Source organism: Dermacentor albipictus, chromosome 1 (assembly GCF_038994185.2).
Source record: "Dermacentor albipictus isolate Rhodes 1998 colony chromosome 1, USDA_Dalb.pri_finalv2, whole genome shotgun sequence".
In the NCBI taxonomy this organism is placed as follows: domain Eukaryota; kingdom Metazoa; phylum Arthropoda; class Arachnida; order Ixodida; family Ixodidae; genus Dermacentor; species Dermacentor albipictus.
In genome coordinates this window covers 352711630-352855808 of record NC_091821.1, presented here as the reverse complement: position 1 = coordinate 352855808, position 144179 = coordinate 352711630, and the positions used below count along the sequence as shown (strand labels likewise).

The 144179-nt window shown below is 46.1% G+C and overlaps 4 protein-coding genes across 9 annotated transcripts; all 4 read right to left on the bottom strand.

Moving 5' to 3' along the window:
* Positions 1 to 7811: 7811 nt before the first annotated feature.
* Positions 7812 to 38132, bottom strand: LOC135909598 (protein Wnt-9a-like). 2 transcript variants are annotated; one of them, XM_065441574.2, is made up of 4 exons: positions 37833 to 38132; positions 14611 to 14849; positions 9951 to 10243; positions 7812 to 8676 (listed from the first exon to the last, which is right to left on the bottom strand). In XM_065441574.2, the coding sequence occupies exons 2-4, from the start codon at positions 14702 to 14704 to the stop codon at positions 8155 to 8157; spliced, it is 909 nt and encodes a 302-aa protein (XP_065297646.2). In that variant the 5' UTR covers positions 14705 to 14849; positions 37833 to 38132; the 3' UTR covers positions 7812 to 8154. The 2 variants fall into 2 exon arrangements, with proteins under 2 accessions (XP_065297646.2, XP_065297645.2); XM_065441573.2 differs by lacking the exon at positions 37833 to 38132 and adding an exon at positions 17224 to 17584.
* Positions 38133 to 56300: 18168 nt separating this feature from the next.
* On the bottom strand, positions 56301 to 136921 carry Chd1 (chromodomain-helicase-DNA-binding protein 1). Of its 4 annotated transcripts, none has more exons than XM_070531805.1 (33): positions 136385 to 136918; positions 123944 to 124102; positions 121834 to 122120; positions 121364 to 121425; positions 120946 to 121188; positions 117377 to 117516; positions 116346 to 116574; positions 114720 to 114847; positions 109195 to 109376; positions 108530 to 108657; positions 107622 to 107838; positions 107048 to 107137; positions 106621 to 106811; positions 105724 to 105912; positions 103629 to 103782; positions 103161 to 103385; positions 98108 to 98257; positions 95584 to 95732; positions 95354 to 95453; positions 95174 to 95260; positions 93732 to 93932; positions 91923 to 92128; positions 87034 to 87408; positions 83874 to 84066; positions 81339 to 81437; positions 73272 to 73511; positions 71542 to 71673; positions 69901 to 70079; positions 68848 to 69013; positions 67707 to 67963; positions 64051 to 64224; positions 60649 to 60762; positions 56301 to 58212 (listed from the first exon to the last, which is right to left on the bottom strand). In XM_070531805.1, the coding sequence occupies exons 2-33, from the start codon at positions 124095 to 124097 to the stop codon at positions 57900 to 57902; spliced, it is 5754 nt and encodes a 1917-aa protein (XP_070387906.1). In that variant the 5' UTR covers positions 124098 to 124102; positions 136385 to 136918; the 3' UTR covers positions 56301 to 57899. The 4 variants fall into 4 exon arrangements, with proteins under 4 accessions (XP_070387906.1, XP_070387908.1, XP_070387907.1 ...); XM_070531807.1 differs by having other exon boundaries at positions 114747 to 114847; positions 136385 to 136917; XM_070531806.1 differs by lacking the exon at positions 136385 to 136918 and adding an exon at positions 135009 to 135155.
* Positions 77956 to 80130, bottom strand: LOC139054982 (uncharacterized). The gene has a single exon (XM_070532687.1). The coding sequence runs from the start codon at positions 80128 to 80130 to the stop codon at positions 77959 to 77961; it is 2172 nt and encodes a 723-aa protein (XP_070388788.1). The 3' UTR covers positions 77956 to 77958.
* Positions 136922 to 137115: 194 nt separating the features above from the next.
* Positions 137116 to 143785, bottom strand: mRpS11 (mitochondrial ribosomal protein S11). Of its 2 annotated transcripts, none has more exons than XM_065441579.2 (6): positions 143440 to 143785; positions 141972 to 142099; positions 141148 to 141173; positions 140986 to 141060; positions 139476 to 139541; positions 137116 to 137282 (listed from the first exon to the last, which is right to left on the bottom strand). In XM_065441579.2, the coding sequence occupies exons 1-6, from the start codon at positions 143688 to 143690 to the stop codon at positions 137175 to 137177; spliced, it is 654 nt and encodes a 217-aa protein (XP_065297651.1). In that variant the 5' UTR covers positions 143691 to 143785; the 3' UTR covers positions 137116 to 137174. The 2 variants fall into 2 exon arrangements, with proteins under 2 accessions (XP_065297651.1, XP_065297652.1); XM_065441580.2 differs by lacking the exon at positions 143440 to 143785 and adding an exon at positions 142931 to 143388.
* Positions 143786 to 144179: the final 394 nt, after the last annotated feature.

The window sequence follows — 144179 nt, the reverse complement described above, 5'->3', positions numbered from 1 at the left end:
TGGCTGGCGACGCCGTGATGGCGACCAGTTCCTTCTTACAAGCGTTCTGAATCACACATACCGATTGCTTTGCAGAACTTGTCGCGCTGATCGTGATTCATTTCGTGATACATGATACCGGACCCGGTGGACATTGTGAAAATGTTGTCTTGGAAGCTCGTAGATTTGAAACAGTTAAATATTCCCTAGAGTATATTTCACTTTCCGGCGCAAAATAAGTTTTACGAACAATAATTTGTTCGCAAATGTGCACGTAATCAAAGCACGAAGCTGGTCTTTCTCACGGATACTGGACTATTAATTTCCCTTTAACAAAGCATATCAGAGAGCGAAATAGTTAAGCTTTTGAATTATAATAATTTTTTGGACTATCTTTTTTTCTTATTACCACCCATTTCTTTTTTTTCTTTTTCTTTCTTTCTTTTTCTTAAAGGGCGGTGGGGGGGGGGGGGTCTTATTTCATATCAAACAGATGTTTAAGAAATACCCTGTGGCAGATAACGAGATTCTACATCTTCCTGTGGATTACTTGAGTACGTAGACATTACGCGTACGAGAAATCGCAGCGCGAAGTTATGTAATTGATAAGGTTCATTTAATTACCTTTGCGAAAGTTCCCTTTAGAGCACTTGTGGCAATTGATGATGTGGAGCAGGGACCAACTTCCCTAAATCTAAACAACTACGCTGAATCAAATCACTGAATTGATTGCTGTTATGCGCTCCTAACTATCTTGGAAAAGTTAGTGTCGTCGTTTCATGTCGTAAAACATGCACATGTTTTCTTATACTTAAAACGGGGTGGTTCTTTAAGTGCTTTACACCGCAATACCTCAATAGGCTTCACGCCGGTTTATTTGTGCACACCGACTCGGTAACGGTAACCATTGATCAGCGCTGCAACTTATATTGTACCTCTACGTGTACCTTTCGCGTTTCTATAATTTAATTATCCAGACATCACCAAGGAAATGATTAGGGGCTGTCTGCTGCATGCGCTGATGGGTTGCGTGCTCCAATAACTGGATTGGCTATCACCTGTGCAACCATGGGCACAAGAAAAAGAGGCTTTTCCCCAAATGGATACTTGTTGCAGAAAAGCCAGCTTTACAGGTGTCTGCTGCTTACGTGCAGACATCTTGGGAAGTTTGTCGAGTTTCGGAAGTGCGCAAGTATATCACTTGTAAATGTTTTCCATGTGACAACTATGTACAGTAACTACCCCCGGTTAATATTTCAAATTAATTACGCTAGCTATAGCATATCTTGCTTACAAGTTAGTTGTTGCTGCTGTTAGAAGTGTCGAAACAATGCTAACGTGAAAACACAAATATATATATATATATATATATATATATATATATATATATATATATATATATATATATATATATATATATATATATATATATATATATATATATATATATATATTACTTTACCATTAGCTGGCCCGAATTTATAAATCAAACATATAGCTATCACGCTCACCTAATTTGCTTCTCAATTTCTCAATTCGTACAATCCTTACCACGTTTTTCAAGGCAATACCATATTTGCTATGTACGCGAACCGGCTAACCCGAGTAAATGAACGGCACTTCAGGGGTCCGCCCGATGCCTGCATTAATTACAAGTGGTCGTAAAAGGCGAACTAATTATCGTTTCACTGACAAACAGATCATCCTTAGCCGATCTCATCTGAAATACTGTAATCTGCGCTCCGCACACATTAATATCGCACTTGACAAGGCATTGGGCATCACACTCTAAACTCCTGTTGAAGGTAAAGAAAAACCACGAGAGAGAAGGGAAGAACACCCAGCTGCTTTTTATAGTTTTTAATCTTGAAGTCGCCCATTTTGGCGAGGTGAAACGACCTTTGTGCGGAGAAACACATTTACGGAGTCTTGTGCAATGTCTCACAGGAAAACCGAAAAAATATAAGTTTTCTGACGCCTCCGCTATTCGAAAACGTGGGTATTATGGGCACCTTTGAATATCACGCATCCTAAAGAATGCGAGCTAACGTTCTGGTGAACAAAACGGTACGTTTATTGTGTTCCATGCGTACATATAAGAGTCATGCCGCATTAACAAAATTTACAATAGCTCCGACGGATTCATTCGGTGTGTAGATTCGCTACAATAAACTTCCATGGAAAATGGTGGGGAGAAAAAAAAATGAGAAAGGAAAGGTGCACTCAGCATTTGAACTTCAAGCACATTAAGATTAAAACAAAATTCGAAATAGAAGTTTACTTTATTTCAACTCATTTTAAGTTCAATTCACACAGTTTCATGAATTCGCGCTTTCATAACAAGGAATCAAACACGTCTAAATATAGTTCAATGAAAGTAAACATCTGACAGAAGTTTCTGGAAGATGGCTTCAGCGGTTGCGTATGGTGGAAACCGTCTTTATATATACAAAGAATTCATTCATTCTGGCATTCACAAACGACTAGTCGAAGTACACAAATTCTTGAACAAGAGTTTAGTCTCTGACGTTTCTCGGTTTCTCGATAAAGAAGTGCGTACTTTCTGCGCGGTGGCTCCTTACAATGGGACTGTAGGTAAAGTGCCTCTACCCCTAATCTTACTGGCCCTCGATTCATTTGCTGAATTCAGTTACTGAGAACAGCTGTCTGAAGTCTGCAATAAGTTTGCAGACTGTAATCACATATCCTGCCAGAACTTCGAAACCCTCAATACCCCAAGCCGAGAGAGACTACTGCAATCCTCCGCAGGCTTTAAAGGGACACTAAATGGAGACACTAAATCAGTTCAAATTGCTAAGGTATCATTTAGAAACTCTATTTTCATTAGTTTAACAGCAATTGGTTGATTATCAAGAAAGAAAATAATGTCAAAGTTCCACGTTTCTAATTTCGCGTTAAAACCTCAGAGGCCGTATACGTCAGTGTGATTTCAAGCATCGCAAATTATTTTCTCGTATTTGTGCCCTTGTGGCAGGCTCAGTGAAAGTTGTAGACGCTTGCTAAATTTTTTCTTTGGCTATTAAAATGCAATGTAATCCGTTCGCCGATAAAAATATAATTACGCTCGAACAGTCAAAATGCATGGCGCCACGTCAGAGCGAGCTGGTGCGAGAACTTGGAGCGGGCGTCACCCCTCATTTTTTTCTTTTCTTTCTTTTGCGTCTTTTCTGAATTACCGAGTTTAATTTCGCAGTAAGATTGCTTTTTTTTGTTTTGTACAAAGGTTATTTGTTAATACAGCTCAGATTATTTTATTTTTTCTCTTTAGTGTCCATTTAAACTCACTCACAAGCTTGTACTTGTATCTTATCCGAGACTTTATACGACTGCGCAATCTTGTGCACAGCTTTAAAAGAGGAAGCGTTTGCACCTCACTGCCTCCCATCCGGCACGCCACAGCTACTATCCTCCTTCGGCTACGGTGCATTGTTCTCCGCCGCCCGAAGTATCCCCACTGGTATATATATATAGTGCACCTCCGACGTCACAAGTCTCGACGTGATGGAATATATGTTGCTCGTCGCGAACGGACGAAGGACTAAACAAATTGACACATTTAGCCCTTTTCCTCATTCATAACCGATGTTTGGAGTGTAAAATATTACGTCAAGCCGTAAAGTAAAGTTGTAATCATCAACAGAATAAAAATGCGGAAGGGGTCCAAAAGAATGCTGTGCTTCCTCTAAATCCCTCCGCACTTCCGCACTTCCACAATTCCTTACATGTTTCACGGGAATGAGGAGCCATCACCCGCCACATAGGTGATGTCCGAAACATGGCGTCAAAGTCTTGATTCCACTTAGGCAATTATTTCCGGCGCATGCAGTTAGCAAAAACACGGGCTTCGAGATCAGTTTCTGCTGCCCAGAGAGAGTCGTCGCTGGGGAATGTAGTTGCTAGTGTCCAAACCGATGCCCCAACGACCGAGCTCTCTGTATAGTGCGTATCTCAAAGGCTGTGCTTTTGCCGGCTGCATGCGGCAGAAGCGATTGCCGAAGCCGTCATAGACTTTAGATTTTGTACGCCACCTACTGTTCGAGCAACAATGAGCCCGCCGCGACACCGCTATGCACCACAACCACAAACAACCCGGTCGGCGAGTGTCAAGACGAAGACAGCTCATAGCTCAAACAAACGCAAGGTAATACCAGAGTATTTAAGCATAAAAGGACTATTGGTAATACGGAGGCACTAAAAAAAAAAGGGTTCGCGAGGAGGTATTAGCCAACATCAGGCACCGAATGAGCTTCCTCGCCATCCCCCAGGAGCGCAAGCAGGAAGGTGTAGATCGCAGTACTTCGAAAAGTACCACGAAACACCGAGTTAATAGTTTTAGGTTAGGGTGTTCAGGCATCGGGGGACACAAACTGAGGAGCGTACATAAGAACGCAAAGATCCTACAATAGGGTTGGCGTAACGCAACGCTTGGATGCCCCAATCGAAAACTCTGTAATGTGGGCATCGCTTGTACATAGCGTAAAAACAGCCGAATCACCCCCGGGATGAGAGAGACAAAGAAATAAAGAGTAACTAAAGCTGAAGGTACCAGCTCTGGAGGGCTTCCTACCTCAATGGGGTGGTTGAATTGACCTGAATAGGACAAGTTAGATAAAAGAGTAAATATAAAATTAAAATAACAGTCTACAAATAAACGAACAGACCAAGCCCATGTGAGTAGAAAAAAGGCCAAAGAACGTTTATGCCGTGTGTCCCAACTAACATCAGCCAAGCTATTCAACGAAAAAAAGAACATGGTGAAAGATAAAGTTATAAGGCCTACGGTGTTTGGTCACCGGAAGACTGACGGACCGAACACGTACCGTAGGTCTTAAAATTGTATCTTGTACCGTGTCTTGTGCTCTCTCTCTCTCTCTCTCTCTCTCTCTCTCTCTCTCTCTTTAAGAGCTTGGCTAACGTTAGCCGGGACACCTTATATATGGTCTGACTGGCGCAATTATAACTGCGTATCCCTTCGTGGCTCGGATTGCATCCCTGTTTTTGTCCCTGGGCCCTATAGGAAATCACTAGCCTGCATTTGTACTCGTATATCGAGTGAAGCCTTTGCTGGGAACCGCGCGGCGACACAGCACCTGCTCAATTGCACTGTGAGTCGCTGGCGCATGTCTACGCGTTCCCGTTGAGGGCCATTTTCGCTGTGTTTAGCACCTGTAACTGACTATAGATAGCCAAGATGTTCAAGTGGTACTTTGAAGCTGAAAACCTGTACAGAAATGATAGGGCACGGACAAGCCATCTTAGAAGAAACATTCGTACCAAACAGAAGCGTCGCCTTTTCTTCTTCTCCTTGCATTTACTGACTGTGGATAGGTAATTTGCAGTTCTGACCAACTCGCTGTTTAACTACCGCGCAAGCTCGTTTCACCAAAACACGTCTTAAAAGCGAAGGATGAGCGAACCCTCGACTTGCAAATTTGCGTAGCAACACTGTGCAACGTCACAAATTGTAAAAATTTGGGAACGTCTAATTAGGTTATGAATATTGAAAAGCAAGTGAACAAGACTTACATATTGCGTTCGAGAATACAAGAAAATTCAGCTTGACAACCTGATAAGCTGACAAAAAAAAAAAAACGGACAAATACTCTCGAGAAACTTGAACCGGTGACGTCAAACAGTGACGTCATTATTTGGCGCGTTATGTTCTGGCGTGAAAAGTAAGTTGGGTTTTCAGTCATGGGATCGTCTTCCTCCGCTGAACAAACAATATGAAATTCCTATGAAGTACGAAAAGCCATGCAATTAAAAACGAACAGTAAAGCAAAAGGAACAGCTAAGAAAATCCGGATAGAGAAAGACTTCAGGTGAACGATACACCCGATGATCATTCTAACTTAAATACCATTTTATTCATATTGCAGTGCGATGAGACACGACTATTTTATTATTTATATATCCGCATTCGAGGCATGTGAGCGTTATATATGAAGTGCTTTTTTTAGGGATCGGCGTTCATCCCTACGGATCGGTTTCATCCCTACGAAAAACTTGCGTCGCTGTGTTCACTGGCTTCAACAAGCTACGTAACGAAAGAAGAACGTGAATGCCCCAACAGAGCGGGGGGGGGGGGGGGAGGGGGGAGAGGGGGGGAGGGGGGGAGGAGGGAGGATTCTAATTTTTCCACGGACCCCGCAAGATAAGCACACTCCCGAGAACACAACGCCTAGCTATCACTCGACTGTAGGTAAACAGTCCTTCATGCAAATATTTAAATATTATGTAGCCTGAAGATAAGAAAACCAGTACACCTTTATCTTCGGCGTGAAAATCTTTAATTACGTACCAAATAAAACGCAGAAATAAGAGCACCAGTCCATAATTATGCATATTGCGTCACAGTGAGCGCGTTCATAGGCGATGAGTCTCGTATATAGGAGCACGCATGCTAAGCATTATGAAGCCCCGGAGCCCTGTCGTACTCAGCCCTAGAACTGCACTTAGTCACTGTACTTCAAGGAACGAGGTAGCTGGGATTTTAACATATGCGTCGAAAACATCGAAACAGATTCCAGCTGCAACGGAGTCCAGCTCGGTACGCTGCTCGCAGGAATGACAAAGCTACGAAAAATCGGAGTCGCGTGCACCTTCGTGAGCACAAATTCTCAAACATACAGACCTCGAGGGTGCACAAAGCGTATACATGTAAAAAAAAAAAGCTGTTCACAAGTGATAGGGGAAAAAATAACGCGCAGCGATGGCACCGGCGATTAGCACGTTTAAGCAGAGCGCGATTCGCTGCATGCATGTAATGGTTTAGAGGAGGAAAATGTGCGCGTTCTGGAACGCGAAGTTGCATATAAGTCCCCTTTATCAAATTTTGAAGACGACACGAACGGCGGCGAAGAGCGTGTGGTGCATCGTTTACGCAAATTTTGCACTCATTTAGTATTACGACGTTACTGAAGGCGCAAATAAAGTTTAGCTCCAGACTATATTGCAAGCACTAAAAAAAACAGTATTGTGTTGTATCGCGCTACGTACTATACATCTGCATTGCCTTTCTGAATGTTTACACACGCGAAGAAAGTGAAACGCTTTAGCAGAGCGCGTACCGCCTTGCGCGTATGCGCAGACGATGCGTCTACAAGCGGCAGCGGTTAGTGGTAAAGCTGCAATGTTAGGCTGAAATATTGTGCGGTCTTCTGAAACCGTACTTGCATCGCCGGTGATTTTGGCTTATATGCTTATATGCGAAGTCGCCGTTGTATCCTGGCCATGGCGGCGTCATTGCGATCGGGGCGAAATGCTAAAACGCCCGCGTAGTTAGATTTACGTGCACGTTAATGAAAGCAAGGTGGTCCAAATTTCCGGAGTCCCCAACTACACGGCGTTCCTCATAATCATATCGTCGTTTTCGGCACGTAAAACCTCACAGTCTAATTTAAGTCGCCATTATACAGAATCATTTGGTTCCAAGAATTCATCTTTTGTGTCTTCAAGCTTTCTTTTTGTAATAAGTGTGTTCAATTTCAAGAAAGCAGGCCTCCACCATGCATGAAGTCGCAATGTGGTGTTCTAGCGCGATCTTACAGCTTGAATAGCCGCCATTGCCAATGAGAATTTCCCATTAAAGTAAGATCGAGTGGTTTTTCGCGTCTGTTATTCGTCTCCCGCGGTAACTCTCCGTGGGTCAGGAAATTTCCGCAACTGTCTACTGGCGTCACTCCGCGGCCGATCGCCATAAAGATCTTCAGAAACCGAAAGCATGCCGCAAGACATCGCGCTGCAAATTAATTATTGCGCATTAGGAAGTTGGGTGTTGTGATTCACGATTCTAAAAAAAATGACTCACGTTCTAAAAGAAGAAAAAAAAATCTCATTTCAAAAGTTTCCGTCACTACAACCCACTAAATTTCTCTGCGGAAATGCAGCACATAAGAGGCCGACGTCGCCAACTTGTCGAGCGCGCGGCCGAAACGCGCGAGACACACCTGCGTCAAAACCAACCTATATACCCGACATGTATACGCACAGTGCCAACAGCCGCATCCAACAAGTTTCCAACAGCTTCCAACAGTCGGATCAATCGCGCTTCTGACGGGTACCTTCCGGCAACTCGGACGATCTTGACGCACACACGTCTCAGACTTGACACACACTCACTCACGCAAACGGGAATCCCGCGCCCGGCGCGTTTCACAAGCAGGCGTACGCTGTGGTGACGTTCTCGCAAGTCTTGCACTCCAGCTTGCAGCACCACACCATGCGGCACTGGCAGGTATCGTAGACGACCTCGGTGAAGCTGCGGTGCTCCCTGCCGCAGCACACCCTGTCGCAGTGGTCCGGGTCGCGACACCGCCGACCCGCCATGCCGCTGCCGGTCAGCGCGTTCGGCTCGCAGAAGGAGGGCGACTTCTCCAGGTAGACGAGCCGGTCCCTGCCCAGCCTCCGCAGCCGGGCCGTGACGGCGGCCAGCCACTTGGGTCGCTGCGTCGTGCCCGCCGTGGCAGCCGGCACCTTGCGCGGCTTGGCCACCACGTCGGTGGCAGCGAACTCCGGCTTGTTCTCGATCTCGGCCGGCACGGCGCGGACGTACTTGCGCTTCAGCCGCCGAGCCACCTCGGGAAAGGGCGCCAGCTCCCGCCAGCAGGTCTTGAGCGAGCACGAGCCGGACACGCCGTGGCACTTGCAGACGGGCCGGATGCCGTGCCGCAGCGTCTGCAGGCGGGTTGCGAGACAGCGCGCCAATGACCCTGCAGCTGCGCGTCCTATAGGCAACGCGAGGTCTCGCTACTCCGGTCGCGGTGTTACAGATTTCGTAGCAGAGGCAGCTGAGACGATGACACGCAGACACATGCACTGAACTGAACTGAACTTGTGGCCGTATTCTTTGTAACGGGCGAGTAGTATTCTAATATATACTCAGGCCCAAGAATTTAAAAAGGAAAATAAGATCAAAGGAACAGAAGAAAGAAGAAAAAATAAAACTTTACAAAAAAGAAGAAAAGAATAGGAGCACTAGCGGCGCACTTCGGTCCTCTGCACTCACGCTGACACTTGCGAGCTCCCCTTTCAGGGTTTTATTGAATTACTTTGGTCGCCATCAGCCTCACAGAAAGCCACCATGCGGTGCACTGCTGCGGTTTTTAAGAGAAAGGAACACAGAAAAGGAAAGGGAGTGGCGCTTGGTTTGCTGCCCTATACTGGGGGAGAGGGAAGTCGAAAGGAAAGGAAAAGGATAACAAGTGATACGTGCGCACGCACAGGCACACCAGCGTTCACGGCGCAATCAAAGGCCAGCCGTCTTTAGTCCAAGTATACGTACCAGAACCAGCCTTTAAGCTTCCCTGGAGGGAGACATGAGATAAAGAGTGTTATTCTCGGTCGATCAGTTTAGGGGATACTTTCAACGGACGGGAAGAAGGTCAGTCGCTCCTCTGAGGCGTCGTGCCACATGCACCATATAATACGAAATTGGAAGTATCCCCGAAAGGCGATCGACCCAGAGTGAGGCCACTACATTAACCATCCAGATCTGCAGGTTGTACAATCCGTTACACTTCCCCTCGTGCCATTCTCGCTTTCGGTGGCTCCATCGAGTTTAGTTTCAATAAAATCTATCGATAGTCGAAGCACCAGGTTACCCACATTTTCTTTCCATTCTTCCCACTGCCTTCAATAATCTCGTTATAATACTCACGGTTTATTTTCGATTTGATGCTGTCCCTAACATACGACTGACTCAATTTTCGTTGCGGTGAGTCCATTTAGTTGCATAATTGCGGCTTCCCCCACAAATCGCGACGTTTTTTGCCCCCCAATCTCGTGGACCACGCAAGACCACTCCCGCTTATATTCAACCCTACCAAAATGCGCATCTCGGGAACAGTGGGGGATCCGGCACAACGACAAGAACCCATCGAATAGCCATCAACGTGTGCTTCATGGAGAGAGAGAGAGAGAGAGAGAGAGACGTCGCCTACAGAACGCACCCTGATTCCCACTATGATGTTGTGCGTGTCGACGGGTCTCCGCAGGGTGCGCGGCCTCTTGCCGGACTCCCGCGACAGCAGCCGCCGGGCGAACTTGGCCGCGAACTGGTAGTTGTCCCCGCAGCCGCCCCACTTCCAGCCCTGCTGCAGGCCCGCCGAGGACTCCGGCTCCTCGCGGCCGGCCTCGCCGCACGAGCAGCGGGGGCCGAGCCGGCCCGTCCGGCAACCCTGGGCCACGCTGTGCGCCACGCCGGCCGCCGTCAGGGCGTACACGAGGGCCGTCTCCGGGTACACTGCGTTTGCAGAACGACGCCCAAAAGCTCTGGCGTGACCCACCCCTCTTTTTTTTTTCTGTTTCTAATTCAACATATTTCCCGGTGCTTCAGAGAATAAACTCGTTAGCTTAATTCGATATATGACCTTTAGCGTGTCGACCAGTGTGCGTTTTTTTTTTTTTTTCAGAAATCAGTCTCGTAACCAACCGGACGATCATTGTATTTAGCAGAGAGAGAGAGAGTAAAACTTTATTCAATGTAAATAAAATAAGGCACGATGGTTGGAGCCCCTATTCCAGGGCCCCACTGGCACGAGCGGCTCGCTGGGCTTGGTCCAGAAGAGCCAACTGGCTCTCCCGACCCTCGTCCGCAAGCCATGCCTCCCACTGCCTATTCCTCATTAGTGGATGTTCGTGTAATATGGGACTGTCTATGTGCGGAGGCCTCCTGGGGCACTCCCATGTGATGTGTTTTAGTGTGGGTGTGTCTGTGCACAACGGGCACTCGTCAGTGAATTTCGTGCGGTGTTTAGCAGAAACTACGATTGCCACTATGGCGCTTTCGTGTCTGTATATGTATATCTATAGTGCTTTATCCGTGTTAATTGAGGGTGGTAACAACCGGCGGATTCCACCGCTTTGACTCTTCTGACCACTTCCGAGGTGCGCCGTGTATGTCATTTTAGACTTGACTTGGAAGAATAAACGAGGTGAAATTTCGAGGGGGCTGATTCAAAAGAGAACCTCCGCGCAACTCATCGCGGGGCGTTTTCTTTTTTCTTTTTTTCATCTTGTCTCCTGGTTGGAATCTTAAAAAATCCCATCCTATTTGTTTACATTAAAGGCGTTACACGAAGAAAAGAATAGGATAAGAGCATGGAGTAGCACCATAGCATTAAATGACCTGAGGTTTAAGCCCGTAATAGAAGACTTCGAACCTCTTCGTGGTTTCCTACTGAAAATTCAGGGATGAACATGATTCTGAATTATCTGAAATATTCGACGCGAAATGATACCGAAATTGAACCTAGAGAGAGAATTCAAGAATCAAAAATTACGATCTCAACCAACTAATAAGTCACGACGAGAAAGACCCGTGAATATATTGCATAATATTATTAAGAAATATCATAATTATCTTTAGGAAATATGTTAATGCTTAGCGAGAAGCCCGTATAGCTATATTTGAATTAAACTGTGTCCAGAAAGTATTTTTCCTTCTTTCTTTCTTTCTGTCTGTCTTTCTTATTTTATAATGTAATGAATACTCAAGTGATCCGCTAATTATAACTGTTTACACATTGGTATGGCCGACGCACCTACGTGTGCCTACTGTGAAAGCGAGGAGACCACCGAACAACTCATGTGAATAAGCCCTCACTGCGACACACAGCACCAACGTCTCGATTAAGCTTCAAACGTTTCCCAAAGTGCCTAGACAGTGATACAATAACCAATTACTATTACTTCACTCAAAATTGTAATTGATTACAACGAACAATTACTGCACTATGAAAGTAACTGAGAAATTACTAAAAAAGTAATAGATTACGCTTACGTTGCTTTTATTTATTTATTTATTTATTTATTTATTTATTTATTTATTTATTTATTTATTTATTTATTTATTTATTTATTTATTTATTTATTTATTTATTTATACTGTCAGCATAAGCGCCAAAACAGGAGCTGCTAATTTGGGCCCAGAACAAAAAGGAGGCAGGAGGGGAGGGGGGAGAAAAAGAAAAGAAAAACACTCTTTACGAAAGAAACATTTATTATCATTTAAATTTATTTATGTATTATAAATATTTATTAACATTGCAAAAATGCAGGAACTAAAACAAGTCGGCACGAATATTTCAGTGAGTCCACTGCAGCTCTTCTATGCTCTTGATCTTCACTAACAATTGCTTTTCAAAATTTTCGTCGGTGATTTTCTCTCGTTGCCTTGTGAATACAGCAGGGGCAGCGACCCCTAAAGATCACTCGGTGTGCGCGCAGGAGGGTATAAGGGCGGTGTTGCAAAGTACAAACACGTTGCGCAAAGATGGTGATTGCATAAAGCCGCGATGCTCGTGTCCGCATGGGTCATGTTTGAAGCGGAACGATTCATGGTTGCTCGGTCTAAGGGAAGACGCTTCCGATAGGGCCAGTGATAAACTGAAAATTTTGTTTGTTTATATTTAAAAGTTCCCACAGCACCCCCGTGGGCATAATTGAAGGGGAAAGTTCAGAAGCAGGTACAATAAAAATACAAAACAATGTTAAACACAGTGCAGGCGCTTGACACAGCAGCAGCACTATACGGCATGTAAACGAAAACAACAACACCACCAATAACAAAAGAAAGACGATGGAGGTGCAATAACAATTTATTCCTGTAAGCAGTTCCAGTCATGTACAGTACGGAGTCTTGAATAAGTTAATGCAGCATTTATAATCGCGTAATTTAAAAGCGTAGTCTATGCGTCAGGACACGAAGGTGGGCTTTTTGAAACTTGCCCTTGTCAATACCAATGTTGTTGTTGTTTAGTTGGTTGTAAAACAATGACAGCCTTAAGAAATAAAAACAAAATCGCCATAGGTGATCTCCTGGCATCGGCGTATAAAGTGGTCGTCGCTGTCGACCCATAGAACCGCTGTTTCAATTTGTTACCGTACATATGGTGCACCTCCCTCCGACGCTCTTCACTCCTTAGCCAATTAGGATTGAACGATTAATTGTAACGGACGCCAGCAAACGTTCATGTTCCTTGAAAACGTGGCTAAATCATTAACGTGAATAATTAAAATGAAGCTGAATTATATTAAGCCCTAAATAATGTTGTTCACGTGTAGCAACATCAAAAATAGGTTTACATGAGTCACGTATCGAACAGTCATGTATGCGACGCTCACGTATCCGTATACAGCCAAAACTTTCCTCTATATCAGAGAAGTCGTAAACTGCACTGTAAGCGAAGAGTTGCGTGACTATCGCTTATGAAAGCCGGTTAAGAGGCTTCCAGAAGAGGAAGAGAAATTAATTATAAGCTCAGCGGTCGCAGTTTCAGGAGAGTCGTGTTTGCAAATCTGCGGGCTTGCCTTGTTTAGGGGATCCGGGCGTAGCTGCTGAACACTTATAGTAGGAAAGGCAGTTTCAATTGCAGACTGCAGGAATTCTACTGTAGTTTCCGCCAAATTTAAGTGCCCAAAGCTCTGTCACCTGCTGCAGCTTGTTTCGTCAAAAAATGGAACTGGTTACATGTAATTGAATTACAATGAGCGTTACCGAATGAACAAAGTTATCGTTAAATTACAAAGTTACCAAAACTGGTAACTGAATAAAGAAAATTAATTTCCTCCAATTCGTCACGTACAATTCTGGTTTCTCCGCCTACTATTAAGGATGTTACCAGCTGAACTGCATTTAGTGTAAACTAGGGCTGTTTGCGGCAACTATACCCGGAAATGTCAAAAGGTTTGCATTAGATCGGGAGTGCTGCGTGACATATACTTGGGATTACGCGGTGACAAAACGTCTTGAGACAAGAAGATAAAAATAAGTGAGAAAATTTCCGAATGATTATGCAGCAGGACTGTCGAGGTTATGTCGCAGAGGCACCAGCAGGGGCAGATAATTTCCAATACATAAATGATAATGCGTCGCTTTTAGGCAGGTAACATACAAATGTATATTTATTATTAATGGTTACGCAAGTCAATTGATTATTCGGACAGCCTCACCATGTATGCAACCCTTTACGACAACGAGAGAAATATTTTTAATGAAATGCATTTAAGATGTTTTAAAGTAACGTTCAGTACCGTGGTATCGCACATCTCTCCTTCCAAGAACACGACATTCAATGCGCACCTGGTGAGGAGTTGTTCCTTTTGTTCCATTACTGCCATTGTCATAATGCGTCAGGTAGCCGAAAACTGAACCTATAATTTACAAGAGGCTGTAATTTACCATTTACAAGCTCCTCCGTTCACAGAACGTCCAGTTGAGAAAGGCATTACATGCGTGTGTCAAATAATATAAAGAAAATTTTTTTTTTAACTAACGGACTCCACGCAATCTCTATATAATACACTTTGTTGAGGAATTTGAAAATATTTGATATTTGCATTAAGTCCGATTCAGAAATTTTGTCATTGCAAGACTTCTAGGTTTTCATTCCACCTATGGATGGTAGTTCGCATGCGGTAACTTCGGGTACACGCTAGTTTTAACACCACGCAGTACTCGAGGTTGATCAGGTCATTTTCTGCATACCTCCTGCACTACCGGTGTTGCCTCCTACAGAGCTCACAAACACAGCGGCAGACAGGTCGGATTTTCGCTACCAAGCCACGCGTTCGTCGTCACCGACGCCGGTCGTCCCGTGCAGCGTGTACCTTTCTTAAGAAGGTTCTTGCGATCCTGCAGCAGGTCGCACTGCCAGGGGTCCCACTTGAACAGCACCTGACAGGTGCTAACCGTGTTTCGCATGCCCTGCACGATGGTGTGGATCACGGCCGGCTCCGAGACGCAAAAGCGTCGCACGCTCGGGTCCCTCCTGTGCTGGCGGCAGAACTCGCGCTCGGACACCTCCCGGTCGGCGTCCAAGGTGAAGTTCTTCGACCTCGACAGGACGCTGGGCCACAAGAGCAATGTGAGCCGTGAGGAATACGGTCGACCTTCGACCCTCCGGAGAGAGAGAGAGAGAGAGAGAGAGAGAGAGAGATGTATTCTATTCAATTTATGAGCGAAGACTATGCAATAGACAGGACAGAAAGGAGCGATGGACCGCGGTACTGACAGTTCTTCACATCTATTCCACTGCACTGTCTTTCCACTCCTTTGTTATTTAGTTCTAAGTTTGGTAACGGCGTCCACTCCTGACTGGAATCATATTCGCGGACGGAGGTGCTGAGGTGTTGGGTTTAGAGGGGAAATACCGGCGCGAAGCCTTGCCTGTTCAATAAAAGTCAGGACGGTGCACAGGACCATCTTGACATCGTCCCCGTCCTTGGCTGCAGAGTAACGCAACGAATCTATTTCAATGCGTTCTCCTTTATGTGATCCGCCAGCGGTCCGAGCGGCGCTCCCCCTGTGTTATCACAAGGCTCGGATGGCCGTGAGCTATGAATGATAAAAAAATAATGTTAAATGGAATCGGGCTAAGAGAACGCATTAAACCGACCCTGTCATTTATCGATCAAAGACAGCATAGCCGGTTCAACAGTTTCGTGCTGCGTAACAAACAGCTATAATATCTTCATCGGTGAGCAAATTTCGGTGCACGGTCTTTGAATTGGGCGCAAATCCAGATATGCCACTATAGTGTGGCCGCTAAGATGACAGAAAGCCTTAGCCAAGAAATGTCTTGTGCCTTTTAGCCAAGGGACAGAGAGAGAGAAGAAAGAAAGAAGATATATTAACCAGAATAGTGTCTCCATGGTTGGCTACGCTAGGGGAGTAAAACAGAGTAACATAAAGAGAGGAAAGACACGGGGAACGTGCGAACGTAAGCATAATACATCATGCACGTCATAGGCGCTCGCACAAGCCACTGGTTTTCAAATAGAACAAAAGCACCTTCACTAGCGATTGTCTTGTCAAGGCAACACATGACACAATGATTGTCTTTGTATATCAAATCAAAGACAGTCGCTCAATAAGCGGTCGAGCCTCAGAGCCAAGCGGCTCAGACACATTTAGTGGCATCGACACGGAATCCATTTCTGTAACGTATCTTTTGCTTAGCGGACTTCCGGTGTTTGCTCGTCTATTTTGATGTACGCGATGACAGCACTGTAATCCCGGTCCAAGTACGTTTCATGTGGTTACGGAAGAAAGCAGGTGTAAGTCTATAAGTGATGTTGGTAAGACTCACGCCTACACCGAGCGAGGGAATACCACAAATACATTGGATATGCATTTTATGTGATTGCCGCTTTACAAGGAGAAGGGCAAAGCCGCACCATAGGCAAGGATATAACATCAATCTTGGCTCCTGTCATCACCTGCAACATATATGCGACTTCACGCATTAAGTGTCATCCAACACTTCAGTTCACGCTGCTCTGTTCTCAAACAAATCAAACACAGGAGCACAGTAATAATGCACCAGAAGTCTGAACAACACTGCGCCTAACTTGCGGATAGGAGCAGCAAAAAGGGACGTACTGTATACGGCCGGTAGTGCGCCAAGTCGATAGTTGCGAGTCATGACAGAAACTGGAGTTCGTATTATGTGTCTCCCTATGGCTCTTCGTCGGCGTCGTCCTTCCGCATGTAAAGCGGAAACCAAGACGTAGAACTAAACAGGAGAAGACACAATCTGTGGGATGCTTGGTGTGTGTCAGTGACCTTGACACTACTACCTTCGCTTCTGGAGCGGTATCCTCGATGAATGAAAGCGCATCACGCAAGGAACGTTTCCATGTAGCCACTGCAGTGATGAGCATGCGGTAACGTTACGATAAAACCAGTCATTAAACGTCCAAGCGAACCGTCGATGACATGAGGTCACTTTAAACAAGTCTTCTCAATGTCTTACACGTTCCTTGTCGCTGACAATCAAGGAAATATGACTCGTGTTAACAAAAAAGGGAATGAATCTGTAGCGTTCGTTTCCAAACAATCATGGAAGACGAGTCAACGAGAGTTAGAACGACCCATAGCGTCCTTATTGGAGTCCGTCGTTCTTCAGCTTCTTCAAAAAGTAAGATACTCGACTCCGTGAACATTCACGATTCTCGTCGTAGTGGACGAGCAATTCAAGTTTGTTACGTTTTGTGCATCCCTGCGAACTGCTAAAACACTACTGCGATTTCGGCGCACAACCGGAATAGTGTAAAAATTGTTTTGGATGCCGCTTTAGATCGGCCATCTCCCAACTAAGGAACTCAAGAGAAGTCCACGATCAGCCCGTTCCTGCTTCTGCGTGCGGATAACTAGTCTCCTAAGGCCGTCCTTTAAAACGGGAACCCTGGCGCTGAGTGACGAAGGGACAGGCAACTTACCCGATGCTGGCCATGACTGCGTGGTTGAAGTAGAGACACACACAGACCACCAGCGCCCGCATGTCCGACGCACGTGGCGGCCGCGTGGCCAAGTGGGACCCCGATCCATGTCACGGCGGACCGCGGCACGCGAGCGCACGTCGAACGCTTACGCACCGGTGGCTACGGCGGCGCCCGCGCGCGTGCAGCCTACAGTGTGCTGCGCGTACGGGCGAAGAGGGAGCAACTGGCGCCAGGATATTTGAGCGTTGGCCCGATTGTTTGAGAGGCGCACCTTCGGCGCTTGTCGCGGCTGCCGTCGGCCACGTGCCTCAACGGGGGGGAAGTGTGCCGTCCGCACAACGCCTCCGTGGTGCGCCGTTCATCTGTCTGGCCGCCGCCTACGACGACCACAGGTGCGTGCGTGTGTTCGTGCGCGCGTGCCTCCGCGCACTTTTTCTTTCTCTCCCTTGTTACAAACGGCAGTGCGTAACTCGAGCAAGAGAGCGCGAGGACCCGACTGACGCGCGCGTCTAGCAGGCGCCGGTGAGTCGCCGAGGCCTCGTCTTTCCTCGGTCGCCGCCACAGCCGGTTGCCTGCCGCTGTCCCGTGCGAGGTGCAAGGCCATAGAGCACGCCGCACCTCGCTCGTCTCCGCCACTTCCCGCGTTGAATGACGGTTGCCACTTTGTGGCGGCGAATGCGTAGACTACCGGACTGCTACGCCGTCGCTTCGAAAGATCGAGGTACTGTGGCAGCCCTACTGGAGGTATGAGCACAGTGTCGACACGTGTGTTGCAGAAAGCGTCGTCTGCTCCGCGATATTGAGGAAGCGACGAATGCAGGATGAACGCGCAAATGTCAAGCAGCAACCTCGCGAGCTACGTATTAGAACGGATACCTGGGCTATGCGAAACAAACTGGTTGACTCGTATTCACCTTGTATAGGCGTCGTATAGGCCTTGCCTGCACCTATACGACGAAGCCTGCTTCAGGTGTCACGCAAGCGTCTCACGGTTACGCGCGCAGCCATCGATGACGTGAAAACGCGTCTCTTCCATCACCGCCCTTTCTCCTTGCCTTCGTCGTTTGCAATTATATGACGCTGTGTCCAGGCGCACCACAAGTCCCGTTTTCACTGCGCGGCGGTTTCTGAGCTCGACTTGACGCAGACACGAGGATACCCGCCTGAGAGTACACTCCCCACCACATTTAGTTCACTGCAAATCATATTTTGCATTTTGTTGCTGCATACACGATGCTATGTGCTACCGCGCTCCAGCTATATTGCGTGCAACAACGACTCTAAACTGTCGTTTTTGAACTACATTAAATTTTGAAACAGGCATCGCGCTGCATAACGTGAGGGCGTCCAGTGACTAATTCTAACAACAGGAGAGTGAGGCTTGCGTTAATTTAGCCAAAGTACACGACCAACGAATTACCCATATACGACCGGTGTGATAGAGGACTTCGCATACCGCCAACACAGCAGTTAAATTAAAAGCTCCACTTAGTGCACAACGGGTATACTGAACCTTAGATTATGTTTAACGAATGGTATGGTACACGCCGAATGCGGATCAATGCTGCCCTGCACTGAACTTTTATACGTTAGATAATTTTTAGCGTAAACGCAGACGGTAGCGTCAACGGCGGCGGCGACACCTTGCACCCTTTGTTTAACCACAACGAGTTAATATTCTTGCTTGCGTTCTTGTTTGCTTGCTTAAGTTGTTCGTCGAAGAAAAAAAAGGCTAATAATGTTAGTAAAAATTACGTTACCGCCAACACATTTACGCCGGCAGCTAAACAGAATGAAGTTGGACGTTACAACAGTATATAGTTATCTCTGCGTGCTCTGGTTGAGCGCAGTGTCACAATGTGCCGCTGCAACCACCGCTGCCAACGTACAAACGTATCCGCATGGTATAGCGCAAATGGCGATACCTGTACGGATCAGGACGCAAATTGGGCATCGGTAAACACTGCTTTCGCAGTCCACACTTTCTTCCGGTCTCTTAAACGCGCATCCACTTCCCACAGTCAAAAACCATCCACTCTCAGCGTCTCCGCCTTTGCAAGCCGATCACTAAGAGCTCTCGAAGCATGCCTTTCTCAGAGCCCACAAGTGGGAGTATATTCATCGCTCTCGCTGCGTGCCTCTCCCCTTTGTATGCAGGGGGGGGGGGGGGGGGCTATTGTCAAACATATTCAAAAGCGGGGACGAGGAGGATGCGTGCTGCCAGCCGTCTCCTTTTGTGTCGTGGCACTGTGTTTGTTCGAAGATCTCGGGTTTCAAGAGCGGCTAACGTTCGCCTCACGTCTCCGCGTGTCCTTTCTCGCCCTGTATCAGGCTGTTGCCTACCGCTATTTTTATTCGCCTACCCCACTCCCCCCCCTCCCCATTGTTACTATACGATGCTTTTATTGGCTCGAAAGCCGCATTCACTGCCCACACCTGTCATCGCGAATGCTGATACTTGCAGGTTCTCTTTATAACTTTGTATCTTTCGAGGATGGGGGAGTAGATCGCTTGGAAAACTTCCCAAGAAAACGTCACGTGTTCGTGCTCGTCTTTTTGCTTGGGCGCGAAGTTCCTAAGTGGCGCCGTGCGGGTCGCAAACGGCACGAAGAAAGCTTAGTGTTGGATCACCCGATACATGTGCGGTCTTAAAGCCAACCAAGTTTGGCAAGGCTGCACACAGAGCGCTGTCCGCAATAGTGTAGGAAATGTTAGGAAGAGGGCTATAACAAGGGGCCACAATAATGGGGCTGTATAATCCGGACCTTACTACCTGCACATGTCCCGTACACATACATACGCACGTCAGGAGCCCTTATGCACAGGAAGGACACGAATTTTTTCAGACAAAAAAGAACAGCACCAATCAGGTTGGCCTCAATGGCTAGACGTCAAAACAAAGGTTGATGTATTTGCAACATCCTATGATAGAGAATTGGAATCAGTATAAAAATAAAATCGAGCCGATCTCTTTAGAGCTGCTTTTGAGCCAGAAGATGCTACACAATTGTAACTATAGATTTGTTGGCTGCAATGTATTCAGTGTACCTGGAGAACTTCAAACAGTTCTGGCAAGGTATTGTGACGTCATGTTAAAACACTTGAATTACGCGCCGGGACGTCAATAGCGAGATCCGTCAGCAAACACGAATGTTCCACAGCATCTTGCAAGTGAACCCCGTGTGCAGGAGATTCATAAATTTAGTCTCTAGTGAATGCACTGATGATTTCTTATCCATGCCTGGAGTGGTCAGAGCGACAAAGGGTACTTTCAATCGCTAAGGCAAGAAATTAGGTCCCGTAGGAGCGCCATGTTGCTGTGAAATATCAGACTGATTAGCATGCACTGCGTCGCATATTTATCCATAGCTTTGAAGTAGCTCAGCTTGTAGCGAATGATTTGCATAGTGCTGCGCTGTTTGTCTGATCAAACGAAAGTTAATTCTTTGAATTCGAAGAACTTTTAGCAGGTTAATGTAGAGTCAGCTATAACAAGGCAGTCCAGTGATGAGCGAGGCTTGGAGGCTGATGCTTCTGAAGCTCCCAGCGATGTCTCGTAAGTCAGCAGTAAAATCGGGATGAATCAAATTTGCTGATTCATAAACGGCGCCGCCGTAATCCACTGACTGTTCGAATGGCACCTTCCTGCATGATAGGGTGCATGGACACTGTGATAAAGCTTGCGATCCAGAACAACCCCCCCCCCCCCCGCCCCCTAAATATAGAAGAAGAAATAATCGTTAAAAAGGAAAATGATGAGTATGTGCAATAGGCAAGGTTATCTGGCTCCTCTTTCTTGTATCTTTATTTTCTCGCGCTAACTACTTCATGGCACACTGCGACTTTTGCGCTTTTGAAACAAAGGGGAAGAGCAGTTACTGGAGCACGGCAGTGCCTATATATGGTTGTCCTGTGCGCGCATTCACAAACCTTACCCTGCACAAACACTGCTCGAGAAGACGGCGTGAACGTCGATTTCGTTGGCTGTCAAAAGTCATCAGCCGTGACGTTTCGAACCCGGCGTCGTGAATGGGACATTGTATTTGCTGGTACAAACTATTAGGCCACGTGAGGCTCAACCATGTGATCTAAGCGCCGCGCGTCTGTGGCATACTGATACTCCCGCGTTGTTTGCCTCGGCGATGCAGCGGAACCGCCACCCGCTCGAAAGAGCGTGGGCATGCAGGCCATCCAACCCGCGTTTAAGCGTCATCGCGAGTGTTTTTTTGTTTTTTACACGTTCTTCTAGTCAAATACAGTCTTCCGCACATAATACGTAACACAACTTCCCGAGAGCGTCGTTTAAGGCCAGATCCTACGGTGACCTTTCCTATATATATAAGCTCGCTGTTGTAGTCGTCTAAACGCTGCAGCAGTGCTTCTACGCGGAATATGACACGTATAAACACTACCGCATGCAGCCTAGCCAGGTGCAATGCGAACAGGCTTCTTGTGAAAATGCGCATACGTCCGTCTCCACGCAGAAAGGTCGAGCTTTTCTTTTTTCCAATGTCGGACCGGCGTGCCCTCTGCACGTGCTGTCAAGTGCGCGCTATGCCGCGAATGAGAAGAGCATCGCCTTCGTGGCACGCGGCGGCGTCTATAAATAGCGGTGCCCCCCCCCCCCCCCCCCTCAGCAGAGCAAATGCTCGCGCTCGGGCGCTCGCAGTATCGAGCAGGGCACATTTACGGCCGGCCATCGGCGCCGCCGCGTTCGAGTTACCGGCGCACGGCAACAGCGCCACGGGCACGCGACCTCTGTTTGCTCTGCGCGGCCCGGCGTCGCTGGACACCCGACGCTGGCGCCCGGCAGCCGCGGCCGTCTAGGGTTACCGACGACGTCGCGGCGGCGCGGGCGACGCAAGCGGACGCCGACCGCGACGGCACCTGTCTGCGCCGAGCAGCGCACGGACGCGTGATGTCATCGACGTCGCCCGTGACGCCCGCCCTGACGCGGTGCGCGCGCGCTTTGTACTGTCGCCATTCACGGCCGCGTATAACTGATCGACTCTAAAACGATGCCGGAAGCGCTTGGTGCTGAGGACGTCGCGCGCGCGCGCACCCGCGTGGCTCGGCGTCACTTCGCGCGGCGTCGCCCAAGCTGCAGGCCACGCGTCAAGCTTACGATTGATTCTTGCCGCTAAGCGTCGTACGGAGCTCTCGTACGTACCGTTTTCACTGGCAAGTTTCTAACGGTTGAGACATTATATGGGGCGCTGCGCGGGCAGTCGCGTTATGCTGTGTCCCTATGGCAGGAATAATAATAATAATAATAATAATAATAATAATAATAATAATAATAATAATAATAATAATAATAATAATAATAATAATAATAATAATAATAATAATAATGACGATGATGATCCTAGTGATGACGACGACGACGACGACGATGATGATGATGATGATGATGATGATGATGATGAATAACCTCGATTCAGCGACATGCGTGGAAAACGTTGCATATAAATACAGCAAAACGTATCTCGAAGTATTATTTAACATATTGAACGCTATTAAAACACGTTCGAAGCTTGCCCCCCCCCCCTCGCCTCTACTAAGGTAACGAAATTAAAATTGTTGCATTCAGCAGTTTGCTACACTTCACCTACTTATTTGCCCCTTTCTCAGAAGGATCCACCACGGCAGTCAAGCGAAGTCAACTGCATGAGAATGAAGGCATGAATAGAATTTATTGATTGGAAAGACAGAGAGGTCGACCTGAGCTAGTGCGCTCTAGTCTGCTACTCTGCACTGGGGAAGAAGGAAGGGGAGTGAAAGTATTGGGATGGATGATGATGATAAGAGAAGTGGTGAGTGCTTATGTATACATGAGACAGTTGCCTCGCTAGAGCCGCTCGTCGAGCTTGGTGTCCTACAGGAACTTCAACAATACTTTTGTTGCACGCACTGAAATTGCAGTGTCGGGCCATGGGCCGAGGATAGCTTCCTCCGACCGTAGTTGTCTGCCAACGCTGGCTAGGAAACTGTCTAACGTCCTTCGCTCCAGCATATATGCTGGGCAGTCGCACAGTACGTGTTGCAGTGTTTCGGGCATCTGGCAGTGTACACAATCGGGGTTGTTCGATTGGCCGATGAGGTGTGCGTAGCGACGGGTGAAGGCAACGCCGAGCCGAATCCTGTGTAGCAATGATGTTTTGCTCCGTGTAAGCTTCGGGGGCAAACAGAATTTACCGTCTGGGTCAATCGTATGTAGACGTCTGTGAATATTATCAGAGTGGGCTCTGTAAGCCTTTGTAAGGTCCTGCATGAGTGCCTTGATCATGGAGTTGGTGTCAGGTCGCGAGTAGGCAATCCGTACTTCATCTGCATGAGAATATTTTCGTGTGCGAGCAAGGGGTTCTAACCATCGCACCACGGCTGTTAGCTGAAGTAGCTGATTACACGGCCCATTCCAGGATGCATTGCAGAAGAAACGAATTGCCTGCGGCGGAACTGGAAACTATCACTGCTGAACGACGGCGTCGGTATGCGGTAGCGTTTTGTAAACATCGAGCGCATAGGAGACCACGGAACAGCGTCAGGTTCGTTTGGTGTATTGGTTGTAAGTATCAACATAGGAGTTGGGGATCCCACAGCGGTTGCGAGCTGCTAGCTGGAGGCATGTCCCGTCCATAAGACAAAGAATCATGTTGAATAAATGTTTAAGCAAAAGTAAAGGTGAAGAACTAATATGAAACAACCCCAGAAAATTGAACTGGTTCCGAATAAAAGAAGAAAAGGTAAAAGGGCAAGTACAAAGCTGTAGCAATTCCTGAAGTTCAGTTCAGCTCGATACAGCACAGTTCGAACAAAAGCAAAAAATGGATTCGGAGTACGATATTATAAGCGATGACGTTTACGCTAGCGCGGACGTGGTTTCGAAGGCGTCTGCACATACGTACAAGATCCCTTTAAAGCTGGCTTCTCCACATTTAGTGTCACGGTGCAAAGAAGCCGGCTTCTGAAATCCCCCCTCGCCACTTTTTTGTTGTTGTTGTTGTTGTTGTTGTTGTTGTTGTTGTTGTTGTTGTTGTTGTTGTTGTTGTTGTTGTTGTTGTTGTTGAAATGAAAATAAAGGAAAGAGATGTGGTCACCTTATAACGGTGACAGCTACTCCTTTTCGCACGGCACGCCAGATTGCCGGGTCCCGGCTTGCTGAGTCTCAGGCCGCGCAGGAGATCCGGTGCGACAACCGACAATGGGACGTTCGATTTCCTCCTGGATCCGTTGTCCTCCTATGGACGCCATGACGCCACGTCGGCTTGTCTGAAAAGCTGCTGCCACTCTACACGGGGCCCTACACGATATTGCGTCAGGTTGGCGATTTAACTGCGAGATCGCTCCGCTGGGCTCGCGTGTCCCCACGGACGCTGTGCATGTATCCCGGCTGAAGCCTTACTTTGCCGCGAGTTCACCTCCATTATAGTTAGCGCCGAGACGGCGCCTTAACAGGAGGGGTTATGTTACGGCGCAACCAAGAGTGGCGCCACTCAGAAGACGATGATTTGACGTGTAAAGGTTGAATCGGTCTTGACAGCCGTCTTGTTTGTTCATCCTTGTCTCTCTTGCAAATAATGTAAATAGATATTTGTATGTGACTTCTGCAACGTAACAATATGTAGTAAGAAAATGAAAAAAAAAATACACGTCATAGGGCCAGAAATCCACAGCACACAGTCCTATACAGCCATGAACTTATAGATATAGAAGGTAAATGCAAGTCGCAACACAACGAGTTCGCAAACAAAGTCACAAACACACACAAGCGGCCGTGATGCAGACTACGATGAGCATGTAAACAGAACAGGAATTACACAGAGTTAAAGTAATGCACGCACAGATACAAAAAAGAATAAAGGGGAAAATCAGACATCCACTCGGTAGCAATTGCTACGAACGGGTGGATGTCTGATTATCCCTTTATTCATTACTTCTCTCCACCTTGCGGGTTTCCGCAAAACTACTACGTCAAAATACAAAAAAGTATAACACGTGATATACTAGCGTTAATAATTACAAATAATGGAAGCAAGTTACAGTTACATCGTGGGACTACTCAGTGCGCTATCTAGTACTTCTTAAGGATGCCTGTGTCTTCGTAAAAATGTACTAGTGCATTCAATGCTTTTCGCTGGGCTATTTTGTATGGCCATGGGCCTGGAAATCTTGCGAGTGAGAAAGGTCGGTAAAAGTCAGTGGAGTGTAGTTCTTGTTCTAGCTGCCGTCTTCGCGTCGCATATATAGAACATTCGAGGAGTAGATGACGAACATCCTGATCGTCGTGACCATAGGAGCAAGCCGGGGAAAGGCCCGTTTTATGTCATATAGGAAATGTTTTATGTATGCTGTCTCAAGGCGCAGTCGATGAATTAATGTTTTGGCACTTTTAAAGTCCTTCATCCAGTTGGTAGTTGAGTTAAGAGTACACTTCATAAATCATTTATCCCTTAGTATCTTCATTAAACCTGGTTAACAAGCACAAGTCCTTTAGTACTCTTAATATGTGTTGCGTGTCCATTGGTGATAAAGGGATTGTATCGGACGTGTGTACTGATTATATCAGCGCGGATGCGCATCTGTGATGCGCAGTTGTACAGCGCGCTGCATTCATGTCTTTATAAGCCATGCTCTCAATAAACCTTCGTTCTTTCCTGCACTGACCATGTAGCCCAAGGACTGCACCGCATGGATCTCCACGTCGTCGGTGGTACCAGAAGTGGTGCCAACTTGATCTTTGCCCTGGTCAGCCGTTGAGCGTGACAACATGTAAGCGAGAACCAGCTGTTTCCCGGGAATGTACTGCAAGACAAAGTTGTATTTTAGTAGCCGCAAAAAGAATCTTTGCACTCGCGGTGGCATGTCGGCGATTTCCTTTTGCGCGATCGCTATAAGCGGCTTATGGTCTGTTTCGATAAGCACTTTTCTTCCGTACACAAACTCGTGAAACCTTTCACAGCCAAAACAAATTCCGAGCGCCTCCTTTTCAATTTGTGCATAGCTTTGCTCGGCTCGGGTTAATACACGAGATGCATACGCTACCGGTCGCCATTCACCATTGTAGCCTTGCAATAATGCTGCACCAACACCTTCCTTTGATGCGTCGCACGTTATCTTAGTTTCTCGTTGCGGATCAAAGATTGCAAGCAGGGGGGCGGTAGTCAAAACTTGCGTTAAGATTTGCCACTCTTTCGCGTGGTTTTCTGTCCATTGGAACTCTGCGCGGGACTTGATAAGCTCTCGTAAAAGCGTCGTTCGCTCGGACAACCGTGGCACGAATTTGCTGAAATAGTTCAGCACTCCCAGCATCCGCTGGACGTCAGTCTTTGACGTTGGTGTCGGCATGTTCGCCAGGCTTTCGATAAGCTTTGGGTCAGATAAGCTTTGGACGAATTAGGAAGTCACGCTTCATTCCGACGAGGCATGGTGGGTGAAGGTCGGGTAAGAGAAAGTCCTTTCCGCACCATATGCGAGACATGGTCAGTGCAGGAAAGAACGAAGGTTTATTGAGAGCATGGCTTATAAAGACATGAATGCAGCGCGCTGTACAACTGCGCATCACAGATGCGCATCCGCGCTGATATAATCAGTACACACGTCCGATACAGGGATGAGCTGAATTTCTGCATCCTTATGGGAAAATTTGCCAAGTCATCCAATTCATTGCCTGCTATACCAGCATGCCACGGGACCCACTGTATTATCACTTCAAGTTTTTCTTCATTAGCCTGAAGTAAACTCTTCCGTACTGCGTATGTTATTCGTGCGTGTGGTTGGCTGTCGTCAATATTTTCTAGACATGCTGAAGCAGATAAGGAGTCCGTACAAATCACCCACTTTTTTGATGTCTCATATATTTTGATAAAGTAGGTGACTTGGAGAATTTACACTAATTCTACTATTGTTGGTGACGACGTGCGTCTTTAGCCGACATGCGTACTCTAACTGTAAGGATGATATAACGTAAGCTGCAGTTGCACTTTCTCTGATTACAGAACCGTCCATGTAGACGTGAATAAATTTCTGGCACTTGTCAAATAGCTGATGTAACGCTAATTTTTTCGCGGCAAATGTGGAAACGACTCTTTTATTTTTAAGCTCTTCGATTGACGTTTCTTCGTTGGGTGCCTGCAGAAGCCATGGTGGGTAGCATATGTCTGAGTGCAAAAAACACTGATCGTGAAAAATCGTGATTTACGCTCTTGAAACATGGCGTGTAGCTGTGCACCCGGACGGTCCTCTATCAGAGAGAGAAGTGGGTGTGCAGAATGCTGGGTAGAAATTCTGAAGAGATACCGGCATGTTTCCAGGCTGCAAATTACGCTGAAATGCGGTTCCCGCGCTTCTGCAATAGTGTGGTGACTGGACGTAGCTTGCGGGACTCCTATACACACTCGTAAACTTCGAGCTTGCAACAGCTGCAGACGGCAGAGGCACGTTGCAGATAATTTGTACAATAGAGAGGTGGAGCAAGCAATTCTATGACGGCCAAGTGCTGAGTGAACGTGAAGCAGGGATGCAGTTGTTCCACCCCGCTTCGTATCTGCGATCCTGCTGAGAATATTTATCACACAACTAATTTGGTCCTCAAGGGCGATCAAATGATGTGTCCGCCGAAGCCGGTGGTCTAATATGACGCCGAGAAAACGATACTTCCGAACCAGCTCGATCTCATGACCGTCTCTTGAAAGACTGAAATTCCTAACCTTTTTTCTCGTGAAGGACAAAAAAACTGATTGGCATTAGATATCTGCATGCTCAGTTCTCTTAAATAATCACCTATTGCATTTAAAGCTTCCTGCAGCCGATGCTTGATAACCTCTAGAGTTTTATGCGATGTCCATATGCAAATGTCGTCAGCATACATAGATATGTTTACGTCTGCCAGAAGCATTGCTGGCAAGCCTGCTATTGCTGCATTGAAGAGAACTGGACTTAATACACTTCCTTGCAGAACGCCTTTGTTAATGGCGTATGCAATGCTTTGCCCGTCATTATATATATATATATATATATATATATATATATATATATATATATATATATATATATATATATATATATATATATATATATATATATATATATATATATATATATCGTAAGAAGCCAACAACCACTGGCACCGTGGAGAACATAGCGGAAATTACTTGTGCTTAATAAATCAAATAAAGAAAACGATAAATTAATGGAAATAAAAGTGGAGGAAAAAACAACTTGCCGCAGGTGGGGAACAATCCCACAACCCTCGCATTTCGCGTGCGATGCTCCACCAATTGAGCTACCGCGGCGCCGTTTCCCCATCCACTTTCTTGGGTATTTGTGTTTCCTAGTAGAACCCTGGGAGTGAAACCCTAGCCAGCGCCACCACTCACAGACCTTGGCAGCGGATGTGGAACATCCTTTCTGCCGTAGGCGTCACGAGAACGTGATCTTTTTGGGCGAAGGCAACCGGCCAATAAATACACATGCTACCTGAAGGCATCAATGTTGCCGGATTCGAGACCCTCGTCATGTAATAAACGAGAAGAAAGGGGATTAACCGAGGGGCCCGATACTTATTAGTCATATCATAAGAAGCCAACAACCGCGGTACCTCAAATGGTAGAGCATCGTACGCGTAATGCGAAGGTTGTGGGATCGTTCCCCACCTGCGGCAAGTTGTTTTTTTCGTCCACTTTCATTTCCATTAATTTCCCTTAGGCCGGTGGCTCCCGTGAGATGACGATGCAAATGCATGCTGCTCGCCGAGCGCTGCCGAGGAGATAAGATAAGAAATTGCTGCCGCTTCCCCCTCGCCAGTCACGATGCAGCCGACCTTGTTCACCGAACGTACGCTTGAGAAACACGGTACCACTATATATACAGGCAAGCGCACCGCGACGTGACTATTTTTTTTTTTCATATTTCGCGGGCTTTCTTTGCAACCCGGAAAAAAACTACGTGAGACGTATCGTACAGGAAACAACGCAATCCGTACAGGAAACAACGCAATCGGTGGTTTCTGAAGGTGCTCTACAGATCTGCTTATCATATTCGGAGTCTTCCGCCAATAATTACAAAGTTGGGTAATTAAACTTAATGAATTAGTGAGTAATGCGAAAAACAAGAAGATGTCTGAGTTACCATAGGCCAGTGCGAATAGTATGCGTTCAGTTTAAATCGCTTCCGACGCATCTTCTATTTCTAAAGTCAAGTTTTTAAAGCTCAAGTTACGTGGGACGCCCTGTAGACTAAGTTCCTCCGGCAAGCTCAGGCCGGGTCCGTTCATATAGTTACGAGCCCGGGTCTGGCCTCTGCTTCATACGGCGTGCCCTGGGCGAACAATTGGGCCCGTGATGTGCTCTAATCTATCATATCGCTTGCCTAAGAGGTCATCTCAAGTACCTCATGCGTCCGCCTTTATGTTAACGCCATGGTTATGAAATGCAAACAAGAAAAATACAGCTGGAAGGAGCGTCACGTGACAATCACGAAGCGTGCTCATTAAAAAAAAAGAACGAGGAAAAGAAATACATCATACATAAATAAATAGACGGCTTAATTTCCTTTATTTACTGCCACCACAGCCTCCTTCTTGGTGTCCAGCACGCTGGCATAGAGTGTTATATCGATTGCACTTCCCAATCAAGACGCTCGTCGTTGGGTCGCACTGAACTATGCGAGCACCATACGCGAGGTATAAGTCAGCACCACTACGTACGTGTTTCCTCTCCAAACTCCGCCACGCCGCTGTCCTTCGTGCTTTCTCTCTCCACGCATCAATAGCGCGAGAGACCCCCGCATACGTCTGCTCGGCAAGACACCCGCGCCAAAACAGGAGAACGAAGCAAAGAAGCTAAGGAATCCACATGCTACACCAGTGCGACTGTAATGCGGTATCATTATCAGGATCTGCCACTCGTACCTTTGATTGCACAGCCTCCAAGATCGACCCGCGCGTTACAAGCTACATTAAGGTCCTCGCGAGGTTACATATCGTGCACTGGTGTCAGAATGGGCACACCTTCAATTGCATAGACTCCGCGATCGGCACAGATTTGGTTGCAACATCCGCAGGAGGCAGATAGCAAGTTACTGCATATGTGGGAAGCCCTTGCCAGTCTGCAACGCAGATACAAACACAACAAGCTCAACCGAACGCTCAGGAAACGTATTAGTATTCTCACCCTTCACATCGAAGACTATGCACAACAACTTACTGGTCAAAATTGGCACAGCACATGTGACATCATGGAGCGGCAACCAAATCTGCCCAAAACGTGGAATATCCTCCGTTGTCTCCTCGATCCGGCCAACAGCAAGAACACACAACAGCACAACTTGCAAAAAATTATTCACACCCATCCGGGCACGGACGCACAAGTTCTTCAAGAATTGATAGACCGATACATAGGACCTCAACCTACTACACCCGCTCCAGCATACACAGGCACCGCTAACGACCACCTGGACGCGCCCATACAAGCAGCAGAAGTACGTGAAGCCATCCTCGCACTTCGCCCTAGCTCAGCCCCGGGACCTGATGGCATAATGTGCTTCGCAACCTAGATGAGGATTCTACACTAGCCCTCACAGCTTATTTTAACACATACTGGGAAACTGGAAACCTTCCCTCACAATGGAAAGAAGCGAAAATTATTATGATTCCCAAACCCAGGAAGCGCCTCCTACTCGAAAACCTCCGCCCTATCTCCCTGACTTCATGTGTCGGAAAGGTCCTCGAACACGTCATCCTCACACGCTTACACAGACATATGAAGGACGACTTCTTCCCCAATACCATTGTTGGCTTCCGCCCGAAACTTTCTGCTCAATATATATTTCAGCTCAAGCACCAAATTATCGATGGCGACGAAAGCTCCAGGCTGGACACCAGAGCCATCTTGGGGCTAGACCTAACCAAGGCCTTCGATAACGTCACGCATTAGGCCATACTGAACCAACTGGAACAACTCCAGGTTGGACATCGAACATATAACTACGTGAAGAATTTTAATACAGGTCGCACGGCCACCATTACCATCGGAGGGTTGCAGTCCCCAATTATTCACTTCGGCAGCAAATGCACGCCGCAAGGATCGGTTCTATCCCCTTTTCTGTTTAACGTGGCCTTGCTCGGACTACCGCCTGCATTAGCTAGCATACCCAACCTCAAGCATAGCCTCTACGCAGACGATATCACCCTGTGGGTCACCGGGGGCAGCGACGGGAACATCCAAGACACGCTGCAGCAAGCCATCAACGAGGTCGTTGCATACGTAGAACCGCGCGGCCTGGCGTGTTCCCCACAGAAATCGGAGCTCCTTCTGTACAAGCCTAATTGGGGAGGTCGACGTCCAGACCCTCATCCACCCGAGATAGAACTCCACGTGCACCTGCAACGCATACCTACAGTACCTAGCATTCGTATCCTTGACTTACGCATCCAACAAAACGGCAGAAACATGGAGATACTCAAGCAATTAGATAAACATGTACACCAAACCACTCGCCTCATTGCACGCATCGGAAATCGACATCACGGCATGAAAGAAAGCAACCTTATACGCCTAGTAACCGCCTACGCCCTAAGCAGGATCACCTATGTCGCCCTGTACCTTAGCCTCAATGCAACTGACAAGCTCAAACTCAATACCATGATCAAGAGGGCCTATAAACAAGCCCTACATCTTCCCATCACCACCTCTAACGAGAAACTGGACGCCCTCGGCATTCATAACACCATAGACGAGCTTATTGAAGCGCACCGTATTAGCCAATACGAACGACTCGCCAATTCCACCACGGGCAGGCACATTCTAGGCACCCTATAGGCATAACCTACACCACCCAATTCAGACCGAAAGTACCCATCCCTCCAAACATTCGTGCTCAGCTAGTTATCCCGACCATACCTTGCAATATGCACCCTGAACACAATCCGGAGCGACGTGCAGAAAGAGCTAAACAACTACGAAAGTGCTACGATCAAGCCGCTGACGTAACATACGTGGACGCAGCAGAGTACCCCAACCAAAACGCCATGGCTGTCGTCGCAGTCGCGGGTTCGCAGTACCGCCTCTCCGCGGCCGCATCAATATTCGCCACGCAACCCGAAGTAGGAGAAGAAACGGCCATCGCTTTGGCCTACGCGGCTACCAATGCACACTGCATCATCAGCGATTCAAAAACGGCCATTCGTAACTACGCAAGAGGACTGATAGCACCCCAAGCGCAGAAGATTCTCTCTGGCACTCCTCCCCCAAGGCAACGCCGCGTGCAGATCATCTGGGCCCCTGGTCACTCGGGTCTGGCTGGAAACGAAGCCGCCCACGATGCCGCCCGAGCTTTCGCACACCGGGTGCATCATCCTTCACCTGCGTGTTCCGATCCCGACCAGCCCTCTGTTCTGCATCGCGGTCACGCGCGGGACCGAATGATTACGTTCAGAGAAATTCTCCTGCACTAAAGCAGAGCGCGGTTACGCTACCCCCCAGCACACAAAACACTAATCTCAATCCACCACTTGGCGACTCCTTCAGACACGAACTTTTCCGAACCCCGTGCTTTACAACCGCATGTACCCCGATGCATACTCCCCACTCTGCAAAGCGTGCAAGACCCGCGCTGACCTCGATCATATTATTTGGCAATGCCCCAAAGCCTCACCCACCAACACCTCCCGCGCTAACACACGCATCATTAGCACGGCCGAGCAGTGGGAGACATTGCTGCTCAGCTTGGACCCAGAGGAGCAGCTCTGGTCCGTCCGGATGGCCGAAGAAGCCGCCAGAAAGCAAGGACTGGGCGCCGTCTGAGGAAGGGGGGGATTGGGGGTTAGCCTCCCGACCCCCGCCACCCCTTAACCCCATCAAGGACATAATAAAGTTTTATCTCTCTCTCTCTCCGTAGGAACTATACACAGCTTGCATTCAGCCCTCTCGTCGAAAGCTTTCTTCTCCGCGCTTCAGCCCCAACCGTGCACCCAGTCGTCGATCGCGATTGGCTCCTTCACGGAAGCTGCGCGAGGGGGTCAATCGCGGTCGAGAATTTCGATCCGGATCGTGCTCGATCGCTGTCTAAAGTAGCCGTGTGACACCGGTATAAGAGCTATTGCTCCGAATAAAAAATCCTGAATAAAGTGTTTCCGCACCGCGCAGGAGGTGTTGCCAATCCGGATAACATCTAACATCCAAGTCCAATAAGACGAGAAACGCCGCCCCTCGTCTCTCCACAACATATTCTCTAATTTTCAGCTTGCAAGTCAGCTTTAATATAGCCAGCTAGCTCAATGTACAGCATATGTGTTGGCCGAGTAATGTCCTGTTCTTTTTTAATTTAAGGCAAACATACCGTCTACGTACTATTTTTCCGTTCGGAGTTGCCGCACCACTCCTCCGCGCTGCCGCGGAAGAGCACAGCTGAGTCCGGACTTTGTAGCGTGCACAACAAAGAGTTCGTCTGTTTCGTCGGTTGCGTCAGCCATTTTTGTCTAGTGCCCGCGCATTTCGGTACAACCGTTCGTGCTTGGCAAAATTGACCTAGAAGACTCAACTTCTAGCAACCATATCACGGTAAGTGAATCCTTTGTGTATTTGATGGGTTACTGCCAGGCGCTCGCCGCAACAGCTGGACGACACGACAGACTCGTCGCGGCGTTGAATCCGTGACTATAGTGCACCGCTGCGTCGACTAATTCTCTCTTCCCTGTGTCACTGAGAGCTTTCTAAGTCAGAAATGCTGGCAGGGAGTTAACCAGACGCTCCGCGAACTAGTATGGAACAGGGATCAAAAGCAAAAGCGGGCTAGCCGCGACAACAAAGCGACGGTATATCCACGGTGTGCCGTTAGGTTTGCAGTTGCGCCGTTACGTTGCCGCCGTGTACCATATATCGTGTGCCAGTGCGTGTACATATATCTCTGGCGCTATCACAAGGCGATATATACATAAAGTGGCCAGATCAGTCAGCTATACATAGAGAAGCAAAAAAAAAAGAGCCACGTACCCTGTTGACTCTCTTTCACAAGGAAATGCGCGGATGTGCTTTTTTTTCTCATATCTAATGATGGAGGACAAGATGGCGATTTCGAGAATGGCGACTGTTTGTTATAGCGTAATAGGGCGGCAGCTCCGTTGGCGAAAAGGAGCGCTCACAACTGCGGTTTGCAAAAGCTTCGGCAGTTAAACGGCAAAAGGCTGCGCCAGTGACGATTACGCGTACCGGCTGCGTAAAAAAAAGATTCCGGACGGAAACGTTCTTTCTGATACCTGCCGTCTGATGGCAAGCCCCTCACAACATAGATGGCGGTAAACAATGTATGCATCATTTATATTGAATTAGATTTACTAATGTATTCTTCCTTGAGAGTGCTTTCGCATCGAACACAGAAAATGTTTCGTGAGTATAATTGTAGGACTCCGTGCCTTTAAACGGCAGGAACGTAAGAGCACTGAGTGAAACCGTTTGAAATATCGCCGGATGGGCATTCTTCGGCGGTGCCGTTACCAAGATCCATCTTGTGCTTGCTGTCATCTGCAATTTTAAGGCACGCCACATAACCCGTCATGGGGCGGCAAATCTTTAAATGCGCACTGTGTGAAGGCATGAACTTCGCCATCAATTATTCCCTCATGTCGCCATTACCGTTCTTTGCTTGGGCACATCGACTCGAAGGGAACAACGCCCGTCTGTGCATGCAGACTAAGGATGTTTTAACAAAGTTCTGGAGTGGAGACGATGTCCTTAAGGTGAAGCCAGGCCACCGTCATCTTACTCACGGCACGAAGAGACATCAGGGAATGCAGGAAACGCCTTCTTTTCACCTCCTTCGTGTTTCAGACGGCTAAGTTCGCAGTAAATTTCTCATTGAGAGGAACGCGTGAATACATTCAAAACTGCCGCGCGCGCGGCAACTGTGTGTGTATACTCGCGGGCTTCTTTCGCGCTCAGAAAAACACTTTTATGTAGCACGTATTGAGCAACAGAAAGCTCTATCGGGAGTTTATCGTGTTCCCTACAATTGCTTCATTGACAATTTTCATCAAATTATAATATTTGAGTTCATTAATTAAGACTAGGTATATGTAATTAGGCAAAATGCAAAAGATATTCTGAGTATCTCCAAGCGACGGCACACTACATTATCTTGCTTCTGTCCATGCAGCTACGTGGCATTTGCATATTTTTAAATCTTTTTTGCCTGATAGTTGGGATACCCTGTATATGTAATTCTGCATGCAAAACTTGACGTGCATCTCATGTATGCACTTCCTTTCATTTTGTTGTGTATAATAAGCTGTACTACCCTGCTATGATCTCATGGCAGATATCGCAGCATTTATAAATAAATACATGCAAATATAAATAAATAATTAATGTTACGAACCGTTTCCTCGGAGTAATGAAGAAGACTATCGACACGACGTTGCGCGTTTCTTCTTTCGGCCACCTTGGCTACCTCCAGATGTAAATAGCCTCTACGTAAACCGTGCCTTACTATTTTTATGCACCTAATTGAACCACCCGATTCTTGGCCAATCCCCACTGTGGGTATGTGCCACGACTACTCAGAACAACAACAACAACTCTTCGCCTATTTGGCGCCACGTCACACATTAGTGGAGGTGCACTCTCGCCAGGCGACGGAGATGCGAAGCGGTCGTCACGGCGGTGCGACCACCATGGCGTCTGGTTCGGCAACCAGGATTCTGTTACCACGCCCTCGAGACCCTGTGACGTTCATCGGGACCGATGACATTGAGGACTGGGTGGCGCAGTATACGAACGGGCGTGCGATGACAGTCACTGAGAGCCGACAGTCAGGTTGGCCAATCTGATTTTCCATCTCAATGGAACGACGAAGTTGTGGTTTGAGAATAGTGGCGACGAACGGTGGTAGCTGGGACTCGTCTAAGCAAAAGCTCCGTGACCTGTTCGGTAAGCCCTTCGGTGGAAAAATCGCTGCGAAGAAAGAGTTATCAACCCGCGCCCAGACGTCCTCGGAGTCGTACCTATACCCTACGCCGAGGATGTGCAGGCGCTCAGCTGCAAAGCTAAGAGTGTCATGGCAGAGTCTGACAATGTTGGGCACGCCTTGAAGGGGAGAGCAGGCAACGCATTCAATTTGCTAATGTACTTCGTGTACATTTTGCTACCCTGAATGCCAATAGGGAGAAGTGCCAGAGCTTCGCGCAGGCCAGGAGCCGCCGTATTGAACGGCCATTCGCCCGGCTTCATAACACCGCCGCGACGTCTTAGTGTGAAAAGTGCCCGCTGTCTCACCTTTCGCCACTTCACCCGAGTTGACGAGGATTGTCCGCCCCGAATTTAAAGCAACGGCCCCAGCTAACCTCTTTTATACCTACTCCACGGCGCCTGCGACTCGAACACGCTAGCTGTTTCACTCGTGCAAGGCATCGCGCGAAACGAACTCTCATACATCGGTGTTCGCGCTGCTTACACCGTCGCCTGCCCCATGTCCGCTTCTGCGCCACCGGCATCCTTACCTCGTCATCATCTCCGCGCTCTCGCAACCCGGCTTACTGGCGAACTGAGGAATTTCTTACTCGATATGCTATCGGGCTGCCTGCTTTAGCTGCCGCCGTGTCGGTCACGGCGCTCGATGCTGTGGAAACCGCTTGTCGTCCCCGCTACGTACGGCGTCATTTGCCCATCCTCGCCGCTTTGAGCGCAGCCGTTTCAAGCCATTATTTACAACACACTGATAAAATCCTGACGCTGCCACAACATGGTCCAGACGCTCGCCGTCACCTAGAGGTCACCAGTGGCGTTCGCAGCCCTTCCAGCGCCCGTTCCCCGTCACCGATCAATCGCGACTTCTTCCCTACAGAAAACTATAATATAGGCGATGCAGCGCCCTGAGGCAACGCAGCATTCGCAACGCTATTTCCGAAAACCCTCCAGTCACTCAGCGGACCCGTCGATGCATGCTGGACGATGAAGTTGATGGCGTAACCATCTCTGCACTTGTCGACACCGGGTCTCATATTTCTGTTATGAGCTCTGGCCTTCGCTTTCGCATAAAGAAGTGGTCACACCTGTTCTACCCCACATTATAAGAGTGATCGATGGAGGAAAATCTACCGTCCTTGGAATGTGCACTACCCGCGTCACCGTCGCTTGTCATTCAACTTCTGTTTTGTGTACCGTTCTTGAGCGATGCTCTTGTAACGTTATCTTAAGTCTGGACATTATAAACATTTCTGTCCTGACCGACTGTGATTGCATGTCTGTGCTCCTTTCTTTATCTCTACTTTATCACTTTACCTCCCCCTCCCCTCTTTCCCCAGCGTAGGGTTGCAAACCGGAGCTTCCCCTCTCGTTAACCTCCCTGCCTTTCCCTTTCCTCTCTCTCTCTCTGTTCCCATTGACTTCGCGACCGGCCTCCTGCAACTCGAATTAACTCACCTTATCGATGCTCTAAGAAGGCATTTTTCCCGTCTCTGCTCCCTCGAATATGTACGCATGCGCCGTCAAGCCGCCATGTATATCGCCATGTCCATCCGTCCTCCTGTCCATGATATAAATTATGTGTTGCCCCCTGTAACAGACGTTCTGCTTGCCAATAATTTTGCCGTTACTAACACGCTCGTGACTCACCGACAGCCTCGTCTCCATTTCCCTATTGAACTGCACGGCCTCTTCTCAACTCATTCCGGCAGGTACGTCGCACGCCGCCATCACTTCTGCCGAAGACTGCGAGATTTACGCCCTGGATCGCACCGGTCCTACCATATCAATCCTTTCACTTTATAATAAAATTTCTTTCTTCTTCAGTTCATCCTTCGTCCTCACCACGTCCAGTACTACGCGCGATTTCTTTGCCGGAATTACTCCCGCTGACCTTTCTTCCGCTCCAGCTGCCGACTTTCGGCGCCTTCCGGACTCGTACAAAGACATCTATGACTTCGGTAATCGTTCTCTCAGTCTTCTTCGTCGTCCAGCATCGGATCGACACAGGTAAAGCGTGCCCTGTGCGAGGACATGTACCCACTGCGGCACTGCCCCGAATCTATGACGTCTTAGACGGCCTCCATGGAGCCACATACTTTTCATAATTCGACTTGCGCTCTGGCTAAGGTAGCCCATTGATGGAAGGTACTTTGTTCTACCTAGCCTATAACGCTCACTAATAGCTTTGTTGGTGAGCAGCCTGTCACTTCTCGACTTTCGTAGCAGACCGGCGCCCGTGATAGACAGGTCGGTGACGGAGTCGCCATCGTCGCCGGCCAGTGAGCAAAACCTCGGACTGCGTCGTGCACGTGTTCGTTACCAGTCAAGCCAGAGTGAGCCGGTGCCCATATAATCTGCACATTCCTAACTCTTTCGTCTTTATAGCCGGTCAACATAATCCGTAGTGCTTCGGGCGATATGCGTCCCCTCGTGAAAATTTAAGCAGCAGATTTGGAGTCGCTGACTATGATTTTGCATTCGGAAGAAGTCATTGTTATGGCAATAGCAGCTTCTTCCCGTACCTCCGGCACGGTTAGAACCCTTGGTTGAACAATAAGTAGTGGGGAGCAGGGAGAAGCTGCCCTGCGCAGCGCCAGGACCGACTTTCAGGAGGCCATCCTGGGGTGTGCCGAGAAGGTAGTGGATGCCTACCTCAAGTAGTCTCTCCGCCTTCTACCGCTCTATCACCTTGTTCCCTTCCTCTTAAAGAGAGATCAAGGTTTTCCATGCATTCATTCGAACGGATCGATTCTCTCCTGAGGGGCTATAAATGGTCCAATTGTCTTTGCTATCTAGATGAAGTGATTGTATTTTCGCCTACTTTTGAGAGCCACCTGACCCGCTTGTCGGCCATTCTTGTGTGTTTAAGAGAGCTGGCCTGCGACTTAGTCTTCCAAGTGTAGTTTCGTCCGACGCCACATCACCGTTCTCGGTCACCTTGTTAGTGCTAGCGGTGTCCAACCTGACCCCGACAAAGTGCACGTCGTCGAAGACTTTCTTGTTACTCGCTCAGTCAGACATGTTCACATAGAGAGAGATAGAGATAGAAATAACATTATAGAGGGAAAATAAGGTTATGGGGGCAGGAGGGCGGGTTCTCAGTGCAGGACTCCGTTGGCCACCGCCACGCACCGGGCCTGGTCGAGGAGGCTCAACTTAGTCTCCAAGTCAGTCCTGGCGAGGACGCATGCCTGCACGTCCAAGGCTCCCTAAAATAATTTTGTGCTAATTGGTGTGACTTTGAATTTTGTGGCCGTGATTTGCATTGCCGTGTCGTATGGGGCACAGACAGCCTCCCTTCACACCAGGGGCATCGGTAGACATATCTTGCTCGCCAGAAGGCATGCTACCGCCCCAGATTTCCTGTACATCCGAACCTCTTCCACTGTTAACTACGGGTTTGGCGCGGCGAGTTCTTGGCGTGAACGACGTCGATGTCCTAAGGCATCGCACGCTAGTATTTGCTTGTTTTCGATTGGGGTGTCGTTCCTTGTTCGGATTGAAGTCTTGCGAGCAAGAACATCTGCCCCTGTGTTGCCGGTGACACCAACACGCCCCGGACACTGCGCATTGTGTTATTGTCCTAGGCGATCGCCCAAGATGTTAATCGCGATCCTGGGAATTCTTCCACTGAAGAAGAGTCGGCAGGCTGCCTGGGAGTCCGTGAGGACGTAGGTAGAACTGGCTTCTCCCTCCCGTTAACCTCCCTGCATTTATCTCTCTCTCTCTCTCTCTCTCTCTCTCTCTCTCTCTCTAGCTCTCTCTACCGTGTGTTTATCGCCAGGGCTACTGCAGCCTACTCCGCTGTGCTGGTGCAGGCCGTGCGTACCGATGCTGTAACGGTTCTTGGGTATTCGAAGGGTCTCGAAGTAGCCACTATGACGTGTTGCCTGCTGCGCCTGTGTATATTGTATCGGTGTTATTGCCGAATCGTTTTTCGCATTGTTGGGCTCAGGCTTTACGGCTGCCTTCATGAAATTTTGGGTTTATGTTTTATTTTGGGGGGGGGGGGGGCGGGGGGGGCGATGGAGGTGATTTTGATCTTTTTTTTTTTTCTCGCACTTTCCTCGGTATGTCTACCAGTTCGCTGCTGCACTATAGTGGTTTGATCCGGTTTCCGAGCTCCTCTATAGGACCCTCCTGCCCGCCTGACATAATTAAACGATCTTGTTGTGTGACCATTATCATTGTTTTGTGTTCTTCGAAAGTGTTGTACACCACTAGAGCATCGAGTCTCTTCGTGGATGTCCCCATCAGTGGTAGACCCAGGGCGGTCTTATACGCCGCGCATATTAGGATGTCTGCCTGCTCTCTCTTTACGGTCGAGTTCGTGATAGAAGAAAAAGTTATAGGACACTGGTGTAGACGGGTTTCGGCACTCAAGGCCTTAAGGGCCCTGCTCAAGTTCTTAAGGGCTTGCGAATCGTGCGACCAACTTTGAAAGTTGCAGCGCGTAGCATCGCGTTATAGTGTGAATTTTTCTCGCTTTAGTTTTTATTTGTTTCTTCTATCACCTTTTATTCCTTTACCCCTTTCCCTAGCACAGGGTAGCCATCCGGTATACTTACACTGGCTAACCTCCCTGTCTTTCCTTCCTACTTCCGTATAAGAGAACAGCTAAAATGGCAGCTTACGCATAGAACATGCCTCCAAGTTCCACAAAGTGCACAAGCAGTAATTGGTGCCCCATCTCGAAAACTTTATTTCGTTTTGAATTTGCTCAGATATGTACTCCCAATGGCAATTTACGCTATTGCCCCGGAAAATGAATAGCTCCCATGTTCAGCGAGGAGTTACTGCTGCTTTGTAGCCATTCCCTGTTATCAGCTCGACATGAAAAATGGTAGGCGACCCTAACCTTTGACTTAGTTGTCCCTTAGTGGCACTCGCACATCGGCGTTGGTGTTCGTTAGATTAAGCGAGCGAACGTTTTTCTCCTGGCACGATGTGCGGACGGGGAGCGAGGCGGAAGCACAGCGCGCGCCACCTGGCAGGGCGTAGCCCCCTAGCAAGCGGCGCACGAAGCACACCTTACCATTACCACCTAGATAGCGCAAGGCCTTTTCACTCCGATCCATGACGTCATGTCACCTGGCCCGACGGCATGGGGATGCTCCCGAGTAGGCAACAGTGATTTTGACGTCACCGCTGGAAATTTATGTTCAGGTAGCGTGACGTCATGGATCGGAGTAAACAGGCCTTGCGATATCTAGGTGGTGTTGACCTTACGCGCCCTCTCCGGTGCTGACGTCAGATCATGCAACGAGCTCGCGCGCACGCAGCAGGTGCGCGCCGCGAGAGAATAATTGAGAAAGGAGGCAGTGACGCCACATCCACTCTGCTAGGCAGATGTCCAGTTTATATTAGGCAACTGTTTTCCATTGGCAAGTTAAATATCGTGCCATTTTCTTGTGTGACGTCACTAGGGACGTCATTACTTCAGCTTTCTACTTCCGGATTTCCAGGAATTTCGCCAAAGCCGTGCTCACGTGGCGGGTCTCTAAAGTATACGATTCTGTGCTTTGGTGTGTGGTAATCAGTAATTTCTAATTAACTCTTATAATTCCAGACACTTCAGCAACTCAACTTCTAACTAAAATTATGCTATCATATCATATCTATAATGAAAGCCATGAATTATGTACTGTACTATTCTTTTCATTTATTTTAAATTTCGTCCCCGGTCGTCTCAGGAGGTGAACAGGAAGTGCTGCGCAACAAACAAAGAGTGTCACTCAATGCTCGTGCCACTAAAAATGATTTGACAGAACCCACTTTACGATGACTGTCGACGGTAGTGCGTTTAGCATCGAATTAATATAGCGACACAACGTATTGCCACCGTCGAAACTTATGTATGAAGCGTTACGATCGGCCTGCGGGGGCAGCGACCTTCGAACGTCTCCTGAATAAGAATATAGCAATGTGGGCAAGCTGGTTTAGGTCCAAGATGTAAAATTTCTGCAGCGCGAAGCACTGAAGTGCAGAAAGAAAGGTCAAAAAAGGACGAAGCAAGGTGCCCACTTTCAGTCCCCTTCCTTCGTCCTTTTTTGTACCTTTCTTTACGCACTTCAGTGCTTCGCGCTGCAGAAATTTTACATCACGAGCCGCTCCTGCTTTCCTAAGACGAATCGCTTCAGCTTTGTGAAGTTAACAGTACATCCTACCAGCATCACCGAGACGGCGACGAGGCCCGACATATACTGTTACGCGCAAACAGGAGATCACTTTGAGGTGACAACCGCTGCCCTCTTTTCATAGAAGCAGTAATGACCGCGAAGGCGAGTCTCTTGACCCTGACAAGCTGACCATCACGGAGAGCCCACTAATTGATGCAAGGGGCAACGTCCAGGACTTCCGTGGAAAATGTGTCGACTTCAGCTCCTCAAATTGTCACGTGGTTGCCTCGTATGCGGGGGTGATCCGCAACATTGGAGGCGTGGTAAGGTGGAACGGTGCGACGTCATGGGAGGGATTTTGCGAACGATTCGACGATTACGATTGGCCGAGAGACACTCATCAGTCTTTCCCTAGTCTAGTCACCTAGGGAAGACGATTGTTTTAAAAGCGGACTCCTTAAGTGTTATGAGGTGTCCTGGTGTGCTCTCCGAGAAAGAGTCTGCTCTGAGATGTAGCGCACGCTACGAGAACGATTTACTGCGCTCCGGCCAGTACGAGTATCCCTTGTCCTGGAAATAAGTTTGCATCTCCTATGCAAATACACCCCCTGTTCCATTTCCCAACCTCTCGACCGCGTACTCTTCACTAAAAAAGTAGCCCCCGTCAAAAAGGCTTGGAGAGCGGCGTGGGCCCGCTTATCCTCCGTGTGACGCCCTGGTAGCGTAGGCGAGCTACCCTCAGTTGACGCCAGACTCCGAGACCACGACCCCCAAATCCTACAGCGTGTACTGCAGCGGGGCTCCTCTTTCGCGCTGCCTTAAGAATATTCAACGCCACCTAGCGCTGCCGCCGCGAAGCCTGCGCGTGGCTCTGAAGTGCACGGCGCACCGGTGCGTGCGAACGCTGAGAAACGCGTCATGCAGCAACCGGGCTCTCGCGCTTCTTTCTGGACACGATGCGCCATCTGGTGGCTCTGCGAAGCCTGCGCGTAGCATATAGTTTCTAAATAAATCCCCTTGAAGGGAACGTAGCGCTTGCGTCTACGGTGGCTCTCCTAAGCATTGCCTCAACCTACATGGGAATGATGGGAAGTACAGGCTTATGTAAAAATACTCATCAAATATCTATAGAAATAAAAATTTGTATTGTGAGAAAAATGTTGCGCCTTTGAGAGAAATGCTACAAGTGTCGTCTGGTACGACGCATGCTCGCTGCAAGCGCGAGACTTTTCTCGCAGACGACAGGCACTTGCGAACTCTGTCGCCCTTTCGAAAGGCTGCATCGGCTGTCACGATTGCTGAACATTTTCAAGTACTCCTAAGCACATCCGCTGTAATGCTAGCCGAGACGGTTGTGGCCTCCTACTAGTAAGCTTCATTATATTTTATGTTGACATACCGCTTCTTCTTAAGTGCGCGCTAGCAGCTGTTGGGGCGTGGCTTTGCGCTTACACGTTTTGCAACAGCACACTACAGCCAGGAAGCAGCAACTTTTCCTACCACAAGTAAGTTTGTGTTCTCAAATGTCGTGAAACACGCATTTCAATGAGCACATAAACGAGCAATTAATGCGTAATGAAGCCCTCAATCAAATTTGATTGTCAAGCCACTGGAAGGACAACTGTCTACGTAGTAAACAAAATGCGTTATGCAAGCAGTCAGCCGTTTCCCACTGCACTCTGCATCACTCGTAGAAAAAAAGTTACTGGCCGGTTATTTAAAAAACCAGACCATGTGTGGGCAGCTAAAGTTTACACCTTTAAGGCTCGCAGTGTAAATGTAAGCATGTACAAGAAGCTAAACAGCCGTATAGCAAAGCAGTAACTTGCATCTACATACTGACCACGCAAAGAGTGCCTGAACGAAAGATATTACGTACAATGGTAAGTGACAGGAGACCTGTTTGGGTCAGAGAGCAAACGGGGAAAGCCGATATTCTATTAGAAATTAAGAGAAAATAACGGAGCTGGGCAGGCCATGTGTAATGCGTAGGTCACATAGCCGGTGTACTAGTAAACGCCGGCCCACAAGTCATCCCACAAGAAAGTATCAGTAGATGCAGAATCGCGACGCATTTTAATGAAAGCCCCACTTAAACTTATTAGCAGGCACGCCACGTTTTCTACCTGCTGTAAAGGTTCTAAGCATAGAACATGTGCGTAGTATTGTGCTTGTATCAGTAGTACCTTCTGTTTGCTCCTTAGAAGTTTGATAAAACAGGTAACGCTAAGGCGCAAACCTAACACACTTAATTAAGCAAAATATAAAAAAAAGTCAAAATACGTTCTCTCTATGTTTACGATGCCGTCGCTTTCTAGTCAGGGCTTCGTCAACACGCCGCGGCACAAACATCGGCCTAGCCACTAGCCCAGCGCGCTATCGCCACTTCGAGCAATAGAACAAAGGTCGAGAGCTTTGCGCCGCACTGCCCCAGTTCGAGCGAAACCCAAACTGGGGGGGGGGGGGGGAAGAAAAAAGGAAAAAAAAAGCTCTGTAGACTAGTTCGCCCTATGAGTTCGCCGGTCAACAGAATGCCAATCCGTAGCCTGTACTTCCCGTCATTCCCATGATGGTTGAACGATGGCAGCGCCAGATTTTTCTCTAGTTATAGTAGCATTAAACTCTATGGCGCGTAGCCTCCGTCTGATACGAAAAGCATGGCGCGCCCGTCAGTGACCCTTGGCGAGAGCATGGGAGAGGTTCATTGAACAGCGGCACAAGTGCATTCATGGCGCAGCTCGCTAAAGCGTTGGCGTGAAAGACATTCATTGAAAAGCGGCACTTACCCAGTGCATTTGTGGCGCAGCCTGTTAAAGCGTCGGGTTGCTGACCTTGAGGAAACTTTGTGGTGTTGAAGAAGCAAACATTTATTGTAAAAAAATAGGACGAGCGGTCTTCAGGCTGGTCGGGGCCCCTATTCTAGGGCTCCGCTGGCTTGAGCTCTGGGGCTCAAATGCCTGGAGTGCGGCAGCCCTCTGGGCTGCCTCCTCCGAGCTGAAGAGCAAGGCCCCCCCATCCCTCTCGCGTTTTGGTTTCGTGAGTGTTGTCTTGGCGCATACCCACGTGATGTGGTCCAGCGTGGGCACGGCCCCACCCCACGGGCAGTCATCTGGATACGGCTTAAAATTGCATCGGCCGTGGGCGTAGTACGTACAGCTAAATCACCTTTCTTCTAGAGTGACTTGATAGAGAGTTACAGCTCAGCGGGCCAACAGGCCAGCGTGCATGCGCGGTACAACGTGCGCATTAGAGAGTTTTAGCTTGAGCGTTTTTACGGCCAGCGGGGCGGAGCGGGCGAGCGGATACACCAGCGGAGAGGCGCGCGAGAAAATAGTTTTAGCCGGGCGGATCGCCCGTCTTTTCGAGCGGAGTAGAGTCACTTGCTCTGCTGCTCCACCTATTGGTCACAATTCGAGTTAGAGTGAAAAGAATATCAATTAAACCTGCTAATAATGCGCTGAAACTGTTTAATAAAGGTAGGTTATGTGTTTTTAGTTAGTTATTTGGTTAAACTTCTAAACGGGCCTGAGCAGCGGTCGCCGTCGACAACGCAGCAGCGCCGGCGCTTGTGTTGACGGCTGCCATCTTGAATACCCATACACGCCCGCGCGCTTTTACGCACGCTCGCGCGCTGCCTATCGCTCCGCTGGAGAGGGCTTCCCAGCGGAGCGTAAGCTGCGCTCCGTAAAAACGCTGGCCGGCCCAGCGACGTGCGCATGCGCAGTGGCGTCTGCGCTCGTCCGCTCCGCTCCGCTGGCCGTAAAAACGCGCAAGCTAAAACTCTCTATTGACGTCTACGCTGGCCCGCTGACTCGCTGCGCTATAACTCTCTAATGTACAGCATGTACAGTAAATAAAACAAAATAAATTACGAAGTAATAGATAGATAGATAGATAGATAGATAGATAGATAGATAGATAGATAGATAGATAGATAGATAGATAGATAGATAGATAGATAGATAGATAGATAGATAGATAGATAGATAGATAGTCAGTCAGTCCGTTGTCAGGATTGGGGCTCAATCCCATCGCTCGTGGTCCTTTGCCAAGATTGGAGTACGGCCTGAATTCGGAAGTAGCTGGCCCATGCCGTCGTCCAACTTATTTACGCTGAGGTCGTTGATGAAGTGAAGAACTGCTTCTCATCGAGAACGAGGAAAATGGGTTTATTTACAGAAATTAAATCAGTCTAACATGACTGCTTGAGAAAAAAAATGGCTGTGGCTTAGGTAAGGTTAAGCCCAGGATGCGAAGCATACTAGCCTTTATTTTAGTTGTTGAACCACTGTTTAGCCTGGTGAACTGCTGTTGCTTGGCTATATTTGGTTCGGCTAGACGAAGAAACAACTCATGCATTACTTCTTCGCCTTCAAGAGTGGAACGCGACAGCGTTCCCGTCGACCCGCCAAGGGGTGTAAGACAATGGGCTACAGGGCAGCGACTACGCGCCCCGCATTGGACGCGGTGAGCGTCGAGCAAAGCAGCGTTCGGCGCGGCAACGAAATGTGCGCCTGAGCAAGAGACGCACGCCTTAGAAACAGCTCGTTTCTAAGGCAACACCGCATTCACTAGAGGCGCTTTTGTACCGCTTTGAAGCATCGTACTCGTGGCTCAGTGGTAGCGTCTCCGTCCCACACTCCGGAGACCCTGGTTCGATTCCCACCCAGCCCGTCTTGCAAGAGTTGAGCCAAAGCCACTTCTCCTCTGTCGTGACGTCACGGTGTCACGTGATTTCATGGCGACACCGCCGCGCCTGAGGAGCTGGGTTGAGCTCTCGTAATATGCTTCGCATAAAAGAGTATCAGTCCAACATGACTGCATGAGAGAAGTGAATCAGTCTAACATGACTGCTCAAGAGAAGTGTATCCAGCATTCGCACAACAACAGTTTTTATACACTCGGTCCGCCGGCCATACGAGGCGGCGACTGTTCGTTTACTCATCGCCAACTTGCTGCCGTTCCGCAGAACAGTTTACGTACACAAAGGCACACACATAACGATGCCCAAACGACGGCGTTGGAGGGGTGCCGTTCCGGGAAGTATCGGTGCCAATCGTGGGTAGCTCGTTGTCTTGCGTCACGCCGAGGCTTGAGAAGCACCAAAATACGGCTTTCCCGCGGCAGCTTGTCCATGCGTGTCAGATCAGGTCCGCGTTGGGGAACTCCGGAACCATTGTTCGCACATCGAACTCGTTCCGTCACAATGCCGATGGGGCTAGAGGAAGGAGGTGGTTTTCAGCACAAAGGCCGCTTCTTCGAACGCCTCCGAGCTGCAGCGACGGTGAGGGGGAGATGCGCGTCGTGTCGCCCTGTCGTAACTGGGTGGCAATCTTGCCTTGCAGCTCGCCATTCTTAACACCGTCCACTGGCTCTCGCCATCTTCTCAGCTCTGTATCAGCTTGAGCTGGTCCTCGAGGGCCGAGCTGGACAGTAGTGCCTCGATCCCATTGATCCCTCGTGGTGTTCGTGCCGGGGCGTTATATGTTGTGTAGCGTTCACTCCCACCTAACGTTGTGTAGAGCTGGTGTGGCCCTGCACCACGGGCATTCGTCCTTGTAGGCTGTGGGGTGTATGCGATGTAATATGTGTAGGTTCGCGTAAGCGCCTCGCTGGAGCCTGTGCCAGGCGCGGCATCCTCTGTCTTTATATACACGGTTTCACTCGCGCGATCACAGCAGCGAGCATGCGGCCCCAAGAAACTTCTGGTCACCGGCCTTTGTCAGCCTACTGCGCCAGAACACAAGGTGCGTTTTTAAGTTGTTTTACTGTGCTGAAATTCAATTTGTAAGTTTTTAGATAAAAAAGATGCATATTACACAAAACTAACACAAAAGAATTTCGAATAACTTACGGCAACATTCATTTGTAAAATTGTGGTTGTGTAGAGAGGAAAAGTGTTGAAAATCTGTGGGCTTATATTTTAACGCACTCCTGCAACTCGATATCGCAGCCAATGCCTTTCTTGCTCGTCAAATTTAGCGGGCTACGTCAATGAGCAAAACCGGAAGCCGTCCAGGACCTATGTTTGGAAACAGCGAAGGGTCTATAGATTTCGATGTGGTGGTGGATAACGCAAGCGACTCCCTCTGTGGTAGTTCACGATGGCTGAATACTCGAAGTCGACACGGTCCGGTTATTCCGCAGCCGGCGTGATGAGTACTCGGTTATACACGAATCCTCGAGCTGCTCTGTCCGCCTGCAGGTTACCCGTGGTGCCAGAGTGGCGCGTATCCAGATGATGGTTTTAGTGGTGATGTCCTCATTGAGTATTTGGGCTAGGACTTGTGCCCCAGGTCTTCTGATTCTTCCCTGTAGGAAATTGCGGCATACCTGCTGGCAATCCGTGAGGATCGTCAGTGGTTTGTTTGCGTGTTGGCCTTCGCGGATGGCTAAAGCGATGGCCAGCTCTTCGGCTTCCGTGATCGTGCAGGGGCTGGTCGATGCAGTGGAGGTAACGTGACCTTGGCGGTCGCGTACCACTGCCACTGCGCCCTTTTTCTTCGTCGCATACATGACGGCGTCCGTAAAACGGGCCGTGGTATGGAACCTGAATGTTTTCTCCGTGTACTGGGCCCTTGCTCTCCTCCTGCCGGAGTGTAGGTTAGGGTCCATGTTGCGCGGTATCGGGGCAACGTGATACCTGTCCTGGACGTGACGTGAGCAGGTTTCTTGGGTGCGTGTTATAGCTTGGAAGCTCAAGGTTTGTAGGAACTGCCGGCCCGTGCGAGTCCGCGCAAGTCTCTGTCGTTGCGAGACGTTAAGGGCTTCTGTCAGTTCGCCGAGGGTGTTGCGTAACCCTAGCGCCAATGACTTTTCGATCAATGTACTCATCGGCAGGCGGATAGCGGTCTTGGAAGCCACCCTCAAGAGTGTGTCGGCCTGCTTTGTCTCGGACTGTGTGAGATGGTAGTAGGGCAGGCTGTATGCAATTCTGCTCACCACCAGGCTTCTTTCTGACCAGTCGGAGGGTGACCCCTTCCTTCATGCCCCTGTTCTTGGATGTTACGCGGGAGATCATGCATGATATCGCTTTGACACTGGTTTTGAGGAGTGTATGGGTGTGTGGCCCGCTGGTTGGACTACAGCCACATGCCCATCACCCAGGAGCAATGGCTTCTCTGGTATGATGCCCCCGTTGAGGCGTACCTCGAGTTTTCTTGTTGGGTCTGTGCGGTTACCCCGACCTCGTCAGACTGGTAGGAGCTCAGATTAGTGCTGACCGTACTGCGACTGACTGACGCAGTTTGCCGACACTATAAATAGCGGTCAGCAGTGGTGATTAGGGAGTAAAACAGAGGGGGAGAGAGAAGAGCAGGGGTGATAGAGTGAAGAACGCAACTATTTACATACAGTGTCTTGAATATTTGGCTGCGCATGTTAAAAAAAATGGCTGTGGCTTAGCTAAGGTTAAGCCCAGGATGCGAAGCATACTAGCCTTTATTTTAACGCGACAGCGTTAAGGAGCTCGTGTCGCAGAAAAGCCGGTGTCGTCGGCGTCGGCTCAGGTGTGCGGCGCTTGCTCAGGCGCACATTTCGTTGTCGCGCCGAACGCTGCGTTGCTCGACGCTCACCGCGTCCGACGCGGGGCGCGTAGTCGCTGCGCCGTAGCAAAGCCACCTAGAAACAGTCTCTGTAGCACGCCGCAACCTTCGCTTCTCATTCCAACGAGCAGCTCTGTCTTCAGGAGGCATCTCACCTCGTGAGTGTCTAGCAGAGGCAAGCGCAGCTGCTTATATACCGCCGCGAGCGACGGCGCGAGTTGGAGCCCCGTTTCTCCTCTGTCGTGACGTCACGGTGTCACGTGGTTAGCCTTGAAGGCGACGGCGCGAATTGGAGCCCCGTTTCTCCTCTGTCGTGACGTCACGGCGTCACGTGGTATTGAAGGCGACACCGCCGCGCCTGAGCAGCTGGGTTGAGCTCTAGTAATACGCTTCGCATAAAAAAAGATTTAGCGCCCACCGCTGCACTGTTCTTGCTCAAATTTTACAGAACGATCGCATTTTGGCGTCAACTTCGTTTGGTATAACACTGGGCATGATTAGTCGCCTGTTCTTTAAGACAAAAATGAGAAACTGTTCTCATCTATGGGAAAAATGGCGTCTGAGAGCGGACCCTGGCACTAAAGTCCCCTGATAACTTGAAAGTACCGCGGCTATGTGAACTGCCGCCGCCGCGCGACCTCCTCGCCTACTCCTCGCGCCATCCCCCCCCCCCCCACCAGGAAGGGGTCTTGCGTTCGTTTTTTCTCCACGACGATTGGTCCCCTTGCCATTGCCCATGGAAACGCGTGGATCTTGCGTTTTCCTTTTTTTTTTGTAACGTAAAGCTACGCTACGCGGGTTGGAGCCGAGCTTCGCGTGCGCGTGCGCCTGCCATACTGCGCACATCTGCGCATGCGTCGCCCTCGCCACCGCCGACTGCGGCGCATTCCGGAGGTGCGACGTCGCACTTTAGCAGGGAAGAAGGTTGGGCGTGTTGGTGGGATACGTAAATGGGCTTTAGGGATACGTACAAACTGGGATACATAGCGCAAGAAAAACACAGGGACAAGCAGGAACACGGGACGAGCGCGAACCGTGTTCCTGCTTGTTCCTGTGTCTTTCTTGCGCTATGTATCCCAGTTGGTGACCTCGCAGTCTCCGCAGACGCGCCGGCGCCGTGTGCGTCCGCTGCTGCATTTACGATTGCGGCGCCGCGCGGCACCGCGCCTAAGCGAAAAGGGCGCACCGTGCGTTTAAATGCGCGGGAGAGACGGTTGATGCTCGACATGGAGGTTAAGGAGAGTCGAACCGCTGCCATTCGGCGCAAAAGACTGGAAAACCGAAATTCCTCAGACCCCGACGTTGTCGCTTGGCAGTTGGCCGTCGAGCGTCGAAAGAACGAGCGTACCAAGGCAAAACGTGCGGTCGGGACACCAAAGCAACGCGAAGGACGCCTAGCGAAAAGACGTCGCCAAGAAGCTCAGTGCTGTGCCATGGCCTCCCAACAACAGCGGCAGGATCAAGAGAGTGTCACAGACGATCCCAAGACTCCTCAGTGCACTGAACATGCTATGAAACTCGGTGAAAGTGCGAGTGCGTCTACACTCCTCCTCTTGGACTTTGAACAATCCCTTTGGACACATTTGTGACGTATGTGAAAGACTGTGGCATTTGAATTACAGTAAAACCTCGTTAAACCGTACCCGCATAAACAGTAGTTTCGTTTTAAAAGTGGTAACGTCAAATCGCCGGCTCAGCGACCATTGAACATAATGTGTTTTGTATCCGCATAAACTGTACTAGCTTATTGCGTACGCATCGGTTAAAACGTAGTGTTTCCGCTTTTTCTCGCGCAAACACCGCGGTGCGTCGTCTCCATTGGGTGGCAAGCCTCAGAGATAGAAGAAAAACTAGACCTCGTCCGCGCTATCGAACGTGACGCGAAAAAGTCGGTACTGGCATGCGACAGGGATCTGCTGTTGATTATAGTGTTTGACATTTGGAATGCGAAGAAGTTGCTCGAAAGCGCTGCTGCGACCGCAAAGAGACGTCGGCTATGAGGTTCGACTTTTTGCCATCGTTGCCTCTGTTGTTGCCGAAGTGTCGACTAGCGACAGAGATAAGGACGACACGGAAAGCGACAGCACGGGCAATTCAGGCCCGACAGTGGCAGAAGCTGTGCGTTACGTCAGCCTCATTAATGCAATCGTCGCGACGAGAACAGGGGCACGATAGCATAACTATTCCAAACTAAATGTATTCTGAACTCCGGCACCCGGCAACGAAAAAGGCGCCCCGGGACTTCTGCAGCACTACCGCGCGCATGCACGGAGAATACGTTACGCCAACGAGGAATCTGCCATGCGAGTGTTTGCCGAGAAGACGGGGCTGGCTAAGCTGGCACGCAGCTTCAGTAAGTTTGAGGCCGCTGTCGTCGTGCTAGGCCGCCGCGGCATCAAACGAAAATAACACTTTTGTCGCGTGAAGTGAATAAATAAATACTGCATGTTTTTTTTCCCGCTCTCATTGCACTCTCTCCGAGTTCCGTTTTCGACAGGTAAGTGGGCGAGCTCATGCTATTTCGATTGAACAGTACTACTGTTTAGTACGTACTTTTTCCGAGCTCCGGCCAACTACGGTTTAACGAGGTTTCACGTACAAGGCCAAACAAGGCTATAGCCGGATAAGCTAAGGTTAGCAAGCAAGGCAAGCTATTAACCAAGCATAACCGTACCTTAACGCTACGTATACCCTGGCATAGCTGAGCTAAGCCACTGCCAATTTTTTTTTTTTTTTTCGTCCGCACCATTTTTCTCCTCAGCTCGGCTGGCTCGGCACTTTAGCTCGGCATAGCGAACGTCGTACGCTGTGTTTCCTGCTCTCTGTGCTAGCCCTATGCTGTGCTGTTGTGCATATAACTGCAGCAAGAAGCCTGAAGATGGTTATGGAATATTTGTGATACCACAAGGAAAGCGTGACGGCTTGCGCAGGAAGCAGCGGCTGCATAACATTGGCCGAAATAAATTTCTTCTGACGAAGAACAATGTTGTTTGCAAGATGAGGTGTCTTTCTTATTGCTGTATCAAAGCATCCCCTAATGCTGAATTTTAAAATTCTTCCAGCCAACTCACCAACATTTTTGCTGCGGCAATTTGTATGTTGCATAAAAACTGGGTTGTCCTCAGTATGCTTAATATTCTGGTGGGACTCCATCACCTCGCACGTCGCCAACTGTTATTATTCAGTCAGAAATGAAGCACTATAGATTGTTTTCCGCTGTGAAGAATTCTGAGCGATGATGCAGCCTCTCGATCGCACTTATCGTTATGTTTAGTATACGTTGCCCGTTTTACTGAAAATAGCGGCTTGTAGAGGAGCTATTATTTTCACCTTACGTCGATGTGTGCATGAGTAATACAATGAATGCAGGCCCCGAAAAATTTAGCAGCAAGTATACCTGTGGTATACCAGATGCTGAGCGCTCGCTGGTCCACATTGCGTTTTTTAAGTTTTAAGGCGAAATGCTTTAGATCTGTTTCAAGGTTGCGTTGTGAACAGAGAATATCACGCGACCCAGGAAGGCTAGGAACGACCCAAGCATGTCCAGCCGTGTATAAGAGATTAATGATTAGCCAAGTGAATGATTCATTAGTGACAGAATTAAGGTGGATTAGGGAAGGATTAAGGTTAATTAGGGTGTGTTAAGGTGGATTAAGGTGCATGGACAAGGATTAAGGAGGATTAGGGTGTATGAAGGAGGGATAAGGTGCATGAACAATGATTAAGGCATATTAAAGAGAATTAGGGTGGATAAATGAGGATTAAGGTCAATTAGGGTATATTAAGGGGGAATGAGGCTGATAAGGCCGTATTAAGGAGGATTAAGGTAGAATAGGGTGGATGAAGGTTGATGGAAGTTAAAGTGAACTACAATAGGCTTTACAAAGCTTTTACATTCGCGCCTCTTAGGCGATACCCAAGTTCACCTTGGATTTTTAGAATTTGCTTTGAACTGCACTTCCACGCACGCATGAGTGGGTGATGATTATTATTTGGTTTTCTTACGGATACAGGCAATGTGCAGGGGGTGTTCACTTGATCGGACATGCTAGGTGTTGATATTGACACCTAGGCGGAGGCCGGGAATCGTCGCTTTAATAGCGAATGTTTTAAATTAAGCCACCTTTCTGCGGTTTTGTTCTGTGTGGACACTTTTTCCATTGATTTAACACAAGTCGAAATCATTGGATCAATGCGCTTTGATTACAAACATTGAGCAATCAATCATGATTGTGGTCATGATGCTGTAATGCAAGAAATGTTCTACAGGCAATAATGTTTACCAGTGAAACGTATTTCATCCTAATCCACTGTCATATGCTCCTTCATCGACATTAATCCTCCTTAATCCACCCTAATCCTCTGTAATGCACCTTAATTCTCCTTAACACACCTTATTCCTCCTTAATAGACCTTAATCCATCTTAATGCAATCACTGATACCCAATTAATTAACTTCGCTAATCATTAATCATCTCTTATACACGGCTGGACATGCTTCGGTTCCCTTCCGGCCTTCCTTGGATAACGTGACATTTTCTATGCCTCACAATGCGACCTTGAAACAGAGATCAAAGGCTTTCGCTCAATAATCCACATACAGAGGGCTGTACCACAAGCAATACTAGTTCAGACGCACAAAGTAAAGCACCTCATCATGGGGCAGAAAAATTGGCTGCAGTATCGAACTCGCCTCAAAGCTCCTTTTACATCAGTATGCCCCGTTCATATGGCTTTAGGAAAAAAAAAACCTCCTCATAAACATTGTCTTCGGCATGATCAATGCAGTTATCAGCATTTCTCAAAATTTTCAACACCACTGGGCTGTGCAAGTGGCCCAAAATAATGCGCTTCCATAAAATGCTGCGGCTCACCCACGGGAGTCGAGGAGGAACGCGCCGGGGGGGGGGGGGAGGAGGAGAGTGTCGCTACTTTCAAATTATCAAGCGGTTTTACCTGGCGCAGATGTATGTCACCACCTGCCATCATCTGCAGAAAGCAGCATTTCAGGGAGGGCTGCCGCGTTTTGCCCGCTCCTAGAACAGGCAACTGCCCTCCCTGAAACGCTGCTTTCTGCAGATGACGACAGGTGGCGACGCAAGTTTATGCTTGTGCCGTCGCGGCAGCAGTTCGCATCCCTATAAGCGCAGGCAAATTTCCAATTTTTTTCTCAGAAACGAGGCAATTGACTGTGTCACGTGCTATACTAAACGAAGTTGGTGCCAAAATGCGACCGTTCTGCAAAATTTGAGCAATAACAGTGTAGCGGTGAGTTCAAAATCTTTTTTTGAACATGCACAGCCAAATATTCAGGACCCTTGCATTGGGGGCGAGGACTTATGGAGTCGCCATCTGTCCGAAGCGCCTCTCTTGCGTAGTATGAGGGATCACGCAGTGTGCTCCTCATAGGTTTTGCTTACGGCGCTCAATAAAAACACCATGCATCAGCCCCCCTGGACATTTATGTAAGTACTCTCAAAATGACAGAAGTTTTTGACTGTTGATATAATAATCTAGGGCAAACTGAAAGCACAGAATCATTTACAGACACTTACATTTACATCTCTTAACTGAATACATACAGTGAATGCCACTGCGCGCGGTCGCTGCGATGGAGTCTCCCGAACTGGCTTCTTGCGTGAAAGGTAGGCAAACGCTGGGAGTAAATTATGTGAAATATGTTCTTATAGTGGGTTGTCCGTGTAACTAAATGGAGCATAATAGAATGAAGCCTCAATGTAGCGATCGCACTGGTTCACAGCGGCAGACTGCACATCTGCATGCATTATAGCGAGGTTTACCTGTAACCACATATGCAAAATTTAAAATATTTGCTTTAAGGCATAAGTTAACTTGAAAAAGTTGTAGAGCGCACTTAAAAACACCCAATGAAGGTTTTTGATGACATTTTAACTGTTACTTATTTCCAGTCTGATAAAAGCCTCTAAAAAAAAAAAGGATGTGGCTGCTTACTAACACATCTGCATTGCAGCCATCTTGGTCATGTCTCCAAAAAAAGAGGTTAAGTTAGCCTAGCCCATATAAAAAAAATGTTTGCATCTGCACTCAATGCCAGTGTTGCTCATTTTATACTGTGCTGCTAAATCTATGTAGCAAAAATGCTAATGTGTGCTAGATGCCAGTCATTTATATGCACAAGAGATACCATCATTGAAACAACTTCATTGGATGTCTTGAGCAGATGCTAAGACTTTCGACTCTAAAACAAATATTCAAATTTTTATAATTAAACTCGATTAGCTAACTTTAATCACACTTCAAGAAATATTCTGAGCTACTCAGGACATACAAGCAATATGTTAATGGTGTCATTTGCCTAACATCCAACTTTGTTTTTAAAGCATGGTTCAAGTTACATGAAACACCTTGTATACATGTACGTGTCCTTATGGGTACGTGTGCATGCCAATGTTGAGAAAACAGCAAGGTGGTACTTTCATAAAGTCTTTTTTTTCTTCTTCATGGCAAACATATTACAAAAATTGCTAAATAAACACTCTGTCTGTCTCTCTGTCTGTACAGAATTTTGGGACTAGTGTTTGGTCCCCAATAATACACTTCATTCCTTGCTATGTAAGTGATCACACATTATGTACACCATTCACCACAAAAGAAGTTTTTGATTCCACTTGGCACACAAATGCCTAACTTCATGGGGACATCAAGCTATCACATCAGCACAATGTACATAGTTCCACATCACTCAATCATGCAAATGAGGTCGCACTACAAAGATGTTCATGCAGAAAAAAAAAGTACGTCTTTCTGCAACTTGATCACAAGTTCACTGGTGCTCGGGTTGAGACTTGTCTCATAAACACGGCGCACGTCACAAGGTTTTGACCATAGACACGCTACGCCTACTGCACGATCCCAAACATGCTACACACTTCACAAATCTGCACATGCAAAAGCTTTTCTCAGTTTTTCACAAAAATCATTGTGCTTTGTGTTGCTTGTAGCTCAACTGAAGCACAGATATGCCATGTCCAATGTGGCACATGTGCGATCCAAGTGTCCTGTTCCTTGTGCGAATAGCAGAACCACCTTCGGCCATTGATGACTTGTGCAGGCTACTTGTGATAAACACGTTTGCTGTGTACAGCTCTGAACAAGGAAAATAAACTATGTACATGGCATATGCCCAACAACTCTTGGCTCAAGGCGACAGGAACTGCTCAGTATAGCCAACTTTGAACAAAATATGGCCTGTTTGACGGCAAATCACAGCGGATGCGGGCTTACCAACAAAGGGTCAACAAAGGCATGTCCCAATGCGTAAGGATAGTGACACAAATCTACACACTCATTCAATCCTGTACACTTTTGTCCAGTCCCATGGCCTCAACTTGCATGGAGAGATGCATGCCAAGAGACTCAGACCTCTCAGTAGTAACTACAAGTGGCACGGCTTCACGAAGTACTTTGCCAACTGTAATTTAAACAGCAAACACTGCTGCTAGCAAGCAGCATTGTCTCTCCAGCACCACACGGTGAATCACAGATCGCCAAGATTCATTTCAAGAAGCTGGAATGCATTAGAAAAGGCAATAAGTGGCCGCCAACTTGTGTAGAGAGGCTGACAATCACTTGAGAAAATGCGCAGGTCAACACAGTAGAGAGAAAACATCAAACACATTATACAAAAAACGTTTGACCTCCATGACAGCACAACATTGGTGACCGACTGGCTGCACAATCTGAAGTTGTTCACACCACCATGGCACCTCGTGCTTTCAAAGCAAGATGTCCAAGCACCACCGCAAGAAAACGCAGGCCTCCCACAAACTGCATATGTTGCACTGGCTTGTTTCCCCACCACAATAAATATTTCATTGAGCCAGCAAAGCTGTGGAGTGATCTAAAATTCCAAAACCAAGGTCAGAGTCTGGCTTCAGATGAAAGCTGTCTTGAAGATGCCAGCCGACTGCCAAGGTTTTAGCTCACTTTGCTGCCAAATGATACAGTGACTTTTGGCCGCACATCACATTGAAACATTGCAGAAGCCCAGGTCTTGGGTAGAATGCCACCTATACGTGCTTAGGAGGGGCATCAGGTGGTCGATCAAAGTGGCTACCACCACCAGAAGGCCGTGAGAAGCCACCACTTCCTCCACTGTTGGTGCGTTCTTTCCGCCTCCATGAGTCTGCGTGCCCTTGGTAAGGGCTGTAGGGGCCCAAGGGGCTTGTGTGGTGCTCAGGCATTGCGCCTGGTGGTGGTGGCTGAAGAGCACCAGCTGGCACTGGTACTGCTCCGTAACCACTTGCATAAGGTACCGATGATGCTGCCACTGGAGGTATGCCGTACGGCACAAAGTTGCCGACCCCACTTCCACCATGGTACCTGGAAACAGATGTTCAAGTAGGTGCATGAAGCACAAATTGGCTGCGCCCAATTCCACCATTGTACCTGCAAACAGACATTTAAATCAAAGTTTCATACCTTCTTAAAGTAATTTTTGAAATCAAAAGAGTGGCTTGTTGGTGCATGGTACTTTGTAAGAGTATGGCAGCAAACACAAAGGGTGACTAGAAAATATTGAGGCAAGACACAGAAAGGAACAGCAAAGGTGCTGAACTAACTTCTGATTTTATTTCTCAGAGACGGCCTCTACCATGACCAAATCGAGCATGCATGACAGCACCACTAGTGACTTCAAGGTAATCATTCTAACTACACGTGGCAATCTTTATGGGAAAAAAAAAGGGGTGGGTGGGGGGGGAGCTCTTTGCTTGACAGGAACACAGATGATGCACTCACATGCTTGTTCCGCAAGAGTTTGTAGATATGAAAAGCTTGCATAATTCTCTTTCCTTTTGCATCTTGGCTTTCACAACTACTGAAATGCTACTGAAGACGGGGGCGCAACCGCAATGTTTGCAGTGAATCCGTAGATTGCTGCCCATGCTTGTGGGAACTAAATGGCATGCTCACGTATCCTATCATTAACACACCTTCCTGACCAACCTATGTACTCTTTATCCCAATTTAAATTGCCTGTGGCAGATTGCATAATTTTAGTCTGAGCAGGATTACTGTATGACGTAGCAGTTCTGCGGAAACCCGCAAGGTGGAGAGAAGTAATGAATAAAGGGAAAATCAGACATCCACCCATTCGTAGCAATTGCTACAAAGGAAACCCTCAGAGTTGAAGAAAAATTCGTCCTGGTCTGGGACTCGAACCCGAGACCACCACCTTTCCGGGGCAGCCGCTCTACCATCTGAGCTAACCAGGCGGCTAGCAGATGGCAGGGCGAAGTCGAATTTGTAGACTTTGCTTTGTGTTGTCGACAAATTCGACTTGGCCGAAACTTTTATTATCAATCCTAAAATTGGTCTTCGCCAGATAATTCAAACTTGACCAGTCACAACAGATGCGCCTGACCTTTAAGGTAACCCCAACAGCGAGCCTGAAAGGGGCCTTCAGCACTTCTTATGGAAATCGAGAAAGGCATTTGAATTGAAAATAGGGTATTTCAGAAATACCTTGCTGCAAAAAGTACTTCAATGCATTCAGCAGAAGTGGAGTTATTGGCAATCAAACACTGCCTCCGCTGTGCTCCCATTCCTTCTTCATTGCCCGGCAGTGCGAAGGCTATGGTGGAGTGGGGTGCGCCCACAACGCTCCGCCTTCTAAATGTCACCTAGGTGCGCAGTTCAAATTTCATTCTGGATGTTAGCATAGGTGCCACCACTTCCAATTTTGGTGCCTACAACACGCTAAACGTAAACCAAATGCGGTTGTCCTCATTTAGCCAGCGGACTCATGGCGGCGGCCACGGTACCTACACTGCGTGCAGACTGCCCCCACCAATACAATCGAACCCAACTATATCAAACCCATTTACATCCAATTATTCTATATATAGAACAATTTCTGGACAAGGTATACTTACAATGAGTATATATAGCAAAACTTATGCTTAGATCGAACAAAAATAGCAGCGAATCCCGATATATCGAACGTCAAGCGGCGGAAAAGTGCCCCAGAAGTTGGCTTTCCCTCACGGTGGAGGTAAACACGGCGGCGTGGCTCCATTCAACCGCTACTCCCTACTGTGACCACACTGCCTTGGACGAGTCGTTGACACCCCCCTGCAATAAATGATCCTGGCTCGCCCGCAACAATGCTCAGACAGCCAATCAGAGCCTCTTGTGCCATCGTCATGCAAGATGGCGAAAGTGCGAGTTGTCTCGCTGCTTTTCTGGTTCATTGTGTGTGCGCCTTGTGGGTCTTCCCCTGCAGTGCTGCCGTGATGAAGCGGCAGAATTTGCCTTTCGTCGTGAAGCTCAAAATCATAAATCAGGTCAAAGGCGGTGAGAAGTCGAATGTCCCTGTAGCGTGCAAGATTCCGAGGAGCACTCTCAGCATGATCTTGAAGAATAAGGGAAAGATTAGGGCTAAAGCGGCAAACCCTTTTTCTTTGCATAAGGCTCGCACCCTGAACTTGCTGCCATGAAGTAGGTGACACGGTACAATTTCGCATCCGACAAAAGCAGGTCACACGCAACACAATTCGGCATCCGATGCAGTGTTCAATGTGCCAGAATGGTAGCTGGATATGAGAAGTTTTGCTGTGCTGTAGCACCAGATCAGATTCATGGCATGGGATAAATCTAAGTGGCCGCAGGGAAAAAATTGCTTAAAATTTTACCCGCATACTAGACGCACTCCTCAACTTTGTGCAAATTGTTCAGGAAAAGGAGTGTGAACATTATGTGAACAAAGACAATAGCTGTCATTAAATCAGCAGTGATTTCTAGTGCAGTAAATCTCACCTTCGGTCTGGGTGTTGTGTCCTGGGATCCTTGTCTCGCTTGTAGGCCTGGTCATCTACACGATTCCCCTGGTAATGCCGGTAGGGGTCATGCTTGTTGTAATCATTGTTATACCTGGAAGAATGGAAAAAGCAAACAATATACAGTTGAACCCCGCCTTCAACGAAATATTTCCCGTCAGCTAGCCATAGAAGTCCATGGAAAAGAGTTCTCGCCAAAACGAACAATTTTTCGGGCTTTGTTTTCGTTTCAACGAAGTTTTCGCTCGGTAGAGCTGGACCTTAAAATTAGTTTTGTGATAAAATAAACATAAGCCCAATCGTCTGCAATTTTTTGTACACCCAAGCCGCTTAGGTTCACCGAAAATGTGCGCCCACTGCACCGTCGCCGATAAACAAACTCATGGAGGGCGCCATTGTTTGGTGGTGATGACGATGTGGCTAGCCGCCTTGCAACAAGGCACCGGCCCACATTGCCAAGCGGGAGCCACAGCCAATTCATATCCATCCTAGGTCACACGATCACGCGAACGCTGGCGCAACACAGATTTTCATTTGTGCTTGTGCGCTCGGCCAGCAAGATGACAAAGCGGAAGTTTCTTTCTTTGGAGGTGAAGGTGCGAATCATCAGCGAGGCTTTGAGTGGCAGAAAGAAAGGAGACGTTGCAGCAGAGTTCGGCATCTCCAACAGCACGCGTTGACAATTTTGAAGTCGAAGGACGCAATCATCAGTGCTCTTCCAGTGGGGGCATCCGCCAAACGAAAGAAGTTGACTCAACCTGCACACGAGGATCTTGAAAAGGAGTTTACATGGTTCCTTGACATGCGTGCAGCAAAAGGCACCTTGAAGCAGCAAAAGGCACTGAACTACGCTTGCATGCTCGGCATCGAAGATTTTAAGGCAAGCACAGGTTGGTTGGCCTGCTTCAAGGCCTGTCACGACATTGTTGCGAAGATGTTGTGCGACGTCATCTGCTTTGTCAGACATAATGAAAGAGTATGCACCGTCCGACATTTACAACACAAGAGGAGACAGCACTCTTTTATGAGCTGCTGCCCACAAAGACGCTGGATATGAAGGGCCAATGGTGCAGAGACTCAGGTGTCATCTGCTTTGCTGGACATAATGAAAGAGTATGCCCAGTCCGACATCTACAACACAGATGAGATGGGACTCTTTTATGAGCTGCTGCCCACAAAGGATATGAAGGGCCAACCATGCAGCGGAGGAAAGCACAGCAAGAAGCGTGCGACTCTGCTTCTCTGCACTAACACGGATGACCGACAAACGCTGCCCGCTCGTTATCAGCAAGAGCGCGAGGCCTCACTGCTTCAAAGGCAGTAAGAGCTTGGCGGTAAGTTATTACGCAAACAAGAAATCCTGGTTGACATGGGCCACCTTCCGTGATTGGATCATAGCTTTCCACTGCAATATGAAGGTCCAAAACCACAAGGTGTGCTTGCTTATTGACAAATGGTCAGCGCATAATGTTGAGGATGCTGACTTGGAAAATGTGGAAGTTCACTTCTTTCCCCCAAACTGCACTGCTTGGATTCAGCCGTTAGACCAAGGAATCAGTCACAGCGTGAAAAGTGAATATCAGCAGCGGTTGATTCAGTGATTGTTTCAGAATGTTGACAACGGCGGGAGACCAAAGTGGACTTGTTCATGGCCCTACAGATGATTGCCGTGGCGTGGACGGGTACCCAGTGCAGCATAATTGAAAATTGCTTTGCGCATGCCAGCTGAAGTGACGGCCAACTCTACAACGGACGAGGAAGACGACCATTTTGGAGTGAAGCCAGCCTCTACACAAGTTACTGCAACGTGGGCAGCCCTTCGAGACACCATAAATGTACCAACGGGCATCACCATAGATGAGAACATTGTCGTTGACACGACGTAATTGTTTATGAAGAGTTGTCTATCATTGAAGAGGTTCGCCATAACGACTTGTCGTTGTACGATTAAAGTGATGCACAAGATGCATCAACCCCGCCTCGTGCACTGGATGTAATGGACGCTTTTGATGTCATTTGTAATTTCATTGGCGCCCATGAGGACAACGTCGCAATGCAGCTGCTGACCGAGTGCGAACATCACACCACGGCGATGATGACCAAAGGACGGAGGCAAACAAAGATGACAGACTTTTTTCGGAGATGAGTGACATTCTTGAGTGCGCAGTCAAATCAGACGGTGTACAGTAGAACCCCGCTGTTACGTTCCTCACTGCTGCGTTTTCCAGGCTGCTACGTCACTTTCATCCGGTCCCGGCATAGCTTGCATAGGATCCAATGTATAAGGAACCTCGCTGTTACGTAGTAGCTGTGAAAACATTCCCGCATGATGCGTTGCAACCCGAACCCGCCTGGGCTAAAGTAGGCAACGCGCTCCAACTGCCATTTTGGCTTTTGACGAGTTTTGACCGGGCTTGGCTATTAAACTGGCTGCAAGAAGCCGCACGCCAGTTCGAGAGGCCGCCACTAGGTGGCCATTCGTGAAGAATGCTCTCACTATCATCACTGCGATTACGGTCACCACATGGTTTGTTGGGCGGGTCGACTCACGGAGGATGAGGCGTTGACGTCACTCTTCGGGAAGCTATAGCTAAAGAGAAGCCGGAAGTTGGCGTTGCTCCGCCTATCGGGCCAGCTCTCCTCTTGTTTACATTTCTCGCGAAACCACGCAGCGCTAGCGGTGCTGCGCGCAACCAGGCTGCTCGGAAGCGTGCGCTCCACAGCAATACTAAACAAACGTTAGTTAGCACGTTAGCATGATTATGCCAAAGAGGGCAAAATTTCTCGCGGATATTCATTCGTCCGTTGTCGTTGCCTGGCGCGGTGACGACGAGGAGCACGAGCCGCATGATGCCGGGGGGTTGCCAAATCCTAGCTTTGGAGAAGCCGTCGCGGCTCTGGACCTCCTCCGCAGGTACGTCGCACCTCACAGCGACGCTGACAGCAATGCGGCCTTCCAGGCTAAAACGTGTGGTGATTTCTAGCGAGCGAAAGAAACGGCAAGGCACCATTCTAGACTCTTTGTAAGTCCTAAGCGCACTCTGTGGAAATAAATTGCCTATAGTTGAAGCTGCACTTTTTTCATTCATTTTCGGAGCTTTCCTCACTGTTGCGTTTTCCCGGCTGTTACGTTTTTTTTTCCTTACGTTCCACTGTATTGGGTCAGATTTCGCCACAATGAAAGGTAACCGACCTTTTTCGGAAATAAATTATGTTTGTGAGTGTGTAGTCAAATTTGACAGTGTTTTGGGGCAAATTTCACCACAATGAAATTTTCGCTTCAACGAAATTTTTCGCCCGTCCCGTGAGTTTCATTGTAGCCAGGTTCGGCTGTAAAACAATACACAGATGCGTGCTCATAGGGCAATTTTACACCACGCACCTGTCCTTATAGTCCCAGCTGGATGCAGGGTTGTCATGGTTCCACCGTTCTTGACCCTGCTGGAATGATGATGGTCGGTGGGGAGGGTGGTTGTAGCTGTTGGAGCCCTTCTGGTAGCCACCGCTACCTCGATCACGGTACGAACCACTGCTGCCACTTTTGTTATGGCTGTTGCTGGAATAGTACAACATGACGCATGCTTTTAAGTAGAATGAATAGCACAAGGCAAGAGCAATACCAAGTTTGCACACGAGTTTCTCAATTTAATTAAGAGGGGCTGAAAGAGGCGGCTTTCAAAGTTGTAGAAACTTTACCACATGCTTCTCGCATGTAAAAGGATGACACTTGGCAAGTATAATGACTTTGCTCATCAAATGATAAGCAAGAGCACTGTGCACATTTCTTGTGCCTTAGCAATTGCATGAATAGAGCGAGCCAGTGTATTGCGACATTACCATGCATCCACTTCCTGGGTACCTAAACAATAACAGTTAACAGAAACAACCATTACGGCAAGTTACTTAAGATGCTCTGACAAATGCCAGTATTTTATCTAGGCTTGTTGGAAGGTTGGGACCTAAATTTAATGGAGAAAAAAGAAAGTATGAAACGTCATGCTAACATTAATCTTCATGACGGAACTACAATTGGTGTAAAGTTTATGTTCGACAATTCCCAGCTGAAGAGCCCACTGTGTAAAACAACAAATACCCTGTAATGTTAGCAACCACTGTGAAAGAAAACAACACGCATTTTTACTGTGGTTGCCATTACTAACTCCACCGAAAAAAAAGTACATTCAGAACCAGGGTGTATGTCAAGACTATAAAATGAAAGTGAAAACAGGGACAGAAACACAAATAGCAAATGAAGGCCGAACTTCTATTTCCAAAATTTCACACCACACCTCAACACTAGTGTGTTGGTGCGACATTTTTAAAAGTATATTCCCATATTTGAGCCATTGTGGCGCAGTAAAAGTTCTTGTAACTTGACTAGTGATATCTTTGGCTCCTTAACACTACAACGTAATCCATCTTTACTAATGAAAAATTAACTAGGCCCGAGCAGATGCTGTAACAATCTGTGATGTCATGGCAACCCGGTTAATAAACTTCAAGGTGGAGTCGCCACCTACCTGGTTCTTGCATATTATCTGGCTCGCGTAAGGAAGCCAGATAAGTTTCTCTAAGGAACAACAGAACTGTGAATGACGAAGAACTCTGCCTAAGGTGTGACGTGAAGCCACACGCCAAAGCAGAATTTGCATATAACCAGCACCCTGAACTTAATGTTAAAATTTCTTACATTTTTGATCTGGATTATATATGAAAAATTACAGTATTAATGTGTTGGCATTCTTGGGTACTTCAAGCAGTGCGTTTGTATCTAATCGTTTTCCCACCAACCTGGGTCCCCAGGTAGTCTGTGTTCGAATAGGCAGCGCATCAGCCTGCTTTGCTGAGAGAACAGGGTTCAAAACCAACCGTCGGCACAACTTGGGTTACTGAGTAGTAATGTGGTCACCAATGTGTATACGTACCACTCTTCACCAAACCTCTTTCAAACCGACATGGGTTACTCTTTGATGCTCTTTGAATTCTTTGATGCCAACGTGGAGCACTAAGTGTGTGCCACTAAGTCTATGCTGGTCTTCATTAAACCTCTTTGATGCCAACTTAGGTCACTGGGTATGTGCCAGCAGGTGTGTGCTGCTGTTCAGTGAACTTCTTTAACGCCAATGTGCCACGTTACAATGACAAAAAAGATCCATTAAATTCTCCGAAGCTGAGCTGAGTTGAAGCCATGTAACAAGGGTTTCTCAGAAATGGCAACCTGACACTTTAGCAGGCTGGGCCACGAATGCACTGGGTATGTGCTGCTTTTCATTGAACGCATTTCACGCCAACGCTTTAGCGAGCTGTGCGATAAATGCACTTGTGCCACTTCTTCGATGAACCTCTTGCCAACTTGGGTCACTGAGCACCATATTCACAAATGCATCTTAATTTGAAGCCCACGCTTCATGTAAATGATGCCTTTCGGGAACGACGTGTTTCCTTCAGCGCGTTCACATCGGCCGTCACTTAGATCAAGTCAAGCATGGGCTTCAAGATGCATTTCTGAGAGGGATGACGGAAGAATTTTACTGGTTGTCGACAACTGCTCTGCTCACATTGTGAATGTTCGCTTGATGCATGTTTGCTTGGAGTTTCTGCCGCCAAACAACATGTCCTTGTTTCAACTCCTAGACCAGGGCATTATAAAGAGTGTGAAGGCAGAATTTTGTAAGCGCCTTGTGCAGCAGTTTATTGTCAACTTCCGCCTAAAGCAGCCAACTGCAACCGATATTCGTCAGGCAGGGGAAATGTTCATGGGAGCTTGGCGGAACTTGAAGGCATCGACCATTAGCAACTGCTGGCGAAAAGCTGGGCTTGTCAAAGCGCTTGTGCAACTTAAAGGTGACCTTGAGGTGACCGACAACAACCCAGGAGACCTGTGGACCGAAGTTGCAGAAATGCTGCTCGCTGTCTCTTCCTTTTACGACTACATGGAGAGCGACAGCGCAGCACTAACAGCGGCGAACCCGACAACCGAGGAGATTGTTAACTGTGTTCGCAATGTCTGCAGTGACGATGACGACCCGAAGAAAGACAACTGTGTGTCACCGAACACAGAAGATGAAATCGTGTCGAACACTGATGTTTTAGCGCACATGAACGAAGTCTGCACTTTCATCGCTTGGTGCAATGACGTACCCGATGAGGTTTTGTGCAAAGTGGAAGATGTAGACGCATTCCTAACCAGTCGTGTGTGCAGCATGCGCCAGAAGAAAATCAATCATTTCTTCGACTAAGTAAGCTTTGAAGTGAGTGAAACATTTCTATATAAGAGTATGCTTGTCTGCACATGCCTCTACTACCAAGGTATGTCACTTTCATTCCCAGGTCTAACCACTGGCTTATAACCCCAGGTTTTTCATTACAACATTTCAAAATAACGAACAATTTTCGGCGGTCCTGCGTGATTTGTTATATTGAGATTTGACTGTATAGGGATGAGTATGTGCCACTGGGTGTCCGACAAGCAGGAGAACGATTCTCGACGTTCGCAGGCTATGGCACGCTATGCTTTTATAGTCTTAACAGGCCACGCGCTGAATTCTCAGCAGCATCACTAGATGGCACAGCGTGTCTAGAAATAAGCGTGCGAAAGGAGACTGGCAGCTCCATGATGCATTTTCTCAGCATTTTCATGCACCGGTGAGGCCATGTATTTCAGAGGCCACATGCAGGCTTTGCAGTGGTAACGCTAGATGACGCCGAGTGTTGTTAGGGAAGTGTAAAAGAGGAATCTTGCTACAGTACATGCCTCATACATAACAATCTTACATGGCAAACATGGCAATATGTCGTGTCGCTAAATTGTTACAAAGCTAAATGCATTACCGTTGAGTCATCATGAAATGGGTTCAGTCAAATGTTTTTTCATTCTGGCCCCTAGATTACATTGTGCTGCTTGAAATTGTTTTATAAAACCTAACAATGCATTATTTTTGCATTCAGAACTCCAGCCCCTGTGTTATAACCGTGATTACGTTACTTTCGAGCAAGGAACATACTAATGGCACCACAATATATGCAACACTGCCTCACCTGCCACCACTGTCATTTCGTTTGTCCCGTGGTTTGTCCTCATGCGGTCGCTTGTTTGGCCTCTTGTGGTCGTCCTCGGAGTGCCTCTTAGTGCCATGCTGCCCACCGTGATGACTACTGCTGCCATACTGGCTGCTGCTGTTCTGACTGGAACTGTGCTGGCTGCTGCTCCCATGCTGTCCACTGTGTTGGCCGCTGTGGTGACCACCATGCCCACTTCCATGCAGGCTGCTGTGTGTACTGCCCGGCTGGCTTCCCTGAACATTTACAATAGGGGGTTTAGTGCAAGTGCCACACAGGGTGGCTAGTTGTATTAAACAATGATGAATTCTGGCGTCTTGCTTTTTTTTTGTGCCCTCCATAGACACAACTGCTTCTGCAGCCTTAAACTCACAATAAACAGAAAGGTTACATCAGTTTGGACTGCTGAAGTACAATACAACAAAGGAAATTTTATGCTTTCTCTATACTACATATTAATAGCAACTTAAAATAATGAACTTGCAACCCAAAACATTGCGCAAGTTTGACACTTACGAAGCCATGAGAAATTAGGTGTGCCAGCAAGCAAGTATTCCTGGACGGCTACGATTACAAATCCACAGCAGCTCTATTGCCATCACCCACGTCAGCACAACACACTTGTAGATGTACTGCTTGCAAATGAAGGTGATTGATCTTGAACTTAGTTTGCATGTTTTTGACACAGTAGTATTTCAATACGATGACGATTTTCGGTGGTCCCATGATATTCATTGTATTGAGATTACAGTAGTACGAGAACACAGGAAATGACAGAAGAGACACAAACACTTGTGTTTCTTTGACTGTCCTGAAGTGTCTCATGTTTTTCACCATGCTTACACACCAACTGGGCCAGCAAACACTCAAACACCCAGCCAGTTAAAGGTGGGCACAATCACAGCTCAAAAGCTTCCACCAAAATCTTTTCACAACTGCTTCTGATGATGTGAGCATAGACATTCTTGTGCCAGTTGAGCTAATTCACAATGCTGTTGTACTCAACTTGGCATCATGTCAGTCACATTTCTTTCAGGAGTGTAATCCACCAACCAAACCACACTCTCTTTCCCTCACACATCTTTTGAAATTCAGTCACAGATCCCTGAGAAGAGCTCACCTCATCATGCAGTCTTGGCCTCTTGTCATGCTCCTTCTTGTCAGAGTCTTTGGTGCGGTCACCAGATTTATCGGCACCTTCACTCTTCTTTTGTGCATGCCGGTACAGTCGAAATAGTGCCTTGGCATCCAATTCTGTGAACTTGGCCACAAACGACCACAGGTGGCTGCCACGACAAAAGAGTACAGTAATGTCAACATCTTGCTTTCAAAGTGACGGTTAGAAATGGTAGGTCCTTGACGAAAGGGCACCACACCATGTTCAGACACAGAATCACCATGGAGGAACTTCACTAGTGCCACTTTGCAGTGGGAGTGTGTAGGTTCAAGAAATTTTTTTACTGGACACATTGACAGATGGAGCAAATACTACTGAATGCGAACATGGAAACAGGGTGCATGCCCAGTATGAGACAGTACGCAAGAAGCTTCGAATTTAAAATAAATTGTGGGGTTTAATGTCCCATCACTGTTTGCCTTTAACATGCACCTAAATCTAAGTACATGAGCATTTTTGCATTTTGCCTTCATCAAAATGCAGCTGCTACTGCCAGGAATTTAACCCATGACCTTGTGCTCAACAGCAAAATGCCACAGCCACTGAGCTACCACAGCAGGTAACGACTTCAGAACGTCATGAGCACTATACTTAGTGACAATCTTAAGGAGATTACAAGCTCCACCCACAAAACTATACTGTATCTGCACTCTGCTTTTAAACCCCAAAACACAGTTCCCGAGAGATGACTATATTGAAAGTAGTAGTTCACCTCCACCTTGACATCATAATTGACTGTCGCATCTACAGACATTTTCTCTGCATTGGACTGCATTATTTACCACTGCATTTTTAGCCTGTCATGGACTAATAAAGAATGTATAGTATATCAAGCATGGCTGTAACATCCTCAAACACAGTATGGTGGGGATTCACAATTTGAAATGTTGCAATGTTCACCACACAAAGTAAAAAATTCTTGCCTTGCCAGACTGCATTACAGACACGCTACCTTGCAAAGCACAGTGTCCAACAAAAAAGAAACTGTACACTTACGAACGCCACTGCTTGGCCTTCTCTGGGTCTGAGTACTCATTGCAGCAATCGTTTATGTGTTCACCAATCTTCAACAGGCAGAGTCGTGTGTGGTTTACTTGTTCATCATCATTCATTGAGGAGTCTGGTGTGTCCAGCTGTTTGAGTGCCCGCTTCACTGGCCGCATCTTCTCCTTGCACTGAAAACAGCAAATTATACCTTAACAGATATCCTAGCACAGCAACACACCAGCTACAACAACCCGACTTCTGTTAATACAGCAGAGCTTGCCAACACAAAAGGGGAAAAAAAGAAGTGATCTATAGTCCTTGTAACCAAGCTGAAGCCTTCCTATTCTTTTCATCAGAATGTATCAATTGTGTCAATGCAATACTCCATTGGTGAACACAACTTCTGTCAAATCACAATGTTCTCTAGAACTCATGGTGAGGGAAATACAACTTTCCATATATCCATACCGTCAGATAGGCAAGACTTCTAAGACATCTGATAAACCTCTAACAGATTACCGAGACTCGCAACTACATGGCCTGCGACTGGTTGCAGCAGGGCCCCTTGAACACAGCCGCTTCGCTGCTTCATACCCTCTGTTCTAGCGATATACAACCCCCTCCCCCCATATTTCTTCAAGATCACTGCCTTTTCTACCCTTACAACATCCAAAAAGTGCTCCACTTAAACTGCAGCTATAATTTGCAAATGGGTATATCCGAGCACCATACAAAAATGAAACAGTACCTTACCCATGAAAAATGCTTTGGCTGTGCACCCACTGATGTTTATAGTGCCTTCACTTAACATAATTCAAAGCACACTGGACAATGCGAATACAGTAGACTTCCATTAATTGGACTCCAGTTAACCAAAGTTACCGGCCAGAGCCCATGTGATTCTACGGGGCCAAACCTTCGTTATTTAAATCCTGAATTTGGTCTTCGTTGAATAATTCTAACTTGACCAGTCAGCACACACATGCCTGGCCCCTATAATGACTCCAACAGCGACCCCTTTATTGGTGGTGTCTGTCTCAGTGGAGCTTAGGGGACACTGAATGCGTTAACACACATAATCTCCTATTGAAAATGGCTATTTGCAGCCTGTTCTATGAAGAGTTTCAAGCTATAACCGTGACTCACAATTTTCTGGCTACAGTATTTACCCAATTCTAACCCCCCCCCCCTCAACCAGGTACCTATTGATTAAAGCCTGCTTTTTAGCACTCTTTGGCACAGATAATCCAAAAGGAACAGAGTGCCCATGCATAGCCAACGCACAAGAAATACTTGTAATGTACTTGAAATAACAAAGTTTCTCCCGAACAAAGCCCTTCAAAACTAGTGAGACAAATAGCGGGGCAACAATGCCCAGTTAATATAAAATAAAATGCTACCACATGCGGACTGAAATGAACAAGCCTTTGCATTTCTAATGCTCAACATTTATTATAACAGTATGATCTAGTGTTTGGTACGAAGCAGTAGGACTTGAGCATATTTACAAACTAGCTATAAAGTGAGTGCACACATTACTGTGAAGCAACTGCACATTAGACGTGCTGCAATTAGATTTTTCTCATTTCCTGCTAATCTTGTAATTGACACTGGTGGTGTCTCTCTTTACTATCTAAATGGGCCACTAACCTCATTGAACAGCTGCAAGTCCAGGTCACCAGTGGCCTCAATGACTTGTGGCGCAGCGTTGGCAGTGTAATGCATTGCAGGCATCTCCTTCTTAACCTTGGGGGGCTTTGCACCCTCCACACCACCTTCATGCTGTGGAAACAGGAAACAATTTATTGACACTGCCTGCTGCTGAGCCTTAGAGCTAATATCACCCCCCCCTGATGTTCCATCATTGAAAGCCCACTCCTTTGCATGTGGCACAAAAACACCGAGAATTGAGACACACATAGGCGTCACACCAATGCTGTGCTGATAGCGACACTTGTATGCGTCTCATTCTCTGTATGCTGTCTGCTTCCTGCCATTGAAAAGATTGTACAATAAACTACACTAAGCAGCAAGTTCCTTTGACCCATTCCTGTATTACATGGGCCAAGTGCTAACAATGACTGCTAGAAGTATATTCGATGACCAATTCAAACTCCATGAGGAATGTAAATAAGTGTGAACTGTCAAATGTCCGGAAAAAACAAATGTATCCAAAAAAGAACACTTTATTTACGTATTAAAGCTCCTGAGCAAGGAACAAGTGGTCAATGCGTTGCTGCACGCACTTCTGCTTATGTGCAACCAAGTCCGCCTGTATTTCTGCAAGTGTTGTGTTGTTACTGTATGCTGACGCAACGACCTCAAAGGCTTGAGTCAGATTTGCACATCAAGGCTCCAGAGTACATGGCACATCATCACTGTCATGTCAGTCGCTCTTTGCCTGTGGGAGAACTTGCTCAGTTATTTCATCATCGTTCAGTTCAGTACGTGACGAAAATGCGCTGTCGATGTAAGTCTTCAAATGTAATGGCTTCAGGAATTGGCACACCGCAGCCTAGCACGTCATCAATGATGTCTGCATTTGAGCTTGTTGTGGTAGGCAGCAGTTCAGCCTCTTCAGTTGCAGAGTTGGGCTCATTCGGACTGCGACTCAAGACTAATTCAAAGTCTGACAGCAAGGGCACCGTTGGTGCCATTCGGTGCAGCCTGTCTGTAACTTCACGAGAAAGACTTCTTGGAGCCAGCAGAACGCTGTCTAAACAAACACAGAATGGCAGAATGCTGTATGGGACACAATCTCAATAAACACAACGGTGATAGTGGGCCATGTGCGTGGGGTGCCCGAATATGATGTGATGATTGCGATGTTGATGTGACCTTACAATTCAGACAAGGTCTCCAAGATAGGCATTTGCAGTTAAGTCTCTGAGGCATAGAGCAGTGACCAAGGCAAGGCCATATACTTGGTGTCTCATCAAGATTGCCAGAGGAGATAACGGCAGAAAAGTCGGCGTATGCCACAGCCACAAACGAAGTCTGGATAATTGAATGTAGAGCTGGCGACTGTCCAAAATATCGGTCGTCTTTGTACATTAAGTCTATGGGGCAATTTGCAGTGCAGTGAAGCTGTCTGGATTATTGGTGTCCGATTTCCTAGTCAGTGACTGTAATGTAAGTGAACATTCATAAGCAGCTTTCCAGACACAACTAGGGAGAATAAGTTAAGCTGGTTGGGTGTATTGCATTTCACGAACACGGAACACGTCACAATGCAGCCTCATCAGAATGCAGCTCTGCAAATCGAGCCCGCAACCTTGTGCTCAGCACCACAACACCATAACCACTGAGCCTTTGCAGCAGGCATGATTACGCGGAAATCTCTCAAATGAGGTGCTAGCGAGTTGAATTAGCAGACTGACCTTCTTTTTCTTTTTTTTGTCCTTGTCTTTGTCTTTCCCATCCTTGACCTTGTCCTTATCTTTTTCCTTCTTTTTCCGCTTTGCTTTCGGACCTCCACTGTCAGCACTGAGCTTGGCATCAGGTGCGGACGCAGTGGGGCTAATGTTGAGACCCTTAGCCACACCATCAATTATTGCTGATGCATTGTTTTGGTGAGTCTCACCTTCTGCCTTTATTTTGAATTTACGTGATTTGGAAGACTGAAATGAGAGGAAAAGAAAAAAAAAAGTGAGCTATGCAGAAAAAATCACACGTTAAGCACAAGAATTTGCGATTATAGTCATCTCCACACATCTACTACTGGTAGCAGTGGAAAATGATGCCACTGCTTTTCTTAGAAGCAGGATGTATGCTAACAACCAAACATAGATGGAATAATTAATTAGTATTCACAGGGTGTCTACCAAGTTGACATTTCGAAATTCCCAGAGTTTTCCAGGTTTTCCCTGAGTGCCTTTGCAAAGTTCCCTGAGTGATACAGAACATTGTTTTACATCAAGACAGGCTGACACCATGTCGCCCGATGCTGTCACTCTCTAGTAAGCACGCTAAAAAAAAAAAAAAAACTTAATCCAGTTCGAATATTGAGGAGTAGCACATATTTTATTCAAAAAGAAATCAGAAGGGAGGGGTTAGTAAAATGCACAGCGAATAAATATCCTTGAAAAAAAAGAATGGTAATACTCATTGCAAATCAAGTCGGACGTTCTCAAATATGAATAAAGAGCAGATGCATAGAGAAACAAGTGTTTTTGAATATTATATATTTTTCACCATTGATAGCAAGCTCATTGGTATGAGGCCCGAACTTTGTCACAAGTGCGACACTCTCTCAACAGCTCGCGCACAACGCCCCAGTGTTGCCTATCACTGCTTTGAAGAGTTTATTATGGTTTGTATGAGAGACGCCTGCATCTTAGCTTCAGCCAACACTTAGTCTGCTGAGCTCAAGCTCCTTCAAAGAAGCGGCGGCACGTTTCCTTTCCCGTTTATTCCTCAATGCGTCTATTTATTTCTGTTTTCATCCTCCTTCCACCGCACGTTTGCCCCACGGACCATTTGAAGCATATTCTTCGTCAGTTGTACAGTCAACGCACCAATTTTTGGAATCCCTAGGGGCCGCGAAAACGCCCGTAAAATCGGGCAGTTCGAAAAAAATGAATGCATGCCTTTTACTGCTGTTAAGGGCCCAAATCGCCACAGGCACATCTGAAAAGGCCTACCAGTACACCTATTGGACATCTCGGTGCTTTTACTGTGACAGGAGATAGCGGGTGGATGCTTGCATAATTAAGGAATAGATACCATGTCCCGTGACAATTGCCCCTTCCCATGCTTGCTATGCTTCACTGCAAGACTTCGCAAATGTTTCACCGCGTAACATTTTGGTATTGAAGCGAAGCTGACTTTCGGGAACCAGCATTACAAAACACGCTGTGGTTTCCCAGTTTCGAAGCCAATCGCGAGAACCACAAAGACAGAGTTGGTGCCATTGCTTATAGCGGCGAATTCTTTCAATGAAAAACACGGCACAGAATGGCAAGAAGCTGCCAGGCCTAGCGTTTACCGCGGCAGCGAGGTGATCAAAAAGGCAGCAGTGGTGGCTTTGATCAATGCCGTTTAAAACCTGCGGTCACAGCAAGAAGTCCGGAAAATCGGATGGTGAAGGGTTCTTGCGTCCAAAATTTCCGACATTCTTACACATTGACCCTATGGGGTAGGCAGTGGTGCTGCGGAGTTGTCCGAATTATCGGGCGTCCGGAAAGTCGGTCATTGACTGTACACTGGAAACTCCTTCAGCCGACGACATGGCGTCTCAAGACCTATTTGTTACGGCCCCTCTCTGTTGTGCGAACAAGTATTACTGCGACTTTCGTTGCCTTTCAATAGAATTTCAGCTAATTTTCCCGAATACAAGCACAAATTCTCTGAGTTTTCCGTAAGTGTTTCCAGACTATTCAATATCCCTGAGAGTTCCCAGTTCTTTTGGTTGGTAGACACCCTGTATTCAAGTACCGGTTAAAGCCCACAGAATTAACTTGTTTCAATGTCAAGGTGATAGGTTAGTTTAATTGTTATTTGTTAACAAAACGTCATTTCATGCACAGAAGCACACTAGTAACTGGAACGCCAATGCATTTCTAAGCAAGGTTCGGGAATTTATATCTCGAAACTGGTGTAGTCCTGAGGATTCGTTCCAAGTGGATCCGCCTTGCGAAGTCTACTGCTAGAATTTGTAAATTGCAGTATTGATCATAAGATAATTAGCCAGTAAGCTAATTAGTGAATTCTTGTTAATTAGTCTATTTTGCATTCCAGCTTTTTGTGCAAGTAGTGTCCGCCGTTTAGAGTAGACCGGCTCGTAGACTAGGATTGAGCTATCTGTCACAGGCAAGCTTTAAAAAATTTGGAAGTGTTCGCTGAGACACCCTATCTATATATATTAAAGCATTTTGATGCCAACAATAAAAATTGTTTTTTCTTAATCCACTGAGAAATAGTAATTTTCCAATGGTAATGAAAGAGTTTCTTTAAATAGCGACTCTCTGTTCTCTCTAATGTAAGCCCTTCTACCCAACATGCACTGCAGTCACATTAACTACAATCTAATGCTATAAAAAAAAGAGCATTCACAACAAAGGAATATATCGTAATAATGTCACTCAAGGATGCTGTAAGCAGAACAACTGATACCGAGACAAGGAACAGGTCCCAAGGTATATGTGAATTTTCAAAATTCATTTCATTTTTGTTCAGCAAGAAGTTGTAGATAGCAAAATTACATCCCCTATTCACCCACAGGTTAAAGTCAATCGTGTTAAACTCCAATTCGACCATGTTAAGAACACTCGAAACTCTGCCCATTCTTTTACATAGGGAGGAAAAAAGAATGCGCACTTCCCACTATGAACATGATATGTGAATATGTTGAAAAAGGCATTTAGAACATGAACGTTAATGGTCGCACGAGAAGTCCTGACCTTATTAAATCGTGAATTTTGCAGCACCCATGCAACCACATTGACGTAAGGCTCAGAGTTGGTTGTCACTGACCAAAATCTAGCAACTCATAGTCAATGTCGGAGAGAAGGAATATGTGAAAACTATGGCCAACATAATAGTACACAAGCCAATTACGAATGTGCAAGTTTTGGTCATGCCAAACCACAGGATGGGGCTACAGAAAAATGGCAGCAGTGTTGGTAAAAATGTTCAAGACATACAAGAAATCGCCATAGTCAAGTAGCAAAATGCCTCAGATCTGCTTTTTACTCACATTCTAGGCATTACACAGCACATCAGTCTTGCAAGACAGTACAGTGTCTGCTTGCAAGTAGACTCTCTCACAATGAGATATGGAAACAAATAATAAAATAATTTTGTGCTAAGTTTCATAAGAATTGCTTCATTTGAGCAAGGTTGAACTAATAGGTGCTAACAGTATACAACAATGAAAACAACTGCGCCTTATGTTATCTGTGTTTATATAGAAAACCCTGTTATCATCTACAGTCAGTGTAATATTTTTCGGACTCCCTAGGGACTGCAAAAGCTTACAAAAAATCGAGCAACCAGAAAAAAATGAATTCACCCCTTTAACTGTCTACAAGGGCTCAAATGCCACACCCATGTCTGAAATAAGTTTAAAGGCCTGCCAGAACAATTATTAGGTGTCTCGGCGCTTGTGCTGTGACAAGAGATGGCTGGTGTGAGTGTGTATAACTAAGGAACACATCTTATGTCCCCCGACAGCGACCCCCCTTCGCACTCTCGGCATGCTTCATCGCGCAACAACACTGTATTGCAGGGAAGCTGACTTTTGGGACCCAGTATTATGCAATGTATTAGGCCCTTGAAGTGCATTATGCGCTTCAATGCCATTAGCCAGTACGACAAAGGTGCAGTCGGCACCATTGCCGACAGCAGTGAATTACTTAAATGAAAAACACAGCACTGAACAGCAGGAAGCTTGATAGCAAACATTGAAGCAGCTAAGCTTAACGATAGTGCAAGACTACTACAACTGCCAGCAGAATGGCATGCATGAGTGCTGTGGGAGGCTGTGAGATAATCAAAATGACAGCTGTGATGCTTCAATTAATGCCGTTTCGAACCTGCAGTCACGGCAAAAAGTCAGAAAAATTGGACTTTTTGAAAGATTTCATCATTCAGGGTTCGTACAGACTCAAAAGGGGAAAATTCAAGGATATTCAAGGAATTTCAAGGCTCAGTGGGAGTATTTTCAAGGACTCGACACAATGCTACATGCAGCAGTTTTCAATATCAGGTACAAATTTTACTGAACAAAGTTGAAAAAGAAAAGCACTTAAAGGAACAGCTTATATTGCACTAAACCAAGATAATATTACTGAACAAATTCGAAAAAGAATTATTTCAAGGAACAGCTTGTACTGCACTAAACCAACATAACATTACTGAAGAAAGTCGAAAAAAAAAAACATTTCAAGGAACAGCTTGTATTGCACTAAACCAACATAATATTACTGAACAAAGTCGAAGAAAAACATTTCAAGGAACAGATTGTATTGCACTAAACCAACATATGTTCCGTCTTGAAAAACACACTGCAGTGCACTGCACCAATGTCGAACAGCAATCCATTCTGCAAAAGTGCTAATGGCAACTTCAGGGGAGCTCCTGCCGCTTTTCCTGAATCTTCTGGTTGAGGCTACACAGTTCCTCAGTCTTGCTTCGTGCAGCCTTCCTCAGACTATTTGATCTGACCACATAATTCAGATCATTTGCTGCTTCTACCTTTTCGGCATAGGTATCCGCTGAAGCCTGGAGGTCAGCTATTGTTGCCTCGAGTTTCTTTTTCTTTTTTTTCATTGCGTCAATCTCTTCGTCAGTGCAGCGCCTCTTTGATTTCCTTACATGATCACACTGCTTCTTTTTTTCTGCTTCCAGATATGCAGCATACTGCTGCCGGGCAGCTGATACAGCAGTCCTCAGCTCTTTTGTAATAGGAACGTTAAGGACGCCCCCTGCGTTGTCCACAGCATCGCACACAATACGTTGCGAAATGTACGACAGGTCCTTCAGGTTTTCTACAGAAACCTGGCGGTTCACGCTAAACCCTCGCTCCACAGTGGCCTGTCCGTGGCTGAGCACGAGCAAAAGTTTGACAACCTTCCACAGTTCCCCACATGATGAATTAAACTGCATCAGCTCAGTCAAGAACTCGCCCAACCTGTTTACGTTCTTCTCAAACATTCGCAGGCTATGCATCTCTTCCTGCAGGAACTCGGTGTACTCCCCTAGTACAGTGTCTCTTTGGTGCTCAGACATTCTGCCCGCTGTAATGAGGGCATCCAACACTCTTCTGAAGCCGGCCAGGCACTCATCAGGTTTAGTATACATTTGTCGTGGGTCCAGAGAGGACAAACTCCTCACGATTGGGAATCTCAGTGGACTTCTCTCGAGCACCTTCTTTGTCACACTGACCAAGAAGCGTTTGCATTCCATGCGGAACTGGAACACGTCCTTTTGGCTTGCTTTAGTTTTCCTGACAGTCTGTTCAGCGGCATGGCCTACATCCACCTTTTCAAGTGGAGTGTGGTTCTCCGTGCTTTCAATGTCCACCATCAGCAGACCAGTGGCTCCTTTTGCTGAAGACAAGACCGAGCACTTCAGAAACTTCGTCAGTAGCTTCCTGACCACAGTTTCCAAGTCCCTTGCAAGAAAGAACACCATGGGCTGATCCGTTTGGTACCCAGTGAGGAATGGCTTGAGGGTCATGGCCACACCCAGTGCAAATTGAAGCTTTGCTAGCAGTAGGTCATCACTGGCAAACTCACACAAGTTGTGAAATGATCCACACTTTGGGGGGCTTACTTCCTTCTTCCTTGCAGCTGCAATAAACTTCTTAATGTCACACCACAAGAGCAAGGCTCTCTCTATCACTGGCACATTCTCCAACCACCGGTGGGCAACAAAGTTCAGGGGAAAAGTATCCTGACCGGTAACTGCTGAGAAGTCCTCCCTTCTTGCAGGAGAACCATGGAAAAGCGCGCTCAGACTGGAGAGCAGACGGTCAAGTCCCCACTTACTTGCTGTAACACCCGCCCTGTAGGCGTTGTGCATGGTGTGGAGGCCACAAGTCCCAATGTCCAGACATTGAACTTGGTATGTTTGATGCAGGTGCTCTTGGAAATTCTTGAGTAACTTCAGGTTAACATTGGGACCATCCATTGAAATCTGAAGAATTTTCTCAAGAGGGAAAGGCTCGAGCGCAGTCAGCAGCGTTCCTTGGATGTCTTCGGATGTCGAGTGCCCTATAAACACCGAGGTATAGTACCTCGTTGCCACCTTGTGAGACGAATTCCAAAACCGGATGTGAACATCCAATTGTTTCCGCTGGAGATAGTCGTTTGTGGACTCGTCGAACAGTACCACGTAGTAATCGCAATCTTTTATATCCCGTTGCAGAGCAGATAAAAAGAAGTGCCTCAGACCATGGCAAGTCACATAGGCACATTTTTTCTTTCCGCAAGAAAATGCTTTGGCCACGCCACTGTCCGGGAACATACGCTGGAATAGCTGGCCTGCTTCCGACGACAACCGATAGGAGAAATGCGATGTGAAAACTTTCAAAGTCCACAGAATCTCCGCGTTCGTCACCAGCTCGTGTGCCTTGCAAGCATCGTCTAGATTTCCCGATTGCGAAGGAGGTGGGACGGCTGACTGTTTCCCCGTACTTGGAACTAAGTACCTTCGCACCAAACTGTTGGCTGCAATCTCCATGATGCCAGCATGCTTAGCACTCTTCATATGGCTCTTTAACGCCGACTCGCCCATGTTGGTGATATCGAAGGTCTTTCCGCAAGGCCTGCATCTTGCACGGTGCTCACTCGTCGTATCTAGTGCAATCCAGTCTTTGTAAGCCTCGTTGTGAAGCCACGCGCCTTGAAATTTTCTTTTCCCAGGTATTTGCTTTGTATTCAGATGTTTCAGCCGCAACAAGTCGGGTGCAGAAGCGACGGCAGAATGCAATGCCGTCACGGAGGAAGGAAACTAAGGAGAGGCCCTACCCCCTCCGCGCGCTAGGAGAAAAGTGTGGCGGAAATGACGTATAGATTCTCATTTTTTTGCTGCTTTTTTATTTTTTTTTTTTGCTGCATGGCCACGCCTTTTGGGCCACAATGGCGGCGTTGTTCTCATTTTTTTGAGCGCTCACACGTGTTGCTCTGGTAGGTTTCGTACCGTGGCAAAGGCGCTGTGTGGGCGGGTTTGCGTTAGTCACCGTGTCTTGTTGCGCTGTGTTACCTGCACCGTGCTCTGCCGGATGTTGCGCGAGCGCGCGCGCTCCGCGCGCGAAACCACGCCGCGCTGCGCGTGGTTTCGCGAAAGATGTAAACAAGAGAGGAGGGTGGCACAAAAGGCGGAGCATCGCCATGAGCAACGGCAACTTCCGGCTTCACTTTTGCTTCACAAAGAGTGACGTCAGGGCCTCTCCTTAGTTTCCTTCCTCCGTGAATGCCGTCAACCACCATAACAAAGCGCCAAGATCAGATTGGATTGAATCGGCTCAAGTTGGCTTCAGAGCCGAGTGGCTCCAGTGTGGCCAACCGTCGCGAAATATTGGCTATATTAGCACACACTGATTTTTTACGCCTGAAACGCACATCATGAAACACGGTACTGAAAATACAAATATTTTAACTGCGTTTTTTTTTATTAATAGTCATTTGCATGTACTACGCTAGGAATTCAAGGATTTTCAAGGAGCAGCAAAAAGTCCAGGATTTTCAAGGGCCTTGAAAACCAAATATTCGAATTCAAGGGTTTTCAAGGTTTTCGAGGACCTGTACGCACCCTGATCATTTAAAATTTCATACATCCTCATACAATGACTCTATGGGGTATGTGGCAGTGCCGCAAAGGTGTCTGAATTATCAGGCATGTCCGAAAAATCACTCATTGATTTTATCACTCATGTAAGGGTGGCAAATAACAGGAAAATACATCAGAAACCCGTGCCAAAATTCGGGCACTATTGAACTCACCATAGCAGTGTCACTGTCATTGCTGTCGTCATTGTCCACAATAGCTTTGCTGAGATGCGTCTTTTCAGGACGGGCTTTTCGGTTTCGCTTTGGCTTTTCCTGTTGTAGAGGGCACATGAATAATGTCAAACAGCATACCATATTTATTCAAATCTAGGCCGATAGTTTTTTTGTTTTTTTTTTTTCAAATAATCATATTCTAAACTCTAAAGTCGGCTTAGATTCGAGGATTAAAAAAAAAACGCGCCAGTTTTTCATTGAAACTGCTATATATGGTGCATAGCTAGCGCCATCTAGAAAAGTCAGTATCGCAGCTGCTACTAGCCTTGCCAGTAGCCAACCGTACACAAGTGAGGTCGTCATTTCGACCTGTGTCGTGTCGGTCGTGATGGTGTGCGGCGTGGTGTTACCGCGATGGCACCAAGCAGGAGATGCCACTACAGTGCCGCTTTCAAGCGAAGAGTTGTGATAGCCACAGAGGCATCGTCGAACCTGCAAGCTGGGCGGGACATCGGCGTCGACGAGAAAAACGTCCATCGTTGGAGGGGACAACGACAGGAGTTTATTGCGTGCACCGCAACGAGGATGGCATTTAGCAGACCAGTGAAAGACCGCCACCACGAAGTGGTGACAGTTTTGGCTGACTTTGTTCGGACGCAGAGAGCAGCTGCCCTTCCATTGAAAACAGAAGTGCTCCAAGCAAAAGCTAGTGAACTTTCGAGGGAGCGAGGCCTAACGCCAAAGGATTTCAAAGCCAGCCGGGGCTGGCTTCAGAAATTCATGAAGCGCTTCGGCTTCAGCCTCCGACGTCGCACTTCAATCACCCAGAAGCTGCCAAGGGATTTTGAAGAGAAGCTGATAGCTTTTCAGTGCTACGGGCTGCGAAAGAGAGAAGTGCCAGGCTACAACCTTCGGCAAATCAGCAAAGCCAACCAGACGGCTGTGTATTTTGATATGCCAGTGGCGTACACCGTGAATGAAAAGGGTGCCAAGGAGGTGAAGGTGCGCTCTGCAGGCTGTGAGAAGCAGCACGCAACTGTGATGCTGTGCTGCACAGCTGATGGACATGAACTCCCTCCTTATATGATATTTAAAAGGAAGACACTGCCTGCTCGAGAAACTTTCCCAAGAAATGTCATTGTGCGGGCAAATGAGAACGGGTGGATGACGGGTGCGATGGTGGAACTGTGGGTTAAGATTGTGTGGCGACAGCGTCCAGGAGCCCTTTTGACAAAGAACTCGCTCCTTGTCACTGACTCTTACCGTGGGCACTTGACTGACAATGTGAAGGCTGCACTCGCCCAAGCGAACACGGACCTCGCTGTCATACTGGGCAGCATGACGGGCCAGTTGCAGCCACTTGATGTCTGCATCAATAAACCTTTCAAGGATCGTCTGCAGAAATATTACACGGACTTGTTGACTGACGAAGGCAACGGGTCGCAGGTCGCATCAAACGCGCATCGCTATCGCAGCTGGCAGGCTGGGTAGCTGCAGCATGGGATGACAACCCAGGTACTTTGATCGTGCGCGCCTTTAAAAAGTGCAGCATATCTAATGCACTTGATGGTACCGAAGATAGTGCACTGTTTGAAGGTGACAGAGACAAGGAACACAGCGACGAGTCTAGCAGCGACGGCAACGTTGAATGAGCTCTGCATGTTCAGATTCCATAAATGCTTTTTGCATTTTGTGAATGCTGTCCTCGCTTTTTTTGTTCGGCTTAGACTCGAGGTAATATATATATATTTTTGGTTGACATCAGACTTTAGGGGGTCGGCCTAGATTCGAGCAAATACGGTACTTTAGTGCTAATAAATGGACATGTAATGAGCACTGAACAACCTCAATTCAACAGCTACGATGTGTGGCCTAAACCAATTAAGCATAAGCTAACTGTCAAGAATATGTTAGTTAGCTAAGCAATGCGAACAGTCATGCAAGGATTTGTCCCCAAGTAAACCAGTGAATGGGTAAAATTGCACTTATGTTTGAAAATTATGTACAGATTTTTTAAATAGACACCTGGTATAGACATGCATGGATGACATGAAAATGAAAACCCAGCAGAGCAGAAGGATAATCGAGCATCGAAACTGTGTGCTGACAAAGCTGAATGTCTAACCAGCCCTGTGCCACAACGTGACGCCAAAGCAAGACATGGTGGAGAATAATGTAACTCTCTACGCATATTGGTGTGCCATCAGAGCAGAAAATGCAGCATGTAGCTAACACTTGCAGCAAACCACTTCACCTCATATCAAGCGTGGTCAGGAGATTCAAAATAAACTTATCAGGCAGCACAGTGCGCTTCTGATTTCTAGACAAAGGATTAAACAGCACCAACTTAGACAAGGACAATAACGGGAAAGACATACAGGACAGGTGTGTCCTGTGACCTAGGAACCAGTGCTACATGAACCATTTCAGTCCAGCAACCCATATCATTAAATGGATTTCTTGAATTGTTCGTGCATGCAATGCACTACAATAACTGCTCTCAATAAGGATATTGCAAAGAGAATAGTGACATACCTTTCCCTCCTTCAGTGCCATCTGCCGAGCGTGCACCCTGCGCAACAGCTTGAGAAGATAGTCGGCACGGCTTTGCAGGTGTTTACACTGAGGCTTCAGCTCCTCACCATCGGGCAGAATCTTCGTAGTGAGACCCAAGTTAGGATCCATCTTAATGGACTCCCAGCTGCCCATGCCATGCTCATAGATCCCTCTGCAATGACAGCAAGGCCAACACAGTCACTAGGGGCGCTAGCCTGCTTCTTTAACAAACCAATTCCTCTGACATCAAAAATATTGGCTATTACAATGCCAAAGCTCTGGATCCTGGGAAATATGCAACATGTTTCACTAGTCACGTCTACTTTTGTTCATGCTTCGGCGTCAAGTTTCGGTACTCCAAAAGCAGACTATCATGCTTTGCTACAAGCTTCTATTTGGTTTGACTTTGTCCCTCATATGCCAGCAAAGACTCCTGTGGAGGGAGGACGAATTGCTTTTGGCACAGTTATTGCTGTTTAGCACCTATGAAATTATCGTTAATGATGAACAGCACTCTGAAAAGGCGGATCTCACCCAGCAAATACAGGATCGTGTTGAGATTAAACTGTTGCAGTGATAGTTACAGGCAGCATGCTAAAGTGCCGCAGCATGCCAAAGGGGTCCTGAACCAGCCCTCAGGCTTGGCTTGGTGGGCTTGGCGCAGGGACACGAGGATGTCACCGTCCGGCTTGACCATGGTGAGGAGAAGGAAAAACGGCGTTCGGTCTGAAACTTCAGGTCTTTTTGCGGCACGTAGTGATGTAATACTTTGCACACACGATCATTAATGCACAATGTATGCTCTGCGCTTGTCAGCTCAATATGGCCAGACCCTGGTTAGACGCCTCGGCAGACTTCGCTTCGTATTGAGCTATTGATAACGCTTCAAGATATCCAAGTTGGATGTGGCCACTATCCATCAGTCAAGCTGGTGTAGGACAAAGCGATGCGCGCGTGTGTATAATTAAAGGAAACGTACCATGTCCTGTAACGATTGCCCCCTTCTAACTTTTGGTATGTTTCACCGTGCTACACTGCTGTACTGCGGTGAAGCTGACTTTCGGGAATCAGCATTGCGCAACGCACTATGCTTTCTACGCTTTGAAGCCGTTTGCGAGGATTAAAAAGACGGAGTCGGCACCATTGCTAACAGTGGCGAATTGTTTCGATGAAAAACATGACACCGAACAGCAAGAAGCTTGGTAACGAACATCGAAGTAGTTAGGCCTAGCGTGGCCGCGGTGTGGCTATGGCTGCCTGCGTATCTGCTGAGAGAGCATTGTCAAGCACAGTATGTTCGAATTAACCATCGCAAATGCTCAAGCGTTCGAATTGCCGGGCGTTTTCGCCCACTGGAATACGTATAACTTTGACGAAACCACAGCGTCAGTTCGAATTTAGCGAGTTCGAAGTAACGAGATTCAACTGTAGTATTATCAAAATTGGAAAGCAGAAGTATGAAGTAGGAAGAAACAATTGCAATGCACATCCGGATTTTTACACTGCAATACACTGCAAAACGCAATACACTGCACAATGCACTGCAAAAATGCACTGCACTTTACACTTTAAACTTTACAAAAATACACTTAACACTGCAAAAATGCAATACAGTCGAACCCACCTATAACAACATTCAAGTGGCATGAAAATTTTATTGTTATAACAAGGTTGCATGAAAAAAAAAATCTGAATAGGGTGATGGCAGAGCAGTTGTGAGAAAACTGTAATGACGGGGAGGCCAGTGTCCCTCCCTAGCACCTTCCACCATACGGCTGCTGATTGTGTCGACTCGTTTAACTGGTCAACTCTGCTTCGATTCAACTCTGCTCCGATTGCGTGTAAGAAGCCATGGCTGCTATAACAACTGCAAAGCACGTGCACGTGCTCTGCCAAGGCATTGCTACGGTGGTCTTAAAAGAGGCCTTTTAAAAATGGGAAAAGGTTGCCGCGGCAGCCTCTCAGCTTGAGAAATCCATAAGAAATGCTGGAGCGAGAACGGCACAAGCATGGCACCATATACTTCTTGCTAGCTTGCACGAGAAAACCATATATCTATCAGCTTTGCAAAATGAATCCCTGGAGGGACTGAATCATATGCAGGGCCTCCTGTATGGACAGCGTTAAGGCAGCCTGCCCTATCGTGTTATTGCTGCCATCGTCGCCGTCACTGTCACTATCCAATGCAAGCACATATGCAACAATCGCCTCATCAGATAGAAGCACTTAGTTTTCAAATCTATAGCAGTGCGCTTTCTTTTCACTGGCAATGTCGTGCACTGCCAATGGTCAGTGGGGGGATCGACCATCTTCCGCTTCGGCAGCAAATCAAACGAGGCTGAGAAATCACGTGGCCACGAACAACTTCGATGCAACCAACAAAGATGAGCAAACAAATGAGAGGCTTGCGAAAAATCTGGGAGCAGCGCAGCATTGCCAGCACAGTTGGCGTGGTCCATTCATGTTTCAGAGGGTGGCAGGGCTTATAGCTACGGGCACAGCCCATTCGTTTCTTGGAATAGTGGAAGGGCTACGGGAGAAAGGCGCAAGGCTGGAGATGCAGATAGGGCTGGAAAATAAGCATGTGACGGCTGTTGGGTTAGCGGGCAATTGTGCAGCGGCTCCAATTTCTCTTTTTCTTTTCAAGGATTTCTCATTTCATTACCTTTCGGCACAGACGCCCAGCAAGCAAACGTCATCGTTATTAAGTGATAATCCGGGAAGGGGCATTGGAGCAAGCGGGTTATTTCGCCATAGAAAACATACAAAAGTTGATGGTGCAGCAGCTTCTCATTGTTATGATCGATATATTGTTAAAACCGGTATTGTTATAAGTGGGTTTGATTGTACACTCAATTGTTCCCACACCAGATATTTATAAGCAAGAGAAATATTGATTGGAGTTTTCAGAGATCATTTTTCATTACTCCCAAGTTCACTGGAGGTGAAATTTAGACAGCTATAGGTGGTGTCTAATGATGACAAACTTCTGGCATTTAGCAGGAGTGTTTGGCATTAGCAGTATGGCAATGCATGACCTTTGAGATTGGAAGGTAGGATTCAAGATAGGGAAGTGTCAGTTTGGACACTATCCATTACAGTTATAGCGGATGAATTTTCAAGGGCACACAAAACACACCTGAGCAGAGCAGAATCTTCAGCCCCAGACCAAGGAGTGTCGAAATGGGCATCCTTGGTCGGCAAGTCTAATGTCCAGTGCCTTCGCTCTTCCGCACTGACAGGCAGCACAGCATCCAGTACACTGAGTTCTTGATAGCTGGCCAGCACCGACTTGGCATTCACCGACACACCAGACAGCTTGAAAGTTGTGCGCTGATGTCTCCGCCGCCCTGGTGCACCTCCATTGTTGGCATCTGGAGTGTCAGTGTTTGCAGCAGATGCCTGGTTCTCTTTCATGGCCTGCTCACAGCCAGTGTGCAACATGGTCGCCAACCGCTTAAGGTCAGCCAGTGGCTTCTCTTGCAGCTCAGCATCCAGCGCAACTGCATCGAGTCTAAAACGAGAGTGACAGTAGCACATTGATAAGCAGGAATACTTGATAATGAGGTTGCAGTTGCTGACTGAAACTGCAATAATACCGGTGAAACTGGCAAGGCTGCAAGAAGAATCAATGGGCACCGAATGAATGTCTCACAAGAACAAGAAAGCATCAAAGGCCCCTGCCAGGTATGTCGATACTCATGGTCGCTACATCAACGGGGACAACAGTGTTAACAGCCAAGAAAAATAAACCGGTGACCTGACTTTTGTTGGAACATTTTCTAATCCAAACAACAGCTGAAACTATCAACAGAACAGATGAGAACCTACCTCATATCTACTCCCACTCACTTTATCATATCTTGGCATAAAAAGGGACAAACAGCTATGGTCTGCTTTAGTGTGACAAGCAGCCTGTGCAGACTCTGAATGTCTCTGTTTTTTTTGTTTTTTTTTTGTTCTTTCCTTTTTTCACTTTAACTTGGTCACCAACAACAACTTCATCATGTTAACTGACCAGATGAATTTTCATCGAACTCTTGGCTACAAGAACACGTGATACAAGGTGTGCCGCTCAGCAAAATGTGCTAGCGCTCATGCTTGCACAGAGTTCCTACAGGCTTCAAAGGTGAAAATTCAAGAGTTTTCAAGTACTTTCAAGGACCCCATCGAATGTTTTATCTGGGATTATTTATAATAGAACCACTTTGTCAGCACAATGCAAAAGTTATTTATTGCACAATACCTAAGGATATTTTTATTACGCTATCCCTAAGAACATTTTTGTTGCACAATACTCAAATAGGTGCTAGTGAGTTCACGAAAGCTCCACCAGCTTTTCCCTCATTTCTTGGTTGATGTTTAGGAGTTCTTCATTCTTTGTTTTTGTGTTTTTCTCAGGCTGTTTGATTTGACAATGTAGCTAATGTTGCCTGTCTCTTCTGCTTTGTCAGCAAAGGTATGAGCTGAAGACACTAGATCAGCAACCGTTGACTAAATCTTTGCCTTCTTTCTTCTCATGTTGTCGATCTCCGCCTCGACAATGTGTCTTTTCGACTGCCTTGCTCCTTCAAGCTGCTCCTTTCTCTGCGATTCCAGATATGCTTCATAGCGGTGCCTTGCCGCTGACACCGAGGTTCTCAACTCCTTTGTTATGGGAACGTTTAGGATACTGCCTACCTTGTTGACAGCGTCACATATAATCCGCTACGAGATGTAGGACGCGTCTTTTAGGTTCTCCACAGAGACTTGGCGGTTCACGCTGAACCCTCTCTCTATAGTAACCTGGCCATGGCTAAGGATAAGAAGGCAGACCACCTTCCATATCTCGGTGTAGGACGAATTGAACTTCAGCAGTTCCAAGAAAAATTCGTCCACTCTGTCTGCACTCTTACCGAACAGTCTCAGCTTGCGTTTCTCTTCTTGCAGCAGCCCAGTGTATTCAGCAAGAACCAGCAAGTCCCGCTGGTGACTATGCAACCTCTTTGCAACGATAAGGGCATCCAGAATTTTCTTGATACTTGCTAGGCATTCCTCTGGCTTGACGCACATCTGCCATGGGTCCAGTGAAGAGAAGCCTCTAACGAAGGAGAACCTCAGCGGGCTCTTCTCAAGGATCTTCATTGTCACACCGACCGAAAGCGTCTTGCACTACATCTTAAAAGCAAAGGAATCTTTCGGGCTGACGTTGGAGTTCTTGAGAATTTATTCCGCTGCATGGCTGATACCCACCTTTTCAAGAGCACTGTGGTTGCTTGGGCATTCATTGTTGATTTTCAACAGGCATGTGATCCCAGTCGATGCAGACAGAAGTGAAAACTTCACAAACTTTGTGAGCAGCATTTTGACAATGGTTTCGAGGTTCTTTGTTAGAAAGAACGCTAGTGGCTGGTCTGCTTGGTATTCCGTCAGGAAAGGCTTCCCGATCGTTGCAATTCCAAGAGCAAAGTTCAGTTTTGCTGGAACCAATGGGTCAGTGCAGAAGTTGCGCAAGTTCAGGAATGAGGCACATTTCGGCAGGTTCACTTCCTTTCTTTGTTTATGCAGACTCAATGTATTTTTTAATATCAGACCACAAGAAAAGGCTCGCTCGATCACAGGGTCGTTTTCTACCCAGCGATGGGAGACATTATCTGGCTGGTCACTGCTGAGAAGTCTTCGCATCTCGCTGGGGAGTCCTTGAAACAGTGCACTCAGGCCTGACAGTAGTGTGTCCAAGCCCTAAGTGTTCGCATTCACACCTGCCGTGTAGGCATTGTGCACAATGTGCAGTCTACTACAAGTGGCCAAATCCACACACTGCACCTGATAGTTTTTTTGCAGATGCCCCTGCAGACCTCTGAAAAATTTCGAGTTGACATTAGGCTCATGCATAGAAACTTGCAGGGCCATCAACAGAGGTGGCCATCAACAGGCTCCAGTGCATTCAATAGTTTCTCTTGAATGTCATCAGCCATTGCGTGGCCCACAAAAATGGACGTAAAGTATCTTGTTGCAACTGTTTGTGATGCGTCCCAGTACCGGATGTGAATATCCATTTGCTTTTTATGTAAGTAATCACTGGCGGGCTCACCAAACAGGATGACATAACAGTTGCATTTCTCCATCTCCTGTTACATGGGTGAAAGAAAAAATGGCCCGACCATGGCACACCATGTAAGCGCACTTCCTTTCCTCCACAAGAGAAGGCCTTCACAACTTCTCTATCTAGGAACATTTTTTCAAAGAGATCATTTTTGTGGGATGACAAACTGTAGGAATAGTGAGATGTTACCACTTTTAGTGGTCCACAAAATCTCTGCATCTATCACCAACTCGTGCACCTTGCATGCGGCATTCAAGTCTGGTAACTGTGCAGGGACTGAATGGACGGGTTGGACACTCACACACGACACCACGTAACTCTTTAGGAGCTACCACCTGCTGTCTTCATATTACCATTGTGCTTCACACTCTGCTGATGACTTTTTAATGCAGGCTCAACCATTGATGAAATGTCAAACGTTTTTGCACATGGTCATCATTTCGCGTCATTCGCGCTTGTTGGGTCTGCCACAACATAGTCTTTGAGCGCGTTCTTGCTCAGCCACGACTGTTAAAAGGTGCACTTCCTGGGCATGCTGCCTCGTGCTTAAAGAATATTCGCTAAACTTGTTGCAACTTTGTGCAATACACTGAAACTTGTTTGTTACAATTGAAGCTTTTACATCAGTCAAAACTGAAAATGCATGATAAAAATTTTAAATTCTTGTGAAAATACAGAGACTTTTATTATTACTGTAAAAATCAAGGGTTTTTCAAGCACCGCTAACGAATTCCAGGCCTCGCAAGGCCTTGGAAATGACACTTCTAAATTAAAGGGTTTTCAAGTTTTCAAGGACCTGTGCGAACCCTGTTGCAAGAAGCCTTAAGCGAATACATGTAGGTGAGGATACAAACTGAGCACCACTAGTCACGCTGAAGATGTGATGCAACAATGCAGCCACTGCAGTCAGTTTTGCAGCAAATTATAGGTAGTTACGCCCAAACAAATTAGTTCTTAGTACAGACAGTGCAGTGAGTTACGAATAAGGACAGAAAGAAACAAATTATACACACACGGCATACACCAGTGTGGGAGATTTACTAGCATTAAATTATATTTCGGTACATCAGAAAAATAAAGAATGCCATTAGATTAGCTTTTCTATGCCACATCCTCACAAGGGCAAAAAAGTATGGATGACAAAAGAACAAAGAGAACAACAGCACAGGAAGAAAAGAAGACATTAGCACTAGCCCACCTCAACAAGGCACTGGCTGAATGGCCGCAGATCACAGTCTCTGTCAGCTACACTCTTCAAGAAAGTTTGCAACGTTTGGGGCATATCTTGTCCCACAACAATAATCATCATCTATCTGTCTTGCCCACATTTCCGTTCTTTAACGCTGCGAGCCCAGCAATTCCCAGTCATGAACAACATGCACATTATCAGAGTGACATAGCATTCTCAACAGGAAAGTAGCGAGCGCAATGTTCTGAAGAAAGGAAACGCAAGCAAGGCAGATGGTGATTATTGTTGTGGGACAAATATCCGCTCGAAAGGGTGTATATTTTAATAAGAGTGCAGAGTGATAGTGGCAGCATTTGTGCCAAGTTTTTACAGTGACCACTTATAAATAGCCTCAGCTGCGACTGAACATGGGCCCTAGAGTTTCTCGAACTTGTGCCTCACAAATCGTGCTTACATGCACATGGTACATTGCTACATCTACATGCATGAAGAAGATCCGTTAGCTTGCAATGTAGCACAAATTGCACATGTGACACAATTAAATTTTTACCATCCTGTAACCTGAGAAACTGACAGCAATGCCAATTTGATGAATGCCGCACAGCAGTAGTGGTGAAAGACTGCACTCAAAAGCAGAAACAGTTATTTCCTGCAAAAACTCAACCGTAGCGTGCGACAATGATATCCAAACTGCTTTCTGGGGAGCACTTTCTTGGGGGAAGAAAGAAAGATGAAAGGTGCAGCGAGTACTAACCTTTTGGCTGGGGTAGGAAATTTGCGGTAGCTCTTGATGAAACGGCGAATCTCAGCATCCGTGAAGCCTTTGACCGTGTCGCGTGGAATAAGTCGTGGGCGGCCACGCTTCTTTGGGCGAGACTCGTCGTCTGATCCATTTGAGCCAGCACCAGAGCCCCTGTCTCTCCTCCGAGATCGGCCGTCATCACTCTCAGAGTTTGCAGCCTGGGACAAGACATGCCATCACCAATTTCAGCCACTGAACATAAGCTTCTCAGAGCGAAAGGGCACAAGCCATTGGTGCAAGGATTGCTTAAGAGCCACCAGTGGGTGCGCTACAACATTACTGAACACAGAAAATGCTGACAAAGGCAAATAGAAATACATGACAGACAGGCAGACTTCTCGCTGTTTCCTTATTTTGCATAAGCAATAGTGCAGTTTTTGTTGGCAGCCAATGCAGCACCTCTGTCAAGAGGTCCCAGGCCAGAGCATCCATGGCAATACCAGCTGCTCAGCTGCCAATGGTACTATTGGCATCCCACAGCAGAAATGGTTGGCAATGACAGTTTTGGAGTGCTGGGCGTATAACACAACGGCTATCATGTGGCCCTGGTTTGGCAGTAGTCATGCATGCAGGGGCCAGACAAGTTTTCATCAGACATTATGTGAAATTTTGCTGGCTGCATTGGTTGGCAATTGAGCAACATAGTGGTATGCGTCATCCTTCACTAACTGCATGTTAACATGCATACACAAATCATCGTGCACTCCATCCTCCAGAACAGTCACACAAAAGGCACTGCAACTTCACTTTTTAAAGAAAGACTAAAGCAATACTTTTATCCCCTATGCTATGCATGATCACAATGTGTGGGTGAACAGAAGAGTATAGCAATGCCAATGCAAAAACCGCGTGCAACAGTACAGCAGCACAGCCTACATACCAAAATGTGCAAAAGTTTTACCAAGTGCATACCTGCCAACCTGTAAACATCAGAATTCATAAAAATCCTGCCAACACACAAATATTATATATATATATATATAACAGGGGGGATAGCATGCTTATAAGTTTGCTCTAAGCACGCACCTTCGTAGGATACATACATACTTTATTAACAATTTACCTTTAGATGCAGCACACAGGAAGCTGCAAACTTGGAAAAACAGATAATGACAACATTTTTCCAGATCAGTGACTCTGCTGCTGGCGATTTTGACTGCTCCAGGAACTTGTTTGACCTGCATAAACTTACTCGAGGCATACTCCTATACTTAATTACTTAACTTCTGTACTGCGTCTTGCACTTACAGCAGAGCGGGTGCCATCGCAACTTCTTTTCTGGGTGCACTCTGTTGCAATGACGCGCCATTCTACCTTTCAATAGCTTTAATAAAATTTACGCGAACAGAATTTATCTTTCTTGAAACTTGACGCAACATTAGTAAAATCATAGAGCAACCTGAAATTTGCAAGCATTACGGAAAATTTGGAAGAGTAGGCAGGTATTTAGGTGTCACAGACAACACTGTGGCAAAATTCTCGATATGATCACTTTTGGGATACTTTCAGTGTTGTCTTAGACAATGGCCACCATGACACCCGACAGATGTGAGCGGCATCCCAAAAACCAACCTGTAGATGCACTCAGTCAACTACACGGTGCGAAAGCAACACCTTCAAGAGAAATGCCACTGTTTCCACCAGGTCCACTTCAGCTGGCTTTGTCAATCAACATGCCTTACATGTCCAAGAATGATCGTCCAGATACAGCTCCCCAGTGATGGAAGGCAAAATTATTTGATTCAAAGCCAAATGTAGTACCTGATGGATGGACTTGCGACTTCGTGGAGGCAGGTAAAGCTCAAGTTCCTCCCTCTGCCGCTCCTCCTCCTCAACACGCTTGCGGTCAGCCTCAGGGATGATGTCATCCCAGTCTTTGCTTTGAGACGACTCGTCCTCAGCAAGGCCCTTTGCAGACACAACTCCCACTTCTTCTTCCTCAGTGAAATTGAAACTAGCAACCTGCAGGCACAAAAATGCAAACATTTAAAGTTAAATACACACACAAACTTCAGTGCTTTCTTTTTTTTTTTCTTGTCACTTTGACAGAACAGAATGACATCCTGATGATACCACTAAGCATCCAATATAAACATCTAACAAAACAAGAACATTCCAGATAACTACACTCAGATCAAGCAAGGAGGTGTAGTAATCCTCTGATCGTCTAATTCTTCAAGAATAGAAAAAGTTTCTCGGCAACCTTGTCTAGCCCGGACCTGGAGAGCCAACTGGCATTAATACACCAGTTCAGGCGGACAGCGGAGGCCAGCAGTGCCCTGGACTGAGGGCCCGACCATTTCTCCTGGACTACCTCAAGCTAGCAATAAAATCTTTACTGCTACTATTCAACAACCTAGCACCAGAACTTTAGTAGTGAATGTAACCTGGACAGTGGACTCATTAAACAGAACCTCCAGGGACTAGGGATATAAGTTCCATTCTTTAGGAGCCCCATTTACCGAGAGATCGAGCTCAACAGCACACACACAAGATGATCTTTTTAAAGGGGCAGGTAATACGTGTAGCAGATATGGTTACAAAGCCTCTTACAAGATTTCTACTTCCACACAGCTGCTGACTAGAGCTAGCAGCACAATTTTTTGTTTAATGTTGTCATTTAGTAAGAGAATGTGCCATTTTAATGAAGCAACCACTCTTGAAGTCATCAATAACTTCTTTTCGTTTTTTCTAGTGTGAGTGCATTGTGCAGGCATTTCTGTGCTGCCATCTGAAACACTAAGCAAACCAACAGCTCACAGACATTGCCAACACAAAGAAACTACAGCAAGTCACTACCGCAGCTGAGCCCACACTAACCCACTAGACCACATATGGTGGCTAAGCATGGCACCAGCCAGCAAAAGCTGCCTTGGCAACAATGTAGAGAACTGCCAAGAAAACCAAAAAAGAAAAGTGCAAAGAGTGATGCATGTCCTGACACCATTGAAAGTGGCTGCTCAGCTTCATATTCGATAATATATTTAGTTACGTTTACCTGGAGTTGTGAAAAATGCCTATTCCTTTCAACAAACCTTTTTTTGTTCCATTTAAGTGGCAATTGCAATTACCAAAATTCTACTCTAACATGTAATGGACCTACCATGTTTATGCCTCCCTTAAGCAGAATAACCACAAGCAGCTCGCTATTCAAAAAAAAAAAAAAGAAAAGCTGCACGAAAAGGACAGAACAGTTCACTCACTTTAAACGAACCTAGGAGTTCATCTCCAACAGTAGACGGCTGCTCTTCTCTTGTCTCGGCTCGTTGAAGGATCTCGTCAATGTCAACCTAAATTAGAACGAAATATTTAAATGTCCATCCCCTTATGCTTTCAAATATGTGGCAGTAAACACAGCTAAGTCATCATAATGTCTACCACACCTGAGGCTCTTCATCCCCTTCCTCAGACTCTTTGAAGAGCTCTTCAGCACCAAACTTCAATATGGCTGCCAATTCTTCTTTGTTGAAAGGAGTTGTGTTACTAAAAAGTAAAAAGATATTTCAGTACAGCTCAATGTTGGAATCTGCTTCATGAATACTTTCCCAATGTTCTCAAAACAGTTCAAAACTTGTCCCATCACATAAAGAGATGCTGCAACAAACACACTCACCTAGACGGTGCATTGCTCTTGGAAAGCACCGTACGACCAGTGGTGTCCATCCGCTGAATGACCAGATGGTCCAAAACCATTTTCCGCTTTGCACGCTCAATAATGTCTTCCTCTACACTGTTCTTGGTCACAAGACGGTAGATGTTCACCTGATAAACAATGTCCACAACAGAGAATCAACATAACAGCAAGTCACAATAGTAACCTGTTGGATTAGCTGTTCAAAGGAGCATAATTAAGGGAAGCACATGGGTCCCGAAAAAAAAAAAAAATCATTTTGTTATTGACTCTAAACAAAAGATATTTTCAGAAGATAATCTTGTATGCAGATAAAAATATACAACTAGTTTATTTCTAAACCAATTAAAAAAAAAGAATTTAGCAATACCTTTTGTTATAAAACTGAGATGTTGACTTGTAAAAAATTTACAGCACAAAGAGGGCCAAAATTAAGCATGTATGTTCCGGAATGCTCAGAGTGCAAGTGAGCATTTTAATGTTTGTACAATTTGTATTTTAGCCAAAGTTATGAAAGTGTAAATTTGCAACTGAACAATGTGAAGTTTTGTTAGTGATATTGAAATGTTGCAGTGTCCTCAAACACTATATCATAGTTTTGCATACTCTCCAACTCTAGCATTCAAGAGGAAAAAAAGAATGATGGCCAAAAAAAAGAAACTACTAGAAGAATTGCCTGAGTTGGAGGGAAACAGTGGCACTCCCAAAATTTGAGACTTGCAAAATCATTACAGTCGACCACCGACAATTTTGTCTCCACAGAGAACACAAATATGTACGAACTACCGAATGTCCGAAAAACGAATGTATCCAAAAAAAGATAACTTTATTTGCATTTTAAGGCCCTTTTGCACGGAACAAGTGGTCAATGCTTTGCTGCACGCACTTCCGCTTATGTGCAACCAAGTCCGCCTATATTTCTGCCAGTTTTGAGTTTCACTGTACGCTGATGCAAGCACTGCAAAGGCTTGAGTCAGGTCCGCATGTGGAAGGCTCTAGAGCACATGGCACATATACAGGGTCACTGTTTGACGGCGGGAGAACTTGCTTTATTATTTCATCATCATTCAGTTCGGCACACGACAAAACCACGCTGTCAGCATCTGCAAAGTCTTTAAATTTAATGGCAGCAGGAATCGGCACACCGCAGCCTAGCAGGTCATCAATGATGTCCACATCTCAGCTCGCTGTGGTAGGTGGCAATTCAGCCTCTCCAGTTGTGGAGTCGGGCTCATTGAAACTGCGACTCAAGACTCGTTTGGAGTCGGACTGAGGGCACAGTTGGTGCCATTTCATGCGGCCTATCTATAGCTTCACAAGAAAAACTTCTTGGAGCCATCAGAGCGCTGTCTGGAACGCAAGCTAAGCAAACGAGCACAGCATGGCAGAACGCTGTCCACAAAGAAAACTCAACAAACAGAATGGCGATAGTGGGCCATGCGTGGGGGTGCCGGAAAAGAATGCGGTTATCGCGATGCTGGTGTGACCTCACAATTCAGATCAGCAGTTGGAGTTAAATCTCAGAAGCGTAGAGCTGCAACCAAGGCAAGGACTCGGAGATTACCATTTAGGGTGTAATCTCTGAGGCCATACTTTGTCTCGTTGAGGTTGCCAGAGGAGATAATGGTGGCAGAGGTGGCATATGCTACAGCCACGGACGGAGTCCAGATAATCAAATGTAGAGCTGGCGGCTGTCCGAATTACTGAGCATGTCAGGATTATCGGCGTCCGACTTGTCGGTCTGTGACTGTATTTGAGAAAAGTGCAAGAAATTCAGACTGCAAGGGTGTGCATATCATGCTACAAAGCCAGGTAGCTTTCTTCTGAAGCAGCATTGAAGGCATGTTTTTGGCAGGAAAGGTGCTCTTTCAAACGAGATTAATGATGATGTGTGGTGTTTAATGCGCAAGGGCGAGAAGCTATGGCCAAAGTGTGCCAGCAAACAAAATTAAGGTGGCCTGACTATGGCAAGCAGTTTTGGAATAGTGAACAGCACAAAATAAGTCATTTTCAGCGCTTTCATGGGTAAAATTGAGCATTTCATAGGATACAAAGTGTTTTATTCCTCAACAACACATTGTATTGAGCTAATTTTTTGCCACAAGGTGCATTGTGACACGTAGATAGGGAAAATAAAAGATGGGAAGCTGATTTTTCTTTTTATTGAATTTTTGTCCCCGAGACCTATGTTCCCCCTTAAAATATACAACACAAAAGGCTTGTTTTGAAAATTTTTAAGTCATTTAGTCACAGACTAACCAGCAGCAACTGACAACCAGCTGCAAGTGTTATCATTACAAGCTTGCCTGTGCATTTGTGAAAAGAAAATGCTCACATTGCTCATAGCCTGGACAACTAGCGATATGCTGTCAGCACAAACTGCGACCTCTGAATTTTTCCACACCTGAACGGCATGCAATGCATGTAAGACTAGGATCAAGCAGACTCTTTACTACTGGAACTCAATAGTTACACATCCGAATTTTAGCTTACAGTCTCTATATACCTGATTTTTCTGGCCAATTCTGTGAGCTCTGGCCTGAGCCTGGAGGTCATTCTGTGGGTTCCAATCACTGTCGAAGATCACCACCGTGTCTGCTGTCGCAAGGTTGATACCCAGTCCACCTGCCCTTGTGGAGAGCAGGAAACAGAAGTCCTAGCAGAAAGGCAAACAAACGACCACTAGTCAGGAGTGAAACTTTAGTTAAATGGTTAAAGCTCATTCAACTATTGGTACTGTTTGTGAACCACAACAGTATTTGAGCACGAAAATGAGCAAGAGGCATACATTTACATGCAGTTCTTTGCACTTCATTATGAAGCTCAATTAATCTATGTTAAAAACTGCAACCAGATTAAATTCCCGTGGCAGTACAGTCGAACCTACTTATAACAATGTTCAAGTGCCACAAACATTCCATTGTTATAACTGATAATTGTTATAACCAGGTCGCACGAAAAAAATCAAAATAGGGGGATGGCAGAGCCGATGTGAGAAAATTATAATGGCAAGGAGGCCAGTGCCCCTCCCCACCACTTTCCTCCATCCGGCTGCTGATTGTGTTCACTCATTTAAGGGGGGACGTGGCTTTCAAAAAGCAACTTCCTTATTTCTTCATGGATTTTGATGAAAATTGGCACAAATGTTTAGAATGTCTCCCTGATGCTTCCATTAAAGTTTCAGAGCGATATCTTGGGACCATGTTACTGAATTTTATTGAGCAGAATTTTTCTACCTTGAACTTTCTGGAGAGCCATGGGAACTTAAAAATCGTAATAGAAGGCTTGTTAAGTATTGACTGCATAGCTAAATGCGTGCTGAAGGTCGCAACATTCTTGCATTTTTGTTTTTCTTTCGCAACACAAATTTTTTGGCGTGCCATTTCTTATGTTACCTTCGAATCAAGCACACTTTCGGGGTATACGTATAGCCATATCGTAGACTTACAAAGGGTCAAGGTAAGAAAGCGAGAATGTCATGACCTGTATTGTGGCCCAAAGTACGTGACGAAAAAAAAAACAGAGTCAAAATATGTGAAATGATAACGATGAAATCAGCTTCAGAAACTGAGCAGAAAGGCAGAAAAACAGTTTTGAGAAAACGGCACTCAAAGTTTTACCTTCTCTTCAGTTCTCTAAAAGGGACAAAATTTGTAGCCTTTTGGGTGTTTTGTGATGTAGGGCTTCTGGTACACGTGGCCTCTGGTCTGGTGTGCCTTCACCCCTTCCCCCCCCCCTCTTTTGTATGGCATTCTTCGCTGCTGCTCTACAAAGAGCATGGTGCCTGGGTTTCAAACTGAGGTGCAGAACTCTGTGTGGGCATGAATATAGTTCCAGTGTTGTACCTGCAGGCTGACTGATTCATAGCAGTCTCCAGTACAATCATTGAGCCATTTTTTTTTTTCTTTTGGTAGAATTGACCATGTTACTTACTGAATGAAGACTCAGAGTGTCAGTAGCCTTCCAAGTCATTTTCACCTGACAATGACATGGAACTTAAGATCAGAGAGCCAGTGATAGATATGCAGCTGCTAGGTGCTTTCCAGAATTGTACATTTGTATGATGCCTCGATCACTTCTGCAGCCAGGTGTCTGTGCCAGCCCAAGGGGCCTAGTGAACAGAGCTCATGATGAGGTTCTCTTTATGAAGGGATGGTAAGACATATATTGTTACAAGCTATCATGACAATTTGATAATAGAGGGAACACGAAATATGCTTGGTTGCGGGTTCGAGGTGCCAACGCGAGAAATGCCTAACCACAGATACAAGGAGTCGACACTCGATGTGCTTATTCGCGTAGTCCAAGGTGCCGACGCGCAAGATTTCTAGCCGCGGGCTCAAGGAGTTGACACTCGATGCGCTTATTCACGCAGTCCCAGGTGCCGGTGCGCGAAATGCCTAGACGTAGGCTCGAGGAGTTGACACTCGATGCGCTGTGGTCTCTGCCTATAGCGGTGCTCCGCCAGGAGTCACCTAGACCACCGCGCGGGTCCGAGGATCCGAGCCCCTCTGGGGGACGATCAGCTCAGCTGCGTGTGTAGCGTGTGCCCGAAGCGGACGCTCATTCGGTCTCCTCTGGGAGCGAAACAGAGCGCCGCAAGGAGAAGGCCCAGAGTACAGGAAAGGCATTTAATATACGACCACCTTGGCGTTCAGGATATCTGCTACACCTGTATCGGCGCGGGGCTCATGAGCCGAAGCTCCCGCAAGTCAAGGGGTGACACTCAGTATCTCGAAAACGCGGTAGCACGCCGCTGTATGGGAGGATGGCTCCCAACAACTGTGCTACCAGGGCAACGAGCTCGGGGTAGCCTCCGAGGGCGACTCGGCGCAGTACTACCGCGCACGTCAAGTGAGCCATGTCTCTTTGGCCTAGCCTTCAGAACAGGAGCAGCGAATAGGTACGCAACCGCCTCGGGTCGAGATTTCGGCAAGATCGGCCAACCAAAGGGATGACCGGGAGAATCGGAAGTCAGTAAGCACCGTTTCGCTGTCTGAGAGCTTCTCCCCGCGTTGCCGCTCCTGTGTCGACTTGAGTCGTCAGGAGAGAGGGAACGCGGGTTCCCACCCAAACAGACCAATCGGGTGAGCCCCTGGACCGTTCGGCGCCCTCAGAGGAATGAGAGAGAGGGAAAGCGGTGGACCGCGCACGCGAAGTTCGAAAGCGACCTCGCCGCACTCGGCTCCTATGCCCAAAACGTGCTGCGCTATAGCACTGCAACAAAATGGGCTACGCAGTCCCCACAGCGCTTATTTGAACAGTCCAAGGTGCCAACTCGCAAAATGCCTAGACGCGGGCTCAAGGAGTTGACACTCGATGCGCTTATTCGCGCAGTCCAAGGTGCCAACGCGCGAAATGCCTAGATGCGGACTCAAGGAGTTGAGAGAGTTGATGCACTTATTCGCGCAGTCCAAGGTGCCAACACGCGAAATTACTAGCCGCGGGCTTGAGGAGTTGACGCTCAATGTACTTAGTCACGCAGTCGGAGGCGCCTATGCACAATATGCTTAGGCGAGGGTCCAAGATGTCTGCGCACAATGTGCTTGATCGACGAGTCGGAGACTCCTATGCACGAAATGCTTAGCCGTGGTATGAGGATTGCGTGTGCTATGTGCTTGGTCACGAATTCCGAAACACCGAGTGCTGAAAGGCTTAGCCGCATGTCCGAGGATTCCGCACGCGAATCTTGGTCACGAAGTCTGCGAAACCGATGCTCGGAATGCTTAGCCGCGGATTTGAGACGTCCACAAAGGTAGGGACCGGCCACGCTACTGCAATGTCCGCATGGCACCCGTTTTGACAGGTTGAGATTACGGCAAGTGGAGACTTCTAGGCTCGTGAGGTACAAAGAGCTGAGCAGACGACGCAAGCGCCAGACCAATGGTAAACTGTGCTGGAGTCACATGGTGGCTGCGGCCAATCGCAGACTCCGGCATGACCTTCAATCATTTGCTTTTTGGGTGCTCGTTTCTGTACGGAGGAAATGGCTGAAGTGGCAAATTTGAAGATGGAGAAATGCACTTTCCAATGAGACCACAATGTCAGCACTCGGTTACGCCGTTCCAGAGATATTGTGGCTTGAAAAACGCTGTTCTTTCTTGATTTGTGCAAAGTTTTTCGCTACCTTGGTTGATAAAACAAATTTTTAGAGCACTTTTACGTGGTTTATAGGGATGATACTTCGGAATCAGATAGAAAGAGTTATAAAAACTGAAAATGTTATCTTCAAAAAATCAATTTTTTTTTTTGCCATTTCTTGCGTATAACAAGCCGCGGCTGTCGGCGTTAAAGAATGGCACTGATATAACAACTGCAAAGAGGGGTCACGGGTGGTAAGCGATATGTGAGCAGTCGAGGCATCACTTTGGTGGCCCCAACAGGGGCCTTTTAAAGAAATGCGAGAATGTTGCCATGACAGCCCGTCAGCTTGAGAAATCCAGAAGAAATGCTGAGGCAAGATCGCCACAAGCATCTCACAACATACTTACCAATGGCTAGCACGAGAAAACCCTATGTCCGTCAGCCTTGCATGCTTTGCGCCAAGCTTGCCAACATCCTCCAAGGCATCCAGGTGCTCCACGTAGTACAGTGGAAGGTTCCTTGTGAATATGAAGCCCCAGAGGGACTGAATCATATGCAAGGCCTCCTGTGAGGACAATGTTGAGGAAGCCTGCCCTACCGCGCCATCGTAGCCATCGACACCATTGCTATGCGGTGCAAGCACGTTCCAGACTATCGCCTCATCGGTTAGAAGCACTTAAGTTTCCAAATCTATAGCCTTGCACTTCCTTTTCACTGTACAGTGAAAACTTTTTACTGCATTGCCGATGATTAGTGAGCGGGTCAGTCATCTTCCGTTTCAGCGGCGAGTAAAACGAGGCTGAGAAACCACGTGGCCAGGAACGATTTTGACGCAACCAATAAAGACGAGCGTAGCGCAGTTGGGACGGTTCATTAGTGTTTCGAAGGATGGCGCAACGTAGAGCTACGGGCGCATCCCGTTCAGAGGGGTGGAAGGGCAACGGGAGAGAGGCACGCAGTAAACGCTGTAAAATGAGCGTGCGGTGGCTTTTGGACCAGCAAGCCATCGTGCAGCGGCTCAAATTTCTCTCTCTCTCTCTCTTTTTTTTCTTTCTTTCTGAAAGATCTCGCATTTCACTACCTTTCGGCTCAGACACCCAGCAGCTAGACATCATCGTTACAACCAATAATGCGGCATCAGGGTGTCATAGTAAGCAGGTTATCTCACCATGGAACACATACGAAAGTTGACAGTGAAGCAGCATAACCGATATATTGTTAAAACAGGTATCATTATAAGTGGGTTTGACTGTATCATTGCTCCACAGCTAGCTTTCCCAGCTCTGCCCCAGAAGGCTTACATAAGCAATGAAAAGCAAAGCAACATAACCAAAGCATGTGTAACTTTGCAGAAACTGAATAAATTTCCTTTGAAGACACACATGTACAACTGGCCAATAAACATGTGGGGGATAATTGGCAGGTCTGGCTGACTGTAGTAATGTGTGATGATCTGCCGTGCCCTGCCCACTAACCTGCGATGCATCAGCATTGAAGTGGTCAAGGGCTTGTCGCCGAAGCTCGCCCTTGATGGAACCATCAAGGCGCTGAAAGGGGAACCTGCGCATCTGCAAGTAGTCTGCTATGATGTCCAGCATGCGCACCATCTGGGAGAACACCAGCACGCGGTGGCCCGTCTCCCGTAGCCGGCACAGCAGCTTGTCCAGCAACAGTAGCTTTCCACTGCCCCTGATTATTTGCTGCAGCGAGGAGAACAGGTTCAATGACCACAATAAGCTGAGCAACTTGGCCTTTAGACTTAACTAAACTTAATGTCATGTTAATCATGCTTATGGCAAATAAATAAATCTAAACTTGAACCAAATGTGGAAAACATAAAATACACCAAGAAACAAAGGTTGAACTATCTTTCACAGCACCTACAATTTCAACAGCAAGTGACTACTCATGAAGATAAGACAGAGTTCTGCAGTGACACACACCTGCAGTGCATCCAAGTTGTTAGGATTGTCAGGCGGTCGAATGAGCATGGCGTGGTTGCAGCATTTCTTTAGCTCCATCATGATGTTGATGAAACCAGATTGGGACCCCTTCAGGCCCTTTGTAAGTGCCTTGTAGTTTTTCGTCAAGATCCACCTGGAACCAGGACACATACTTAAGCGCACACGTAACGAAAATGTAGAGACAAATACAATTAAAATCTATATAATGAAGTCAGTAAAATTGGCATTTTTCGCTATACAAAATTCGACCTTTCATGCAAATAAGTACAGTCACCAACGAATTTTTTTAAAGCGGACCACGACATGTTCCGAATCTGGGGGGCAAAAAAAGAATTTTAGTGACAAACAAATCAGTTTGTTGAATTTGAGGACAGCGACCAAGTATAGTTTCATGCCTTGTCGACAATATCTTCACATCAACAGTACAAAGCGTCGCATCTGTGATACAGAGCACTGGCAAAAGGCAGCGAATGCTTTATCTGGCCCTCACTTCAATGCGTCTCCAAAACTAGGGATTGCACGACCTCCCGCACGTTTAGTGCGGGAAAACAATGCACATGAAGCCATGGCCATCTCGGCCCATCCACCATTTAATGCACCTGCTGCTCATTATTGCTAAGATAGAGCATGCTGGCCACGTATACACTCAGTTGCACTGATAGAGACGCACAGCCAGAGCCAGGCTAGAGAAGAAGACGGGGGCCCATTTGCTTCAAGCGCACATTTTATTACGTTACCGCTCCCTCGTCCCCGCCCTTTCCCATAATAAACACCTTGTTTGCTTGAAGATGGGTCGAATATGAATGCAGGTTGACTCAAATATTCAATTCACTGAGAAAAAAAAAATTACTTCAAATTTAGGTCGACCGATATACTTTTAGAAAAACAAAAAACTTCGAACACGATACACCTTTATTTACCATAAACTTGGCTTCTAAATCTCGCTAGTTGATGCCACAAACTGCAATCTCGTTGGAACTGCCAGAGAAATCGTACTTGTCAGGTGCTTCTGAGGGTTCCTCGGCACCCCAAACGTAGCCTTCGGTGCCATTGAGTGCATTGGGTATGCAGCATTTATTAAAGCCAGTCTGCATAATCTTCAGACTAGTTATAACAGTGTGTGCGACAGAACTCAGTTAGCGCAGTACTTTTGCTAGCTTTGTCCACGAATATAGGTCGAGATTTTTTGGTCACATATAGAAGCTGATAGCTCATTTTGGGTAATATATATATAAAAGAAATGGTTGACTTACATTTGAATAAATGCGATATGTTCATGCATGCATGCATCTATGTGTACGTGTGTATGTATGTACAGTCAAAGAGCAATTTTCCGGACAGCTGATGATTTGGATGCCTTCGCAGAACCACCACGTACCCCATAGAGACATATATAAGAATGTCTGAAATTTCAGATGCAAAAGCCCTGCACAGTCTTGATTTTCCGGACTTTTTGCTATGACTGCAGGTTTGAAACAGCGTTATCGAAGCCACCACCATTTTGATCATTTCGCCTTCTCGAACAGGCTCTCTCGCACGCAGATCTGCTGGCAGCCTTAGCCACCACCGCGGCAACACTACGCCTACCTGCTTCGATGTTCACTACCAACCTTCTTGCTATTTCGTGCCGAGTTTTCCCTTGAAAGAATTCACCACTCTCAGCAATGGCACTGACTCTGCTTTTGTAATCTTCGCCAATGGCTTCGAATCTCGGGAAGCACAACGCGTTGCATGGTGCCAGTTCCCGAAAGTCAGCTTCACCTCCGTACAGCAGTGTTACATGGTGAATCATATCAACAGTGGGAAGGGGGCAATTGTCACGGGACACAGTAAGATGTATTCTTTAATTACACACTCTTGCACCCACCATATCCTGTCACAGCACAAGCACGGATATGCCTAATTAATGTACTTGCAGGCCTTCAGAGCGATTTCATACGTGCCTATGGCGATTTGAGCAGCGAAAGGCATGAATTCACTTTTTCAGCCTGCCACATTTTTCTGTTTTCATGACCCCTAGGGAGTTTGCTGTATGTATGTTTTCAGCATCAAGACAAGGTTGACGAATACTTACTTGTAATACTGCTTCTGCACAGTAGTCATTTCCACACGAAGGATACGCTCAACTTTTGCTGGCAGCGACTTCTCTACATCTTTCTTAACGCGCCGCAGAAGGAATGGCTCAAGCTGCTTGTGTAGCTTTGTGTAGCCCTTGTCAGCACTCTCCTTGTGCTCTGCCTCGAAGTCCTCCCAAGAATCAAACCTGTAAGAAAATAATAAACGATGACCTCACTCTGTCTGTCCTTATAATAATACTGAGCAACATCAAGCATGCCAATGTACGAGATCTTATAGAAGGGCATGTCAATGGTGATATTATAGGCTTTCTTTACACTTGTTTGTAGCCCAGTACCCTTAACAAGAACCAGCAAGCCTTCCATGCTTCAAAGCCGACAGATCACATTTTACGTGTCATCAAAATACTTTATGAAATTAAAACTACCGGCCCTTTATATGCGAAGATTCACATGAGTACTTGATGCCTACGCAAGGTGTGAAACTGAAAGCGTTTGGAAGCAAGAATTTGACGCAATGTTTATTAGCTGGTTTAATTTCAGACTGCTTATCACAGCTTTAGTTGCAACAGCACCTACAATGATTCAAGAAAAGAAAAACACTGCCGATTCACACAAGTCTACGGGCTACAGAGACATTCACAAGGAAAAACAGTACAGTGTGAAATTGGGCCAGTTGGTCGTATTTGTTCCTCTTGTAATGTGTTGAGTACAACTAACCACCATGACATGGATGACAGAGTGTGTTCCTTCCTTGTCTAACGTGTCCTTTCAGGTTTGTTAGTTCTACTCAGTGCATCACAAGATGAAAGAAACACAGGCTCACACACAACCACCACTTGCAGGCTAGATGAAGTGGTTAAATTTATAATGTATTAAAACAAGCAAGAACTTACTTCTGTGGCATGATGAAGTGAAGGAGTGCCCAGAGTTCCTTCAATGAGTTCTGTAGTGGTGTGCCAGTAATGAGGAGGCGGTGATTTGTGTCGAAGTCAAAGAGTGACTTGTACAGAAGAGAGTCATCATTCTTGAGCCTGTGTGCCTCATCAACTCCCAGAACAGCCCAGCTGACACTGCCCAAGAAGCCCTGAAAACGAAAGAAATAAGCTCCAACTGAACACGAGCACAAGCAGCAGCGCGCATCTGCAGCCTGAAACAGTGGCTGTGCCACTCCCATGCAAAACATACAGATGCAAAGAATGTATAGTGAAACTAGTTTGGTACGTTAAAAGAGTGCCCCGCTTCAAACAACCATACTTTCACTACAGTGATATCACTTAAAAGCCGATAAGGATAAAAATTTAGCAAAGCAGCAGTACTCACTTTGTCCTTCAGGAGAATCTCATACGTGGTCAGAATAGCATTGAATTTCAGCCTCTTGTTGCCTGGATGGCACCATTCATGCTCACGAATCTGAAAAACAACATATGGCAACATGCGTTCACCATGCAGCCTGCAGCACAATTTACATTTTGTGGCCTTACAATGATGCTCTTCACAAATAAACCGAACTGTGCCTCAAGCTTTCTTTGCTTTTGCAACAATATTCTAATTGTCATGGCCAAAATATGTGGAAACAGCAATGAAACGTTCTGCACTGACAGCAGTCCTATCACACACAAACCAGCAAGCAGCAGCTGCAGTTTTCAGCAACTGATTTAGCAGCTTCAAGACAAAATGCCTGGTGTCTGATGGTGCAAATACCCTACAAATCTGGGCCTACGCCCTTTATTTTTCAGAAAGTTTTTGGTATTGGAGAAAGAGGTCTGAAGCCACAATTTTGCAGTAATCGGTGTTTCAGTACTGATGCACCCTCGGCATTTAACATTTTCGGCCAGTATTGTTAGCATGAGATGAGCGTTCAGGTTTCACAAAGACCAAATACTTTTGTCCCTACCATGGTGCGAGAAGAGACATCTCCAAGATAGACGACAACATTCATGTCCGGTGACCATTGAGCAAACTCCTTCTGCCAGGACGCCAATGTGGAGAGTGGCACAACCAGCAGGAAAGGTCCGTAAAGCGCGTGATGGTTGAACAGATACGTCAGGAAGCTGATGGTTTGAATTGTTTTGCCCAAGCCCATCTCATCTGCCAGGATCACTCCATTCTCCCTGTGCAAGCGCAATAAGTCAAACATTAACACATTTTCCTCTCACAGCAACAGTGTTGCTTAGCACTTGATACTGCTTCAATCCACACTGTCAGTGTTGAACATACAAGATCAGCCACAAATTTTAGCAATGTCCTGGCTCCCTCGCATCAGTCACATTCACAAACTACTGTATTTACTTATTCACTACAAGGAGAACCTTTTGGTGGGAAAAATATTGACCATGCAATAAAACTGAGTTTATGTCTAGCCTGTGATGGACACACTCTATCCTCCTCATTAAATCTGCCCCACAAGGCACACTATCCGCTTGCAAAAATGTGTTGTATGCACAATGCAAGGCGCACAATCATCATGTTCAACCTCCCACACACATTACATCCAGATGTCACATAATTGGACAGAAATAGTCAATGCCTCCGGTGCGCCTACCACTGTTCAATGCAAGAGGTGCATTCTTAAAAACAAAGCAACTCATCAATAAAAACAGCCTCTTTCCTGCACAAAAGTACCACAGCTGGTTATTATATTCGCACAGAGGCCAGAAGTGGTCATTGAAGCACCATGCTTGCATGATTACTTTTCCGGCTGCTGTGTTCTGCATCCTGCTTTTTATGATAGTCAGGTCAGTTAGATTCAACTGCAATAGCATAACACAAAAGTGGGCAGAAGTCGGTGGAAAGACGACTCACTTGCACCACGAGTTGGCCAACCAGTTCAGGCCTTCTAACTGGTAGTCTCTGAGCTCAAGCTTCTGGGGTCCACCAATGTATGATGGCTGGGTCTTCAGCGGGGCAAACTTTGGACGCACCTTCAGCACCTGCAATTGTTTTGAGCAGATAACAGTAAGATCATATGGCACCAATAAGCACACACAGTCGAAGACACTCTTTAAAATGTAGAAATCTGCTGGTGCTTACTCCCCACCTATTATGAAAGCAAGGCAATGGTTCTTGATTATACGTGAGCACTTCAGGACTCTCAACCTTTCAGCAGTGGCTCAAAAATGAGCAATATCGAAGAGGAGACTACAAAAAGTACACAGCTAAAAATTAGCAAGGTCCAGGAATAGGCTGAATTTTGAAAGTACACAGGAACACAAACGAACACTACATTCCAGATTACTTTGTTCCCCAGCATACGAAGAGTACAAAGACACAGAGTCCTTTGTTATAACCACCCTGAATAACTACAATGCACGTTTTTCTGGATCCATTTTTATGTGACCATAGCAGATCATAATCATTTAGCCAATGCTGAATAAAAGCATTGCTCTAAAAGCATGCTGCCCCTCACCAAGAAGGTGTAAAACTACCAGCACCAAAGAAAAGGCAAGGCTCTGCACCAGTGCTCTCACCTTGCAAACTTTACTGGGTATCTTTTGGGATTTCTGCCGGGCGTGATACTGGTCAATGACATGCTGGAACTTTCGCTTGATCAGGTTACCGTCCTCCCAGGTGCAGTCCGAGTAGGGCAGGCCATCCCACTTGCACAGGTAGTCCATCTGCTCAGCCTCTCCACTTTTGGCCGGGGCATGTGCTACTCAAACGACACATAAAAAAAGAACGCCATAGATTCCAAAGCCGCTTTCAGAATCCCTAAGTGCCATAGTTCCCAGACTACAGCTGGCAGACTATACATGCTTTAACTGTCAAATTTGTCAGCTAAGCTACCTATCTAGAGGTGCAGACTACACTGAATATTTTCTTTCACAATTGCTGGATTGAATATTTGGGAACTGGAAGGGCGGTCCTGTCTATCTCTACGAACACCACTAGTAGATGCTGTACTTACAATATAAAAAATAATAATAAGAATAATAAAAAAAAGAAAGGATAAGTCTGATAACCTGCGCTCGACTTCTATAGCACATGCACACAACCTTGCTTACTAGTACTTGTTCAGCCAGTTTCACCCCACATGCAAGATTCCAGTTCTGCTGACTATGCACTAAGAGTGGGCAAATTTAATAGACTTTTCTTTACCCAAATATTCACCCATGTAGGTTATACAACTCACGCACGAACTGTAGTCTGAAAATTACAGCACTTAACTGGCTTGGTGCACATCAGCCAGCAGGGAAGAGAAATCAAACAGAAATCAGCCAAACGTCTTTACAAGTAAATCACATTTGAAATGAAAATTCCTTCATTGTATCCAATATTCAGCTTCAGCATATATTCGCTACATACTGATGTTGGCAAGAAACACTTGATATACAGTTAAACCTCAATATAACGAAGTCACTAAAATTGGCAGTTAGCTTCGTTACAGTATCAAAACTTTGTAAAGTAAGTACAGTCACTGATAGATTTTTATTAAATGGAAGAGGCTACAAAATTTTCAAATTATCAGGCAATCGTAAAATGGAAATTATGAATGAAAAAAAGTTTATTTTGTTGAATGAAAGAGTTGGCGAATGAAGATAGTTTCATGCTTTGTTGCAATGTCTTCACATTTGGTAGTACGAATAAATGGAAGCCAGCCATTCTGCCCCCACGGCTGGTATTGTGGCTCACAGTGTGACGACGCTATCATGAGAAGCGCCAGCAGCAGGGAGCGAATGCTTCATCGACCTCTCACTTCAATGCATCTCAAAGACTCGAGATTACGCAACCACTAGTACTAAAAGCACGGGAAGACAGTGCACATGATTCTGCACAATCTTCGCCAAACAACTCTGCACACATGGCAGATTACCTCTAGCACGGCACGCCGGCCGCATATGCGCTCTGCCGTGCTAGAAAAAGAAATGCACACAAAACTGCCCCCCTCCCACCATCGTGTGCACTTGACTACATTCCTGCGGTTCCCCTCCCCCTTCTCTTTTCTTGCACGAATGCACCCATCAAGCCACCATCCTTGGCTGAGCCTCGCATGCTTTCACTCTCACCCAAAGTACAGTACGCTCTACCCAAAGGATACAGCATGCGGGGCACGATAGGATCTAATCGCACTTGGGACCCTATACGAAACACGATGCTGCTCCACTTTGATGGTGGCTTTGGGTCATGTGGCATACGATTTGAGGAGTGCATTCACAAACGGCGCTTCTAATTAAACGTTTCCATTTATTTTCTCAGTATTCTTTTGTGGCAGCAGTGAATTTCTTTATAGTTAAATGCTGTATAAACACGCTTCGTTATATTGAGGTTCTATATACTTGGTGTTCTAAGGATGAGAAGTTGTGAAAAGTTAAATACTTTGTTATATTGAGAATTTAATTATACTGAAGTTTGTCATATCGATGTTCAACTGCACTTCATTGTACATGTGTCCATTCTATACACTTTGACTGTAGTAAGCAACAAAAGCCTAGGACCATGAGGGCAGTTAACAAATAAACGCCCTAGCGCAAAACGAGTGTTTTTCATGCCTCCTAACTGCAATGGCATAAAACAGCATGCACACTAGACAAAAAGGCATGTGTGCAAATCAGTTATTGCTAGGCAACTTTCATTACCAGTGCAGTATATGTGTGCCAGCATATGTCAACAAAGCAGAGTCCTGAGGGGTGTTCTGTAAGTGTCCACTTAGTGAATGTGTCCATTTTGTCTGCTGCTGAAGTGCTGAGTGGTTGGGGGTGCCTGTCTCCTTTTCATGCATACCCCACCCCAGCCAATCAGAACTTCAGCAGCAGACAAAATGGACATGTTTATTAAGGTTCACACAGAGTACCCCCCGTCATCAGTCAAAGAAATTAAGAAGAATTGGAACATGAAATTAACATGGCACATCGACCCTGTCAACCTGCTCTACACAATGGGCTCTAGTACTGAACAGCCACTAAAAGCATTGTGTTATAAATGTGGTCTGTATTATTCTGCAATGCTACTTCAAGGTTCTGGTAAATTCTTGTCTTCCAATTTTATTCATAATTTTTCCATAGTTCGGATCTACACAAGGATTACATAACGTAATGTTTTTTAAGCCTATTCTGGGGACTACAAACCTTACCACCTTTTTAGTGTCTCAATAATTACTCTTACGGCAAGAAAATCAAAGCAAAACAGCCAGACAAACCAGAATTTCTGCTACTTCAACACACTTATAAATGCCCACAATACCTGGCACACTAATCCACACGACAAACACCACAGAAAAGCCGGGGGGGAAGAAAAAGAAAGAAAAAAACCCTCACAGGCATAAAGCCAACACTGCAACAGTTGTCTACTTTCACACACAAGAGTCAAAGTCAAAAACAGGGAAGGAGGGAGGCTGCTGGAGATGATGGTGGTGGTGGTGGAGAGGGGGGGAGGGATGATGATTGCATGTTTACATGAATCCCAGCGTTGGCAAAATGGTGCGCCTGATATTTGCAACGCACCTGATGCTTGCCAGATCAACACTGCAAACAAGCAGCTGCCACTACACTCACAGCTAGGTGCACATGCCGAAATTGGCCATAGTCAATAAAAACATGATGGCCTTGTCACATTCTGCAGCCAATTATTGAGTTCCCAAGTGTGAGCTAAAAAACCATTTTTCTTATTTAAATTCAGCCATTTATCAGATGTTCAAGTAGGCCTGAAAGGTGTTCTGTGCCTGTCTAACCTGATGCGGTTTTCGAGCTCAAATTTCTGATGAGTTTTCAAAAGACACAATTACTGTGACAAATGCTGTCCTCGCAATATTACCACAATTCAGCTAAACATGCAAGCTGCCCCAAAGTAGGCTACAGCTTTTCTGAATATTCTGGCTAATGCAACTTCCTAGGCATCGCCACAATCAGCAGCTGGAAGCATTTAGCCTCAAATAACGGGGACTCGCCACTGTAAAAAGTCCAAATTCTCTCACGTGTTGATTTTGTACAGTAACTACAGCCCCATACATGGCACTTCTTGGGCCTCATTAATATAAGCAATAACTTCCTTTCTAGTTGGTGGCAGTGAATACGGACGAACATTGGTAGCCGATCAAGTGTTGAATAGACGCGTACGTGCTGTGAATATAAGCAGCCCATCCAAACAGCAATAGCCCAAACAGCACTAACAAAAAGTGCACTATAACCGTAACATGCACAAGGATGACTACTTGAAGCCTTGACAGAAGCAAGCAATAAACCAGAAATGTAATGTATAAATGGAGGCCCAACAAATTAAATCCAGCCACCTAATCCACCACCATAAGCTAAATGTATGCAAAAGCGTTGCCTTCTCAAAATTAATTGCAGACCAGCAGTATCTATATGTTCAAAACAATGTACCAAAATGCCAAAATGACAAAGAAAAGCTTCAAGGAAGTGCTCTAACCATAATAAAAGACTCTTCAGTAGTAAGCAATATACAAGCTTATGTATTTCAATGTTAAATCTCACCCCCCCTCACCCCCATATGAAGCAATGCTTCATAACCTTTGCCTTTTTTGCAAAATATCTTCTACCTTTCATAGAAGCACGAACCGGATGCATATCGTACAGCTTCACCTTTTGCAGAAGAGACAGATCAGAACGAGATTTTGCACGACAAATTAATGTTGAGTGAAGACTAAGCAAGGTGATCTATTGAAGCTCGAAGATGTTAATACATGAACACACTGCCCTTCCAACTCGCAAGAAAGACCTGTTGTTAGTGCAGTGTAACGAAAGTTTACAATAAACGTTAGGACAAAGATCAACTGTTGTTACAAAAAAAAAAAAAAAACAGTCTGAAGCACTACAGGATGTTGGAACAGTCACCCACTCGGTGACTCCATCAAGGCAAAACCAATTCGCAATTCATTCTTGAAAAGACTCAAATGAGAAAGGATTTCCTTGAGCACATAAAGGATGCACCAAAAATAATTTGCTATGCCACTACTTTAAATCTATAAAGCTAATAAAATTTGCACTAAAAATAATACTGAAACTACTGTAATGCAATGACAAAGCAAAGCCACTACCTGTGGCATTTATGCACTAAAAATCCAGAGTCTATGCAAAATTCTGAATGAAAAAATCATGCATCACAAGATTTAGATCATGCTTTGTATGCTTAATTTCATGTGTTCCCACATTATGTGCTTCCATGAAAATGCTTACTGCAAAATGACTTTAGTCATTTAAATTAAGCATCAAAGTCTAAAAGCTGTGGTCACAGCAGCATGCTTCAAATTTGATCAGTGCCTTTCTAAGGTACCCAACATGTACGGCAAATTTGAAATGCATGATTCTAGCTTTGACTGCTTTCCAAAAAGCTATCAAGCAGAGCCTAGAAGAAGCGGGATAACCTGGCACTAGCATGTACCAAAACAGCTTTAGTCAATCCACTCGAACCAAGCACTAGTGGTCCCACAAAAGCCAGTCCCTTTCTCCCCCCTAAAAAAACTATAATATTAACAATTAGAAACACATCTGGTTTCTGAGCAACTAATATTAATAATACTAATAAACATTGAGTGTGCCACAGCTCTTCTGCATAGGCTACACTCACTTCTGAACCTGCCAACGCGACTTCTTAGTTAAAGACTAGTCAAACTGGCATATGCAGCTTCTCATAAAAGAATAAAAGGCCCGTGAAAGTCAGCAAATCATATTGTCACTACTTTAAAACAGTGCCTATCACACTCAACCCAAACCAGTCAAAATTCATGCTGCACGATGCTTCTTTTCCTCCTCATGCAACTTGCCACCGCTAATATCAAGATACCAACACGAGCACAGGCACTCCTGCCATGCGACCATTAGCAAGAAGGCGAAGCTGGACAGCCACCCTTGACATAAGCATGTGAGCATGTGACAGCCGCTCTTCGTCATCTATTTTTCTAATCTTTTCATATTTTCCTTTCCTTTTTCTTTTTTTTGCAATCACTGCTCAAGTAGGGGGCTGACATGCGCGTCATGCAAGGCTGTAAACATGCAAGCATGGCATCCGAATGATAATGAGAGGGGGGAAATTGGGGCACCTTCGTGGGGGGGTGGTCGGCACTCACAAATAATCCTCTCCACTTCCATGTGCTTGAACTGCAGCTCCTCGGAGAGCTCCTGCTGGCACTCGTAGTACTCAACGTCCTCTGGGCAGGCACTGTCGCGCCTGCAATGTGGGCAGAGACAAAAGAAAGAAAAAATGTGCGTGGGCACATGAGTGAGTCGGTCATGAGTGAGTCGGTCACAAGTGGGCCTTTTTTAATGGGAGTGGTGCTCTCACAGAAGCTGCTGAAAACAATGCCCATGAGATAAAGTGTCCCACAACACTATCATCCCTAGTTTTCCCCCCTTTTCCCAAATTATTGGGCTTAGAATTCCCAGCAAAGTGCAACATTGCTATTTCTGGTAAAAGAAGAAAGTGGCAATCGGCTAGTTGCTAAATATTCAACAACCAGCTATCCATCTTCTTAAACTGCACTGAGTGACACTAATCACGGTAAGTAATACAAACAGACCCACTGCGCAGAGAATTGCGCCCTCTCGTCCCAAAGAGATACTGAACTCAACAATATATCTCATGTATTCTATTTGGTAAAATTTTGTACAAACGAGTCTTGATAATTCAAACTCTAAGGAGCACGAAAATTTGTTCGAATTAAAAGAAGTTCGAAAAAAAGGAAGCTAATTGAACGGAGGACTTATTTGCAGTGGAGAATGTGCACTGATCTAACACAAGTGGGAAGTTCCATATAATTTATTCACATGTATTCACGAATCACAGTTCACATACGATTTTTCGGGCAGAAAAATAAGGCAGTCCGAAAAAAATGAATGCATGTTTTTGCATGCTCAAATTGTCACAGGCACATCCGAAATAGCCCCAAAAACCTTCCAGTACACTTATTAGGCATACCGGTGCTTGTACTGTGATAGGAGACGGCGAGTGCACATGTGTATAATTAGAGGAAACGTACTATGTCCCGTAACGATTGCCCCTTCTAACTTTTAGTATGTTTCACCATGCTACACTGCTGTACTGGGGTGAAGCTTACTTTCAAGAATCAGCATTACGCAACACGCTATGCTTTCTGCGCTTCCAAGCCGTTTGCGAAGATTAGAAAGACAGAGTCGGCGCCATTGCTAACGGTGGCGAATTGTTTCAATGAAAAACACGACACCAAACAGCAAGAAGCTTGGTAACAAACGTCGAAGTAGCTAGGCCTAGCGTTGCCGTGGTGTGGCTACAGCTGCCAGTGTATCTGCTGGTCGGAGGTGCTGCCACGTGATTTGGTGTGCTGCTCAGAGCACTGTCGGAGTGCAGTATATTCGAATTAACCATCGCAAATGCTTGCATGTTCGCATTACCAGGTGTTTTTGCCGATTGGAATGCATGCAACTTTGACGGGATCACAGCATCAGTTCAAATTAACCGAAAGCTTGAATTAAGCGTGTTCGTTTTAGCGAGATTTGACTGTACCTTCAAAACCAGTGGTCCGAATGAAATCACCAGTTTTCTGTGTTCATTGGGAAATAAATACGGACTCCATGCAAAACGTCCAGTGGAGCAACTTTTAATAACACAAGGTAGGTAGTTCCAGGTTCAGTCTCACTTTCCTAGAATACACTGCACAGTTCAAGTAGCAAGGAGTGAAAGGCAGACTTACCAGAGACGAAGGTCGTCCTCACGCTTGATATAGTTTTCCAACTTCTTGAGGCCCTTGACCTTCTGCTCTTGCAGAGTCTGCATGCTCTCCCATGTGTTGTGGAGGTGCGACCAGCCTTTCCATTTGATCAGGTACTGCGTTTCTTTTTCGTCGTCTGGCAGCTCGGCCGCACCAGCATTCGGGTCTCCGAACTCCTCCACCGCGTACACCGTGGTTGTGGCTCCCGTGGCTACATGGAAAAGAATATGCTCAGATTCTCTGTCTAAGGACATGCAGGAATGACACTTGTTAGCACTATGATACAATGACACCAGTGCAGCACTATGCAGCAACGAAAGTACTGAAACGCGAAAGTGTGGGTGGCACAGAGTCGGGCGAAAATTAAACCTTTCGACCGCCCAAGTCATCGTCATGAATAATGTCAAAAAGTTCTTTTTTCTAAAAATGAAATAGAAATGGACAAGTAGCATTTCCTTTAGTTTTATAATGCAATACAATGACATTTTATAATGAATGACTGGGTACTAGTGACAAAATTTGAATGAGGAGCGCCTTCGTCATCGGGCAAGTACTGAATGTCCCGGGGAAGTCTCTAACCATGTCCTATGTCCTGCATTTACCTCGATTACTCTATTGTTAAGACTCTCTTCACGATAATATTGACGCCTTAGAGATCTTTAGTGTCCCTTAAAAAAAACTAGCTAAAACATTTACAGTGTGGACGATACCAAACAACAACAATTTAGCAAGAACTGCAGCAGTCGTGTTACTCATAGCACTAAATGTAGTACAGGAGCATCCCACATTTGTGACTTCAACTACTTCTCTATCAGCAACTACAGCAGTCATAACGGTGACATATGCTTGTAATGGTGACATGTGCAACGTTGCAAAGCATTGCCTTTCAAAGCATCCACATTGCACAGACAGTCTTACAACGGCCCTTCAGACATGTTTATGTTAGAATGTCTCATCTCTTCAAACAATCGTATTTGACAACATGCAACATGACAGAACTCAAGCTCACTCACCTCCCTTTTTTCCTACACGATGGTCAATCACCCTCTCAACCGTCTCAGAATTGGAGACCTCAGCAGCAGCAGCTTGTTCGTCATACTCCACCTCCACGAGGTCATCCGAGCCAGTCTCCTCTGCACTCTGTTCCTTGTAGCTGTGCAGGTCACAAGTCCAAGTCACACAACCAACCATAGATAATGCACGATTAACAGAACAGGCCAGCATGCAAGCTACCCTATTCTCCCTTTTCTAATGCACCCCCAAATTTAATGCGCACCCAATTTTCACGGTCTAAAGTAAGATATATACAGCATGCCCCCCACGTTCGCAATGAGAAAAAACCAGACCTGTAGAATTTACGTTTGCAGAACACACATTCCTTCTTTTCTTAATAAGCTTTTAAAATTGAAGTGGCATGTCACCATCACCATTTACGCCTCATCAGCCACAGATACCAAGCACACAGGGGCAGTATTCTTGAGCAATCAAACATAAGGATACCACCATATTTACTCAAATCCAATGTGCACTTTCTTTTCCAATAAAATGCGTCCAAAAATTGCGTGTGCGCTAGAATTGAGTATGACTCTAAACCTGCGTTACCATATCACCATCGGCTTTTCAAAATGGCCGCCTTGTACACACTTCGAGCCTAGCTGCAGTAGCTTCCTCCATGTGCTGTAGGTTAGTGCGCTGTCAGTTTTCCCGTTTTCTGCCTTTACTTTATCAGGGTGGAAGTGCTGACTGCAAAGACGGTGCCGCAATTAAAAGAAAGTGATCACACGTGCGGAGACGGACAGAAATCGAGCCGCATCATGAGCGTTCAGAGGTGTTCTCTCCGGTGGCTGCTGTGTACGGCGCGGCTGCACAGCCCCTATCTTGAAAGCGATGTGCAATGCAGAGGAAAGTCTACGCACCTAGGCGCACCGCGCTGTGTTCTTGTTGCTTAGTTCGCATTGAAGCGAGAGGCCACACAAAGGTCAATTCGCTCACTCCTGCTACCGCGTTTTTTAACTCCAGCGTTTTAAGTGTTTCTGCAGTCACTGCATGAGACGTGTTCAATCTTTGCTTGGGCGCGCATGACACCATGCTTGTTACTTTAGTTAGTAAGCGAATGCTTAAAACAAGTTTATACGGCCAATAAAATTACTATCCTTACTTATTGTGTAGCTGTCTACTAGTTTGCTATGGTAATCAACACTTAGCCTCGCTGGCTAAACTGCGACTTTTTTTATTTATTGCAACTTTAGTGCATTAGGAATAAATCTTTGTTTTTTCAAATAAGAGAAAGTTGTTTTTCTGTATGAAAGAATGAGGTGCACGGTACAGTAAAGGACTTTTTTTTTATGTCACGGCAAATGGGTTGCACATTACAATCGAGGGTGCATTAGAATCAAGTAAATACAGTACTATTATTTACCCAAGATTTATGTGACTCTGCATCCAAGTTGTCGAAGTATGCGACTGACAGCATTCCTGGCACTGTGCACAGATAGTGAGCTTGGCTAACCACAAGAAACGCTGGCAGCCATATATGCCGATGCATCCGGTGCAGTCACATGAAATTTCGCGATAGTGATGGTCTCCCAAACTGATTGACTGAGAATACCACTCCAGATCGTAGTAGAGCAAAGAATGAACCCACAGCAACCTTCAGGAAAACATGCTCTGTTGCCATCTAGTGATCGCGACGATGTCGGGCCTGACGGCTCTGAAAGTAGGCTGCTGCCAACACAGCAAACACAGTTTTGGTTTTGTATCCAATTGTAACGTGCAGGCAATTTTCAAAACCATTCTTTCTTGGACCCATTTTCCACGAAACCAAGTGCGCACTAGATTCAGGTAAGGATGGCAGTTTCTTTCCTGTCCTTCGCATAAAGTCAAATTAAGTTGTGAGGTTTAACATCCCAAAGCTTCACAGTGGACTAAGAGGGATGCAGTAGTCAAGGGCAATGCAATAATTTTGACCACCTGGGGTTCTGTAACGTGCTCTAAAGAATGGGACAAGTGTTCTTGCATTCTGCCCCCTTTGAAATGTAGCCAGAGACCAGGAATAAAACCAGCAACATCATTCTCGGCAGCACAATGTTGTAGCCAATAATCCGGTCTTTCCGGTCTATTTTTCCTGTCTTTGTACCAGTCTATTCTACAAAGAGCAATTGTGAGGCAAATTGTAGAATGACATTGAAAGACAAGGAAAGTCCAGACATTTGTACTTGAGAGCACAGCTCACTTAAATACCCAAGATACCATATGAAGTGGCATAAATGCATTCAGCTTATTGCAACTTTCTTGCTAAAACATTACACTCAACTTGCTGATGACTACATGTAATTTTTTTCAGCAAAGAAAGATTGTCTGTACATCAGCAGAGATTATCTGTATTTTGCAACACAGAACATAGATGGATGTGCCCAATGTTTCTCAATACTGTGCAAGTACAGGGTCACAAAACACACACGAACGCACACACACACAACGCAGAACCTCATTCATACATTCTGGAAAAAACAGCGAGAAAAAAACTTACTAAATCGAAATACATGCGATCCGAAGTAACTAAACAAGTTGGACAGACTCAACTATTGTTGACATCTACGTAATGTAGTGCTTATCACTGTGGCACGAGACGCTGACGCATGTCAAGCTGGCGGTGCTCCGGTGGCTTTAGATGTTTTTTTTTTTTCATTGCGTCGTGTCTTAAGAGGGCGACGGGAAACTGAAACAAAATCGAGCTCGTGGGCAATGCCGGATGCTGTCGAAGTGAAACGTGATGGCCACATTGCCCTGCCTGCAGCAGAACACGGCGGTGCATTTGGGTTATCGCCTACTAAAAACGTGCAGTACGCTATCAATGATGCTACGTGCCACGCGCTGCAAAACAGATAGGTGAAGATGCTTATCGCAATAGGTATGGTGGCAATATCTGTGAATGCAGCATGAGACGTCCTGGGCAAAGATTTGCTGGTACCGGAACAAGAAACTGTGCACATTGTCGTTTTCACATGAGAAGGGCAGCTATATACTGCTCTCGATAGTGCACGCTTCTCGCCTTTTCTTGTTCACATGGGATCCAGCAGCCGGAAAACAAACGATAGCAGTCTGCAACAGGGAAGGGCAGCGCATTTCGGCTGTCGCCTGTTAAAAGCGTGCGCTATGCTTCTGGCGGCACCACACGCTGCTAAACAGGGAGGTTATGGTGCTTATCACAATAGAATTAGCAGTGATAGCTGTGAATGCCGCATGTAACTCTATTGGGTCATTTTTTTTTTTGTGTTCTCGATTGCAAACATTGGCGTCAGGGAAACGTACGTAACAGGAACGAACGAATGAGGTTCTATATAATAAGAATATTTGCTGAAAAATGTAAACAGGCAAAAAACGGACACAGCATCACTCAGTGCTGAAGTCTGCGAGTCATAAGCACTCCAGGTGACCCCGTTTGCTTCAGCAAAGCTCTTGATACAGTGCACACTTTTGGTGTCTTCAGTGGTTTCATTTAATAAGATTTTCCTTAACATGAGAAATAAGGTGATAAAGTCTATGCATGCGACATGCATTGTGCCCTTGCTTGGTAACCCACCTCACTGCCTTAGCAGCTCGCCTTGTCCCTTGGCGCTTGCCATCATCATCACTGTCATCATCCGATGACTGCTCATTAGAGCTCTCATCAGAGCTATGGTAGGTGACACGGTTTGCCTGCCGCCGCTGTGATGCTGCAGGCTGCCGCTTCGGAGGAGGAGCACGCTTAACAGTTTTGCGAGGCTTTGCCTCTGCATCACTGTCATCACTGTCACTGTTTCCACTGGACCTCCAGTCAGCCGGACTGTCAACAGAGCAGAGGGGAGCAAGAAAAGGACATGCAATGTCATGTTGATGTCATAAACAATGCTTGCCACACATTAGTGGCATTACCGCTTTGCAGCAAGTTCCATTTAAAAGCTCATTGTTACAAAATGATATGCAGAATAAAGGAGAGCAAGAAAATGCCAGATACTGACGCTTTCCGGGATCGTGCAGTGCTGCCCCGAGATGCCTTTTTTGTGTCACTACCCTCCGATTCCTGCAAATAGAGACATGCATTTGGCAGGTTACTTAAGGGTAGCAAAGACAATGATCAATCAATAATCAATACCAATACAATCCAATAATACCACTACACAATACCAATACCAATAATCAATCAATCAATACACCCTATTCAAGAAAGTGAGCTGTCAGAATGCAGTGTCATTTTGCTTGTAAAGAGAAATTTAGCTAAGGAAATATTACTCTTAAGTCATAGAGTGAAGATGAAGGAGAACTAACAGTGCATGACTTGCCCATGGTTTGAATGGGCAAAAGGGACGAAGCTTAACATGTCACATTATGAGCCGGCACTGAAATAGCCCAATGACCTGCAACTCCCAATGATACAGTTGCTACTGGCAAATACAACTGCACTTTGCAAATACAACTTTGAGGTGCTTACATCAACAGTGTATCGCTCTGGCTCCTTGCGGCACCGACCAGATCGACGCACACCATACATGTCCGGGTTCTCATCCCAGACTTGCTTCGCGGGTCGTGAATTGTTGGCCCGTTTCCGCCGCTCATCTCGAGAGCTTTCATCATGAGCGGAGCTCTCAGAGACTCGTCGTTGCTGTGAAGGGGCACTGGGAGCATCGCTCTCGGCATCCGAGTTCCCACTGTCACAATCCGAGCTGGATGCCTGGTTGCTGCCAGACTCACTTCCATTTCTGTCATCATCATCATCATCTCCTAAAAGAAAGGGGGAAAAAGTACTTCAGCTATCACAGATATTAATGTCCTAGAATCTATTATTATCTATAATTTGCTCTTCAAAACATCAGTAGTCTAGATACTCGTCTCAAGTGCCAGGCCACGCCACACAAACTGCTTGGCAATTCATCCTTATACAGGCCCCACACTTCATGTCGGCATTCCACCCTTTTCCTAAGCATGCAATGCAAAACAGCTAGAGAGAAATTAAGAGCCCCAGTGCTTTGTTGACGACCTGGTTGGTCAACTGTCTGTTACTACTTAAGTGAGCCAACTCCGGTATGTTGTATGCATGGTGTTTGTTTTGAACAGTATTGAACTGTATGTGTCACTGCAGAGGCTTTGCAATACAGTCGAACCTACTTATAACGATACCCGTTTTAACAATATATCGGTTTTAACAATATATTGTATATAAAAATGAGAAGCTGCTGCATCGTCAACTTTTGTATTTGTTCAGTGGTGAAATAACCCTCATACTACAATGCCCCGAAGCTGCATTATTGGTTATAACTATGATTTCTAGCAGCTGGGTGTCTGAGCTAAAAGGTAGTGAAATGCAAAATCCTTGAAAAGAAAAAAAAGAAAACGAGAAATTCAAGCTGCTGCAAGTTGGGCCACTACTACAACAGCCGCCGCGCGCTAGTTTTCCAGCCATCTCCGCGCACCTCTTTCCTGTTGCCTCTCCACCCTTCTGAACACGAATGGGCTGCACCCATAGCTCTAAGCGTCAACTGCGCTGCTCGCAGGTTGCTCGTTGGCTTCTCTTTCAGTGCAATTCTGCAAACAACTTAATCACTCGCGTTCATCTTTGTTGGTTGCGTCGAAATCATTCCTGGCCGCGTGGTTTCTCAGCCTCGTTTGACCAACAGTTAGTTTGACTTGCCGCCAAAATGGAAAATGGCTGATCCGCCTGCTAATCATCAGCAATGCACGACGTTGCCGGTAAAAAGAAAGCGCACGACTATAGATTTGGAAACCAAGTTCTTCAAACCGGTGAGGCGATCGTCGCAAACGTGCTTGCATCAGATAGCGACGGAGACAACGCGGTAGGGCAGGCTGCTTCAACACTATCCTCCAGGAGCCCCGCAGATTATTCAGTCCCTCCAGGGCTTTGTTTTCACAAGGAACCTTCCAATACGTGGGTTTGACTATACTCCTATCTCTTGCAATAGTGCCACCTCATGCTTGCATACCTTATGTATCATCTTTAGTAGCTCAAAGTTGCATCTCATGTGACACAAAGGCCACTCTGCTATAAATCATGAGGGTGTACCGAGAATGGCAGAAGTACTTAAACCAGCAACCCATGCATGTGATGTTTCCAAGTTCCTACTTATTTTGTAGCAATTTATTTCTGTTGCATATAACTGTACTTCCTTTTTTTTTTCTTCCCATCATGATATACAAATAGGCCACCTGCAAGCTCTTTATTAAATACTAATCTCCCACAAGTGCTTCTTTTCAATTATGTGCGCTCAAGAGGTCATCAGCAACACCAAGGTTTTACTTTGAAGTAGGGCTACAAATAAGCTCATCAAGAGCCATCTATATTAACATTAGGTTGCACTTTGAAAGAAAAAAAAAGAAAACTGCAACGTGAGCATTTGTGCAAAAATGAAGTTGTTGCTCACAAAATCTGATCTAATCCATTGCTCTCAATGTTGATGGCTAGTTTACAGGTGCAACCAAACAAACAGGTGCCAACTTGCACAGGGTCATGACGAACAGCCGTGGGACACGCGCAGACACATGCAAGCTAGACCGCCAAGGACAACTGTTATGTCTACCATATTTACCTGTCCTTTCCGTCTGGTTGCTGGAGTCTAGCTTTGGTGAAGCAGACACAGATTTCCGGCTCTGCATTGCAGAGCTGGATCCAGAGCACGAGCCAGAGTCTGAGTCGCTTTCGGACACATTGGAACTGTTGCTTGCAGCATCTGATGCATCCATGGTGCCTGCAGAATAATGAAACAAAAGAATTCCTTTGTTACTAATTTCAAAACTATGCGACACATGTACCCATAGATTTAATGGATATGCCCAATCTGGAAAAAAAATACATTATGGAGTTTTACGTGCCAAAACCATGATCTGATTATGAGGCACGCCGTAGTGGAGGACTCCAGAAGTTTGGACCACCTGGAATTCTTTAATGTGCACCTAAATCTAATTACACGAGTGTTTTCACATTTCGCCCCCATCAAAATGAGGCTGCCGTGGTCGGGATTCGATCCTTCAACCTCGTGCTTAGCAGACCAACACCATAGCCACTAAGCAACCACGGCGGGTATGCTCAATCTGGAGACAGCTTTGCAGCATGTTTATGCAGTGAAGAAGCACTACTTTGCTTCCTTTGCATGCCGCACCTCACCTTACCTAAAAAGTATTTTGGAGCAACAAAGTCTGGTGATGAATTCCACTGACAATTAAAGTATACATATAAATACAGCCACACGTACAGCATCTGGTTGTAGTCATGTGTATTATTAACACTATGACAGCACACTTAAGCACCAACGTTTTGTGCGCTCTATGGTTATTGCAGAACTATACTTGGAGCACAAGGCAGACTAGACGTCACCAAATAACCCTTCCCAGTACCCAACTAAGGCACTAAAGCCATCCTTTTCGTAAGCACGTTTTTGGAGCTTGCTTGTTACCAAGCCCTATATTATGTCTACAGATTAAATTGCTACAATATTGTGCTCACAGGCAGAAATAAAGCTACACCCAGTGTCATGGTCATCTTCAGCCGACTGGCATGGACCATGAGCCTAGCACAAACCATGAACCTAGCACATCAAGAAGCTGCAGTGCCACGGAACAAGGCAGATCTAATCTGGAGAGAAATAGGAGGGAGGAAACATATGCAGGTTCACCAGCTTATGTTATGGTTAGCTGCGCTGTTTACGATCTCGACCCTTTAAAACTTAAACATGCTCCAAAAAATTTTCTTTTCATTACAGCATTCATTTTTCTTAAATTTTATCAACTGAGTAGCTATTTCATCAATTGCATGAAAAAAGCTTCCTTAGGAATGCCAGCAAATATACCACAGGCTCCTCGATTAGCAATATTTTGCCTTTCAATCCATGCAGAATTCTTTTTTTATTTTTTTAAGTTTCTCTGTACTCACAGCACAACTTTGCAGCCTTGAAGGGTCCCTGACAGGATGTTACAACGAAACTGGTAAGGGGAGTTCCAAAACCATTTTCATCCAACAGTCACCAGCTTCACTTTGGTCAGCTAGAAGGGTGCCAAGTCAACCAACTTTGAAATAGAAGTCCGAGCCTTCTGGCTAAGATCAATTTTAATTTGAGCAGCATACCTAGCACCTAAGGCCCAAACAATGAAACATTCCTTCGACCTCTTCTTAACCTCACATGCGAGGCCTCCTTCAGCAAAGGACCGATAAAGGAAGCGAGCCGAACGTCTGGATTCGAGAACATCTCTTAAAAGCTTTACACGAACAGCATTATTCAATAAAAAGAAGTTGTATCGTCACACAAATTTTTAAATTGAAATGCTAATATAGAGCTGCATGGACACATTTTTTCTAGTTTTGTTTACTAAGCATGAGAAAGTATCACATTCTAGTGCAAAACCTGATGTGTTCCAGCAGCACTGGCATGCCAGCATCGTGCAACGCTTAGCAATGCTATTGTTGCGGAAAGTACTGCGCACATTCTGCCGACGATGGCGCCTGGCACCGTTCTCGCGCTTCTCCGCAGGCGGGCAACAGAGTGCATGCGCAACAGGCACGTACCCAGCCCTGCCCTCTCCCCCCCCCCCCCCCTCTCCCTGCCTCGCCCATGCTACCAATACTCACACACATTCCTAAAGCGCCGCCAAATCAATGTTGACACTTGACAGCTATTCGGTGGTTAACATTTTACTGCCTTTTTCATTCCTTTTGTACGACGGTATTTATCAGCATCTCCTGGGGTGTGAAGGCCAGTTTTCTCATCGATTCGGTGCCCGCGTGATTAACTCGAGATGCGTTCAGTTGTCACCATCTATTCAACAGTCATGCGCAACGCTGTTGCTTCGTTAGTTCAACCTTCTTTGTTTAGACTGATCCAGGGACCAGGAAAGGGATTCGGTTTGTAGTCAGCTGGTCTTTATGCTTGAGGAACGAGTTGCAGCCAGAGAAAACGCCAGTTTTTGACTTTTCCTTTTGCTTCATTATTTCCTAGAGTGGCAGCTCGCCACAACGCCTGCAGATCGTCGGAACCATATACCCGCAATATGGGTTAAATAAAGTGCAAACTAAAATAATGCGAAAAAGCGTCCATTACCAAACCCTGCAATCACCTTTAAACCCATAAGCAATATGACTGTCACCCGTTGCGTCTTGTTTTTCCCAAATCGTACAGCACTTTTTGTGCAAAATTGGCAACTGGAAACAAGAGTTGCAAGGAGTTGAGAAATTAAGCCAAGGCAACAGCCAAACAGGAAGGAAAAGTGAAAATTAACAAATTTAACCATTGTTTATGAAAATATTTACGGATCAACATCTTTTTATTTAAAGAGGAAGTAGAGAAAACACTGCCGGAAGTGGAGAACAATTCTGTGTATGTTGAATGACAATTCTACCGTTATCAGTCGAGCCGTTTGACGTAGCCACTTCTCTGCTGTGTTATTTAGGTGTTTTTCTAACCTTTCGCGGTGGGCACAGTACGTCTAGAACCGCAGCGTCCTGCGCTCTACGCGGTTGTATGGGACTGGTGGCCACGCATCATTACACATCTTCCCAAATAACAATACCAGTCGGTTTTGGCACTTCACTTGGTAGAACAGTAAACGAGAGATTCAAAAGGACTGTGATTGTTTCGCAAATATATATTTCTCTATAATTCTTGTAGAACTAAATAAAGAGAAACAACGAAGAAAAAGAGAATGCTACTATGGTCGGATACAACTTAAGCCTGAAGTGAAGCTCCGCACCGGGGTTTAAATTGTTGTGTTGGGTGAGGGAATAAACGCGAGTTAATGACACCTTAGTTGAAATCAAGAAAAACAAATGGGCATGGGCAAGACACGTAATGAGGAGGGAAGATAACCGATGGTCATTAAGGGTTACGGACTGGATTCCAAGGGAAGGGAAGCTTAGCAGGGGGCAGCAGAAAGTTAGGTGGGCGGATGAGATTAAGAAGTTTGCAGGGACAACATGGCCACAATTAGTACATGACCGGGGCAGTTGGAGAAGCATGGGAGAGGCCTCTGCCCTGCAGTGGGCGTAACCAGGCTGATGATTATGATGATGAAGCCCCGCGCACACCCTCATAACCGCCAGCCACTGTTCCACCGCGAGGCTGCAAATAATGTGTACTTCAAGCTTTTCCTGTTACCCAAATAAGGTGGTAACCACAAATATAAAATTATTAGCGCATAATTTTATACGTTTTCCCTCACCTACTATATTGGAATGGTGAAAGACTAACTCTTTATTGAAGTGAAATAAAATGCTTGCTTCGCTGCAACTATTTATTGTCGAGTTTCATTTCAGTTGGCAGTAAAATTTCATGAGTAAAACAGGCTCAGCAGTGAAATGAACTGTACCACAGATTTTTGAAGATTTAATTAATTCTGGAGTTTTATGTGCCAAAACAACGATCTGATAATGAGGCACGCCGTAGTAGGGGACTACGAAAATTTGGACCCCCTGGGGTTCTTTAACACGCACCTAAATCTAGATAGACGGGTGTTTTCGCATTTCGCCCACATTGAACTGCAGCCGCCGTGGTCGCATTTCGATGGGGACACGACCTCGTGCTTAGCAGCCCAACACCATAGCCACTAAACAACCACCGCGGGTAGACTTTTGAAGAGTGAAATGCTCAGACTCCATGTGCTTTGTCCATGCCTGTTGCACACCTCATTGCTTCTGTCTAAGGCTGCACACCTCATTGCTTCTGAAAAGACTCTTCAAGAACAGCAGACCCTCCGGAGAGTACGACACAACTTTGAAAAGGTCTCATAACGATGATTTTGTTTGCTTCTGTGATTGGCTGGCGGAGTAACACAACCCTGCACGGTCTGTGTGCCTTGGTTGCCAACTGCTGTTTTTTTTTTTTTAAGTTGTATGCTACTACAGAAATCTACTAGGGAGAGAGAGAGGCCTTTGTCCTGCAGTGGTCATAAAACAGGCTGATGATAATGATAAAAACCTTTATTTTCCACTTTCGCTTGTTTACTTGTTCTTGGCAGTGTTCTTCCTGTGCGAGTCAATTCGATGTGGTTCCTTGTTTGTCAAGTAAAAAAGATGTGTATCTCAGACATACTACCTGTGAGATACACCTTATTTCATTTCTCTTTTGCAGATTTATACGTCTTTATGGTGAATGGTGGGCGTTATTCCCATTTGTATTAGTAAAGGTAAACCCCCCCTCCCCATATGCATAGAAAAGTTACCTTGGGTAGGGCACCTCCCCCCCCCCCCCCCCGAAAAAAAATCCTGGGTATGTGCATGATGTGCAAGCAAACATCCTGGGGCCAAGCAGTGAGGGGAAGCCATGGAGGAAGGAAAAAGATGGGAGGCAGCATTACGTCACGCAGCCAGCCTGGCAAGCGAACGCTCAATAAAGCCCATGCATTTGCTCAGTGCTAACACAACCTGTGACCTCTTGCATCGAGATGAAGGAGCAAGAATCCAGATTTCATGAGAAGTTTGGCTCCCTGTAGCTATGCCAGTAGCTTTTATTCGGTGCATGCTTGTTCAGATGCCCTGTCGCGATTCTCCCTGCAGAACGGGAACACTAAAACCAACCGTGCATTTTGATGTGCGATCACATGTTGGACCGACAGGTTTGGCTTCAATCGCACTGTGGTACGCTCCCTCCCATCATTGCCTCCCTCCATGTGTGAAGCGCTTGTTCAGGGCCAGAAGCGGCTTGAGGACGCATGGAAGTAGTCTCGGAGGTACCTTGCGCTGAGGAAGCACCCAGAAAGCCTTAACTGAGGGCCCCTCATTAGGGAGCTTTCAGAGTGACATAAGGCAGCCTGGCCTCACTCAATGAAAGCTTCCTTAATGAGGCAAGGAAGATTTCATTGCATACTAAAAAGATTTTGCGTCAAAACAACACGCATAAGAAAGACGACACCACGGGCGCTTTTTCGACATATATAGCCCTGCAAAACACCGCGCGTGCATACAAGGCAACATGGAGTAAAAAGTCTTTATCAGAGTAGGCGCGATAGAAACTTCAGCTCAGCCTCGTAAAGGAAAACCGATGCGTCACTAATACAGTTCAGACCCACTTTCTTGATGTAGAAGGCTTCCAATGTTTCACGCGATGTCCAATGCCTGCCTCTACCCAGAATCCTCGCATCGTGGAACCGTGGAAAGCAATCGGTGCAAGCCCTGCAGTGATCCACAAGTCGCTCGCCTTCATTATTTTTTATACCTTTTGCATGCTCCCTAAGCACCTGTGGTGTCGTCGTCTTTCTTGTGCGTGTTGTTTTGGTGCAAAATCTTTCTAGTATGCAAGATCGCCAATTAGCCCAGCAGTTAACTCTTCTGAAGATTTCATCGTTTGGCTCTAGGTTTTCACGCCTGCGATCAGGACCACGTCAGTGTCTCAATGGCATTGCGTTCAGCATCCACATACCAGCCGGGGACCCCGCTTGCTGCTGATCTAGGGGGCTTGGCTCACCATCACCAGTCCTCCCAAGAAACCTGCGAGGATGGTGTCGAGACCTCTGCCCCCGATGACCGACCGCCTTGGAGCAAGCACTGTTTTACATTGGCTGTGAGAATTTCCTCATACAGATTTGTTATCCTTTTTTGGCTTAATGTGCGAGTTGCTCACATAAAGATACATCTGCATAGTTGTATCTAAAAGTACTGCCAAGACTCAATATTTTTCACGGAATGTTTTCTCACAAGAATTTTGTGTTTGAAAAAGCTACAAGTGGGTAAACATTACCCTTCTTTCAAGTAGTGGCATTCCGCTCGACATTTATTCTGTGACCATAGCTATGTCTCGCCTCCTTGCGGTGATGTAGTGTGGTGACACGATTTTTGTCTACTTCAGGTCAATTTGAACCGTGTGCTCCCACACTTTTTTCCAATGTAGTTTTTCTTGTTACTGTGGCCTCAAAATGTTTATGTACAGCACTTCTGTTTCCTACAGCGTGCAGTCTGCAGCGAGCGCATTACAGCACTGAGAAACGTGAATGTTATGTCTGTACTGTTGTCAACCTTGGTCATGTTATCTCCCCTCGCATTCTTCCATGCAGCCTCAAAAGCTTCCATGAAGGCCAGATTTTCGAGTCTTTATTTCACCACTTCCCTCACACACTATAGAAATGCATGTGCACTGACAAGAGCTGTAGCAGACAATCTGTATTCTCTGGCGGACGTGTGCCAAACAGCTGCATTGATTGTAGTTGTGCAGCAGTGTATTGCATCAGTGTATCCAAATTAGGATTTACATGCTGGGCTTATTTTTCAGTAGCCACAAATGTTTAAGTCACCTGTGGAACGAACATAGCACAATTCTAACCTTCGAACTAAACTCTTCGACATTACTTCTCCCACAAGCAATCAAAAACATAATTGATTTCATTAATTAGGCTTCATACTAATTAATTTACAGCACATATTGCAATTTACAAATTGTAGCTAGTGAACTTCCAAGGCATACCAACTTGGGAATGATTTCCAAGGATGACATTAATTTAGATATATGTCGTTAACCCTGGGATAAAAATGCACTGTTCTGCTTACTTTTCGAAGAAAATGTTTCGTGCATTGAAGCAGAAAAGGAACCAGAATGGCAGTGTTTTGCTGCACATTTTGAAAATTTAAATCTCGAGCTGCTGTCATCCTGAGAATTTTTGTAAGTGGATACGCCTTGCGAACTCACCGGCCAGAAACAGCAACAATATTTCAAACATGCTTGAATATATTTGTTTCAAATTTTCGTTTACGTTATTTTACAGCTGCCTTAAAAGACTGACAAAACTAACTTCAGACTCAATGAATGACTTAATTTGACTTCAAAAATGCCTGTGCACTTAGACCAGATCACGCTTGATGTTAGTTTCCACAATTGCTACCTTGGGCAAGCTTAATAAAGAGAAAATGAGACATTCAAACAATCGCAGCAATTGCTACAAAGGAAACCCATATGGATTCCTCGAAAGCAAAGCTTCGCAGTTGGAGGATAATTCATCCTGGTCCGGGACTCAAGCCAGGACGCCGCCTTTCTGGGGCAGCCGCTCTACCATCCGAGCTAACCAGGCGGCTAGCAGATGCTAGGGCGAAGTCGAACTTATCAATTCTGTAGCAAAAGCAAGTGTTTGACGTAATAGTTCTGCAGAAAGACGCAAGGTGGAGGGGAGTATACTGTGGCTGTTAGTCTCCCTAGACTCTGCGACACTGCCCATATATAGCAACAGCAGGTTTAAAATTTAACTAATGCCACACTGAGGATACTGTGGCCGCAGAAGTTGTCTACCACTCTTGGGTCATGCAAGCCATGCAGGAAGCATACCCTGCAATGGCCATAACTGGCTTTTCATGGGTCCCTACCTTATGAAGGCCTCGACCTTCTGGAAAAACAACTGGCGGCTGACAGTGTTTTTAGCAATTTTGCTGCAAGCTCTTTTCTCGGCCTCAAAAGCTTTGCCACATTCTACAAGGCTACAATCCCTAGGTCGCTGTGGCTGGCATTAAAGACTGCACGCATAATTTTTATCCTGTGCTGTCTACCACAAAATGCTACTTGAAGTAAATGTACTGGACAGACGACAAAAAGGTTAAACACGGAAGTGCTTTGACAGTTCATTCAGTAATTAACTTCTAAATACTTACTTTACAGAACACTGTAGCCGGTGAGCTTGCCAGACTATCTACTAGATATTAATTTCCATGATGACACCAGTTTCGAGATATTTCAAAAAGTGTGGAATGAAATACATGGGAGTTTCAGTTAATTATGTGGTTCAATGCATAAAAAGTCATTTTGTTAAAAAAAATTTAAGTCATACAACAGTGCTTCTTTAGGGCAAGTTTTATGGCACCTATCTCCAAACTGGCGTCATTCTGGAAATTCATAACAAATGGATACACCTTGCAATCTTGCTGGCTACAATTCTTAAATAGCAATATGTGCTGTAAATTCAAAAAGTAATTAGAGCATTTTTGTTCGCTTAATGCATTTCAGCTTCTCATTAAGTGTTGTCCAGGCTTCTGAATAATCCAGCTCAAGAACAAGAATTACGTTTCTACAACAAGCTATTTTTAAATCTACGAAACTTGAAAATATCACCCTGTATAAATTGGTTAATATTATGCTCAGCATAATCAGACGTTCACTTCTTTGAATACACAGGAAGCTACAATTGAAGGGCATAAACAAAGGCTTGCGAGTGAAATGGCAGTGGACTACTCATTCATATCTTGTACCTCAGTTACACCGGCCCTTTCAAAGTTCCTTGAACCAAAGATCATTCACTTCAAGAGAAAACGCACGCTCACATGGGAGCATTGAAGGAGGCCTGTAGTTTAAGGGAGTTTTGAGTTAAGGGAGCCTGCATTTGTCCTTTGAAATCTCAAGGGAAGACTCGTGAGCCTAGAGGCTGTCCGAATGAAGAAAAAAATAAAGTTCTGTATAGATACAAAAATTTAATTTTTACCTGTTAAAAGCACATTTCACTGTAAGACATTTCTAGACACTGAACGCTCTCTAGACACCTACAATCTCAATCATGGGTGCGTCGGTACAGCAAGGCTGGCACGGCCTGTCGCAATCGGCAACATCGACACGGCATGGGTGTTCCATACAATTTGGTTATCGGCTGCTACACATTGAAGTGCCCTCGCATGTTTTCTGCGCGACGGCTTTTTTTTCATTCACCACTTGTGTTTTAGGATATGTTGCGGTTTCTGTTAAAAGATTCAGGCAGAGACCATCTGGAGACTGCGTAGCACTGACAGATATCCATTTAACTAATATTCCTTTGAAAGCTCTATGCTCCTCAACTTCAGAGGACCTTCGGTATTGCTACATCTCAAAACCACAAAGGGCGTAAATTCAATGTTTGCCGTGTGTCAAACCACTGCACCTCCTATCCAGAAGTCAACGCGGCATGGACAAAGCGCTCACCCCACCATTCACTAGAAACCGGAGGAAAGGCCGAAAGGGAGGGAACCACAACAACAAATTGATATGCACAGTTAATTTAACAAGCTAAATCACCACCAATCTTTCAGCACTTATCCAGCCATCAAGACAGTGCGTAAACTGGCTGCTTCAAGGCTCCGCAAAAGGCCCTCAGGCGCCTTTCACCTGGCAGACTGAGCAACAAAGAAAGGCGGGGACGACAAACAAACTAGGCATTACCGATTCCTTTCTTTCAAAGATTCCACACCAGTTTCTTCAAAGAAAATTACTGCAGGTTATGGTGAGCATGGCATGGCAACGAAGTCAACCATGGTGATTTGCTGCTGGACAGTCTTCAGATTCCATAGTTGACTTGCCCAAGACGACAGTATTAAAAGCAGACTTTTACGAGAGCAAGGCCAGAGTTGCCAATGTGAACTGAGACGTTTAACTTGCTCCTGCATAGTAGGCTTCAGTACTGGAGCCATGTAACTAAGCTAAACAAACCCTTTTTCCTTCATTTTCTGCAACTTGACGTCGTAGACTATGGGCTTTGTGGATTCCATGCCCAGATTGCCACCCTAGCCGCAACAATACGCTTGCGAGACTGGTGCATTAGCTCTGAAATGAACCACCAACCTCCTGGAATATGCCGATCAGAAGAATGCATCTATGACCATGATATCGAGAATGACCTTGAATTGAACTTTCAAACTGGCAGGGAGAGCTATGCGAACAGCTGGAGGTAGCAAGATCTTGACGACGGCTAGTTGGTTCATACAGCTGGAGGTGTTATGGCCGACTAGTACCTCCTCGGGCTACTTGTCTATGCTTGTGGGCATGCATAAATACATTTTACGTACTTTGCCAACAATAGGGTACGCTGGTACTTAATTCCGCAAGTACAAGTTGAAGTTAAAAAAAACTGCACTGCTTTTCCTCCATGAATACCTTCATTGCCTGCTAAAGGTTGCCTGGTGCCCACTTGTCTACCCAGCACCTTTCTGCAAGATATCTTACTGCCACAGCTGCAAGTTCATAGTTGTCTTCAACAGATGTCATAATGAAGGGCACCAGATGCATAGCATGCTCTGTTCAGCCTAGGGCTACATTCCCCAATGATATTCAGTCTGGTCCCGCGTTCTTTACCAGCGCTAAACATTGCTATGCATGCAAATGTGCAATTCCAATAAAATGGGTTGGGAACATTGCAACACAAACCTGCCCATCGCTTAGTAGAATCGGCACTGGTCTGCTTAAGTTGGATATGATGAACCAGTGTATTTAAAACATTTCAGCTGATTACCATTTTCACTTGGGAAAATAGATTGTACCTTCCCAGCAACTTCTCTTGCTTACTACGTACTAATATTTGCATGTCATCAAAAGTACAACAGCACAATTTACAATCATAGGTTATCTCACCATGCTTCCTTCATTAGGTCACGCCAAGTCTGCTACGCTTCAAATGTCAGTGCCTGGTCGATAGCTTGAAACAGACATTCCTTTGTACAAACCATGCGCACCAGTCATAACTGGCTTCACCTGAATGCTTTTTCAATCTTTATTCGTCAAATATTTTGGAAAAAATTTGTTTTGCATTTCCAAAGTGCTACCCACAGCATTAACACACTACACAACCACAACAATCCATGTGGGAATCGAGCAGCAATTACCAGGAACTTCATTCTTGCCTTACAGTGGCCCTACAATGCCCACAATATGTTTAATCAAGCATAATGCACTATACCTTTCAGTTATCCACTTGCAGCATCCTAGGTTGACTTGGTGAAGTGCAGTAATATTTCACAGTAGATGCTGATGCCAGGTTTTTTACTTACCTGATACCCAGCACTACAATGTCCAAACCAACAAAAACCAACGGCAAAAGATGTTTAGTGTACCAAAAATACGCAGGATGAATATCAGTTGGCACATGTAATGGTCCCCGTTGCACTGAGAATGACATTTTTCTAAATTATATCCAAATTGTCACTACTGTCAAAAGGTGACTGGCCAAGTGAAAAGACACTTCACTATAATTCTGCCAAAGTAGAATATCACCGAATTGCTTCAGCAAATACTAACATCAGTTATATGGCCTGTATAAGTTCATGATTCCTAGCAGGTCTGATAGGTATGTTATGGATGAAAAGGGACCCTCAATTACTAGCAGCTAGGGCAGCACAACTAACAGCATGGCAATGAATCTCCCACGTGCAGTCTGAATCCAAATGTAAATGATGCGCTCTGACACTTGCACCTTGCAAAGGAAACACAAGGAACGTCACGGAATAGTTGCACAACGGCTACGAAACGACTCGAAAAGCAGCAACCCTCGATTGGTACCGCAGCGACAGAACCGAACTAAACCGAAGCTGTTGTCGCCACCATTTTTCATACATCGACAACAGAAGAGGGAAGGCTAGTATCAATTGCGCTACCGTCTCGAATACCGATTCACCAATTGCTAGACACAGAAAACAAGGAATTAGAAATCACAGGCTTATTTCAGTAATAATCATGAAGCCGTAACGTGCGAGGCTACTGGCCACAGCATAGCCAGCGGCCAGGCGCTGGCGAAACAGGCGTTATTTGCTAAAATGGGTCCACGCAAGATCGCAAATTCAACAAGGTCAATTGAAAGTCAAGCAAACAAAGGATCGAACTCGCACACGAAAACCGTGAAACACTTTCAATTAATCACAATTAAGTGTGCCTCAAAAGGTGCTCAAGCACGTTAGCAATGCAGAAGGGTCGGCTCGGTGGGGTAACGAGTTCGACGCGAAAAAACACGATGCGCACGTCAGCTAAGCCACGTAGAACGACAAGGTAGGAAGGTAATGTAATGTACTAACTGATAGGCGACTACGCACTGATCAACTAAACTGCTCAGGAAAGGAGGTACAGCCTATCTAAAATGTCAACAAACACCCAACAGCCACGAAGAAAACCGAGCAGGGACGGGCACGCCGCACCTAACACGCTTAGTGCACACCGCGGCGTGGTAAAGGTAAGGGCAACTAATGGAACCACAAGAACGAACTAACTAGTACCCACTAGCAACGAAAATAACTAAAGACACGGGGCGGCGCCAAATTCGAATGCAGAAGCAAGGGCTCCTACCTCCGAAGGGCTGCAGACGCTCCGTAGCCGACGTGGAGGGTTAGGCCTAACACGCCGATGGGGCTGTAGGGCAACGTCGCCGGCACTAATCCACAAGCTGAAGCACAGTTCCGGGTAAAATAGTCACTCCCGGAGTCCAAACAACAGTCCGGAGCAGCACAGGACGCAAATCCAGAGGTCTCCGACCCCAACGTAGGTGAAGACTTCCTGCTTAGAAGACCTTCGAGCCCGCTGTCGCCAAGATGGCTCCGCGGCCCACGGATGCCATCATGGTCAGGTCGAACTTCCTCGAAGGAGACGCGAAATTTCTTGCAGCGGACGCCGTCAGCTATAATCACTCAATAGAGGGTCCGTTTCTTCGCTAAAATGGTTAGCTATTCCAGAGAATCACTACAGCCGCGACAGAGGCACCGATTTCGAGGGAGCACGCGAGCTGCGCAACGTAGCTGGCCCCATTGTAGCCGCCATGTTTAAAGCCGCTCCTTCCCCGTCAATGCGCCGTGACGTTGTGCGTACCGCGTGATCACTGGGATACCGCGACTTTTTGAATATAAGCCGCATACAACTTCCAGCGCTTGCTGCGGCAAACGAGGCGCTGAATGCGCCGGCACTTGCCAACGATCCGGTACGATATCGGGAGATACATTTGCACTCTCGCACCACTGAACACAATCACCAGCTCATAGCCGCTAGAGCAGTTCCCAGAGTCTGGTTTAATTAAAACAGCTGCGCATTGTCTAATTCATATTTTATTTACAGCACTAATTGGTACAGCATGGTCAGTCATACGTCAAAGCCTCTTCGCTTTGCGTGGTCTTGGACACTTCTCGGGAGCCGGTGTTCTGTCGGTGATAGAAATTACGGTGAGGCCGCCCATTTGGAGACCTTTGATGGATGCCTGAAATGGAAATACCACGTGCGCTGCTTGTAATAACTGAATCGTAGCGCTATTACTCTCCTGCCCCCCAAAAATAACAACCTGCGGCTGCTAAATGGCGCCACTAAAATCTATGCAGCCACATCATATATATGATGGCAATGGTCCATGTGAACTGCAATATGTAATGAAAATATAACTTGGTATGAAGAAAACATACAAGCCAGATTTCTTTGCACTGCCAGGCACAGCGAGTAACAATGCACAAACTGTTTAAAAACATATTTACTTAATAAGCTAACATCAACTCGCAGTCCAAAGTTAAACAATTTCAATTCTTTTTCATTACATTTACTTCAGGTAAATAAATGGAAGAACACTAACGAGCAGCACAAACAGTAGAACTTGAAACAGGAAAGGTTCCTACGGACAACCCATTTTTATAATGGTACAAGAGAGAAAAAGAACAAGTCTACTTGTTACAGCCCTATTAGATAAGCATATCCATCCTTGATGAGCCTATGCCGCGGGGGCATGGGAGGAGAGGTACTAGAACCGACAGGGTTTTACATCTTTAACACTACAGTAAGGACTATAATGGTTGAAACTGCAGGAGGGGCACCTTCATCAAAATGCAACCACAATGACTGCTTCCATCCAGCAACCTCGCAGGCTTGTGCCCAAGTCAGACGGGCAAATTTAGTGACACTTCGAGTGAATGCACTTTGCGTCACTGAGTGTCATTTCGGCGACATGGTGCTAGATGGTAAAATTCAGTGTAATTCGGCATTGATGACAACTACAATTTAGATTTTTAGAAACGGTTATTCTTTTATTACAAAAAGAAATGCTTATTTAGAAGGAAGTTTACAATAAAAATATCATAATCTCGTTAACACATCTGCTTTGAATCAATACAAGCACGGAACATAACTAAAATCCAAAAAGTGAAAGTGGCGGATTCCACTGAGAGCGAGTGGTTTCAAGCCTATTTTGGCTTCACTGAGGTCGTAAACACACTCGTAACATCTGAAATCATGAAAGTGATCTTGAAACTATCGAGGCTACACATTTCAGCACGGTGAAAAGAGTTTGTCAAACACACTCGCTGGCAAGTACGCTTCACAGCAAGTGTGACTAGACCTTTTCATCTGACAGCCGCCTGCAAATGACATTGAAGGCAAAATGAACTCGCTCGAGGTGTCATTAAATTTGCCCGTCTGACTGGGGTATTAAGTAGGCTATGGTATTCTACTATGAAGCTCATGATCAAAAGTTACTTGTCCATCACTGTTATCTGTTTAGATGCACTCCCCGCCGAAGCCAGTCAGTCGCCTCACTTCACAATACACCCAATATTGGCACTGCCCAAATGCCGTAGCTTTCTGCAATTGAACAGTCGCATATTTTGCAGGACACAGCTTAGAATTCCCGACACTTAAGAATTGTATGGCCTGCTTACAAATAAATACTACTATGCTGACTTTTGCGGACCAGACATTAAACAAAACCACTAGAATGAAGGCTATGCATTCGTAATGAAAAAAGAGAAGTATTAAGCGTACCCTCTCAACCAGTTTAATGGTTGATTACACAGTCACATTCAGCTTTTTCATGCTAGGCAACATCACAGATGTGGCAGCAAATGCAGCACACTTCACATGACCAGAAAATTTCTGCTAGTGGCCCATTTCTGAACTTCAGCACATGGAGCATGGCCAACACTTCATATAAGCTTTCACTGGCCACTAACCACTGTCTGGCCTCGTGTGTACCAGCTTCAAAGTTGCGGATTAGACTAGGGTGCACAAAGCTCGCACAAGAGCACGCTAAAAACATTCTCCAGGGTGCAAAAACGGCACTTCTGCATGCGGCGACATTGCTCTCAGCCTGTCCACAATGCACCAGCTGCACACAAAGCAGGCCTCATTCTTGCTTGAAGCTTCTCATGCTTCAACACTGTGCACAGTGAACGAATATTATAGGTAATGCCAGATTTACAATGCATATCATTTCATGTCCTTGCTTACTGCAGCAAAGAAAAATTCAAAACGAAATTGCAGTGTCTTAAGACATGAAAACTACCTAAGCAAACATCAGCAAGGTATGCTGGAAAACTCATCTTTAGGAGAATAGTTCAAATACCTAATGGGTTTACCCTTTCATACTGGCTCCCTGTATACAAAATGAATACTCAGATGGTGTTTTACTCACCAGCCTGCCGGGTCCAAGGCCCTTGACAATAACCCGAATGTTCTTGATCTCCCTCAGCTGGGCCACCTAATTGTGTACACATGCCACCACTCACACAGACTGCTTCCAAAGATGTGCCGATTCTCACAGGTTCTAACATTAAGCCTACTGCTAAGAACTTTCAAACCACTCACAAGTACCACTCTTCAAAGCTGCCACTTTTCCTTCACTATAAGAGCTACTTTGCTACCAGCCTCCCAGAAATGTGGAGAGTCTCATACATTAAAGAGTCTCATAGTCTCGTACATTAAAGAGCACAAAGGTAGCACTGTACATACACTTTACTAATTAGTGTTACAGGTCACTCTTCTCATGGGAGTATTGAAAATTCTTTTAGGCCCAGTAATTGCCAACATGAATTATTAAGCTTACAAACTTAAACTGTTCTAGTAAAAGTTTGTACATGCAGTTTGTGCAGCTAAGATTTAATAAGCAGGGCTTGTTGCACTGATAAACAAGCTTACTGCTTGAGCACGTTAAAGCTACATGTGCGTGCTAATTAGTAACTTACGTCAACCATTCAGTCTCATTCTGTTATATAGCGGCACCATTTTCCACAGCAATTACCTGAAATAGCTCATCCTTTGCACTTCACTGAGGTTAACATTCTACAGCACATGTGGCTACGAGTTGCATAGCAGAGGGCTCAAGTTGTGGGGTTATCAGGTGCACCAAGAACTAATTACACGAGTGGTTTTGTATTATGCCGTGACTGAAACGTAGGTACATGCAAGCCGAACTCCCAACGCTGAGCTCGGCAGCCACACTATTATTTTGAAAAGGCTGCAGACTAAGGCTATGCACTATGTGCAAGGCTATGCACATGTAAAGGCTATGCGGAAAAATAGTAGTGAATGCTTGCAGGGCCGCAGTTTAAAATCAACACTGTTTCTTGCTCACAGTTTTCGCTGAACCAATGTTACAAGTTTTGTTCTCTATGGATCAGACAAGTTGACAGACAAATTGCACTTTCAATTTTGAGCAAATATAATGCTAGAGTAGCATTGCGCATTGCAAGAAAGCTTAATTTCAGAGTTTCTGAAATTCAATTGTATTTGTCAGCTAATCCACCATTGCAATACGCGATATCACAGTCTTCCTATCACTACTGCCACACTTAAGCTCCAAATGCATATATGAATTAGCATGCGCCACATTGAAAAGCACACGAACTAACAACTAGCTACAACATTCAATGCATCAATAATGGAACGAATTTGCATGTTCCTTGCAGTGGTCTAACAAGATCACAGAAAGTATGTCATATGAATGGCTTACGCCAATGTCGCCAGGCTGCCATAATAGCATGCTGAACAGCCTAGCCTCAAGACCGGTCTGCTTATTTACAGTTTACTTTGGCAACGGTCAGTACTCTAATTTGGTGTGCTTGATGTAGCTAGCTGCATGCCATTTGCAATACAAAAAATAAGCAGGGAGGGACATATTTTAGCTCTGTCGCAGAAAAACTCACATGGCTGAAGCTGAGAGCTGCAGCTTGGGCAGCAACTGTGGTGCCCTTCTTGGCATTCCTGTATCCTTCGGTGCCCTAAGGAAAAAAGCACATTCCTTGTGATTAAATAAAGCAAATAGAAAGGCTGCAGGAGCCATGAGAGGTTGTGAACAGCATACTTACACCCGATTTTCTTGTAAGGCACTTCCCTGCATCCAAACAAGCAAAAAAAGAAATCGCAATTAGAAAATATGCAGAAGTTTCACTGTGTGGTAGGAGCCATGAAAAAAAAAAACTATTCTTATATTTTAAAAAATTTTGTGACCATGTAAAAACTTTCAGGACAAAGTATATACAGGTAAACAATGCCACCATTGAACAATAAACAAAGGCCAGATAACCAATTTCACTCCAATAAATATCACTAGAAACATATGCCATTTGCTAAACAATTTGAGCACTTAAGTCCAAACAAACAATGTTTCGTTATGATCAAGTGACTCTCATTAAGAGCAACTGCATAATTGTACCTGGCATTCGTGCAAACCCCAGACACAGTGCACTAACTGTACACTGCTAGCTCAGGGTCAACATAGCGAGCAAGGCCTTTTACTGTCCACAGCTGAGTTTGTCCAACAGCAGCACTTTTTAAGTCTGCAGAGACAGCAATAGCTGTGGGTGCACAGGTCTTGGAAATATGAAAAAGGCTCTTGGCTGAGCTAACCTATACAGTCCCTTTATTATTGAAGTAATCATATGTAATTAACAGAGCAATCAAATTTAATCAATTAAGGAAACTTACAAATGTAACGTCCAAATATACCGATTTAAATGCCTTGGAAATGTGTGCCATACCCAACTATCAGTCAGGCAAGTTTCTTGGAATGGCGCAATGCAAATATATTTAAATCTGATCAAGTTAACGTTGAGAGGAAAACAATATACAACATGCCAGCAGACCCAGTGCAGCAAAACATGAACAAGAGAGTTACCTTGATCTCACGGACCTGATGAGTCAGTGAGCGTCATTAATGTGTTGTTCAGACTGCACTTGATGTGACAGATTGGAAGGTCCCGAAAAGGAACGCCGTCAATCATCATACTGGGCGTGTCTTCGTCTGGAAACATGGACCACCTAACAGAAAGATAACGAAATTCACATAAACTGATCGTCCATGTACGAAATTAAAAAAAAAATGATGGGGCAGGAGGGTTAACGAGGATGAAAGTGCTTTCATTAACTTGCAGTAAAAATATAAAGCAAGCCCTCATCCCGTCTAATTTGCTTAAAGAAAGATTATTAAAACGTTACTCTCACGCAACAGTTTAACAGAACTAACATCTTGTAGCAGCAACTACTTAAAGCGCCTTGTTGCACACAACTGGGTTCACATGGAGAGATCGCACATAATGGTAGGAAATTGCAAAATGTTTCGGCGTTAGAGCTGCATACTGCGACTACAAGTGCATTTAAGTGTACGCGAGCCTGCAAGGAAACGGCAAAGACCATGCGGGTGCAAATGAGCCCGCTAAAGGAACCTGAAAAGAAATGGCGAGATATCACTCCATAAAATGGAACCTAAGCCCAGTATCCTGGCGGATTAACTAATTTCATCCAAGGACGTGTGGCCATCAAGACGATTATAATGCCTAGAGTGGTTTAGGTTCCCTGGGCTAAAACCTCGAAAGGCTTCCCAAACCCCACAGATGCCACGTCGAATGACTTCCCAACCCGACTCTTGAGTGTACTGTCCGGCAAAACTTGAGAATTCCGTAGGAGTAAAGCTATCTGGCTGCAGAAGACTGGAATAGCTCGTAAAAACGCCTCGGAAGCAACATCAGGGGCAGCCATGGAGCAAAAACGTTCCACACAGGGCTTAAGCCTCTCGTTGGGGTAACTACTGCATAGCAGAGAAAAGGCCAGCCCACACACGAGGCAGCGATGCTAAGGCGTAAGTATACCCACGAGTCGAGCGCAATATGGACGGTGCGGCTCGAGACTAGGAGAAAAAAATGGCACCGCAGCTTCCTCCCCGATATAATGTAGCCCACGTATGTGCACAAAAGAGGCGTCCCGGACTACAGCTCTAACGTCTTGAACGCGCAGGGCACCTCGGCAGGCCTCCTGGCTACCAACTCTCGTAACGCGCTCTCTAAAAGAAAAATGCCTCGGCCGGTTAGTCCTCAATGCGTTCCAAAATGTAAAATCAGCCGATCAAAAGAAAAGGCGTTCGCGGCCTTTCCAAAACGCGGAGCTAAACCCTGGAACAGCGGCCACGACCAGTGCGTCTAATCGCGGCTTCCCCAAGCCTGTAGCCATGGGACAAAGGGTTCCCAACGCCATTTTCTACAGCTCGGGCGGGGAGGCCGCCCTGCCACGTAGTAGGATAGTGTTACATCATTGTGCTGTCCGAACATTAAAGAGATCGCCGAGCGGTGCTCGCGCATCGCGCGCGAATCCAGAGCCGAACTTACCTCTCGTGCGACGGATCGATGTCGACCAATTTCTCCCCGACCGTGCCTTCGTCTTTCTTGGGCAGAGACGCCATCATTGCCTTCCTGTCCTCGGCTTTGCGAAGCAGACATGTTGTGCACAGAGCTCGGAGCGGACTTTGGGCACATACAGCTGTCGCCGCACGTGCACCAAACGCTAAGTTACTTCCGCACAACTTTGAACTCAAAACTACGCCGCGAACAATGTTTAAAGCGTATTTTAACCTCGACATTCCCAACAAATGCGCTCCCAAACCTGACGACGACAAGCAACACACGTCCGAACTCTAACGCTTCTGGGGCAGCACAGAGGTCATGAATGTCCGCTAGGCGGCAGTCGTAAGCCCACCTCTACATATAGGTCTGGCCTTAGGCTTTGGTGTTTGCGAAGCCAAAGTTTAGCGCTAGTGTCTAGTTATAAGGTATATCATAAATAACACAACATATATATTAGTTTTAGCTTTGGTAAACAATATCATGTTGCATTTGCTGCGCATTTATCTTATTTAATTGTTTTAAGTTTGTTACTTGACAGTTGCTAGAAATATTTGCTACAGTGCACTCTCGTACGTGGCGGAGTAGATAGAGGAATTTCTTTCTCTATGGTTGAGCTTTCTATGAAAGTAGATATGGAACCTTGAACGCAGTTAGCAAGCATGAAGAAGTCATTAAATGCATTGCACCTAAAACATACAGACCATACCTGTTAAATGAATATTTAA

Bases quoted from the DNA above. Each gene is read 5' to 3' on its own strand.
- LOC135909598 (XM_065441573.2), bottom strand. From the start codon at position 17,285: ATGCGGGCGCTGGTGGTCTGTGTGTGTCTCTACTTCAACCACGCAGTC. The intron at 14,850-17,223 runs GTAAGTTGCCTG...CTTGTGGCCCAG, and splicing joins GCAGTCATGGCCAGCATCGG to CGTCCTGTCGAGGTCGAAGA. The intron at 10,244-14,610 runs GTACACGCTGCA...CTGCAAACGCAG, and splicing joins CAAGAACCTTCTTAAGAAAG to TGTACCCGGAGACGGCCCTC.
- LOC139054982 (XM_070532687.1), bottom strand. From the start codon at position 80,130: ATGGGCGAGTCGGCGTTAAAGAGCCATATGAAGAGTGCTAAGCATGCT.
- Chd1 (XM_070531805.1), bottom strand. From the start codon at position 124,097: ATGGATGCATCAGATGCTGCAAGCAACAGTTCCAATGTGTCCGAAAGC. The intron at 117,517-120,945 runs GTGGGTTACCAA...TGACCTGCACAG, and splicing joins CGAGCTGCTAAGGCAGTGAG to CTACAAGGAACAGAGTGCAG. The intron at 103,783-105,723 runs GTAAGTATTCGT...TCCTGGTTCCAG, and splicing joins GTGCAGAAGCAGTATTACAA to GTGGATCTTGACGAAAAACT.
- mRpS11 (XM_065441579.2), bottom strand. From the start codon at position 143,690: ATGTCGAGGTTAAAATACGCTTTAAACATTGTTCGCGGCGTAGTTTTG. The intron at 142,100-143,439 runs GTAAGTTCGGCT...TCTTTCTGTTAG, and splicing joins ATCGATCCGTCGCACGAGAG to GTGGTCCATGTTTCCAGACG. The intron at 141,174-141,971 runs GTCCGTGAGATC...GTTTGGATGCAG, and splicing joins GACGCTCACTGACTCATCAG to GGAAGTGCCTTACAAGAAAA.